We start from the raw sequence: 144,179 nt of genomic DNA on the forward strand, positions 1-144,179 counted from the left end.
CTCTTTTCGAACCAGTCTCCTACTAAAAATATTGCACCTTAATAATAGGAACTCAACAAGAGTCTCACCTGATGTGGGAATTCTTCCTCACAGGGTTGGCAGGCTGCCTGTTGGAAAGCTACTCTCAGAAATACAAGGCTATTACCCATGTCATTTTGTTCTTTATAGCTATGGGTTCACTGCCAAGCAGAGTGAAGCCACTGAAGCAAGGTCCTTGCCTGCAGAAATACCCAAGTCTGTTGGTGTTGATGGAGAATCATTGTTCACCTGCTCTCTGGGTCCCTCCACAGCAGGCCCTGATGCTGCTCATCACAAGGGCAGAGGTTTTATGAGATGACTGAATATGAACTACCTGCCAGGCATGATATTGATGAGCAGACGGTGCTACATCTCCATCCTGCATGGCTAGAGGGAAGGGCTTACAGGGTCCCATCTCCCCACCATGCAGAGACACCTACCACGTAGAAGCCTTCTGCTCAAGGCCACTTTCCCAGGAGGGAGAATGAGACCTTTGCCATGAGCATTGCGTTGAGGTGAAAGAGAGCTGAAGGGCTGGTTTCTCCCAGGACATGCCTGACGGACGTGGCCATTTCCCACTTCTCCACATCTCCATTCCAGGAACAACCACTGCAGTTAACTATGATGGCAAGGCCAGTAAATGTGCCAAGGATGAGGCAAATCAGAAGACTGGAAAATCACCCTGAGAGGATGCTATGCTCTCAGGCAGCAGTATGGTAGGATTATCTGCCATCATGATTGCTATGTGGGAAGCAAAAGATCTTCACTATTGGGAAATAAATATTTGCCCACTTCAAACAAAAAAAAATCAATGAAAACACTAAGTTGGAGTATATACAGAGATCAGAAATCTCAGCTGTTAGGCTGAGCTGAATTAGGCTTCAGAAGACCTGGGCTCAATTTCTGGCAGAGCCACTGGTCTCTGAGTGACCTGGAACAGGTTGTTTTCCTGCTCTGTGCCTCAGTTTCTCCTGCTGTGAAATGGGGCCAGTGATACTGGTTTGATGTAAGATCTACTGGTGAAAAATCTTATGTAAGAACTGGTACTATTATTATTTACCCCCACGCAAACACACGCTGTGATGCTTTTTTCAAATCTCCTTAGCAATAAAGAAAATATGATCTTGTTCACTGAGCGTAGGTCTGTATGAAAGCACTTCATGACAGCTTTTCTTCAGAGTGGTCCAAAGCACTGGGGTCTTTTTGAGGAATGTGGTTTTCCTCCTCATTGATTTCCTGCTTAAGGATTCTTCACGGCAGCAGTGTTATGTTTTCCCATACACAATAATGACCTACCAGCTACTTCAGCCAGAGTGACCTTTCATTTCCTAATAGAAAGAACAAAATAAAAGCCAGTGAGGAGTCTCTACCAGGCAGGACAGGGTGCGTCACACCTCTCAGCAGCTGAGCAAAACTGGCAGCTGCCTCCAACTCACCAGCTGCCTCCCAGGAAACGAAGGTGCAGCACCCAACACCCTTCATGCAAGGCAAGAAAAGTGGGGGGGAGGTCCCCAAAAAATTGTTTCACAGGGTCTCATTCAGATCATGAAAGATGCAAACAAGAAACCTCTTAAAGTTGTAACAATCTCTATGGAAGTGTATTTCAATAGCATTATCTGCACCTAGATCCATACCTGCCATTGTCAGGGATACTTAAATGCTGTGGTTAAGGTTGGTGTTAAGTTTTGCACATGGGAACATCTTCCAAACATTGCATAACTTGGTAACTAACAGCCTCAAACTTTGGGATGCTCAGGGGCCCAAACCTGTCTAAGTCCAAGTTATCTCTTTCTGCCATAGTAGGTTACAATGAAAACACCTAGATGCCTATTTTGTCTGATGCATGCAGAGCAGAAATCACTGCATGACTCCCAGGGCTTCAACTAGTTCACAACTCTTCATATAAACTAATCACAGTGCAATATTATCCCACTTGTCAACAGTTCAGGAGGAACTGACAGATCCCAGTTTAACTGTTTAACTCTGCCAGGGTAATAAGTTCTCTCATGCATTAAATTAAAAATGACACTTGAAAATAAGTACATTATGGACCAAATACAGCACACAAATGGGGGCCAAAGATTTAAACTGCTGCCTGGTGGAGAATTGCCAATGAAGCAATATGCATCTCATTATCCAGACTTACACTGAACACATCCACCAAGAAAGCCCTTCGCATACAGATGCATTTGCTACGGGCAAATGCCTGCTATCAGTGTGGACAAACACGTCTGTTTATTTTCCATTGTAACAATGTTTGAGTTAAAAACCTGCCGAGGGCTCCTTACGGTAGGCAAACTCCGGGTGAGGCAGTCCCTGCTCACCCTCAGCCCCCATCACTTTTGCCTTGTGGCCCATGGTCTGTTTGCAAAGCTCTCCTTCCCTTCTGCTACCATCTGACAACCAAGGAAAAACACTGAGTGGTTGAGCTGATAAGACACACTTACTTAAGCTGATAGGAGAAGCAATAACATTAATAAAGACAGATTTTACTTGTAAGTGGAGTGTATTCCTTTCAGAGGGAAGGAAATTTCTTTACAAGCTTTGGGTTTGATAGTCTCGAGTTATGCCGCATTCTTTCACTGTCACTGGGGTTTCTCTTTCTTTTGCAGCCGTGTCCCCCATGCAGCTGCAATTTCATACACAGACACATAGCTTTATTCACTCCTGGAGCATGTTTCCAGTCCCTTGATAGGCGTTTGGGGTGGGGTTTGTGCCTCTTAATTAAAAAATGTAGTCATTGCTCTGTGAATTGGTCTCCTTGATAGTCAACGGAGAGTTACAGGAATTTGAAAGGAACAATTCATCCAGTCTTTCTGAATGAAATGAATTACCCAGCCAGATAAGCTGAATCACTCCCCATTTTTCCAGGTGGCCAAACAGCGGTAGGACGGGGGGACTGTGATAGACAAGATTACCGACAGCCTAACCAGCTGGCTCAGGTTTAGTCATCTATTCTGCAGACATCTGAAGTTAGGCAACAGGAATCACTCCATGTAAGTTATGCTTTTGAGTGAGAAGACACCTCAAAAAGGAAATATGGGGTGAAGAACATGTGAAATACTCAGGGCCATTAGTGTGAGCTGAAAAGCAGGAGGTAAAAGGAGATGTGGTGAAGACTCAAGTTTGCCAAAAGCTGAGAGCCATAGGCTGGACTTGGGAGCATGCAAGGACCAGCTTTCACAGTCAGGCTGGCAGCTGTGACAACTGACACAGGTATTTATATACCTTCCATGGCAGGATATAGATGTACTGAATTGCTTAGGCACTGCGGGCAGAAAGCAAACCCCTGCAGACAGGTATGTGAGAGTGTATCCAAACAGCCCAAGTTAAATGTTGGCTCTGTGCTGTGCCCATCTGTTCCAGGAGGACAAAATAAACACCCACAAGTTATTCTTGCAATTGCTGCTACTTCAAATCTTGCATGTCCTCCCATAATAGCTTCATATCTTGAATGTTCTTTGAGAAATAGTCACAATTGCTAAAAGGTTGCAAACTGATTTTAAAAATTCTATTGAAAATCTATCCTCTGGTAGAGGATATTGAAAATTTTCTACTGAAAATGTGTTCTCTAGTAAGTGGTGATTTCTAGACTAAAATTCTTATTGATTGGATACCCTTTCAATTCTATGGGGAATATAAAAGGAATTTAATCTTAATGAAAGCAATCCTAATCAAAGCACCCATTACACTAAGGTTGCAAGGAGATATTGGGAAATTCCTTTGACAAAATGCCCACTGAAAGTAGGAGAGAGACACATATGAGCATTTTTGGGGTCAGACCCTGCACATTATGCCAGGTGTGTGAAGATATTGATCTCTAGAAGAAATAAAGACGTTTATTCCCACAGCTACTAAAAGATGAAATGAAAAAAAAAAATTGCGGGTTTAATCAGGGTCCACAGTCTGGGTTTGGAAGTCTCCCTCCCGAGAATATAAAAACAAAACATGATAGAACATGGGAAAGAGGAAAATCAACAAAAGGAAAGTGCCCATCCATACTCAAATGTCAAACAAAGCAAGCCCCACTTGAGGCTTGTTTTCATCCTCTCTCATTACCCAAGTCCCACTACCAGGGAAGTGGATGTTTAAGAGAAAGCAGTGAGTGGTGCAACTCATTTTGCCAAAGCACACTGAAAACTGAGTCCTCTCTCTCTAGAAACTAAGGGGAGACATCCAACCACCCCATCACAGCTGTATCATTACTTTACATTTGCTAAGCTGGTTCACACTCCTTCTGGCAGAGCATCCCTGGTGACCGGTTCCTCCGGGCTGTCAGGGCTTCATCCCATGGGATGAGCTGTGACATGACCCGGAGGGACCCATGGGTGGCATCGAGGGTCTGGTGGGACGTGGCCGTGCAAGAGCTCCCTGCGAGGGACCCTTGCCTTATGTGGCTGAAGGGGAGAAATCAAAATCAGTCTCTTCTCAGCAGTCCTGTGTGCCATATCTCAGCTCACTGCTGCCGTGCTGGGCTCCCTCAAACAATGCCTTAGGAGCAAACAAAATTCTCAGAAATCCTTTCCTGGATTACTCAGCGCCATTCATATTCATTAGCGGTTATCAGCACGCAAGCAAGGCCCACATTAATTAAATATTTTTGGCATTTGGGAATTGAGGAGTTTGGTCTTGTTTTGTTTAAGTTTGCTTATTTATTAGGTGTATTAACTTATTCTGACCTAACTTCCTCTGACATCTTTCCTGGCTACATAAGGCTTATAAGTAAGATACTTGAAAATGCATCCACAAAGATGCAGAGAGCGTAGCAGAAACACTGGAAATGAAAACTCCAACCTCCATTTTTTAAAGCTCATTTTAAGGCATCAAATGAGAAAAACACAGGGGAAGTTCTTCCCCTCTTGACTCTTTCTCAATAAATCTTTGTACCAAGAATGCTAATTAACTTTGAACCTGCATCTAAATGAATCGCTTCCATTACCAAAATAATTTATACAAATATAACTATTTCCATTTCTTTAGAAATCTATTCACAACGTTAACACATGCTGCTCAAAACCATCATTTTCACAAAGTTCATTGCCTGTTTTTATTTTTTTTAATAGCTTCGCTCTTCTCTGTTGCTTAACACAATACCATTACCTAGATGGCCTGCAGGGCCCCATTTCAGCAATAATCCTGCAGTGACTGCATCTTGGCATTGATTTATGCTTGCATTTTTATAAGATAGAAAACCTTTCTATCGTAACAGTTTCCTTGTTTACTGAAGGGCAGAAAAAACAGCTAAATTATTTCAAAAGCATGAAGTAATTTGTAACAGGTGCTATTTTACTGATATGAAACAACTGCTCTAATGTTCCCCATACTGCAAAAATATTAACAGTTATGCAACTTTGCATCACAAAGAAACCACTGGAGAAATCTTTTCTGCAGAAAGAAGCTCAAGCCTTCCTCATCCACAAAGTCACACCTCTGTCATTAAAATCCCTCGCCTCATGCAGCCTTAGCTCCTGGAAGGGCTGAGGATTTGAGACTAGGGTTGAGATTTACAATTAAAGGTAACAAAGTGATATAGAAAAAGCCTCCTAATGCTGCTGGACCAGACTTCCACAGCAGATGAAGGGAGATGAGTGGGAAAGAACAAAAAATGTCTCAGTCCCAAAAGGAAGAGTGGAAGATTTGGACCATGGAAAATCACTGCTTTTTCCTTACCCTTTTTTCACTCATACCTATCTCTGCTGCTCCTATACTAATAGCACATGACACTTTCCTCTAAGCCATGAGAGTTACAGATGTTTTATACATATATTCATAATGAGGTGGAATTTTTATTAAACTTGTCTGTGGAAGCTATTGTGGAGCCTGAATTTTATTTACTACAATATAATAAATTTCCAAAGCACTGGTGACACCATGGTAACAATATTGCTAATGTAATTATTCCTGCCTCTAAAACAGAGTCAAGTCTTTGTAACATGTAGCAATGCTATACAATAATTGAATACAATTAGGTTTCCTTTTTTCTAAGCAGGAGGTGAGGAACTGAAAATACACTTCTCCATGGTAATTTGAATCAGTAATTATTTGCAGAGATCAATGGGAGGAGTTACCCATTCACAACCCATAGCCTTCTGTTTGGTTGTTTTTCCTAAATCAACTGAAATTGAACAGAGAGATTTTGATCTGGGCATCCTAGCAATTCAGGAGTGAGGTGGCTTGCTCAAGGTATATGCACACACATAGAGAATCATAGCTTCTGAGAATACAAAGTTTTGCAGAGCTAATCAAACAAAACATTTTTCATGGTTTACATTTTAACATTGTGTTGCAAATTTCTGGAACATAACAAGACGGAAGGACAATCTTATTCAGATAAATCACACATACTTCAATGAAGTGTAATCACTTAGCTGTATTGCCAAACTTAACCTTCAAATGGAAATACCTAAAATAATTTTATAAGTACTTATACAATTTATAAATACTTATAAAACACTTCTTATCAGTACTGGGAGAAATATCTGAATGAGGGTACCTATGAAATATCACGAGAAAAAACATTTATCTGTAAAATGACTGATGTCAATAAAACATTTAGAAGTCAGTGGTAATTTTCTACTATTCTCGTTATGTCAGTATAACTGTGATCACACATCTCTGCTCCTATGACATAAAAAAGGCATGAACAAAGGGGCACATGAGCCCCTCAAGAAACATTAGCTCTATAAGCATGCACTTATGCCTATGGCTACTAAACGAAGGCTGGAGCTACTGTGCTGGGATATAACTTGATGTAGCTCGGCTGAAGCCAATTAAACTCCACTACAATCTGCATCTCCTTCCTGAGTTTTGCTAATGAGAATAGAGAAGTCTTTCTAAAATTATCCTTGCTAAAATTAAGTTTCCTCATTTAGTTTCTCCTGTACAGAGAGAAGGCATTTGATGGAGTGGAATGGAAAATCTCATGGAAAAGGGGGCCAGCCTGTGAATTTCAAACTGTTTTATGCACATTTGCTGAACTTAGACCTTGGACTCAGAAACAGTAGGAAAACAAGAATATTACAAGGACTGTGAGAAGAGGAAAGTGCTGGATCTCACATGGAAGCATCTCAGTCCCTTGAGCGTGGCAAAGGTATTGGCTGCATTTTAGAAGGTGTATTCAGCGGTCACCTTTGTTCGCACCCTTCGCAAAGACTGCTGAGCATTTGTCACGCCCCTGGAAATATGGTCAGGAAACACCTGAAGAGAGGCAATAAAGGGACTTCTATCAAAGGAAGCTGGTTTTGCCAAATGCCCGTTGCAGTCAATAGCATTACTTGCATGCTTAGTGTTAAACATGCGCTAAAGTGCTTTGCTGGACAGAGGCCAGATGGCTCAATGCTTTGCAAAACTGAGCTCTAAATGAAGCTTCTCCGGGGTCTGGCTGTCCTTCAGCATGGTCCTCTTTGGCCTCGTCACACCACGGTTCTCTAGAGACCGAATGCAGAGCTGTTTCTCATTTATGTCAGTTCAGAAATGACCTGGCCTCTTTGCCGTTGTGATCATGGATTCTCTAGAAATTCCTAAAATAAATAGATGCAAGTAATGGATTTGTTAAGAGAATATTAATTTGGGGCTATTTGGGCTTCTGATTCTGGAGTTAGACGCTGTAGAGGCTGCATTGCAGGTACAGTTGTTGGGCACTGCAGTTCCCTCTGCAATGTGTTAGGTGGGTCAGGCTCCTCAGAAGACCTCTTTCAAAAGGAGATGGCAATTGGAGCAAAAAGGTCCCTGTGGGTAGCCAATGCAAACAGTGAGCACGGGAGCGCTTCCAGGCCTGCAAACAGAAATCTCCATCTTTGGATTGAACCTAGGAGGTTTCTATTTCTCACAAGAACTGAGCACATCCCAGTTTTCTCTTTTTAAAACACAGCTTGTGATGTAGTCCATCCTCCTGCCTTTCACTCCCCAGCCAGCCTGGGCTGTAGGAGATTTCCAGTCAACTTATGTGCCAGGGCAAACCCATGTCTTTCATGAAATGACCCCAAAGATAGGGGCAGAGTAATGTGTGCTCCATCCTCCTGCAGAGTCAGTGCAAGAAAAGGACGCCAGTCTCATGGGCAGAGGAAAGCACTCAAGGCCAACAAGGAGCAAGCAAGACCCAGCAGCAGGCCATTGGCCTGGGACTGACAAGTCAGGGGTATTCCTGGGTTTTGTTTCTTGTAAAATATATAAAAGGTGCTGAGCACTGATTGTCATCCCAGAACTTTCCTTTTTCAGACAGATATTCTAACTGCCAAGCTCAATTTTTATGAACACACTTTGATACATTGCTTTTTCAGAGCCTAAGCAAATGGAGATGCTGAATTACTTTCATTTGGATCACAGCTGATGAACTTCAGCAAGGCTGTGGTCAAGGTGGTGCTGAGTATGAAATCCTGTACCCAGCTCCAAGATAAAATTTCAGGAGTTCAAGTGCAGGCGAAGGGAAATGAGTCCCTTGCACAACACTTTGTACTGAGAGAAAAGAAGGGTTAAATAAAAGCTTGTTTGCAAGTGAAATAAAAAAGAATGTTACTGTTTCTTACCTTAAAACCCTGTCCTTTAATTCCTAACCCTATTGCTAGGGTGATTCAGACAGGGGCTGTCTGACTACAAAGATAAGGAGAGATGCGATGACTGGTCTGTACACAGTGATATATACTTTATTGTCAAGCTGGGTGCTGTGTGAAGTCAATAAACCTCACAGCTATTGATCATGCTGGAAAAGGAAATTAATGCGGACATGGTTTGTTTTTGCAATATGATAGGTATGTCTGCACATCATCACCTGACAGCCTCGAGCTGTTTGTGCTTGTTTGAGTTGGATGGGATGCAGCTATCCAAAATCTGGATAAATAATAAAAAACAATGGTGACCTTTGAGAAACTTCAGAGTCATAATCAAAACGTTGAGAGATGCATCTGGGAAGTGACTTACAGGATCTTTTTTGATCAACATGGCTTATTAATCAGAGTTAGAATAAGCACAGTGAGAAGTGCTCCAGCCAACAACCTACCCTATCTGTCCATATGAGCTCTGCTTCAAAATATCTACAAAGAGACCCAGGTCCATGTGATTTGCGAGTCTCATCCCCTTCTTTTCAGGTCTTCACCCTTTCTTTGGCAGTCAGTAGGAGGAAACTGCTCCCTGTTATGGTCCTCTCCGTGGCACTCTTAAATAAGCCATCCCCAGGACTGTCACCCAGGAGGGCACCATCCTCATGCCCCGGCACTGCCAAGAAGCGGTGTATGGAAAAGCAGGTGGAGCATCACCAGCTCACTCGCTGAGGGCTTTTCATTCCCAAGCCCCAGCCTGACTCTTTCTGACCTGCTCGTGAATCAGCAGGTCCTCCCCTGCAGTCAAGACATTTAGATGGGTGGAAGGAAACTCTCCCTCTATTACCACTTGCCTCAGTCATACAGCAAGAGACGTATGGTTTTCATGAGTCTGAAAGATCAGCCTGTGTGTTTTCATTTCTGTAGGCTTAATATGTGAGGCTTTGCAGTGTGGCTCTTGAGTGCTGTCTGGAAGAAAGTGCTGTTGCAACTGGGCTGTTTCCAGCACACAAGCTAGGCATCTCAAAGTAGTTTAAGGCTATCTGAAACTATGCTGCACTGGGGGCTTAAGTAGATGCAGAATGCCCTAAGTTCATTAATTCATATTTGCACTGCTCATAATTGTAAGTCATGGCAGTATTCCACTCCTACCAAGTCTCATATAGATGAGTATTTTTATTCATAAGCAGATCTATAGATACCAAAGTCAGCTGGGGGCATAAGGTTTGTAAGGCACTTCCCTTACTTTGCTCAGTGTGCTTTTATTAAAAATGTTACAGATATTATAATGAAGTTCCTTGCTGGTTTTACACTTTGGTACATTCCTCCAGCAATCCATCACTAGTTATGTCAGGGAAAAACCCACAAAACTTAATCAGGTGGAAGTGGTTTGTTTTTCAAAGGAAGAAATTTCTCCTGAACTACAGTGCATTATGAATTTTCCAGCCCTAGTAGATTGACAGAATGATATTTGAGTCACAGTGAGAAATGGAGTTGCATGGTTGGACAAAAGCAGTAAAAACAATCAAGTGCCTTGCTGAGCATGTGGTGTTGCTACTCTGCTTTGCTCTCTCTCTCCAGGAATTACTATCAGGTTTGCTGCATCAAATGAAGGAAGACACTTTGGAAAACCACTGAGCAGAAAAGTCCTGGCTCTGCATAGATTTCTGGACCTCTTTGGTAAGTAATTTAGATGCAAAAAATTCTTCTTCCAATCTTTCAGTCTACTAGCTTGTAATTTCTGGCTGGTGTCACACAATCTGTAGAGAATCAGCATATATACACCCCAAATGAACCCACAAAACCAAGTGGCTGTACAAGTGCTTGGTGTTTCGCTTGCTGATGCTTACAGCAGTGGAGATGGCATTAGCAAAGCCAGCAGTAATAAAGGACACAGTTACTGCTCCTTGCAGTCTCCCTGTTGCCAAAAGACAGGAACCGTGAGCCCTTTTATCTGCTTTCACAGCCCTGACAAATCTCAAGCCTGTAATGGCTCTCCGCAGACATGCGCTTGTCCCATAGCCTGTCCTGCCCTTGGGTGATCACACACTTGTCAGAGATAGGAAATATGAGCTGTCAGGATCTGGCTTTTTCGGAGCAGGCAACGTGCTTCACAGTGCAGCCTGTGGCTCCATGAAGTGCTGCAAACAGGGGGGTCGGACTGGAGTCATCATGGGCAGATAATTCTCATTTACAGCCTTTGTAGCAAGCTTTAATCTTTTCAAAACAGCTCTTTATGGCTCCAAAGGGACACATCTGAATGGCCCTAATAGGTTGTCATCATTTCGCTAATGGGGGTTTAGCACCTGACTTATGGACAGAGACCTAATTCCACTTCTCATTGCTGCCCTGCAGAAGGAGTAGTCCTGCTTCACCTTTCCCCCTTCCCGTGTCCCTCTGCCAATGGGTATGATTATCCTGACATTAGGAAGAACTTCAGATGAAGAACCCAATCCCTTTCCACAGTTTAACTAAGCAGAGGACTTTGACCATCAAAGCTTTTAGTGGAGATGGGTGGGAGGAGAATGAAAATCTTTCCATGAGCAGATCCATGCAAGATTTCTATTATTTGCTTCAGTACTACTCCAGATGCATACGAAAGCCATATACAATGTGATGTCCAGCATCTCATTAGGAGCAGACATGCAATGCCAGGAGGCACAATGGGAGGAAAAAGCTCTATTTTTAAAGCATACTGACTGGCTGCTATATGCAGAGGCTCAAGAGAGAGAGAGTGGACTGCGCTCTTGAGTAGGTCTCCCTTGAAAATTTGCTCCCTATTCCCTGCAGGTCACAAATAGCTGGAATTCTTTCACTGACATCATATCTAGCTGCTGTTGTGCCTGTGGCTATTTTCTGTATTCTTTAGGAGCCTTTCATTGGAAGAGACACCAACATTTTCTGGCATTAGGAAACAAATATTTTCAGGCTCCAGCTGGCAAAACTAAGGCTTCAAGAGAGCACATCAGCTGCAGGATCCCTCAGGGCTGTGTGGCTAACACTGGGCCAGTGAAGACAATCCTTTGTCTCAGACCTCTTTGTTGCTAGCTCTCAAACTACCTGCCCAAGGGGTTCTATCCCATTTGTCCATAGATGCTTTGAGGAAGGTGTTGGGAGGTTGGGGCTCAGCGTTCTTCTTTCTAATGGTGAGGATATAGATGACACAGAGACAGTCTGTTCTCAGGGTTGCACAGTGAAAGGTGGACAAAAGTTACTGAATAAAAGCTGGAACAAAGAAAGGTCCATCTGGTCACAAGAAAAAAATTCTTCACCATAAGAGTGGTTAAGCACTGGAGGAGGATGCCCAAAGAGGCTGTGTAATCTCCATCCCTGGAGATTTTCAGAATTCAGCTGGACAAAAACCCCCAAGCAACCTGACCTAATTCAGAAGTTAGACCTGCTTTGTGCAAGAGATTGGACTATGGACTTCCTGAGGTCCCTTCAACCTATATTTTCAATAAGCCTGTGACTCCATGGGTGGTTCAGAAACTGGGCTACCAGTATTAACACATTCAGAATTACAGAATATCTTGATGTTAGCCTAGTGTCTTAAAATGACCCTAAACTTCACATAGATGAAGCTTAATCATAAATCTAAAACTCAAAATAAACAAAGAAAACCAAACTATCTACTCATTCAAAGATTAAATTCATTCATTCCTTCTCCATGTCAGTCTGGGAAGATGAAGATCTAAGATAGAGTATGGCACCCCAGCCTCCATGCATACAGGGTGCAATTACACGTGAGGAATAATTTGTTGGCCATAGATCTTCATATTCAGTCATTTTCTTGTAGTTTCCTAGTTTTCCTTTCTTGTAGTTTCAGTTCAGACTTTTCTTTCTTGGTCCTTAACCTCCTCAGCAGGCAGGTTCAGCACTCCCCACTCCAAGCTTCTGGTTGTCCTCACCTAGGAAATGCCTGTGCTCCTTTGGGCAGATTAGATCCTACAGACTTCACAAATTCCTGGTAAGGATTCACCCCCATCCTCTTAGGAAGTGATGTAAATGTCTCAGTACAAACCTTTTCTATGCATGATAGTTCATGTCAAGATGTGAATACAAACCAGCACTTAATCCAGATGTAAACAAGGAATTACATTGTGCTGCTCATTGCTGACTCTCATTTAAAGCAAGCCATAATGATAATAAAATAATTGGAGGTCATACTGGGTTAGGCACAACTAAACCCAGGTTAGTCCCCAAACCTATCTTTTGATTACTCCTTAATTTAGAGGATGTGACTCATCCCTCAAGCAAAAGCTGGAACTACATTGCATTTCTAGTCAATAAAAGAGAGAAAAGGTGGGAATGCTACAAACATTAGTAAATGAAAAGGCTGAGGTTGTTAGTCACTGTTTAAATGGCAGCACGCTGCTCAGCATGGACTAATTGACCTAGTTTTTCAGCATCATGTGGCAGACTAAATTACCCTAGAAAGAGTGGCCTGACCTCACACCTTCTGCTGGAAGAGAAGTCCTACATCAAGCCCACATCCTGGCCTGGATTCACCAGGGGCTTTTACAAGAGTGCAAAACATATTAACGTTAAACAATGCTAATGCACATATGTTAACCCAACAGTGGGGATCAGCTGTTGAAAAGTGAATCCAGAGCATGAGGCGTAATTGTCAAATCCTGCCTATGCCTCTGATTATCCCAGCTCAAATCATTCCCTAGGCTTCCACCTGTAATTTTGTCTCAGGTTTCCCAGCTATGTCTTTTGCAGCAAAAATGTAAGTGGTTTCTACCTTGTGGAACAGGCAGGGGAACTGGTTTGGGGAAGCTGTAGTTACCCGGCATCCACCATATGAGCTGAAATTGTTTTTCTCCCAGTTCCATGACCCCGTAGTTTTAATTCACTGATGTCATGTTTTTCAAGTCTACATGCTGTGGAGTGTTGCACTTGATTGCTGGGAAAGCACATCCATTTTCTTTAATACCCCATACACATAACACATGTATCAGTAAAGAATGCAATTTCACCGTAAAATCTATGTGTTTCATTATGTGTACCATATGATCTATATATTCTATCACAAAATGTTGCCCTCTGTTTGCTACTTCATGTTACATTTCTCATGAGGTTACCTTGACTTTCATGTGGCTTCTATACTAGATTTTTTTAATGTCCACATAACCTTTTAAGATATACATGGTTTTTGTTACAGGTACAAAAAGAGTTAGGTTCACATATTGCAGCTTTTATTAGTGTTCACAGAGAGGTCTCATTACCCTGAAAGAAACAATAATACCTGCTTTAAGGCAAGACTTTATCTTTTCAATGGCCATATACGTTCCTATTGTCTGCAGAGTAATTTTTTTCCTTTTGGTACTAAAACAGGAAATGTGCAGAGAAAAAATGGTCTGTTCTTTATTGACTTCACACAGCCTTTTTCAAATCATTTCAAGGGATGTAAACCATTGCAGAGGCAGACTTCACATCGATAGTGGGAGCAGCACTTCAGACAGACAGCAGTCCTGAGACTTTGGTGCTGAAAAATCAATTCTGGTCCATTGGAGTCAAGAGCCTACAATGGTATAAATGAGAGAAGCAACTGACCTATTTTCTTAGCACAACTCTTCTAAGAAGACTGATTAATTGGCTTGTGGGCACCCTTTGAAATTGCAGCCCTTTGTTTTCCATCACCTTGTCCCAGTTTTAGACTGTTACACCACCACCAAAGTCACACCAGTTAAAATAGGAGCAATGAAGAGCTGCTGAACCGCTGTCACCAGGTCTACAACACAGGCTTGGATGTGATGGCCAAGAAGAGGCACAATTTCCTTGGCATTGTGTAAAGGTGTGACCAAACTCTATTCCTGCAGCAGGCTGCTCTCTTCATTGAGTAACATCATGCACTGGGTAAGGAAAGGTGACTCACACACAAAATGTGTGTGATAGTGGACAGCCCCTTCTTGCGAGGACCTCCTAAGCGATCTTTCTGTCTGACATGATTTTGTGGAGCAAAACCGTTCTGGCCAGAGTGGGATTGCAATGCAGGAAGATGGCAAAGTGTTTGAACCCATGTTGCATAGACATTGTGTATGTTATTTCTATCCTGGTAGTTTTTAGAGTTTCTCTTCTTAGCTGAGGTGAGAGCCCCATCATGGTCCTAAATCAGCAACTTTGCTCACTTTGTAGTCACTGGACAGAGAGACACTTCCAGAGGGCAATCCAGATCTAAGGGAAAATTAATTTCCTCCTGGAACTGTCTCAAAAAGGGAGCAGTCCTCAAGGGTGATAAGTAAATGTCATTAATCAAGCAAGATGATTCTGAGCCACTTTCCCCAAAGTGAAACATGGAGCATGGGGTAGAAATAATGACTCAGAAGAGGAGTTTTCAGTCTATGGCTTGACAGCAAAGGGTGGAATCCATGTTATCTAATGCAGGCATCTATGTTGCATCTGGATTTTAGGTGCCAGTGAAGCTGTTCTTCTAAATGAAGTGTCCATATACAGTTGATGAAGGGAAACCAAGACCTCTAGAGGCATGCAAAAGAAAATCCTGTTTGGCTTTTTGATCTCTGCTTCCCCCCTTTTTTAGGATTCCTAGCCCATGCAGGTTTTTTCTTAGGCCAACAGGGTCAAGCTGTGTGATGAATGGTCTGAGCTCTCTTGTACAATGTCTAATGACTGAAGCTAGATTAATGAGGAAGGCAAAGCATGTTTAATTCTTAACTGTCCAACACATTTATCATGTGGCTTCCAGCAAGTCCTTTCTATTCCTTCTGTGCCTCAATTCCCTGCTAGTATAGTAGGAATGATATTTCTCAAATTCAGAGGATTGTTTTAGGATAGAAGAAGTAATATTTGTGAGATGTTCAAGTATCACACTGAGAAGTTCCACAAAGGTTATATGGAAAGATCCCTATTTTCAGTGCAGGGGAACTGTTGATTTTATTTTTAGTTGAGGCATAAATACACTCAATTTCATACACTGAATGAAAAAGATGTGAAGAAATGCAAAACTGCTGCACTGCACACTGAGAGCACATTTTTTAAAAGATAGTGAGAGTGCATATGTGAAAAGGGGCAGAGTTAGGATTAACAAAGTTACCCTCATTTTGTCATGTATTAACTCCTGAGCTCAGTGTTAAGCTTGTCTGCCCTGGTAAGGGGAAGAGGAGTTTCTCCAGGAATATTAATAAGAAACACAGCTTATTTTCTCTTTATTTATGTGCAAGTCCTATCAATATTAATGGCACTCAGTTAAACAAATACAGGAAAGAAATGAGGAATGGGAAGGGGAAGAGGAAGGGAAAGGGACAAGGACAAAGGAAAAGGAAAGAGCAGGGGAAGGGGAAGGAGTTTTGGTATTCAGATATTAACTTTCAATCATGGAATTTAAACACTGAACTGTATTTAAACACTGCCCTTGGCACAAACAGAGCCTGGCACCCCTGATTTTCCCTTGCCTTTTAGCTGGTACACTCCCTGCACAACCATGGAAACATTGCCATTCTCGTAAGATGTTTTATGTTCATTTCATTGAAGTCATCTACTAGAGAAGATGGAGAAACAGAAGCAAAACTCTTAGGATTAAGAATAGGAGTCACATCTCCAGGATGATGCTTCTGCCCAAGAAGAGTTCAGCCCTGAAAAACATTCATAAGCAAAATACTACAAGCAGTTTAAAGTTCATATTGCTGAAAATGCCTTTTGTATGAAATTCCTATCATGTATTTACAAAACCTCTGCCCCAGCTAGATAAAAACAGCTTACAAATTACAAATGAATGTGGCTGTATTTCATTATTAATTGTAACATGTTCCCAAGCTGTTAAGTCTCATGGTCTGCTGATCATGCCTGACCCACAAATGGAAGTATGCAGTGCAATAAAATTTCACACACTCTCGGTGTCCTTTCTAATTAGCGAACGAGTCATGTCCTATATCTGCAGAGCAGAACTGCACTTCCTAGTTTCTAAAAGCATCTATAGATCAGCATGCAGATGTCAATTCAGACCGTGTTGCACACCACAATTTTGGAAGGATCAGCAGATTGGGAGGTAAGTTTTACACCAAAGCTGCAGGGACCTCCAGGAGTCTGCCTTTGGAGCTGACTCCTTCAAAATCTGGTTTGGGATTTGATTTTATTTTTTTCTATTAGGTACACTTGGGAGGTTTGGGTGAGCCTGAGCATAGACTAACTCTGTGATTGTCCTTTTGCTTGTGTGTGTGACAGTAAAGTGTCCTTCAGCTGGAAGTGGATGCAGGGAGGCTGTTTCTGAGGGTATTGTCCAAACATCACCACATGGTGTACAGGATTAGTTGTGATGTACAAATTGCTGCTCCAGCTAAAGGGCTCTCTGCTGACAGCGAGTCTTGCTCTGCAACTGAAAGGACTCGCTGCCAAACAGTTCCACTGTTCAGGAAAAAGAATGGGCTAGTTTAAATGAGGTCATTAAGTCACTTGGCCAAATTCCTACCCCAGGCATTTATCCCATACGTCTCCTCCAATTCTGTAGCACAACTGTTAATGAAAGTATTTTGACTGAGAATAATGAAAATCTCACCCCTCCAAGGTCTCTGAACCACCAGGGAACTTGTAACTCTCAAATGCTGATGGAGGCCAAAGTGACCCTTTTCCCATACCTTCAGCTATTGCCTGAATGCTCACGGCATAGACTTATCTCCCCAGACAACCCAATGCACAGGCAGCACAAATATCTCTTGCTTATGCATATTTTTATCCTGATTAGAAGCAGGATCTTTAGCTGGGTTCAGTTAGAAATATCCCATTAAATTACTCCAGCAAAAGCCAAACTGCCTTCTCTAACAAAGTCTTCCAGATGGGTTTCACCTGATATCTGATCAGAAGGGCTGATGTATGTCTGACCAGCTGGCTGTCCTTGCTTCCTCTACAGCTGGCTGAATTGCCCTCTCAGCCCACCACGTGGATTAGAGGAGAGTGGCAAGAGCACAGCAGAAAGGGAAAATAGCCCCAGGTGATGGATTTACTCCAACCTCATCTGATTTGTTGGACCACAGAAGCTGAATTTTCCAAGTCCGCACAAGAAAGGGACAATTCTTCAGAGTAACATCAGCTGGATACAAACACCACCACTCCACTGGACAACTGGATTTTGCTGTTGGCCATTCCCCTGACACCCAAGCTCTGTGGGAGCACATGAACTTCCTTTGAGCAGAGGTGTAGGACAGCATCTTCGTATTTGGCCAAACGGATGGCTTGCCCATTGCGAAACCTTCGTGCAAGTTCAAAGAGCTCAGCTGTTTTTCTCTGAAGGTACTTGACTCTATCATCCCCATGTCAGCCCATAGACATAATTACCACAGTAATACACCTACTGGCATACTGGGAGCATGTAAAGAGAAATGGAAGTTAGGCTGTTTATGATTTTAATTGCACTAGCATAAATTAAGACATTCTTTTTCCATCAGTCCTTTTCTTCCTGCATTTTTTTGCTCTAACAGATCTCTTATAAAATTCAGTCTTAATCTAGTTGCATTTCTATTAGTTCGGTATATTTCCCTGGTGGAATTATTGTCCTCATCATTATCAGCAAGTGCAGGCCTAAAGAATGAGAATGAAAGAAATGCACACACAATGAGTGTGTGAGGCTGAAGTGAGCTCTCACATGAGGTTACCAAGTACTGCCCTCACAATGATGGGTCATAAATAGAGCACAAACCACAGAGCATCGTGTAGCCTGTACAATTTCTATGGATGTTGGCTGGACAGATGGGACAGCAAAGTATGGAGATCTTTCTGTGGAAGGAGGAAATTTGAGGTCTTCACTCGCCTGAGTCACTGTCTGTTGTTCTTCTTTTGTTTTCGTCTCATAACTTCCTGAGAATGGTCTGATTCATATAAATACATATAAAATGCCTTCAAAAGTCATCTATACATGACTTGCTTAGAGCCACATATAAGGACTGACTCACATCAGTGCCTTCCCTACACTGTCCACATCTCTTTGTAAGTGAGAATTTTCCCCAGGGAAGTTTCTTAATGTCATTCAAAATAAAGGAAAATCCACAAATATTTTTCATAGTTTTACATGACATGGGCTAAAGTGCTTTACCAACACACACAAGTAGGATGTCTAACCATGTTCTCATTCTCACACAATTGCAATTTCCCTGACAGTAGCACAGGGGAAACAGCTGGTTCCCAGAATGAAGAGGGATAGATGCAGCAAAGCTAGAGTTAATTACACTATGGTAGACTTAGGGCTGAAGCGATTTAAGTCTGCCAAATTTAAAGAGCCCATTCTCAAAAGATGTGCCTGGAAGTAATCATCTCCTGATGCTTCTGCCAGGCTGAAAAAACAATGAAAAACCCCTCCACTAACACCCCACTTATAAACTGGGGATACTACATCCAGCACATAGGAGCTCTGGAGGATGGTACCCCACTAACAACTACCAATACCAATATTTTAATACCACAAGAATTTTACGAAGAGTGGGAAAATGTGCAGCATTTGGCATAACCTTGGAAGATGCTTTCACAAATACATCAGTAATATAAGGTGGAATTCCCTCCCCAATGCCACAGGGCAGAAGCAGTAGCCCCAGCCATAACTGCTACTGATAATTGGTAGCAGTTAATGGGACAAGTCCATTAATAAGTCCATTATTCCCCACTCAGAAATTTTTGTCCAGCATCAAAGGGATGCAAAGATAACTCAGGTACGTCTCCCAGCCCTAAAGTACCTTCTACTCTCAGTTCTGGATGAAGGGGTGATTTTCTTAGAGAAGGCTTGCGTGGAGTCACTGCTGAAGCTGCAATTCAATCAGACTTCTAAGTAAAGGCTAAAGGTGGTTGAAATGCATTCCCCTTTTGAAAAGAGTTTGACATGAGTTCCTCATTTTCCTAATGAAATAATAACACTGCCACATCCCATCAGGAGCTGTGAGGCATAATAAGCATTTTAAGGTACTTAGTTATTCTGGCAGCCAGAACCATCTGTGTGCGTGAAATAAGCATCATGCGTACTCCTTCAGAAATAGAAAGAGGAGCTTCAAATCACAAAAGCACAGACCTACAGGACAATTTAGGCTGAAAGGACCTTAGGAAGTCTCTAGGTCCCCTGTACAAAGGTGGGGTAACTTCCTAACTGGATCATGTTGCTCAGGGCTGTGGCCACTTGAGTTTTGAAAGTCTTTCAGAACTTTCTTCCATCCAGCGTGTGACCATTGCATCTCTGAGAAGAGTCTGGCTTCGTCTTCCGTACAAGCCACTCCAAGTATCAGAAATCTGCTGTTACACCCTTGCTTATCTCTTCCAAGTGAACCAAGCCCAGTTCCCTTTGCCTCTCTATACCATGTGGTCCAGCCCCCTAACCATCTTAGTGGCCCTCTATTGGGCTCTCTCCAGTTTACTAATAAATGCTTACCTTGGTATAGAAATACAAGGTTTCTAGACCCATCCAAGACATCACACTTTGGAACTGCCATACAGTTTTGTGCTTGAGAGTTAGTTTAAGTGAGTTCATCAGCTTCCAAATGTATTAGCTATATATGTCTCTATTTTAATCTTCTTAACTCATGTAATTTGGACACCTGGCTTTACAGATGGTCAGACAGTAAAAATATAAAAATATTCCTGGTACATCTGTTTAAACATTTGCAAAATAGTGTCTCCTTAAAACATATAGCATATGCAGCCTATTGCTAATATTCCTAATTTATAATAGCTTCCAAGGCCACCGCACAGTCAGAGGTGATGCTTTCTGGGTGCTGCACTTCCCTGCAGGAGGAAACCAAGCTGTCTCAAAGAGCTTAGCCCAAGGAATTTGCAAACTAGGCTACACAAATTGCAGGAGGGGAAGAAGAGACACAGAAAAGGGAAACGGAATATCTTATTCACAGAAATTTTCAACTGAGGAGCCAGAAATAAGACTTGAGTCTTCAGACTCGCAGATCACTCTTCTATATGCCTCTTCTTTACTTTTTGCCCACCTTCTAGGGTTTAGTAGGACATCTGTACTTACAAAAGTCTTCTGAAGTCCTCAGATTTTGCAAGAATTATGAAACACGAAGTGGCCATTTCTGGCTTAAACCATTAAAACCCTTACTTTCCATCTCTACCATCATATATGTTTCTGCTGTGCATTCCTTCCTGGCATTGTGTTTGTGCAAGGACTGGTGCTGAACACCATAATGCTACCCTAAATTCATGTATTTGGAAGTGGATAGGGAAAGGACGTTCTTGTATTAATTTTATACACATAAATAAAGGCAATATTGCTGACCTTCAAAATGAAACTTTCTTCTTGGCAAAGCAGACTGTGAGGCTAAAAGGGATTTGAGAATTCAGCAGGAAAGTATTAGCACCAAAAGCCATCAAATGGATGTTTGGCACTACTTGTAGGAACAGAGGACAGCAGGGACCCCTTGACTCATCAGCTGAAGACAGACTTTGTTCTGATGGGCAATGGTGTCATATAATCTCATTGAAAAGTTTGAAATTTTTCTCCCTCTTCCTTTTTCAGCTCTATATTTGGCAACCAAATTAGGTGGAGGAAAGACTGCCTAAGCCAGAGCCTCGTGCAGGATCACTGGGTATGAATAATAGGACTCTCTGTGAAGCTTTCTCCTGTGCCTGTCTACATGGTAAATCAGTTAGTTATCCCTTGACATATTCAAGGAGTCTGCTATTTATAGCAGGGTAGTCCCCCCATCCCATCTTCACGTAATCTCTTCATCCCCTGAGAAAGTCTGACATACTTAATCTAAATACATGCTTTTCCATACAGAGGAGGGCTTCAAATGCAGATGGGTGCTCGGATGTATATCGTCTGCTGGTGTTTCAGGCATGTGAATTAATGATTTCCCCACATCTCCTGACGTTCATTCTCCTTACACAGGTTCCATCCATTGCAATCGCTGGACATCCTCTGAGCGCCTCGGTGGCTAACTGTCCTATCCCCTTGTACGAGGAGCCCAGCAGTAATTAGAAAAGCTGTTTTAAACAGTGGCAGCTTGTACAAGCAAGTGGCAGGCTGGGAGAGATCATTTCAGAGTCTGGTGTATTTTATTAACTCTCTCTCCTACCCATGGCGCCTGCAATTGAAACACAACTAGTTTAATGGGAAGGCAAACCACAGGCAGAGTGAATAGGGACCAAAAAAACAAATCTATTTAATATATAAAATAAAGCTTTTGATATTGTGATGCCAAATGGATTATCCAGGAGAATGTGCTGAAAGGGAACAAGCATCTCCCCATTCAATATTTATATATCCCTAGATAACAGCCTTCATTGAGATGGATTTGTCAGAGTTACAGTGCTGAGCATCCTTTTATGGTTAGTTTCTCAATTTTATGCCTAACAATAAATGGCAGCGATGCTTTCTATTAGAAATGCATAACAGCTGGATTTGGCATGAAGTTCAAAATCTGATTCCAAAAATGGTAGCAATTTATGAGGCTTTGACAAAAATACATAAACTCAATAAGAAAATATTGATTCTTCTGACTTCCGCTTCACAGATTTGACACCTGCACTTATGGCCCAATATAAATGAATAATAACAACAGTAATAATGATTAATTTCCTTCTCAGCTTTCACACCTCACCTTTGAAACTCTGCACAGCTTTTTCTTACCTCCATTACTGTTCAAATTCTCGCACGTTAATCTTTCTTTTAATATTATTGGTTATATTGCAACATCTCCAGAGGTTGCAGCAGTTTAAGGCTTCATTGTAAAAATATGGGACTTATTTGTTCTGTTGCCAACACATACAGTCTCCATACTGAAGAGTTTATGACCTAATTACACATAAGACAGAAGCAGTCAAACATATACAACATGAGAACATTTCCTGTTGTCTGTTGTAACCTGCCTTAATCCCTCGTTTCTCTCTTTTATTCATCTTGTTATACCTTGTATGGATAGGATGTCTTCGCATTGTTGGTGTGCAAGATCTATATTGGCTGAATTCAGACCTTAAAGCACAGTTCCTTGTGAAGCTCCTCATTGCCAACTCACCAAAGGAAGACTTCATGCTGACAGAAGCACCATGGCTAGGACCTTAAATTTGGGTCAACACTGAGAATCAACCCAGGAACAGTTCGTGATGGTTGGTATCAGTCTTGGCATCACAACTTTACCTGGGCAAGATTTGCTTGCTCCACAAATAAGATGTGAGATAATATTGACCAGAAGTGCCAATAAGAACCATTGCTTCTTGTTCCAACAGTTTGCTTTGAATGAAGAATTTGGAGTCCTGGGAATCTGCATTATTTTTTCAGTGAGGTTTAAGACAGTTTGCCCTGAGTGAGAACTTCAGCTGACGTAAAGAAAGAAGGAAAAATTTCCATAGTTCTCCAGATCAAAGAGGAAAGCTCAGAGAAGTGAGTTAATGCACAGAAGTAAAAACCAGGAGATATAGTAAAAACACCTTGCCTTCTTATTTATGAATTATTTTTTAAAATCTTCTTAGTTCTTGGGCCTCTCTGATGTTTTTGTGAGGGCATAGATCTGATAGCATGGAAGTTCAGATTCTTGGTCTGGGAATCAAAAAGGACTTTAAAAAAAATGGGATTTGTCATGACTTGTGTTGAGTTGGAGACTGAACAGAAACAATGGCGCATTGGATGTTCTTGTTCAGTGCTGAATGTAGGGAAGTCCATAGACCTTCCCGGGAGAATTAATTAAAAAGAGGCCAAGGACCCCTTTTCCAACCACAATTGAGGAGTTTAGAACAAAGTCTTGTCTTTTTAGCTAGAAATTACAGACTCTTAAAACTTGCATTTTATTAAAAAGTCTTTAAAAGACTGGAAAATTGACATCAAAGAACAAGCAAATGAAATGCCTAAGAGAAGAGATGATATTTAGCTTTTTAAAACACTACTGAAATCCAATATACTGATCACAAATAGTGCCACAGGCTCAGGATTTCTGCCTTATTTTTCTGCGTGATTCCATTAATTGTCTTTCATACATGTGGGAAAAAAATTGCTCAAAAAAAGCCTTTGATAGAATGTCATTATGTCCCTACCTTTTTAATAAAGGTTGAAAAAAGTTTATAATATGCATCAGAGATCGCTGAGTCACTCTCCAAAATCAAAGAACAGAAGTCCTTTCTTAATGTATTAAGATGCCAAAAAAAAGGGCATCTTTTTGAGGACAAGCAAGACAAAAGAACTTCCAGATTTCTTTTTATGCATGGATAGAAGCAAACCATGGGGAAAAATCCCGGTTACTTTCTTCCTTTGTGAATTACCTTTAACTACTGCAGAATGTCACCACTGAGCCGTAGGTGACAACTGCATCATGTCTTGTCCGCTTTACTGATGTTAATGTTTTCTTACTACTCCCCTGTTAACAGGGAAGGTAGGAGACGACAAGAGCCCAGCAGTCAACAGCTTTGTGGTGAAATTGTTGGGTGTCTTTGGACTTCAATCCTAAGTCGTTCTCAACCACTTCAGAGTAGGTCTATTGATTTCATCCAATGCCTGGGGATTATTTGTAAGGTGATTTGAGCTCCTCTGACTGAAACTACTTCTGGAGTGTATAATATTATTGGATTTCCTTTTGGGTGCAGATGACTGCTAAAATCTATATTTTAAACTATGATTTTAGAAAGGGAGAGAGATAAAGACAAGAATCTGACAGCTATGTTAATCATATGACTTGCAGCAACACGGGTTTTTTTAATACATCAGGTCTTTGTGGATATTTCTGATGGATCAGTCTACTCATTGGTATTCTGGAGGGGCTCTACAGGAGTTCAACTCATATTTCTTCTGTCAACACATTTTTCAGCAACTTCTTAGCATGTCTGACATATTATGAATACATGGTTGTGGAATCAAAAATATATCAGGCCTGAGACATACACTTCTGACACTTGCTATATAGACTGAAGGTATTTTACTCTCATAGGAATCCCAACATCCTTTTTAGAAATGTCAGTCATAAGAAAAGAGAACCCCATACATTTCCTAGCAAGCCTTTTAAATATTAAAAATAGCACTTAAACACATATTTAATTTCCTCTCAATTCCAGTAGCTCATATAATGCTCCTTTTGATTAGAAAAGTGTATTATTTTACTATAGTAATGAGGTTTGCAGTGCTGCAAATATGAAAACAATAAAACCTTCTGTTTCCATTCAGTTCCATTTCCATACCACTGCTTTCTACAGAGCTGACCTCTGGGCAGACCATGGACTTTCCCCCTATCCATTCTCCTAGGGAAATAAAGATTTTAAAGCAAATTTGCTATCTGCTTTTCATGGAAACAAACGGACTTTTTCTTACAACTCAGTGGATCGAAGATTTTCTACTGAAAAACCTATACCTTATCAACACCCCCTCACAGCTGGGGATGCAGTGATGGAAGCTGGAGTTAAAGGTGATTGCCTGGGGAAAAATGTCTTTAGAGAAATCCTGAATATTCTGGCTTCATAATGCAGTAGTATCTTCATAATGCGAAGGCATTTTTAAAATAGGCTTCCTTTGCAACAAGATCTGGTTTTAATCTTGCTGTCTAGCGATTACAGATTTTTCTGCATCCTGTAGAAATGCCTATGGTTTGCTAAGGGAAAAATCATTCTCAGTGTTTCAGGCTCAGTGTGAGCAAAATTTCCTTTGTGGTGTGGTCCTTCCTTCCTAGAGAAGGCTGTGCACTACATGAGTGCTTTGGAGGCAAGCTGGCTGGAGGAGGCTGGCTCTGTATCAGCTAGAGAGATGATAGCTTAGTAGTTCAGCTTAAACTGAAGGCTCAGGCTTCTGCTTGCACCGGGCTTACCGTGTTCAGGGAGTCAATAATCACTAGCATAGCTGCACCTGTGTCAACATGCCATTCCCCCACCTGCATGTTTGGGCTGGAGTCATTCCCCTGCATGATAAAAGGTTGGAGTAGGTTTTCATGCGATGGCCATCACAGCAACTATCTTCACGGGCTCCTGCAGCAATGCAGGCTAAGATAACGTTCTCTAATGTGATCTGCTGAAATGGACATGAGACATTTGAATAGCCCTAATAGTTTGGAACAAAGTTCAGCTGACATAGTTTTTTACAACAGCTAATACTGGATATTAAGAGAGGAGATAAGAAACTGTGTGATCCTTACCCTTGGCACCTCCACAGAGCTTCTAACCACCAGTCGCACAGGCATTTCCAAGTCTCATGCTGCTTCTGGGCCATCACGTTTAGTAGTACAGGATGGATGTATTTGCCACAAATTTGTCCAGCTTCTTTTCAAACCCATTTTAACTTTGGATTCCCTGATAACTTGTTACAATGACTGCCACAGTTTTGCTGGTGTTTTGAGAATACATTTTTCCAGTGTTTATTTAAAATGTACTGCTCAGTCATTTTGACAATGACCCCTGAGCACTGTGCAATAAAAGGATAAGGATGGATACATGGGTAAAGACCAAAGGAGAGTCCAGCCCGGTGCTCTCTGACAGTGATGAAGAGTTTTCCATGGAAGAGGACAAGGGTCGGACACTGACAGGGTTGTGAACCATCCTTGAATACTTTCCCCAGACCCAGAAACCTGCAGCTTAAGGGCTTCCTGACTCAGATTCAGTGTCTTTGTATTTGACAGTCTTTAATGGATTTTTCTTCCATCAACTTGCCTAATTTCTCTTTGAACCCTTGTAAATTTTCAAGATAATCCTGGAGCGAGGAGTCCCATAATTTAAGTCTATGTTGTGTGAAAAAAATGCTTAGTCCTTACAGTACACCGTGCTGCTGTGCACTCGTACTGCATGGCTGTTCATATGTCCTTTATGTCCGTTATTTTCAAAAGCCTGGCACCTACCGGTCTCTTTTGGTGCAATTCTTGACACTGAAAGAGAAAGCGGCTGGGCCTCAGGCACCTTCTGTTTTCCACCGAGATGCTACAGCTTTGCTCAGCCCCCCGGCCCCCCAGACACCTCTTTTCCAGCTAAGACTGCTTAGTTATTCTGTACCCTAAACACAACCTCTCTGACACCCCTGAAGAGCTCTGGCACATCTGTGATGCATTATTTCTCTCTACAAAAGTCATGCCTATTCCCCTAAAATATTTATTAATGTGTCCACTGATTATTTTATATTACAGTTTCAGCTGATTTTCCTGGTCTGGAAGTCAAATAAATACACTCATCAGATAGATACACTAGTAAACAGACATACTTGCACAGGTATAGTAAATAACTATTTCAGTCCAAGTAATAGTTCCCTGGACTCCCCAGAGTCCTTTTTAATGCAGAACTGTTTTTTAACAGAATTTCTCTGCTAGTGCAATTGATTCCAGTGATAGGTTACACACTGCTGCAGGTAGTTTAGCAATTTCCTATCGGAGTTCCTTTAAACGGAAAACCTCATTTGGCTCACTTCCATCCACATACCCTTCAGAAGGACTGTAAACCAAGAATTTGGGACTCACTGAATAGTATGGGCTCTTTTCCCTCGTGCTGAGCGCGGGGTCCTCTCTGGTCCTAGGCAGCTGCTGATCAGTACAGAAGGGTGTAATCAGAAAACATCTATATTCCCTTATCAGAAGCAATTCAGGCATTTAGGTTCTAATTACTACTCTTTTTCACTTCAGGCTTCTCTTCACTGTCAAGTAATTTGATGTGGTGGGATACCAAGAGATGGAAGCTGCCGGTGATGAAACCCCTGCAACTCTACTATGGGCATTTCAGAGGGATTCAGTTCAGTCCATGCCTTGCACTGAATGTCCCCACTACACAGGTGTTTTCAGGATATCTGGAGGGAAGTCATTGGTCTCATTGGACCCGTATGTCCCCATGAGGAGATGGAGAGCATTAGCGGTGGTAGCAGAGCTTGTGTGTCCTCCAGAAAGAATCCAATCCACGCACACCAAACCCAATCTGAAAACCAAGCCAAATCCTGCATGGGGACTACTGTTGGGGGATTCACTTCAAAATCTCACCAAGGCTCTGAAGCATATCGTTAATGTGGATGCAGCTTTAGACTACACAGTTTTTGAAGAAGAGTCTGCATCTTACCAAAGCAAGGCTTTGATCCTTGCTGGGGTCTCTGCATGCTACTTTGGTACACCTTACCATCTTGAAAATGCCACTCTGTCCTTTGGGAGCAATGTACAGATCTAGTTTTGCTTCTATTTATGTAAACTGAAATAGGAATAGCTCCATATCCAGGGCCCAAAAAGGGCTATTGGATCCCCATCTGTGTGGCTGGAAGTTTAGGGGATTTCTAAGCTGCTTGTAGAAACATTCCCAAAACTCCCGCCCTTATTCAACATGCCATTGCACAACAGCTTCTTTATCTTGCCCAGAGCAGTATGGGTCCACAGGGTTCCTGTATTTACCCATGTCCTCCCTGTCGGAAAGTTGGTCCTGGTGTGTGGCCGCTCCTTTGTTGGTTGGGAAAGGCACTGGTTGCTGCCTTGCTAAATGGCTTTGGAAAGGAAGCTGGAGAGAAAACAGGGCAGGGTCCTGCCTCCCTGAGCAGCAGCACAGCCTGGTCAACAGCACTAGGAGGAGTCAAAGGCCCCAGCTCCCTTCTCAGCTTTGTTCTTCATCACCATCTGTGCTTCTGCAGCCAGCTGTAGGCATCTTGGGTGGCCCTGGTCTTCCTGCGCTGTGGAGGGAGAGGTGGGCTCGCCCCACGGGGCAGGCTGAGTCCTTCTGGGTGGTAGATGTCAAGAGTTTCCTATTCCTCTCTGTTGACCAGGCAGGAGGCCTGGGGCAACAGATCAGCTTTCAGACTCTGGAAACCCAAAACTGAATGGAGATGGGCTTTTTTTGGATCTTTTTCATCCCTTCAGATGGGGATGTTTATAGACAGTGCTGAGTTCCCCTTCTTGGTTAGGCTCTCTAGGTCGACCCAAGCAGTGAGGACACGGAGTGATGCAGGGATAAACTCCCCCAGAGCCCTGTCATAGGGCAGATTAGCTGAGCAACTGAGCTAGCAAGTGATGCTGATTCTCCGACTGCTCCTCCAAACTGGTACAGCGGTTCCCTTTGAGGTATTCCTGATCTGCATCAGTGGAAGGGCAGTTTGGGAGTACTGAATCTGGCCAAAACTCTGCAGAAGGAGGAGGACAAGGAGTTTCTGCACTGATTTCAATGAGTTTAGGGTCAGGTCTACCGCAACTCTCTCTAAAACACACTAAGCTCAGTTAAAATACGTTTGCAGCTTATTCCTTGTTACTGTGTGAGGAGAAACGACTTTTGTTTCATAGCCTAAGATCCTTCACAAGGTATTTTTCAGGTAAGACTATGAAGAAGAAATAATGTTCCTCTTCAAAAGGAGTAAGTGTAAGGATGGGGCTGACACACAGAGGTGCTTCCCTGACCCTCTCCCAGCCTGCCATGATTTGCATCCCAGGGACTTGCTGAGCTGGGGCGATACCACTGCACATATATGTTGTGTCAGAATGGCACGGCCATAAGGGTAGCAGACAGCAATGCATCTGCCTGCAGGAGTGACACCACCAAAGTCTAGAGATTTGCACAGCAGGGACAAGAGGTTGTCACAGTGATCATACAGCATCACGGGGGACGTTCAGAAAGCAACAAGAGATCATCAGGCCATTCAAATTCAGGCTTGGTTCAGAAGTGCAGACCATTTGTTGCTATACTGACGGAGAAGACAGCTTTAGACATATCTCTTGGGAGCAGCTTGCTTTCGCCAAATAAAGGATTGCACTGTGTGGCACTTATTCCCAGGAATGAAAAGGCTGTTTTCCAAAAAACATACTAGTGTATAGCTAAAAGATGAGCCTGTTGCTGTGAGGAAATATTTGGTGACCTGTGTGAATCCTGTCTAGTCCTCTGCTTTCCTCCCAGGGAGGAGAGCCCATGGTTGCCCCTCTGGCAGAGGTGGTCTTGTCCAGAGGGATGGGGTTCCCACACGGGGGTCCCACTGCTGCCTCTGCATGCCCCTGCCTGGTGCTGATATTTGGGGATGTGCCAAAGCAAAGGACAGCACTGAAAGGCCAGGCTCTAACAAGATTAACCTTTCTTTCATGTAAGCTCTGTCAGTTCCTATGACTAATAAAACACAGATGTATCAAAAAAGATAGACTAAACAGAGCTGCAGGGAGCAATTTCCTAAGAGGGCATCCTGGGAACAAGGGACATGTGTGCCACCATCCATCATGAAACCCTTCATGTGGGGAGCTGTCCTAGGGAGACATGGGATACAGCTCTGAAGGGCTGTATTTGGCCCCTTTAGCCACAGCATTAAACCCCATTTGCTGTCTTTGCAACCACCCATGGCTGCAGAAAGCAAGGCAGGGTACCATGAGCTGCCAACCCCGCCTCACTCATTGCTCTGCATGAAAATTATAGTCAATCACACAAGAAAGCATTGTATCAGTGCACATGACAGGGATCAGATTGGGTTATAATGCTGACCCTGCCCTCTCCTAATTTAAAATGCCTGATTTCTCCCAATTAATTTTTCAAAGCTGTATTTATATGCTGTGTGCAGGAGCTAGGTATTTACATATCCATCCCTGTGTCTCTCCATCTAAAGAAAATACAGTCTCCGTGCGTATCAGACACTTGGACCACTGTCTGGGACCACAAAGCTGCAGCCCACGGAGCCTTCCTCTCCATTCGGAGAAATCTAATCAAGGGATGAGTCCTGAACAGCGCCCAAGGACAAAGCAGCTCTGCTGCCTCCTTCAGACCTGACACCACGCCAGCGTCCTCTTAAGAGTAAGATGTTTGCAGATGACAAATAGGAGAGGGAAAAAGGGAGCGTAATGGGGGAGGAGGTGTTGGGAAAAAAAGAAAGCAGCAGTGCTCATTAGAGACAGAGGGAAATGATGCCTTTCATACCTGCTTCGCTCCCTTTTGCTCCTTCCATTCTTCAGACAAATGAGATACCCATGGCGCACACAGCGTGCTGGCTTGCTTCCTCAATTATTAATGGAAGAGGCTTTGTTTTATTTAATGCCATGGTTTTGATTAGTTTATTCTCCCAGGACATGCTTTTTTCCCCCCCTCGTCTACTTGTTTCCTCCTCCTTTCTCTGGTCTACCTTTAATCTAGTTTTTTCTTGCAGTAACGATGCACCTGCGTTGCTGCTTCTGCCACCAGGTGCTTTGCTAACGTGGGCTCAGGTGAGTCAGACAGGCACAACGTTTCTCCAGAAGGCCATATACTGCCAGAGCCCCTTCTTGGGAGAGAGTGAGGCTTGCTGGAAAATAATGAGAACTGGCAGGTCTGATGATCCAAAGCCGAGAAACATATGCCTGGCTTGCCTCTTTCATCTCTGTAATTGGGTTTTTCCACTCCTGTCAATTAGGGCTTTTTTTCTCTTCCTTCTGCCCCGGCGTGTCTCCTTTTGCAGAGCACAGTGTGAGTGTCTGAATGGCTGATCACAAGGGTGGCCCTGAGGTAACCGGCACCGGGGCAATGTGCAGAGGTAGGTTTGTACAGGATCACAGGAGCCCACTGGAAAATCCTGCCGTTATCTTGACAGGAGAGGGAGGATTATTTCTGCCAGAGAGAGATGACACCTCTGGGCACATGGAAGTGGAGGTCTTATTTTCTCTTCTTGTCTCCAGAACAGCCTGGGTGCTACGTGATGACATATTTAAGGAAAAGGCAAGGTTTTTTCCTACTTCCACTTCCAGCCATGAAGTTTATTGCCAGCGCTGCACTGATGGGGGATTACTCTTAGCTACAGCAAAGCTCCCTGCTCCTGCATCAGTGCTCAAAGAGGGGCTTAAAATAGGTAGCGTCTCTTTTGGGAGAGCAGTGTCTGCAGAGGATGACTTCTTACCCTCCCTAGATTTGGCCTTGCACCTTTTCTCTAGGCCTGGCCCCAGCTCTCAACACCTGGGGCCGTGAGGCTGCAGGCAGCAGGCAAGCCTGCCTGCCAGAGCCGGGGGAAGCCTGCCGTCATTCAGCCTGGATGTAGGAACCATTCACCCAGTGGCTCATAAAGACAAGCCAGGTAGAAAACATATTTATTGCTATTATTTATATTTCTCAAGCCTTTTAAAAATCACTGACTTCTTTCCATGAACCTGTCTCTTACTAGGAAAATGCCAAACTCAACAGCTCAAGAGTTGGAGAGAAAGGTGAGGGCTATGTTTTAAATTCTGCCAATTAATTTGAATAGCTCATCCCATTGCTGAGCAGGACAAAAGCTCACTGCTTTCATCTCCGATCACAAACAGCAGCTCATTTCAAAGGGGAATTCAGGGCTGGGAACCTCAGCTGCCAGGCTGGAGGTGGCGGCTCTGCGTTGGCTGCAGCAGTCACCATTGCGGTCACCAGCTCATTCACTGGTCTGCACGCGCTGTTACAACTGGAAAACGTTGAGAATTTTTTCCATGAAGTGGATTTGAAGATATTTTTGTCCCATAAAAGAGGTAAAAGCTATTAACTTTGAAAAGTACTTCAAATTTCACATTGCTTAACACGATCCTTTTTTTTTCCAATTTTTTATTGGAAAGGTGAAAAAAAATTTTTTCTTATTTCTCATTTTTCTTGGCAACTGCAAAACAAGTTTCAAAAAGGGCTACTTAAACATCAGTGTATCCAAAAATTCCAGTTATAAATACAGCTGCAGAAAGCTGACAAATGCTTCCTTCCTCTTACTCTCTGCTTGTACTTTTTGATCTGGTGTTCAGAAATCTGCTGAAAGTATCTGATATTTTGTAATGGGATGGATGTGAGCAGCCAGAGAGTGGCTGCTCAAGGACCCTTCCAGACTATGCATCTAATACCTGGGTGTCTGCAGCTATGGATCCAGCAGGGCCCAAACCCTCCACAACTGTCCAGATGAAAGGATACCGATTGTCCAGAGAATTGGGCTATATTACAGACATTGTAGCTAAAGCTCTCCTCTCTTAACCAAATACAGTGAAGTCGCAAATTAGACTCGAAAGATTGCTTTGTATGTTATATAAAAAAACTCTGCATGAATTTTACTTCCAGGCTGTGCCCAGAAGGGGCACGCAAGGGTGGGTGGCTGTGCACTACTGTGTAGGCAGGAAAGGAGACAGCACACATGCTCTTTATACTTGACCAATTTTTCACCTGAAAAAATGATGAAATGACCAAGTACTATTGTATTTCATATAATATTCATCTTTGCACAACTAAATAGGTTTATCCGAGTAGCTGTCTGCATCAGACGTCTGGAGGTAGTTATACATCAGCCTGGCTGATAAAAAAATGTAGTCAGATTCAGGGAAGACAAATTATTTCACAAGCCTCAACACCAATTAAATGTGTGTTTCATTTTCAAATAATATATTGCGGCACAAAGAGTGAAGGGCATACTGCCTTCTCATCTGTATACATGGTTTCCCCCCCCCGATCTGCTCCTCACCAGAAGCAGTAAGGGCAATGCACCAGCAGAAGAACACGGGTCCCTCCCCAGACCTTTGCTCTGAGCACACTTGCAGACATGTTCTGGTTTCCCAGCTGCTCATGGGCACCACGAAGAGGAAGAGCAATTTGGAGAACATGAAAAAGGGGCTTCCCAGAATCGAGGAGCAGAGTAATTAACATTTCTGAAGAATGAACTCCAAAGAGTCTGTGACTGAGAATAGAGACACGCTGACGTGTCTGTTTAATCAGGGCAGAGAAATGAACAGATCCACGGAGTCTGTATAGATCAAATTCCACTTGGATGCTGTGATTGAAATTATGTCGAGACTCTGTTGAATCTTGAGGAATTATTCTAATATTTTAAGAAAAAGTGCCCTACCTGCAGGGGACTGACACCTCTCCAAATCTCATGGGAGCAGGTGAAAATGAGAGAAGAAAACTGAATACCATAGCTGAGATCTGCTGATACACAACAGTACAGCTAAGCTAAAATCTTTAAAGCTGTGTCAAGGCAAACCAGCTGTTGTTCTTGCCAGCCACTCTACCCAACCACCAGGAACCCAAAAAAAGAGCCACAAAATCAGATTTTAACCTGAACCTCTACATCTGTCAGAAGACAGCGGCCTGAATAATAAGCTTAGCCTTAAAGCTCTAGCTGGTGTCATGCTGCCAACCCATTCTTCACGAAGTGATGATCTACATAATTAATTTTAAAAAATTTGGCAACAAAATAGACTATGTCAGTTGAAAATCTAGCCTAGGATTTTCTTTAAGAATAAACGAGGGCATATGATTAGCTGCAATTTTAAGTATTGGGTCTTTAGATCATTTACACCTTTTAAAATACATATAATAATTTTATAATGCCTTACATTTGCTGCCCCTCCCAAGTTTTCTCATTTATTTTCTCTTCTTCTATCATCTCAGTTATCACAGAAAGTGGATAAATGCCAGCAAAGACAGACACAGCTTACAACATGTCTAAATACCCAAGAGGTAGGTAAGTCCCTGGGGAGGCAGGAGCCTCGAGTTCAATGCAAATTTCAAGCGAAGCAGAGGAGGGACCAGCACCTGGCTCTTTCACACTCGAGAGAATGATCTAATTGCTGGCTGTTAGTCCTCTATATGACTCAAAAATCTGGCTGTGCCCAGTGCCTTTTGCTCTTACCAAATCTAAACCCAGGACCTAATCACTGAAAATTGGAATTAGAGGCTTAAACAGATCTAGCGATAAGCAATAAGTCAGGGGAGGAAATCTGACCCTGTCCTTTATCTTGTAGATCGGTTGCGTGCCTGTAGCACAACGCTCCAGCTTACATTTGTTTGGGCACAACAGCCTTAGGATTTTCTGTCCCAGTTTTCAGGCACATCGAATTCTGCTTTGGCGAGTAGATCCTTTATCCAGAAGAGGTGTTACTGCTACTCCAGAAACTGCAAACGTCAGTTTCGGAGTTAGATTACTGCTTTCCAAGGCCATGATGCCTTTCTAAGAAGTGCCCCCAGGTGCCCAGGTCACATCGCCTTCAGTTCTTGCCAGTCTCAAGGAACTCCCTTGATCTCACTTGTCCAGGTGCTGACCCTAACCAAATTCTGACCCCTAGGAACCAATTTCAGTGAGATGAGGGATATTAAAAACACAGAACATGCAGCTTTTGTAGAAACCAAGGGCTCTGCCATCTCCTTCACCCTTTACCAACTCTTGCTGAGTAAGATTCAATGTGCAATAGCCATAAAAACAGTAGAGAAGTTGATTTCCTACTATACTTTTGGTTTTATCTTCTTTCCAGCTTGCCTGAAATCCTCTGATCAGCTTCACTACGTCTTGACAGCTCCAGCATCTCAGTGGCAAGAGAAGGGGCCCACTGAGAAATGACTGATACCTTCCTCATTGCAAACCCTGCCACTTGGTGTGGACCTCCCAAGTCTCTGCTGCCTCCTGGTGAGTCCCGTCTGTGCTGGATGGCGAACCTGTGTGCTTGGAAGGGGCAAGCAGGGTGTCTGAGAAAAGCCAAGTGCTCGGCATTGCCTGAGACAGGAGCGTGCACCACTAACCCATGGCCAAGCTTTGACTCCTCAGCCTCCTCTCCTAGCAACTCCCTTGAGATGCAGTTTCTTCTTTCCATCCAGAATAAACACGGGAAGCTCATGCTGTGCTAGTGGCAGCAAGTTAAATGAAACACCAGCGTTTCATAACTGAGAAATGTGTAGACACAAGAGGCAGCGGGGAAGGAATGGCTTTGAAGGTTAGCTAGTCAATGCATTCCTCTGTTTTTTTTTTTTCCTTACTCTCATTTTTCGCTTTTTAAATATGTATTTTAAATGGTTGTGTAAATAAACAAGGACCTGGGAGAGGATCTGCCACAGTATAGAAAGAAAAGAAATTTCTATGCACCAGACAAAGAAATAAACCATGAGAGTACGTGGTACAGCCCCCTCTCTCGGTAGCAGGCATTAATAATACCAAGCTGGAGCGGCGGTGTTTGGCTGTTCACACCTTTCCGTGGTACACTTCACTGCACCCTGGTGTACTTACTATTTGCAGCTCCTAACTGAAATATGTCTTGTGCTCATAAGCCCCAGGGAGGAAATATCAAGAAAGGAAAGCTCTCCTACTTGCTACCAAGCCGAAGTTCAGGGGGAAGCCACCCAAACCCCTTCCAGTCTTTCCAACAAGCTGTAGGGTGAAACATAAAGTGCTCCTCCAGGATCTGGAGTCCCAGTAGTTAATAGATATTCTGCAATAATTTGGGATAAAAGAAAAAGAAGCAAGAAAAAAAGCAGTAGGAGGAAAGAGATTCTTGCTCTATTCGATAAGATTATATTTGTTTCCTAAGTGAACTAAAAACCAAAGCAAAATATATTCTCTTCAAATTAGAACAATTTTTAAAATTGTCTTTCCAGATTTTTTGGTGTTTAAAAAAATCTAAAAAAGGAAAAGGGAAGTGTTCAATTACTTAAAACGAACTGAGCAATGTGCAGCTGAGATCATTCAGTGCTGTGGTAGACATGGTACTTATTCTTTTATATCTTCTCCTTTCAGACTGGAGACCAGAGAAGAAAAAAAATGCTCATTAGGTGATGAAGAGTAGATCAGAACTGTTCCAGCACTGGAGCTTGACGCGTTCTGTGAGATTTTAAGGTCATCTTGCTACATAGAAAAGGAAATGATTACAGGAAATATTACACTTCATGCTTCTGCAGCTGGATTAAGTGTTTTATTACTTACCACTGAGGACATTTCTGTTTGACACAAATATATTTGTTAGAGTATTTTATTAAATTACGGCAAACATCTGAATTCAGAGTGGGGCTATTGAAAAGCTAAATGTAAGAAGAATTGACATTACAGTGTCTCAGCAGCAGTAAAGCTGTAATCAGTTTTGACAGATCTTACTCATGTGCTTTAGGCTCAATGAGAAGTTGTTCAGATACCACCATGGTGAAGCAGAAGGGAATGAAATATCAGGAGCTCCCTAGAAATGAAACACTATGGCGAAAGGCTCTCCAGAGATGATTCTCCCTGTTCTTCACCAACAGCACTAGAAAACTGAGGCCTGTAGGTAAATAACCAATAAATACTTTGGTATTTAGAAAGATTTGGCATATTTGTTAATAGTCCTCCCTCCTGACCTTACATGACTGCATGGACAGCTTATGTATCACCTTGCATAGAATCATAAAACAGTTTGGGTTGGAAGGGACCTTTACAGGCCATCTAGTCCAACCCCCCTGCAAAGAACAGGGACATCTTCAACTAGATCAGGTTGCTCAGAGCCCTGTCCAACCTGACCTTGAATGTTTCCAGAGATGGGGCATCTACCACCTCTCTGGGCAACCTGTGCCAGTGTTTCACCACCCTCATCATAAAAAATTTATTCCAGAGATCTAGTCTGAATCTACCCTCTTTTAGTTTAAAACCATTACCCCTTGTCCTATGACAACAGGCCCTGCTAAAAAGTTTGTCCTCATCTTTCTTATAAGCCCCCTTTAAGTACTGAAAGGCTGCAGTAAGGTCTCCCCAGAGCCTTCTCTTCTCCAGGCTGAACAACCCCAACTGTCTCAGCCTTTCTTCATAGCAGAGGTGTTCCATCCCTCTGATCATTTTTGTGGCCGTCCTCTGGGCCCGCTCCAACAGGTCCATGTCTTTCCTGTGCTGAGGGCTCCAGAGCTGGACGCAGTACTCAAACATAAAACATAAAACTTTAAAACATAAGCTTCTGTCCCCCAAAGCTGTAGACGAATTGTAGGTAGAAAATAAAACTATCCCATTGAGTGTTTTTCAAGCTATTTTTGTAAGGCTTGTTTCATGAGTTTTGTAATTCTCATTTGATTTTTTGAATGTTTGGGACCAACAACTTTAGGTTCTTGATTATGCTGTTTCTGGCAGGAGAATTAAGAAGAGCTGGTTGCTGGTGCCTGCTGTACCCCAAGACAGCCTGCAACAGCCTGGCAGGTTACCAAATCCCAGGTAAGGGCAGCTGAAGGGAAGTGGCCGGTTCTTTCCTTCTCCCTTGGACATGAGATGCAGGAAGAGTGGTATAAAAAAATCACTGGCATCTCCTACCAATGATGGAGGATCCCCAGTGGGATCATCTGCTCAGATTTAAGCAATTTTTAATCCCAGGCTGGAAGGAAATTATATTCAGCAACAATTAGACCAGTCTTCTGTAACGATGGGGGGTGCAGCATGACCCCATTTATTGTTAGCTCTCCCATGAGAACTACCATGCAGGGAACATTTTTCACATCTGCAGTCTGTAGGAGGCATTTTCCAAGGGTTAAAGGCTTCTTGCTCATCACAGGACAATGAATTTCACAGAGGAACCTTCTCAGGTTCATCCTTTATTCCTTTCACTCTGCTTTATAGCCCTGGGAGTCATTAGAGCACAGGTACATCTCCAGCCATTTTTGAAATACCATAGGAATTGTACAGCTGAGATTACTTCCTCCCTCTAGCATGCAAATCATCCCTAAAAGGGTTTTCCTGGAAAACAATTCCTTACATTTTTTCCCAAGGGTATGTGGTTTTTTATTTGTTGGGGATCAAAATGCTTACGTGATGATGCATAAGGAGCTATTTAAACCTAGAGTACTTTGAGGTGGCAGCAGCTTTTTCTCCTCTTCCTTTCATTTTTTCTCATTCTTTTTACCCATTGATAAGACCTCCACTGAGCCAGAAACACAGAAAAAATCTTTAAATGGTTGTTCAATGTCTTAGTGTGCTGAAACAAGCCAGTTTCTCTGCAAAATTCACTTAGGCACCAGCTGATTACCTGTAATTTCTTGTTGCAGACAAGTTTTTCCTTTATAGACTCCTTGGACTTTTATTTTCCCTACTCAAAGTTTGCATGTAGTCAAGAGCATCCCTTGCAGTGAGCTCCATCCCACGAAGGTTCAGTGGTGCAGGATTATGTAGCATGTCTGCTACATTTCTGTTGAAGTCTCTTGACCATAAGCATGTCCTTTAAGTCTCCATCCAGAAATGAGCAGCAGGTGCCAGATGTATGAAACTAGGCACTACATATTTGGTCCTAATGAAAAATCCTCTTAAAGTATCCCAAACCCCTTGTGTAGTCAACAGAAAGGGAAAGGTGTCTTGGAAGATTTCCAGGGTCCAAACCCAACTGAGGACCCTTACTTGACTGCATCTCTCTGAAGACAGACACAGGTGGTCTCTCCCAAGGTTAAATGTCCTTCTAGATGGTGATGTTAGATGCATCCTCATGTTCCAGTGATTTCAATAGGAATTAAAGGCCCAGACCTAGGTCACTAACAAATTGCAATTTGTCCAGTCACATCAGGACTGAGATAACTAAGCAAAAGCTTTGGTGTCCAATGTACAGAGCGTTTCAAATTCTCTAATTGTTTCTGAATTCAGACAGACTGCCAGCTCTTTGGGTTGGGTCTTCTGCCCAGTGCCAAATGCACAGGCTGTACTAGGGTGGAAGGAGCTGCTCCATTGACTAACTCCACAGGGAGTCCTTCCTCCAGACTTTGTTTTGTTGCTTCACAAAAATGAAACTGTTACAGTTCAGGCGGGATTTCTAGTTCCTGGAAGCCTCCCTCAAAATAAAGCTGACTGATAAAGCTGTGCATTGCTTTTCCTGGCGTTAGCCCTCCACAAGTCAAAGCCACTGGAAATGATGGCACCGTGTAGATGAGTTCAAGGGTCTAATGTAACAAAGAACCTGTGTGTTCAGCTCTTTTTCTCCCTTACAGGAGCAAAGTCTTATTCTTTTTTTAGTTTCCTCTCTGGAGAGAGCTTTATTTAAAATTCTGTTTGTGCATCTTTTTTTTGCTTTAGTGCCTTTGGGCCTTGAGAAATCTGGAAGCTCAAGAATTCAAACTTCAAGGAGGTTGTTTAGAAAATTTACAGTGTGCTACAGCATTTTGTAAAACCCAGATGCAGGCTGGTGCCTTTGATTATTGATACTTGCTGTTCAGACTCTGCCTCTGTCAAATTTTTTTTATTTCCACACTATTGGGTGAAAAATTCCCCATCCAGCAGTTGCCCTGTGAAGCAGAAAATGCTAATGTTTGTGTCTGTTGCAATGCACCTCCAGCAGAAAAAACAGCAGCTCTGTGCAGGGAAATCTTAGTGTTGTCAACCCCTCCTTTTCAGGTAGAGTATGCACCTATATCACATTTTTATATAATCACTGTAGGTTGGTCTCAGCAGAGAATAAAGAGCTTAAATTTATGGCTTGCCTGACTGTGGTTGTCCCCTGCAGCTCATCTGACTATTCATCATGCTCCACACCATCAGCCCTCCATACAGCTGAGGATGTCACCTATCAGAAGATAAACCCTTGGTCATGTTATAAATTTAACATTAAACATTAAATATCTGTGTTATTGTAATACTGACATACGATATTTTATATATATTAAATCTCTAGAACTCCTTGCAAAGAGATTTTGACTGTCACGTCCTGCTCAGGTTGTAGCTCCAGTAATTACATGATATTCCTGTCACAATGGACCAGAAAGATCCATTTTTTGGTTGAAAAGCCAAAATCAATGTAACGCCACTACTGCAGCTCTGTGATTCACAGCATGATGGACGGGCAACATCTTCCTCCCCTTCATCCCATACAAGCGGCACTGCAAGCTCTTACACCAGCTCTCCAGGGACTGAACCCAAGCTCAGCGTTACCCACGTGCCTCAGGCAGCACAGCTCATCAGCCCGGGGAAGGAGGTTTGATCCTTGCTGGGCACGGAGAGGCTGGGAAGCTGCAAGGCCACAGGTACTGTAGCCTGGCTGCAGACGCAGAAGATGCCGCATCACTGACTCCACAGCTGTCCACCGGAGTGGGTGTCCATGCTCCCCTGTCGCATGCGTTACGCGCCTGTGCGATGCCAAGACACCGGTATCCACTATCCGCAGACACTTTTGAGTTGCCTTCTCCTTTGAAGATTGTGCCACCTCCTTCTGCTGTTGCTCCTCAGGCCATGCCCCAGAGAAAGCCCCATGGTATCCCAAGCTGTACCTCCGCCGGTGAACCCGGGGTGCCTTGCCGTGGCAGCAGCGTTGCAGAAGGACGGCACTACAAGAAGGACGGCAGCAGTGCTGAGCACTGCTGGTGCTTTCCACAGGTGCAGCCCAACAGCATGAAGGTCTCCACCAGGAATATTTTCTAGGCCTGGGCTGCCATATAGCCTCCAGCTATCCCCACCCCTAGCTCCCACGCAACCCTGTGAGTGGGTATTACCTGAGGTGACAGTCCCCAGCGGCACTTAAAATGGAACTAGATACCAATGCTTAGGCAACACAAATCTGCCACTGTTTAGGCAACTCGAATCTGCCAATGCCCTTACCTAAACAAGCCCAAAAGGGGAATCCAGAAAAGCAAGAGAGGTACCAAACTGAAGGGCAAAGAACGTGATGAGGCTCTGGAGCAGGCTGTTCCTGAGGTTGTGAAATCTCTGCCCTTGGAGATATTAAAAACTCAGTTGGATGAGGCTGTGAGTGACCTCCCCTAAGCTGTCCCTGCTTTTAGGGTGCATCAGAGACACCCAGAGGTCTCTTCTAACCTGAATTGTGCTACAAACCCATGATGACAGATGGGATGAGTCAAGATGAGGCCCACAGGAAGGACCATGAGATTGGGGTTCCTGATGATAGGTCTTGCTCTGGCCCCTCCAAAAGATAGGGAGGGAATGATATGCATCTCACCTAGTGTCATGTTATGGTTTGGTTTTCCAGAGAGAAACCAAAGCTTATGAACAAGTGCATTTATTTGATTTTCATTAGCTAGGCACAGAAATAACCCATATCACTTGAACTCTCCTCTTGGTTTTCAGTTTTACAGTTTTTTCTCAGAGAACTTCTGAAATTTAGAAATATTCCCAGGCAACCTTCCAAAACTCAGAAAGTAGAGAATATTGAACATTTTCCTTCCTCTAGACTACCTCATCAATTTCAATCATCAGGGACTATATTTTCAAAGTGGCACTTAGAGGCAGACAAATTGCGTTAAAAAGTAAGGGGATTTCCATCCCTAAATCACCATGACCAGCTTTAAATCATACCTGAAGGCGGCTCATTTTTCTGTCCAGGCAAAGAGCAAGGCAGAGGGAAAAGCTCCAGGTGCAGGAACAAGTCTGAAGCTTTCTTGCTTGAGGAACCCACTTTCTTTGCACATGTCTAGGAAGGGTCCCAGGAGCAGCTGGGACCTGTGTCCTGCAGGACCTCTGTGTAACCTGGTTTTTGTTACCCGCTCCCTGAAGCACCCACTCCACACAACGTCAGAGTCTCCTTGGTTTTTTAACACAGGGTGAAAGAACAGATGTTAACTCTGCAGGTCTGCGCCTATATAAACAATACATCAGCCAAAATGGCATCTATCTTCTCTTTGCTGCAGACAGGACGTCAGTTTAATTGGTGTTCTGGACTTGCGTTCTCACGCTGCATTTTTGTTTTAATTACACCTCATTAATTTTTGCCTTCTAAACTATTACAAATGGCAACGAGAAGCCCAGATGCAAGTATGTTCACCTCCATTTTTCATGCATATTCATATTTTTTTCATTCTGGGTACGTGATATACACAACATGACACCAGAACACTTGATACCACAAGATTAAGACCCAAACACAAAAGCATTTAGTCTGTTGGCTTCCCACTGAACTCAGTGAGCTGTTCAGAGTCTCAACAGGAGCAAAGAGCTGCAATGGTTGGCTGGATCAGAGCCTCGAGGAGGAGGCCAGGACCACACAGTGAGCTAGAAAGAGCGCCAAGAATAAAATCCAGGAACTTCTTGGCTCTTTGTTCCCCATTCAGGACATGGGATCAGGCTTCCTCCCTCCACTGATTTCATGTAAGAGCAATAAGGGATGACACCAGGAGGCTATATGCATGATTTGGAGATGGCCTGTGCATCTTTGCATTCACAGTGACGGGTGTTCCAGGTAACCAACAGAGAAAATATTTGAGGAGAGGGATGTAACCAAATCTGAACACAGCTAATTGAGAGAAAATAAAACAGAGCTGCACGAAAAACTAGGTTGAAAGCTAAGACGTAAAGCTAATAAAATAGGTCACAATATTATTTGGTAAGCAATATGTGATTAAAACAATGGACTTCTGGGAATGTGACATTTGTAGATTTGCAGGAGTATTAACAACTTTGTATGAGGCTTAACGCCGTGTTTCCTCAACCCTCCCTACAAAACAGAAATGTTAGAATACATGAAAAGGATACAAGAAAAGGATACAAAAGGATGCTAAATGTTAAAATACATACAAAAGGATATAAAAATACATGAAAAGAATACAAGAAAGCACTGAATTTTTAACAGAAGAAACCATTAAAGTGGCCATTCATGACACAAAACCATTCATTTAAGCATTTTTTTAGCACAAAGGAAAAGAACAAACTACATATATGAGATGATCCAAACAGCGGCCTCTACTTTGTTTTTCTTAATGAATTATCTTGAGGCAGTTTTCCCCTGGCGCACACCCAAAACCTCACGCTGCACAAGCCGTGCTTGTACTACTGTGGACTCAAGCCACATTTAAACACAATGGAGAGTGCTGGAGCTACATGTGCATGGAGCACCATCTGCAAACATCTCCAGCACCGCTCCTAGCAACTTCTGAAAAACACTGGTGTTCACAGTGCCTGCAGTGCAAATATTTCTGAACTTAAGCATCAGCTGAGATATTTCTGAACTGGTTTTGGTGCTCTTTCCAAGAGCTAACCCCTGCCTCACAAGAGGTGAAACACAATAGTCAGTCAGTCATGGCTGGAAGAAGAAATATGCATGTCTTCTAGTCGTGTTCTTGCTACATTTGGGATAACCATGACGTTTTCAAGACAATGAGTGATTTTTGAAAGTTCCTTGGCTGAATACCGGCCTTTATAAAGACAGCTGCTTTGAAGGAGTTGTACGTACAAAATGCATTCACTGAATAGCATCGTTTAACTATGCAGGCATTTTCTTAGATGCTTTCCTCTTATTTGGAAGCTTAGACATGCCAAATATCTTCAATTTTAAATTAGCCTAAGTATAGGGATGCCATCGTTGCTGCCTATGAACTCAGTTGTAACAAAATCCAACTGCAAACTCAGCCTGGAATTCAGAACAAAATGCAGATGATTTTGTTATAATCTTTGGGAATTAGAATAACTGCTGATAAAAAAACTTTCTCTTTTCCTGAATGCTTGATTGCACAAATCCAACTCAAGGTGAGAACAAGCAGATTTGGGATAACTTCTTTGACACGTTAGTTGACAAGGGCCTATAAAGCAGCTCTTCTGAAACATTGCTCAGGTCTGAAAGCTTGCAGCGAGAGGACAAAAAAGGCATATGAGCTATTGAGGCTTAACCCCCTCTCACATTCCTAATAGCAATCCTACATATTATGACGCGTTAAAAACTGGGAATGGAAAAAATACACGGCCTTAGAAAGCCACAACTTAACATAGCCTGGCATTATGGGAAGGGTCCTTGTTTTGTGATTTGTGGTATTAAGCAGTATAAACTCATTTGGGTAGTCACTGGATGGAGACAGATTCTGTCTGATTCTTTCTGAAAAAACACCCCAAATTTGGAAGTCTCTACCAATGTCCAAATGGTAAAATGCTATACCGGTAGTATTTTCAGTTCAATCTGACCAGAGTTGGAATGAAAGCTTTAAAAGAAATCATGGATTGATAGAGGAATAAATCATCAATTGACAGAGGAATAAATCATGGATTGGTAGAAGAGGAAGCCCAAGATTGCCCTAATCAAGAACAGTAGCGTGGGTCTATGGGGGATTGTATGGGAAACAGTGCATGGGACCAAACAGGTCCAAACAATTCATCTACATGAACAGCTGATTCTCAAATGCTTTGTTGTGAGATCAGATGAGCACTCCTTAGACCAGTGAGGAACAAAGAGACTCAGGCTATTGGAAAACAAGGATGCTCTCATGAAATTTAGACATCTTCCTCCAAAAGCTGTTGAAATGGCAGGTGGAAAGCCAGGATCCATTGTGCATACCTATTTGGATGGGCTCAAAGAAAGAACGATGCTTTCTCCACAGAAAATAGGTGATGCAGGATTGCTGGTGTCAAGGTGATCTGCTGCTGGGTTTTCTTCCATTTCACTAGGTAAGTCAACTTGGGTCAAGGGATATCTTCTGTGTAGCAGATCATGTCACTCCTTGGTCGGCTGCTCTTGCCCCTGTCTCTGGGGCATCCCGACGCTGGGGAAGGCAGGCCAGCACAACTGGAGCTGGAGATTCAACTGGGAAGCAGCAGGTTGGGTGATCAGCCAAAGTAAGGACAAGAACATCTAGGCCAGATTGCTGCTGTCAGGGTGGCACAGCCTGGACCTGCCATGGATTTCAGCTGAGCCTGCTTAGAGGCACAGAGCATACCTCTGAGCCTGCAGCAAAAAAGACCAGCTGAGGTTCTCCATTTATGGGAGCAAACCTCTGTCTGGCAAGAGAACCCATAGCACTTACCAGCTTCATTAAAGATATCCTCACTTCAGCCTTGGAGGATGGAAATTCAGCACAAAGGGGCACCAACTCTGTGGTCACAGGAAGAACATATGCTTCCTCCTGATGGAAGAGCAGCAGTAGCATCTCAAATTTGTCTCGAGCCTTTTCCCAATTATCAAAACCAGGCTGTGTGAAAAGCCCATCTGCACACTGAGCCAAAAGCATTTTGCACCTAAAAGTTGTTTTAAAAAAGAAAAGATCAGTAGCTTTGGAATAACGGAGTTCTTGAAATCAGCAATCCAAGATGAACTAAAAAGAACAGTTCTTTAACCCAAAACTACGTGTATAAAGAATTAAATTTATATTGTGGTTGAGGCCACAAAAACACCGAAAATATCAGTAGCTGATATGCAGTTCCAGCTGCAGGGAGGACTGCAAAAATAGTTCATTGCTACAAGGAGCAGAAACTGTCATAAGTATTCTAGCTTGCTTTTTAATTTGCTGAGTTTGAAGTGATTTCACTTCAGTTAGTGAGGATGAGATACAAATGTCAAGGGGCTGGAGAATTTAAAAATGCACACAAGAGTACTTTTTGGGAACAAACTCTCAGCAGGTCTCTTTGGCTGCATCTATGCACCTTTTTCGTCATACAAACACAGACAGCGCTGGAGGAGAGCAGCTCCTGAGGCTCGCTAGCCCACTAGAGGAAAATGTATGATTTAACGTTTGTTTTGTGCAACCCCCAAATTTCCCCTGACCTGGAGCCTGGCATGGAAAATGCAACAGGTAAAATGACAGCTGAAGCACTTTGATATCCTGAGGTGACGAGATGGCAGAGGACATGGTGTTGTTCCTGATGTCCTGCCAGTCTGGAATTAGCCCAGAAGGCTGTCCTAGGCTAATCACGGAGATCAGCACGGAGATCAGAAGTCCTTGTGATGAGCCCCGCGGGCAGCAGCCTGCCCAAGGAAAGGGCAGCAGAGCTGGAGCTCAGCAGGGAAGAGGAGCGTGGTGCCACGCTTTCCCTGCTGGAGGGGAACTCACCGTTTCCCACCTGCATCTTCCTGTCCGCTGCTGTCAGCCCCCAGAAAGGCTTGGAGAAAGGACTTTTAAGTGGAGCTCATGATCCAGGGTGGAAAAGCCACCACGAATACCTGCTTGCTGCTGGGTTTAGCAGGGCTCAAGGGTGGCGGGGCTGGTTTTCATGCCCTCTACAGGAACAGCAAGCTCTGCCTGCAGCACCCTACATCTGGCTTGCAGTAACAGAGAGGCTTTACCCAGCACAGCAGATACTCCATGGGCTGGACTTGAGGCTCAGACCACAGGGCAGGGACACCCACTGACTTTGCTTTACAATTTAATTTTTTTTCCCTGCACTTTTGTGCTAGACATGCCTTCCAGCTTTCAGATCAGGCCAAGATACAGCCCTGGACACATCTTTTTCAGCATATTTCAAGCAATCCTCCCATTTTCATTTATTCATAATTTAATATGCGTGGGGTTTACGGGCCAAAACAGTGGTGTTTTGGCTCGGAGGGTGTGTGGGACAGTAAATGTGGTCCACATCATGCGTATGGGCCTGCCTGGGGGACTGCAGAGCGTGCACAGAGGGGGAAGGAGGCACATGGCGGGGTGCAGAGGGCCGGCAGCCCCCCGAATGGAGCAATCTCCCCCTTGTAGGCAGATGGCGAAGACTTGAGGAGGAAGCAAGTGTGTTCGCACGTAGGGAGGTGATTTGGATGCAGGCAGGGAAGTGTGGCAGGGTCTGGCCAATTTGGCCGGGCTGCTGCTTGTTGTTATAGCAACAGGAGGATTCTGCTGTCAGCCGAGAGGATGGAGCGGGAGGATGGGGACGGGGAACATTTTTAGAAAGCAAAGGAGGGAGTTTGAACTGGCGAAGAGAGGGAGAAGTTGAAGGTCTGGAGACCAGGATGGAAACTGCAGAGGGATGGGTGGGATATGTGGGAATGGAGGATTCTCCACACCTGCATTCAGATAGTGTCCCATCACACCCCTTCCCCAGGGTCTGGCCAGGGTCCCTGTCCTGCTGGGAAGGGGAAGGTCTGCCAGGCCATGGAGGGCACAGCAATGCTCTCCACAGTGCAGCGGGACAAACGCCAGTGCTGGTGGGGTGGCCAGTGGGAAGGGGGCAGAGGGGAGGGAGCACAGAGACGTTGTGCTTGCTGCTGGAATTGCAGCGGGACGTAAATCCTCTGCAACGACCCCAAAGTACAACAGTGGTTGCAGTTGTTGCTTAGGGTGAAGGACCAGCAGCTAGAGAAGGCTGTCCCAGCCACAACCCCGGCACATTTGGACTTATCACACCTCCAAAAGATCCTGATAACGCCTTGGATCTCTGCAGTGATCTCCCAGTGCAAAATGGCCCTGAAGACTCCGCAACAGCCATCACAGACCTCTCCATGGCAAACCAGACTGAGCGTTTTAACAGAAACTGAGACACCAAAAAACCCTTTGTGAATCCAGCTCCTGAATTACTGAGATCTTGAAACACACTCAAGGCTTTTTAGCATGATGTCTGAGCGCAATAGAACTGTTAATGACATTTGCATCACAAAAATCACTAAATAATCGTGCATTTCCCCAAGAAAGCACCAGTTTGCAACACAGCAAATCTCAAGAGCTCGGCACCGCTCTGTGTTCGGAGGAAAGCTTTGGACGGGGAAAGGAGGAAAAGCTTTTGCAGGGGTATCCCGCAGGGTAAAATCCTCCAGCCCGGCACAACGTCCCGCTCCCCACCGCTTTGCCCAGGAGATGGCAGCAGCGTGTGCGAGTTCAGCGCGGCCCCGCGGGATCCGGCCCCGCGGGGACCCGCCGCGTCCCAAGAGCCCCTGGAAGCCCCGCGCTGCAGCCCAGCGAAGGGAGGTGAAAAACCTTTCAGAGAAGCTTTCTATCGCTTTAAGCGAGACAATTTGGCTTTGCCCTGGGATTGCTTCTATGTATTCTAGGCTTCTTGCTAATCATGGAACGTACTTCTCTTCCATCCTCCTCCTCACCCCCATCGGGCTTTTATCATTGCGGCCCTTCTTTTTAAGCGGGGCTCCGAGATAAAAACTTCGATACAACTAAACCAGTTGCTCATTGATGCTCTGTCAGGCACGCACGCTGAATTTTTATTCCTATCTGCTTTTTCCCCCTGCATACAGAGTATTTCTCATCTCCGCTCCCCACATGTCGAGGGTTCGGGCTGGGTTTCCCTTCACTCTGCGCGGCAGTGCAGTCGTCAGCCTCAAACACCCATTTTGGGATCCATCCCAAGGATTCCTCGCTAATTAAATGCTGTTCATTACAAACCAGCCCTGGGAAATAATCCAAGGGCAGGAAGGCCTGAATAGGCAGCAAGAGCTTGGGGTGAAAGGAAACAATAGGAATTAAAAGCACAATGAGGCTTCACGGGGAAAAAAAAAAAGGACATAGGGTACATTAGATGTGAACACACAGGAACACGCTATGCCTTGCGCAGGCTGTGCATCATCTTCAGACTTGCTGTTTAACCTTGGGTACGGGGTGGAAATCTTCCATCAGTCAGGGACTCACTTTCCCACTGTTTATTCCTCCTTTTTAGCACCTCCTGTTTCCTCCCAGACAGCGATCCCTGCTCTTCAGCATCAGGATTGAGCGGCTCTGCCCGCAGAGGGGCCTTTTAAAGCTGTAGGTAGTTTGCAGTTCACCTCTGGTCTGGTTATCAGCACGATTTCCTAATACACAGGGAATAGAGTTCTTGGTGCAAAACAGAAGCAACTCCCTTGCAATAAGAAAATGACAAAAAATGCAAGATCCGTGTTTTGAAGATAATTGACTCCTTGGTATTTAATGAGTTAATTCGATTTGTGTTAGAAATTAGAGGAAAATTTCCCTAACAAACCAGCAGTTGTGAAATATAGGGCCCACCGTGCTTAGCAAATACCCAAAAGCCACTTTTTACAGTAGCACCTGAGCTCAGCTCTTGAAGGTGGTACCCTGAAATTGTACAGAAGATAATTCACCTAAACAATTAGCACAGAAATAAAGCTGGCTGAAGACAAATGCCAAAATTGTACATCAGGGAAAATTACTCATTATGTCCACAACGGCGGTGATGAAGGGACTTCCAGGTTTGACAGCGTAAGTTTAAAGGGTCTCTCTCTTTTCCTGCCGCTACTGATGAAAGCAAACACCTGATCAGCTTTTCAGCAGAGAAATCTCTTGGGCTTCATTTCCCAAAGGAGAGTTCAAAGACAGATATCCTGTTGGACATAACCCCTTTTTCAGGGAGACCATTTCAGATGGGCTGGGCTGCCACACTTTGACTCCAGAGCGGGTGGGATTCAGCGCTCCACAGGCAGCTTCCTTTGCCTTTCTATACCGAGCAATATGCGCATCGAATGAGCCCCGCTAAGGGGCTTAGGCTTGCTGGGTGCTCTTTAATTTTCAAGCACAATGAAGCAGACTTGGCATTTCAAATTGCATTATGAAAAATTTGTTTCTGAACAGCTGAAGAGGGGGAAAGAAGTATGTTTCTTCTTCCCACCTAATCAGGCTGAAGTTTCCCAGTGCCAGCCTCAATCTGTGTTAAATTGCTCATGCCATCCACCGGAGAGATTAGACTTGGGTACATAATAGAAGTTAATTCTGAAAATGATTACTCAGATAATTAAGTACTACAGCTGTAGTGGGTGATTCTGGCTCTTGGAGCCCCCCTCAGGTGCTTTACGTCCTCCTCCTTCCCTTGACACCACTGTGGAGATGCCACCTCCCCTGCCACTGGCCAGCGTTTGGCCTGGGGCAGGTCCCTTCTCCCCAGCCCCCTGCAGAGGCCACATGGCCCCCCAGCACCTCGGGGGCCCAGCTGAAGACTCCATGGCACCAAGCACCAGAGCCGGCGAGCACAGTGGAGAGATGGGCTCTTTATCAGCTTATGAACCACACAGAGATTAAGTGCCAAATTTACTACAGGTATCCAGGTGCTTCATCTCTTCTGGGGATCAAAACTCCATGAAAAAGACGGGTGGTTTAGAGGTGGCATTTGAATCGCCCAGCTTCAGAGTCCTTGCAACGTAGATGACGTTCCCTCCGAGTCAGGCGTTGCAGGTTCCTTTACAGCCAAAGGAAATGAAGGGAACTGCCCTCCACAGGGCTGATTTCTCTGCACTGATATAAATGAAAAGCAGATGATTAGCTCAAATGCACCTATCTCAGATGGACAGCAAATGGACCCCTGGGTACCCAAAGAAGAATAGAAGTAGTCCCCGTCTAAGCCCGGAGAGGCAGCACAGGCAGTGTGATGGACCCAATACAGCCTTTAACTAGGTCTAAAGCAATGCCAAAAGACAGGCTGCGGAAGACAAGCACTGGAGTGGGAGTCCAGTTGTCTGTGCTCTATTAACACCACTAATTTTTTCCTCTGGCTGTGGTTTCCACCACCTCCATCGAGAAGAGTCACCCTTAATATTGACAAGGGCACCGCAAACCTTTACTCTGACAGATGAAGGATTGCAAATGGAACACTAAGAGTTTAAAGTGGCGGGGTGGGGGGAAAGATACCTTGTATTTGCACTCCTCCCCATCTCACTGAGTGTTTGTGCTCTTCCTATTGTGATGTCTTGAGAACCCAACTTGCCTCCCATTCTTCACCCTAAAGACATCAGTTCTGATCCTATGGAAATGGCACTGCTGAAGCTGTTCTGTCTCCAGCTGTCTGGCTTAGTTATTTTGTTAAGTGCAACTGGCCACCACAAGTGCCATCAGACAGTTTAGGTTATGAATGCCATCCGTGGACCCTGTAACAGCAGCCAAGGGACCTCAAGGTACTTCTTTCCACACAGCTACGGCGTGACACAACCCATCTGCATATGGCCACAGGAGCACAAGCAAAGCCCCCAGCACACCAGTGCTTCCAAAGCCACATGACAAAACATATTAGCTCAATGCAATCCAAAAAAGCATACAAAAGGCAGATCATCTTTTCCGCTGAACATGCTACAAAAGCAGATCACATGCCCTCACTGTTTTCTTACTGGAGCTGGAGTGAAATATCAAAGGATAATTCAAAACACATTTGGATATGCTTGAGGTAGGAGAGCACAGGGCAGTGTCTCCAACAGGCCATAGAAACCCACCCCTTATTAACTCTCTGTTCTTTCTTGCCTCCCCCACATTTGACAGCTCCTGGAGCGGGTCCAGCATCATTGCATCAGCAGTACTGCCAGGACCCATTCCACATGCTGAGCAGTTTCTGAAGGAAAAAGCATTTCCTGACATCTGTTCTGAATTCACTGCTTTTCTCCTCCTCCCCCACTTCGTTTCGCCCTGCGCTCCTCTCCAGCTCCCCCTCCATCACCACCTGTCCCCAGCTGACCAGGGCTCACCAGTAAGAGCTGAGGAACTTCATGGAGATCTGATGACCCACACCTGTTCCAGCCCTGTTCCTCCCCCTGCTAATTTTCTCCATTTGCTGTTGACACAGGATTTTGCTCTCAGCAATGGCACCGAGCAATCTGACCCAAACCCAGCAAGTCATCTGTGCATGCACTTTCTTTCACGTGTCCAAGTTTTTCCCACTAGAACCACAGGCATGAGCTTTGGCTAAATTAGAAGGACCTTTGTAGGACTGAACCCAGGACCAGGCTCATTACTCTTTCCTCACTCCCTTTCAGGATGGAGCTGTTGCAATGCTAACGATTCCAGGGTTGAATTTTGCCTGGTGCACTTGATGAAGTTAGCAGGATAGGGAATATGTTCCACAATTATTTGATTCCCATCGTAAGTTTTCCCTCATGCTCCGCCTCACCTTGCGCTAGCTGAACAACTACACAGTCCAAAACATTTTCTGCATCAAATATATTCAAAAGATAATAAGACTAAGAGACACAACAAGCTTTTTCTGCCAACTAATTTGCCAATAATTTTGCATACACAAACACGGATGCAGTTTAAAGGAACCAAAAGTCATCACGATCTTGATACTTCCCCCTGCATTGCAGAACATTAAATAACCTGGATCTCAGCGCAGTCCCTGAGGTTTTGTTTTCAGCAGGACATGACAGACACCACCGCATACGCCAAGCATGTAGTAGATTTTATTAAGCATAACTTTGGTTCTAAGTATTCCACCCTCATTCTCATAATACCTTTACTTAAAAACAATTATACAAGAGCAAATACAAAAAATATTAAATTATGAAAACAAATCCATTAAGGCTCCCTTTTTATATTTATAGATATTTATATATGTACACTCAAACAAGTGCAGATATTAACAGAAGGTTAAAGCCACAAAAATGCTAAAAAATTTACTACTATACTATCAAAAGCAAGAGTTTTAAAAAAAGTACAAAGTGGTAAGTGAGCCATTTTCAAATCACTGAAGTAATTGCCAGATTGCTTCAAAACCCATGTAGCTAAAGGGCAGATTAGGAATTGCTTGCGCTCACTGGCAAGCAGTTTCTCACTTGAGTAGCCACACAGGACACTTGTGGTGTGACTAGCTGACTACCCATGTAAAGGTTGCCCATTCTAGCCCAATCCTGACTTTAAAGACAAGCTTTTGCCAGTCAAATCGACATGAAGGTGGCTGGGATTCCTAGACTAAAGGGTCAGCAGAATTCAAAGATGTTCTAACACACACATTGATGTTCTGTTCACACAGAGAACTAATTCCAACTGAAAACAAAAACCTACTTCATGCTGTATGTACAAGGGATTTTTCTGGCCTCCTGTGTTTCAGAAAGAGAAACTCTACTCTGAATCACAAGGTAACATGGAGAGAAAGCAGAATGCCTTCAGCCTTGAAGGGCCCAATCCAACACGCTCACTGAAGCCAAAGAGAGGTCCTCGTCCCCCACCGACTCCGGTGCCATTTGGATTACACCAACTTCATTTCACTGTGCACGCATGGTAGGATTGCCATGCTCACCGAGGGAAAATGGCCCGCTCAAGCCAGAGAAAGGTTTTCTCACCAACTTCTAGACATTTCCATACTGAGCAGAAGGTTAACTGTGGAGGGGAAACCAAGAGGCATGAAGTTTGGTAGGCTGGGAGCGGCTAAGATAAAACATGAGTGTGGCGTGGAAGGCTCGTATATAGTGCTGTCTCAAAAACATGAAACAAACTCAATCAGTGCAAGTGTTTGAATAATGTGCTGCCAGAAAGGAAGATCCTCTCCTTCCAGAAGAAGGGAAGGAGACACGGAAGAACCTGCAGCACTCAGGGTGTTCCTTTGTTGAGAAAATACATGGAAGAGTCTTACGTTTGGTGTTTGTCTTTTGTATGTCCATAATCTGAACAGTCTGGTAGACCATCTTCACATTTAATCTTCTAGACATGAGTCACACTGCAAATCTAAATCAATGGCAATACACTTATCACAATTCAATTTACTCTTAATCTGATTATGTCCTCATAAAAAATGCCTGGATCTTGACAAATTGAAGTCTGTATCTAGGAAACATTTCTAATTGTGAGCATTTTGTCCCAAGTGCTGTGCTGAAATTGTATTTAAAACGTCCAATTTGCCTTACAGGAAAGGCAAAAGGAACTAAAAACCAAACCAACAAACCCTCCCCCACCACCTTTACAATACAAACACGCCATTGTTGATATTAATAAAAAGTGTTCTCAAATAGTTATGTTCAATGTAATTACAAAGTAGAAATTATTTTGTTTAGCATCCTAAGGCAAAGACTAGATTAGATCCTCAGCTGATATGGATGAACACAGCTTCAGTGAGAGCTAGCACTGTGCCGACCAAGGAAGATGAGGATTTCTCCTCAGATGCTGAAGATATCTGCACCCATTCACACCAGGTAAGAATCCAATTCTATAACCCTACATGAGTAACCTGTTCCCCCCTCCTCATCCCAGGCTTTCCTGCATAACTAGTAGTCATAAGCATGAAGGATCAGATTCTGCCATCCCTATGCAAGCTGAGCAATATTTTATTTAATGGCAAGTCACAGGGGCAACTTGTGGAAAGGCAGAAGGTAACAGAATTGGACCCTAAGACTCAGTGGTAACACACTTCCCTTCTTTCTTGAGGTTAAGGAAGGATGGGATAAAATGAATTTCATTTTATGCCTCACTTTAGGGAAAAAAATTTTCATTTCAGTAGATTCCAATGATCAGTTCGGTCTGGCTTAAACACTGCTCTGCTGCAGGAACTGCAACAAGTTCCTGCAAGCAAAGAGCAGGAACTGATGGCAGATCAGATTCCCAATTTCAGTTCCAGCAAATAAGTTTAAACACTACCAAGTAACGTGTTAACACTGTACTCAGATCAGCATGTCCTTGGAGGAGAAAGGCCACAACAGCAAAGTAAGTAGGATTTCAAAACACAGAAAGTAGAAGACAGGTCATTTTGCATTGAGAGGTAAATTCACAGGTAGTACTGCACAGGCCTGTACACAACGGTGTAAGTTTAGAGAAAGAGATAAATCAGCTTCTGGATTCTCCCTGGTGAGAGGATCATCAGATTTCTGCTCTTTCATAGCCCAAATTCTACATGCCAAACAGGGAGAATTGGGCTTTAAAGGCTGCTTAACTTTTCACTGCTGGTGAATTTTAAGCATTCTCATCTTGCCCACACCTGCCTATCCTAGTGGGGATGGGCAGCAGTGACCAACATACCTCGTATTCTCCCAGATTTGATAAAAATTCCAACTAAACACAAATTATTGTGGGATATACACAGGCTGTAGGTCTAGATGGAGGAAATCTACCTGCACAGCAAAGCTTCATAAGATATTACAGGAGGATTTTTTTTCTGTTTTAAAGCAAAATATAATCTGTGTACCTCCGCTAAACTAGGATCACAAGAGATAAAGCAGTGCAACACTGAAGAAGTTTCTCTAGTATCCCTGGTTAAAATCTCCGAGTAAGCATGTCAGACTGGTCCGTGACACTGAACTGACAAACAGACTCCTTATCCATTGATCTCAGGACTGCATTTGGCAAGTCGATCTGGTTATGGTACTGTTTTTTTAATCCACACATCCCAGGAATTAAAAATCTCATCTTCAGTAAGTGTCAGCTGGATGCTGTCTCCCTCTTGAGAGGCAAATCTGAGACAACTTGCAAAAGCCTCTCTCTGCAGGAAAGCTGGAAGTCTTAGCAGGCGCTGGCTCTAGGAGTCTGGTGCTTCTGTTGCTTCCTGGATCGTCCTCCTCAAGTTGCCCTTGACTTTGACAAATTCAGGCGCATTTTCCTGCTCTTCCTGTACCTTCTGTTGCTCCAGTTCCAGCTTAAAAGGGAACCACACATTAAAAAAGTATATAAAACAGATCATCGAAATACAAGACAAAAAACTAAAGATTTCAATAACTGGCCATGCAAAACTCTTTAAACTGCTTCCTTTCTTTCGATAAAGTTGCATTTCTTTGAGAGTATTCTGTTCTCATAAATGATAAGTCTTTTCAAATCCTTGGCTCTAGCTCATTCCAGATGTCCATCTTTGCCAGATGGACAAAAACTCTGCAAGCCCAGTACGAGAACAAGATAAAGCATTTTTGAGGAAATTCTTGGACATCTTCATTAAAGAAACAACAATAATTCCCTTCTCTGGCTTTTACAACAGGACAAGGACAAATGTGCCTTGTGGGAGAACACATGTGAACAGCTACTACTGAGCACACTTGCAGAATTTATTTCTGAGTGTCTAGGTATGGATTTCTGTATCTAACTTGAACCTCTTTTGGTGTATCTGTTTTGCCTATCACAAAAAGCAATTAAAAAAAAATAATCCTCCTTGCCCCTTAGCTGTTCAGTTTTGAGAGCCCATTCACTGACATTTTTAACCCAGTTGGAGCTCCTGCCCATGCAGACACTCAAAATCACCATGTGAGGTTAGACACTCTGCTCTACAGGGCAAGGCTATACAGTGCCCATACAGAACATGGCTTACACAATGCACAGAATACAGATTGCTTAGCAATCCTCAGTGAAGGCAGATAAGTCGGCAGAAAGGAAGAAACAACCCTTTAGAAAACTAACAAAAGCTCCTGAAATGAGCTTTTTTTTTTTTTTTTAACAGACCAAGGTCTCCCTGATTAATGGGGACCACATAGGGCTCACCTAAATAATCTCTCCTTTGTCTCTGGTTCACTGGCAAGGGACATGCCGTGTTACAATAAATCATGACAGTGTTCCTCCATAAGTCGTGTTGTCAATTAATGCCATTCCTATGATGTTTACAAAGTCACAACATTGTTTGCAATGGACAGGCTTTTCCTCTTCTAACAGAATTTTCTATTCTACATATGTCCTTGGATGGCTTAGTTTCAAATCACATCTTCCCACAAGCTGAACCATTTGAAACTGGGCCCTTAAGAGCAGAAAGGAAAAGTGACAGGATGATACACTTAAAAATACTATAGCTTTCTCCCTCCAAAAATATTTCTAAGCCTAATTAAAAAAAAACTATAATAAACCCTCCAAAACCTAAATAATGATTGGATTACACCTCATTTTCAATAGAGTAATTATTTGGCTTAATTGATTTCCATTGAGAAAAACATGAGATACTGTTTTAAAGCATTCATTTATTTAAAAATAAACGCAATGCTTGATGCACAGTGACTTCTTTGATGAGGTGCTTCACTGTAGAAATATTTCCTCACTGGTACACGAAGTGCCTTAAGAGGCACAGAGGCATTTGGCTGGCCCTGTGCCTAGCAGTAAGCTTCACCACAATGAACTCCAACTCCGCATCATCTCCATACTCAGGGTCTGAGGATCTTTTCCTTTATTTGAAAACACCAATGGGCTCATACGTTTTAAGGCTACAAAAGATCTTTTTTAAGTCATATTGTTTCTTACGTAACCCAGGAGAAATAATCAACTGATATTTTTTTATTCATTAAGCATCCAGTTTTGATGCACTACAGCCTAATAGTTGCAAGTGTTAAATAAGGTCAGTGCTCCACACACCTTCCTGTTGCTGGTGCAGGATTCATTTGTCCAAAGGCAGACACCATATGCAGTTTCTATATGGTAAGTGACAACAAATAGGTAATTGTAGAGTGTAAAAAAAGGTATCTGCATTTGATCAGAGGAAATGTGCCAAAAATCAGCTGCTGCTTCTTTCCTGTCTACAAAGGAAGCCTCAGGTGCGTAGCTCAGATGTAGATGTGTAAAGGTAGTGTTATTCCCCATCTTACCTGCTCCAGTTTCTGCTGCCGTTTCAGTAGCTCTATTTCCAGGTCTGATTTCTTCTTTTGTGCTTCCTCTTCTTTTTGTTGTTTAATAACTTGGTCTCGTTTCCTTTTCTCCATCACCTTCTGTAGCTCTGGTTTGTTCTGAGGTGCAAGACCCCTTCAAATTAAATGGGAGGAGTGGTGGTGGTAGGGGAAACAGGGAAGAAAGATCAGTTTTAATTAGCAGAAATTCACACAGAATTGTAGGCAGGTTTTCTAAAGTCAAGTAGTTGCCTATTTAGATACATTGGAACATAAATCATTAATTAAAAGGAAAAAACATGCAGACATTTGCCTGGTTTCTAACCAAAACCCTAAACTAGAATTTAAGCCATATTATTACTGAGGATATTTCCCTTTAACGTGCATGCTAGTATTTCTCCTGGATAATTCACTATTTTTACTTCCATCTTTAGTCTTCCCTCTATTCTCTCAATTCCAGAAGAATGGATTAAAAAAATGATCACAAATCAAAACTCTAGCAAAGCTAGAAACAAATTTTGGACAAAGAGACTTCCCTTGCTGGCTGATAACTCGGAGAGATTGTGTTCAGACAGTTCTACGCAGGGTATTATGCCCACAGAAGTTTTCACGGACAAAACTAAAAACTGGTCTCCCTCTGGATTTTGTCACATTGCTCCTGGAAATCATGGATTCTGCCCTTCCTTGAAAATGTGAGCGCTTTACCCATGCCTGGCTGCGAAGCTATTTCCAGTGAGAGCTCCCAGGCTACACTCAAAATCACAAAGAGGCTAAGAAAACAAAAATCCAGAATAAAAAAAGTTGCAGTCACCTTGGAGACCAGACAAAGGCTGGAGGATTCTCCCTCTCGCAAGATTTTAGCTGCTACATCAACTGAATGTTTCAGGTCTGTTCAGCGCAAATTGCTTTCCAAGCCAACTACTCTGAAATGAGGAAGCTTACTCTTTGGGAAGATGCATGACTTTGTTTATACAGGCACACACACAGATACACACTCCTACTTATTTTTGTGACTTCAGCTATTTCTTTTATCTCTGTTATGCTATGATGTTTTCAAAATTTGTTATGATAAGATTTGAAGCTATCCCCGTTATTCAGCTATTTGTGTCACTTAAGTCAGAGCAGAAAGATCCAAAATTTGCCTTTGTTATTGTTGTCTTCCATGTGAAGACTATTATGTGAAAACATCCAGCATTAAGTTTAACATCAACCATTTTTTATTTCAACTTTAAGAAATTCAATAATCTGAATAAGCTTTCAGAAAGCATATTTTTACCCTTCTCTACTTACTATATATCTGCAGTTGCCTAATTCTTCCATAATATGCATATCTGACAGCATGTCCAATAATACATTAAAATGCCATTTTATGGTGACATCTATGAATGACTCCATATATTATGCAACACTCTATCCCTGTACATACCCGGACAGCAAAATCAAATATTTAGCAACACCAAATGCTGTTCCCTATTTCTCATAATAGATCTTATGGCCTGAATGCAACAGAAGCTACAAGATTGTGTTAATATTTTATGTTTCATGCTATTTTAATTACATTTTAACACATAAAACGTAAGTCAGGCAGAGAAAAGCTGGAGTAATTTTTTATTACTACTACCACTACTGGGTCAGTGAGAGCTGAATCAATGGAAACTTCCACATTGGCAATTAGTAATCAAGACAGCCACGAACCAGAGGCAAGCTGCGAAATAACATTACTTGTATCTGCCTTTTTTCAGTAAGGTTGCACCCTAAGAAAGCAGAGGCACAAGAGTGATTTAGATGTGCTGTAGCTATAATAAAGGGGACCCGCAGAAGATACAAGTAAATACAATCTCTCAGTCTAATCAAATGGGGATGGTAGTCAGATCTGCAAAAGAACAACTGTAACATCAATCCTATTTTCACTCTCCTATGTAAGAAGGAAAAGCAACAAACAGGCAGCTACTGGATTAACTGGGAGTCTTGTATCATCTCCTGGTGATTGTTCTGGTTAAATAAAAAATCCTAAAGCTTTGATACAGAGTAAGCAAAGTGCACTGTAACACAAGTTAGAGGTGAGAGGGTTAAAACCACTGGAAGGGACAGGACCAATACTCTGCAGAGCTGAGGCTGAGTCCTAATAAGTAAAAATAGTTTAAGATAAGTGACCAGTGCCTTGAGGTACCACTACCTGATCTTTGTTTGCCCAAAACAACTACCATTTCTGCAAGTAAATAACTACATCAGTTCAAGACCCAACAGACACTGCTCACAGTAGGCATGGAGAATGATCAGACCAGCACTGCCTAGTATCTTCTGAGATCCAGAAATGGCTGTTCAGAACTGACTTGTCAAAAAGTGAAGCTGCTGCTGCCTACACTGAGTCTTCACAATAAAATAAGATGCATGTTAAGCAGACTTCTATAAGAGCACTAGAAGTCCTCGATACATATGGCAGTCTGCAGTAACAAAGCAGAACACAAGCGCAATATCTACATTACTGAAAAGCCTCGTATCAGAGCTAGTACAGTGGCACAAAGCACAGAAGACTAACCTTCTTCTCAAAAATACCAGTTTTTCTGCTGGTGAAAACCCTCAAAGTATTTAATTTCTGCACCAATAAATAAGAATCTAAAATTAACACCTGCAGCTAATCAAAATCACAATAAGAGAAGAGTGGGTATTGAGGGCTGCAGAACTCCTCTGTGTAATCGGATATTCTCCTAAAAGAAAAGAACTCCATACTATTTAAAAGTGCTTTATGCTTTCATAAACTTAAAAGAAAAAGAAATAGCCTTAATTTATTGCAGCCTCCACATCCTTTAGAATAAGATCATAAGTCGGGAAACTTCAACTATCTTTCTTTCAATGCCTATAAACTTCTTGGTGCTAGGAACTGACTTTGATGTTTAATCCCATTAACGAAAAATAGGACAAACACCTATTTAGGCCAGTTTCTTCCAATTCAGTTGGCATTCTGTAAAACATTTCTACTTCTTCACCACTAAAGAAATGCTGTATTGTGTATGCAATTCATTTAGAATTAAGTACCTAAGCCTAGCATTTGTGAGGATTTTGCTATTTCACATATAAAAGACCCCTTCTCCCCTCAAAATACTACCCCAGGGCGGGGGGGAGAAACTTTCATAATGTGACTCTTCCTGCCAAACAGACAAATCCAGTTGTGCTGGAAAAGCCAAAGCAATAGCTTCCTCCTCTCCTTTATCAAGGTCCTGTGTTTCAAAAAGCCTGAATGGCTGCTACCAGCAACTTTTTATTCTCAAATGCACTCTGAAATACTGTTCTTCCACTTCTGTTTTGTGCATCCCCACACCCTTGCCTTTGGAAAGTCCATTTTGGGTGGCTTCAACGCACCAAATCACTAATTTACATCATAGTTAGTTTCTGTTTGTTTAAATGGAGGAACCTCAACAGGCTTGGTGGCTTTTCGTCTACCATGTGGTCTGGTGGCTATTTTCTTAACGTGTTTTCTAAATGAGTCCTCTGTTGCTCAAGAGATTTAATAAATGGAACTTCAGCTATCTCTGGGCCAAGTGCCTGTGTGTCTCAAGTTGACGAAATCAAGTTCCAGTTATTTACATCTTTAAAAGCAATATATACAGCAACAGCTGTGCATCCCATCCCAGAATGAAGGAAGCAGTATTTGCATAACATACAAAGAAACACTTGTGCAGCAGCAAAGCAGGCACCAGACTATCACACTGCATTGCAAGGAAGATCAAGTAAGTAGAGAACAGTTTCATGTGAAATAAAATATATGATTTCTTTGATTTAAAAGTGGCCCCATAAACTCAGTGCGCTGGGAATGGTGAAAACCCACAGATTTTATCATCCTGCTGGTAATAGCAAAATTTTGTCAAATACTTGATAAAGTTAAGAATTCAAGACAAATTACAGTGCCCAGGTAACCAATATGAAATGTGACAGGGGCAGACCGAACTGCTTCCTCTTGAAACTGACCCTTTGTGAGTATTCACAAAACCAAAATGAGACATCTTTTACAGCAAGCTTTTGCCGAGCAACTGAAATTCAAACAGAAATAAATGCCACAGTTAAGAATCAGAGTCTTTTCATCTACAAGATCTGAATCAACAAAAAGTGTCTGCTGGGTTTCAGGTAAAACATCATTTTGATGAAACTAAAACTCAAGCTGTGTGTTTGGGGTGGGAGGGTGGCACAAGTGATTTTTAGACTCTTACCTTTTCTGATTCATAAGCAGCTCTCTATGGAGATCTTGATGATTCCGGGATGACTTCACAGGATTAATTAATTTCTGAGGTCTAATTAATTCAGGATTGTCATCATCTATGTAGTCTGGTTCAGCCATAATCTTTCTTGGAATGGGATATGGATCTTTGGGTTCAGTGTCCTTATTCACAGTATCTGTAAAATGGGAAAAACTGCAGTAAATCTACATTGAAAGGCCTTTTAAAGATGTATTAAAACATAAAGGCAGCATATTACACTGGTAACAGTTATACTTTTCCCAGATTAATTTTGTCTGTAGTAAGTAAAGGCTCTCAGAGCAAACATCAGTAGCATCTTGCTAAATAGTTGGCAATTTCACAACATCATTTCCAAGAGCCTTCATCCATTGACTTGGAGACACAGATTCCCCCCATTTTAAGAAGAACTAAACAAATAATTTAGCTTAAGCATGTGAAAAGCCCTATTGATTTTAATAAGCCTATTCAGATGAAGCATTTTTAGATCAGCAATACAGAGAACCTAAACACATTTTAAACACTGACTACATTAAATACTACGAATGTGTACCAAAACCATACAGACTGTCATTTTCTGCCATCAGTATCATGTCAGCTATGGGGAAAACACCTTCTGTGGATAAGTCCTGAACTGTACTGCACCGAGCAAAAGCATCCATGTGGAAATTGCCAGATCTGCAATTGTTGGGATGGGGGACAGATTTTTGAGTGGAAACGTAGAGGGGAAAAAGTTGGATGAGGGTATTTCTTAAAGGCCATATTTCATCCAGTGAAAATCCACAGAAATCCACTGATCTGAAGGCAATGAAGTCTTAATGATTTATGTCATCTGCAAATGTGGCATTTTCCTATCCTGCTATAGAAAACATATATATATACCAAATCACAACACTTCTAATCAACAGCTGACAAGTAAACTATGGTTTTCAATGAATTTATACGTGACCATTCATACCCCCTTCCATTAAAAAGCCTCAGTCACAAAAAGTTCAGCATCCAAAACAAAGCACATTCAGAGCAATTCTGCCTCTGTTTGCTGTCGTGGAAACCTGCACGCAGAATCTGGCACACTGCAATTATCAGTTTGATGAAACATTGGCCCCTCAAACAGATCCCCAAAAAATAATCTCACAGCATGTGGGTTTACAGAGATGAATCAACGGGACATGAAAGAAAAGGCGAGAGACCTCGATTAGCCTGATTGGCAGAACAGCTGAATGCTGCACACTGTACGGCACGGGGCTATGACACAAATCAGAGAATCACTGGGATTTGCAGCGTATTTTCCCCAGTAAAAGCTGAATATGCACTTTAATTTAGATCCCACTGTTACCAGCCCTTCCCTCCCTCTCTCACTCCACGGGCTGTAAAACCTATCTAAGTTCAGTCTCAGTTCAATCCCTAAACTATTTTGTTTCATTAGCAATCTCATATCGCTGCTCAGAGGGTCTGATTCAAAATACACTTGATATAGTGGAAAGGTTTCCACTAATACTTCAGTCCATTAACACTACACAGTACCACCATCACTCTGCTTGGGCTGCATGTGCACTTACAGAGGAAGAAGCAAAACAACAGGACTAAGTTTTCAGCAGATGCAAGGAAGCCACTCTGGATTTGAATGTGTCCAATAGATCCGGCACAGCCTTTTCAGCTTCTTTGTTTGAATGGATGACATGAATTGTGTTTTATTGGTGCTACATCTCACACACCAAGTTTCCACGGAGCAAATCCGATGAGAAACATCTTACGAGTGTGAGCCGCTCTCAGGGTGGCCCCTGCATTAGTTTTTCAAGGCAAATTTATATGTAGCATTTTTGAACTCTGTGGGGGTGCTACTTCTCACAGGGACCTCTGAAACTAATATAAAAATTGCCCACAGTTCACAAGTATGTAAGTCTATTGCTGTACATGACATAAAACTCTTATTGACATTGATCATGCAATAAAAATACTTCTCCCATCACCCCTTCTTGCTTCAATCAAGCAACCAGCTATCACCACACGTGCAAAACATACAGGATCATTGGAAAATTGAGGTCAGAAGAAACTTGGAAGAATTCTAATCCAATCTCCTGCTGAGAGCAGGAACAGCTATGATTTAAGACCAGATTGCTCAGGACTTCACCCAGTAAGGTCCTGAAGTTCTCCAAGTCTGCACAGCCTCTGTGGGCAACCCTGCTCACCTATCTTCATGGTGAAGCTCCTCCTTACACCCATATAAACCTCTTGTATCAACTCATGCCCATTGCCTCTCACCCTCCAGCCATGCACCACGGTGAAGAGCCTGGCTCTGTCTTCTCAGTAAGTTCCTCCCAGGCACAGGGGGCTGCCATTAGGTCCGCCCAACCCTGCCTCTGCTCCGGGCGGAGCCAGCCCAGGTCCTGCAGCCTCTGCCACAGCACCTGCACCCTGGCCCCCAGCCCATCTTGGTGGCCCTCCACTGAACTCATATCTCAAATCCCTTGCTGTTTAATTGCATGCCATATAAAAAAACCCCAAACCCCCCAAAAACCCAAACCACAGCATATTTCTCAATGTATGCCATGTAGCACCATGCCATTAATAAAAAGTGCGTGGAAGGCTATTCTCTTTACCACAGACATTGAATAAACTGGCTACAGTTTTTTTCTGTTTTTTTAAATAAGGACACGATTCATACTTCCTCAGTGTTGACATCAGGCTTATCGCCACTAAAAACTCAAATGTTACATATTCAGCCTCCACCCAAAATAAACCTGCTCTGTAAATATTTGTTTTTCTGTACTCGTCTATCAGTTTTGTTGCATTGATGGGGCTGCGAGTCTTCTAGAAGGCATTTACCATTGACAGCTCTCTGTTAAAGTAAATCTGAAAATAACCTGCTGCTTCTTCAAGACAAGTCTTCTGTTTGCTTAGGCGAAGATGAAAAACGCAGAATTATCCTACAACTGTCTGTCATAAACAATGTACTATTCTTCTAACACGAGACCCTGAAAAACAATTTGATTCAATCATTTCTCAGAAAGTTTGATGTAATATTTTGCAGCATGTAGACTTGCTTTTGGCAAGCCCTTAAAATGAAGTCTATTTATTCTTCTTTCTTCTGTCCCATCTCTATTTTTAAAAACATGTATTCAACTCAGAGGTCAGGAATCGTGGTTTCCTAATGTAACATGAACTCTGCTAGCAGCAAACTTGAATGAATAAAACTCCCTTGGGAACTGAAGACGCTTTCCGTGTGTGATTAAGCTGTAAATGATTTCAGCTAGGATTTCCAAACAGAGCCAGCAAAACAGAGCACCCAGTTCCCACTCAGTGAATCCTCTCACACTCTTTGCAAACCTCAGTCTGGCAGGAGGCCACCAACCCAGTCCTGCGGAGTCGCTGTGTAATATTATACACTAACAATACAATTAAGATAGTGCGATTTCTACCCACACCCTTTCAAAGCAAACATTTACAAAAGCACAGGCAAGTTTCACATAAAAAGGAAACTAAGGCACAAAGGCACGTCAGACAGGAACAGAGCTGGCAGTGTAGCCCCAGAGTTTCATTCTGAGATTCAGGCTCACACCAATAAACCAGTCAAGCTCAATAACAGAATCCCTTAGAAGTCCTTAAACAAAGTTTAATCAATGTTCAAGCAATAACAATTAAAAATATATTAATTCCATGAGTCTCTAGTGCTCATCACCACAAAAGTCACAACCCATAAAGCTGCTTTCAGATCATCACTAGGTGCAACAGTGGGACATGAATAATCCAAATAATCACTTAGCAGGAATATGCTGCCTTCAGAGCATCCAAGGCTCCTTTTAACCATCTACTGTTACATGATCAATTGAGAATGCACAATCCATTTCTGTGTTTCCCTGTTACCTTCCTCCAAGACAAAGGAAAGAGATTTGGATTCAGGGGATGTTTTAGCTGAGCTTGGCTCAAGTTTAATATGCCCACTAATTTGGCAGGTGCTTCCCCAGTGCATTTGCTGAATTAGCTGTTGCTACACAAGCAGCACAAAAGCATTTATCTACCCTATCTTGTCCTGCCTGAGTAACTCTCATAGACTTTGTCCAAGACTACTTATGTACACGTGGATTTTCATCCAGAAAGAATAAACTGGGGATGCTGCATGGAAGAGGAATTTTAACTCCTCAAACAGAACTGCAAAGCAATTTCAATATCCTACTAGACAAAGAAAATGTTTCTGTATAAAAATAACTTCAAGTATCTTCCCAGATAGAAGTTTAATGTTTTCAGATACAAAGATGCTCTTAGAGCAATCAAGAAATACCATACTGGTACCTCAGTCTTGGAGAGCCAAGACCAAGGGGTCACATACTTGCAATTCTCTCATTTATTTTCCTTGGAGCGCAAGTAAATTCAGGGAGAAGAGAAGAGACTCTTCAGGTTGATCATATGGAATAGATGCAACTGAACCAGGGTGTGCCAGAAGCATGCAAGTTACATTTGGGGAAATATGTCCAACAGACATGCTTGCTTCCAATGTTATTTATTTTTTATTTTATCTATAGAGGGTTTTTTTCAGCAGAAGTCCCTTAATGGTAGTAACACTGGAAACATGATCTTAACACTGGATCTTAACAACATCAGGTTAAGGATTCAGTAGCTACCAGAGCTTTTGCTACAACAGGGCTCCCATGGCTTCTGCAAGAGAGGGAAGTTCATGCCAAAAAACCCCTCGCGTTTATATGTCATTCAGGGAATTGCATTTATTTTCTATCTGGTATTCCTCATACCAGAAATCACCCTCTACATATGGAATCTGAATACAAAAAATTCCTGTGAGACACCATATATTTATATTATTATACATATATATGGCATTTTCACCCTTCAAATGATTCCCACAATTATTTCCAGCTGTGAAAGCAGAGGTAGACTTGAGGCGCCTTAAAAAGCAAATAAATAAATGCCTAAAAATACTGATGAACATCAAAATAATAGACTAGTCCAGGATCCAAAAGTTACATTAAGGCTAAATTCATGTGATTTCCTTTTTACCTTAATAAATTCTTGAATTAATATCTTCCACAGAAGCATTAGCTCAAACACTGAATACCTCCTGAAGTAAGATTTTGTTCTCGAAAAAGCTTCAACATCTGTTCTGAGCTGTACTGTAAACCATCAAATGCTATTTTTTAAGACTTACATTTTTAGCTCTTTAAACTACCGCGTAGACTTGCGGTTTGTTACAAGTAACCCAAAGGCATTTGTTGAGAAGAAATACAGTTGTACTCTCCCCCCTCCTGATTTTGAGAGGAATTCGAATAAAAATTCTTCAGCGTGTCTCTGCTCAGACATTAAATGACCAGCACCACCTTGCATCGGCCAGCTCGGGTGGAAAGCAAAAGAGCTACTTAAATGCAGAGTGTGCTTTCCGGGCACACCATCTCAGCACTGTTTGCACATGAAAGCTCACCACCGCTATCATTTTTATCTATCTGCTCTCAGTGCAGTAAGAGGCACTTGACTAGAGAGATTTACTTGATTAATCCTTGATTATAGATATCATTAATAACTTCCCACAGTTCACCCTTTAATTCAAAGTAAGAGTTCCTGGAAACAGAATACAAAATACTCTTCCCAGCCAAGATGCTCAAGCCAGCCACCATCCAAGGAGATTGGCTCTTACTCACATTGTCTTTCATGGCTGAAAGGGATGATGGGGTTTGGATCATAGCAAAACACAGCCAGACTGCCTATGGAGGGAGAGGGAAGGACCAGAGAGGTCCTGGCAGCTGCAATTCCTCCCAGCCCCTCATGTTTTGTTCAAAAAGGTTGCCACTTGCCAGCTACAAGAGTTTTGCTTCTAGATCAGGAGAGGAGAGTGTCTTCACCTGCCTCAAAATCAAACACGTTTAGGGCAGCATGTACCTACTGTGCCATAGGGATCGCACATCGAATATTACCCCATTACCAGATTACTTACTACGATACTATTCTTCAAACAAAACGAAGACCATCGGACTTTTAAACCCTTTGGCAGGCATCTGGCTTTTGTTTACAGATCCGGCCTTGCCCTACTGATCTTAGGCAGGTTATTTCATCCCTGTGTGCCTCAGCTTACACACATAAAAGAGAAGAGCATCTTAGAAACCACCACAAGCTTCTGCAAGGACAATCTCGCTGCTTCTTGTCATGCACTTCAAAATCTTGAGATCCCAGCAGACAAAGTGAAGTAGCAAGACTGAAAAACTTCTGTCCATACTATGCCAGAACAGTTTAACTAACAGCACCTTCCTTACACTGGGTATCATCAGTTAATGGCTTCATTAGTTGCATGGCTGACAAAGACTGATAGACAGTGTAAACTTCTCTCAGGAACAAGGGTGCCGCTTACTTGACCAGGGCAGCCCAAAGCAATCTCAGTGATGTCAAGGATGTGGAAAGAAGCAGGGCTCGCTGGCTACTGAGGCTGTTCCTGTTGTCACTTTAGAGGATATTAAAATTAACTAGAGCACTCAAAATCTCAAGGAAATCCAGTTAACGCTCATTTTCTTCCCTTAAGTACTGCTGAGAGTGTAATGTCAACAAAGCACAGATAAAACACCCACTCGGTGAGAAACCAGAAGAAAGAGGGTCATTTTAAAGATGTTTGCATTGGCACTGACACCTAAAGGGAGACAAGACTGCAAGATTTGGGGCAGTGCTCCACACCGTTACAATTCTCCCAAATGCAAAGAGCTGCTTATGGCTCTCATTCAATTTAAACACCACCAGGCAGTCTCTGTTCCTGTGCTTTAAAGTTCAGTCAAGTCTTGGGTGCTAAGGGAAGAGCCGAGATCCCTGTCCCAGAGGCTGCGGGCTGAAGAGCAATGCTGGTGACAACAGAAGAGCTGGTCCCTCTTGGTCTCTATTCTACTTGGAAAAGAGATGCAGAAAGATACAAACAGCTTTAAGAATAGTCTCACCTTCCACTAAAATCATCACAGGAATTTGTATTAATCTAAGAGAATTTTCCCTTGACTGCAAGATCTGTGATGAAGCTCTCTGCCACCGACTTTGAAACTAGCTGAAAGTACCAGCTCTACATAGTTGCATTTCTTCTCTTGCTCAGTTAAAATACTGAAGAGGTATCAATGCAGCTGTGTAATTAGAGGTGGAAGAAGAGAGAAAGAAAGTGCCTCTCCCCTCCTACTGCCACCAGAGGTGTTCAGGAAAGGGGACCTGTTAAGAGCATTAGGAGGGAAGAAGGAGATGGAGACCTTCGTTCACCACCACGGGCAGAGACTAGGTCCCCTTTTTGGCAGACACAGGCAAAACTTGGATATACTTTCCCTACAACAAACTACTTAGCATCTAATTTTTAATACAAGCAGTGGAAAAGACAGAAAGACACACGATGAAGACTAGCACACTGTGAACAGTGCCCATCTTCCCTAAATCCTGGTCTATGCTCAACCCACTGTAACACTGTGGTTCCAACTGGAGACTAATGGCAAATAAAGCAGACTATGCATCTCACATCACTTATCTTCCCCAGAAGTCCTGTGTGTTTATTAAGGACTTTATATTGTCCATACTCATTTTGCTTGGGTCCTTGTGATTACTGAAATCCCTAGACAGGTCTGGGGATGCGGAAAGCCATTCTGATGGCAAGGAGAAGATCCAGTGTTTTGGACATCTCTCATCAAAAAGGCCCTTAGCAATTATATTGCTTTCTTCCTGCAGAACAACAGCATGTCGTGCACACACCCCCTCCCCTCCACCTCATCTAATGTCATTCATTTGAAAGGAGTAAATCATGACTAGCAAAGGCATGCAACGGAATATATATCTGGCTTTCACCAATACACTAAACAGGTAATTATTACACCACAGTAAACATGACTTTCAGGAGAAGATGACTGAAATTATGCCTCCTAGGGAATGCACTCCACAGCACAGTTTGCAACTAGATTAATCCCAAAAGGTAACTAGCAACTTACTTATACATGGGTCAACAGTGATCCATATGCAATTCTGAAATGATGCATTTTTTAAAGAGATTTTAAGATTAGAAAAGCAAATAACATCAGTTTAAACTGATCAGTTATACTACCCTGCAGCCACAGCGCACCATCAGTGTTCTAGACCAGCCAGTTTGGACCACTAAATTAAACATCAGGGCAGGTTCCATTGAATCAAATTTAACTACATTAAAATATAGGATTTCATATGAAAACCAAGCCTTGATTCAAAATCAGAAGTCCAAAGAGTGAGAGGACAGTTTCTTCAGGGCTTCACTGTTGCAAATGTTAAGAACTATCAAACAGTGTCACCCAGTGGTAAAGGACTTCCTGCAGACATGAACAGAGTAGAAGAAGGGGAGGGGAGAAGGGGGAATACTGAGCCAAATCTATATTTATATATAAAACGGCTAAACTTAAGAGCAAACAAACTAAATCCCACACCATTTTAGGAGAAAGTCTTACTTCTAAGTCATTCTATTTCTGAAAACATTAGCATTAGAGGGCAAATATAAAAGGTTTAACACTAAAGAGGTGTATTTCTGAGGGATGGGGAAATCCAGAGCAGCCAGCAGCCTCTTATTAATTGGGAGAGTGGAAACATGCCAAGCTCCTGACTTGAGATGCTTAAAAGCAGACTGCTGAATCTTGAACGCTCTTAAACTCTAGTTCAGAAGACTTAATCAAGATTCTTCCAGGGAAGAGAGAAACACATCAATGGTGGTTGTTTCTGCACTTGTTCTGTATTTTGGTCACTAAGATCATTTTGGCCACTAAGATCTGGCGAGCAAGGTGAGAGAGTAATGTGTGTCCCAGTGAGGCCAAGCAAGATCCAGGAACAAAAGAGTGTAGGTCATGCTCCCTGAACAGAAATACTCTTCTGGATGCTATGATGCTGACGATGATGATGGAGGATCCTGGTAAATATTCAACCAGACAGAAGTCTATGCCAGATAAAAGCCAGAAACGGTAAAATGACCTTTGATATATGGTGACAAAATTTTGGAGCAAGGGAAGAGGCAGGTTACTTGGCACCCCTGTAAACATAACTGGCACAGCAAACACAGTTTTCTTACTTACAAAGAAAACAGGATATTAAAAAGCAAATGGAAGAGCAACATCTATGAACTGGAGAACATGCCCTATATTGAGGCAGTTCTAAGAGCTCTCCTCATTTGATTTTTAAAAAGTGGAGATTAAGACCAGCCTTATTGTCTTATAAGCAGCAAGCCCGGCAATGGTTTGAGAAATGTCAATGACTGGAGATCGGGGCTAGAAAACAAATTCCTAAAATAAAGCACACACTTTTAAAGCGAGGGGAATAAAATGCTAGATTTACTCAAAATTTTGTGGTAGGAAATCAGAAACGGTTCAATTGCATGGAGAGACCAAATTACAGAATCATAATTATCCCCTCTAATTTTACAAATTTATAAATCTATAAATGCAATTAATAAGTGTTTGCAATGGGGTCTGAAGATGAAAATCTCCGCATTAATCAGGTAATTATGCATTCAGTAGCTACAGCAGCAAAAATGAGACCAAGCTGAGCTAAGTATTTCAGACGCTGCCTAAATTACACTAGTGCTGCAAATCCCAGAGTCTTGCTGATCGGAGCATAGCGGGGCTGGTGAACCTCCAGATTTTGCTTCGTGCCACGTGCTGTTCCTTAGGGCACACCACCATCCTGCCTGGAGTTATGGCACAGCACGATCTGCTGTACTGTCATGCCTCCCCTCCCCTCTGGGTGTTTCTGAATGACAACTTAAAATGAACTCTACCACCCATAAAAGAAGCTCGTTTTCAACAAATTTAAAAACACTGAAATAATGAAAAACACACAGCCCACTGCAGCTTGCCAGCTTCCTAAATATATTCATAGGTAGTTATGTAAAAGTTAAGCACTTCTTCAGACTGGGCAGATATGTATCAATTACCTGCCAACTCAACAACTCCAGTTCCCTTCCTTTTCTAGGAAGAAGCCCCTTTCTGAAGAAGGAAAAAAAAAAAAGACAAAAAAATCTGCACTAGTAAAGATTGCTTTTTTCTTCTCTCCTTTGTGGCAAACGGCTCAGAGCAAGCATCCAGCCTCTGTTTTAATTTCTTAACACAAGGAGTATCTTTTCTTAGAAACAGAGAAAAGGAAACAAAAAGAAATCATTTTCTTAAACCTGTTGCTACTCCAAGCTAACACACTCCCAGCTTACTCACAGGAAAGAAATAAAACCTTCACCTCAAGGAGTTAGTCTTGGCTCAGGCAATTACATCCACATTCCAGCCTGCACTGTGTCCACAAAGAGACACCCTTCCTTGCCCAGACCTGTTTTATCCACTCTCAGCTGGCAGAGATGTATTTCAGGTATGTGGCTCCTCACTGCAACTCAGTTGAAAAGGGCACCACTACAAAGGCAAGGAAGAAAGACCTGAAGGAAAGGGCAAAAGTAAGGAGACCAGTAAAACTGATGACCTGATCTTCCAAAAGTGAGGCGGAGCAAGAAATTAAAGAGAAGGCTGTTCCACACCCTACTTGTGACCTTACCAAAGGCGCAGTGGGTTTAAAAGGAACAAGTGGGTGTAAGAATGTATGTCAGCCTGAACAAGCCTCCTGGAAATGTATGCTACAGAAGGCAGGGCATACACCATATGGGTTTAGGACAGCCAAGCCTGATATACATGAAGCTATTGAACTGCAACAGTGATCAACAGGAGCCCTGCAAAGAACGTGACATGCCACAGGGCGTTTAGTGGAACATCATCTTCTCACAGTTTGATGGAAGAAATGCAAGTTCTGAAAAACAAGAATTTATAGAAAACAAAAATTGAAAAAAATGTTAACACTGGGTCACATCTGTCAAAGCTGGTGACTTTTTACATGCTCGTTATGAGCAGCTACAATCAGCAGCTTCTACTACGACCTCATAAATCAGGAAGCTCTGACACCAGGGCAGGGCTGAGTATCAGTCAGTACACTGCACATAAAAGCATAACACAGCCTGCCTCACTTCTCAGATGGAAGGATGTTGTTTTCTAAAGAAACATGCCTCCATCTGAACAGTATATTGATGTGTTGCTCACACAACTGAGTTGCCTTCGGCCTTTTAGCCTCCCTGGAATGAAGAGCCCAGAATGTCAACACCTAAAACAAAAGCAGTAACACAAACTTAGCATGTACACTTTAGCTTATACTCTGGCAGAACAAATTAAGTCGTGTATGGTAACACGGGATTGTTTATAGGATGTTTTCTACGTCATCTTCTTTTTTGGTTTTCTCAGAAAGGGTTGAAGAGCTTCAGGAAGGGAGAAACAGACCACCACTCCCTAATCCCTCCAGAAAGGAACTGCTCAACAAATTCCAAGTAGTTAACGAAGAAAAATAAGAAACTAGGGAGATGACCCCAGTCTCTCCACAAAGGGATTGTTTGTTGAGCTTGTGAGCTGGTGGCAGGAAAGGAATTTCCTACAATTGTTACCTTTCTGTTTGACAGACCACCTGGAGGAAAGTCTCAGACTGTCCTTCCTCAGCAGCACTCATGACGGGGGCCAGCCGAACCACCAGTTAGTAAGACCGCTCAGCTCTGCTCCTCACATCCTTCTGTAGGACTTTTGAGAGGACAGCTCATTTGCTTTATGTGCTACAGAAGTGGAATTGAGCTAGACTTAAACTTGAACTGGAAGAACTCTTAAGTACGTAAGTTGAACAAGCAAAAAAACACCTCAGTAGTCCTAAGAGGCACTACAGGGATCTCCATCAAACTGTTAAAGCAAACCACCTGCATCCCAAAAAGTCACACACTAGTTCACAATGGTCTCATAAAGGAAAATAAAATGTGCATATTCTTGTCTTTTCATGCTCAAAAAAAAAAGAAAAACCTTAAAGCCAAAAACTAAAGGGCTGCAAAACAAGACTCACGTAGAGCCAAGAAAGGGGCTGAAAGTCTTTGTTGTTAGATGCCTGCAGCTGAGGAACAAAAGCAGTATTAGGTCACAGCTTGGCTCTTGCTAGTCAAGGTTCAAGAAAGCAGCGCACAGAGCTTCCAGAGAAGAGAATGCCATTTGTCATTTGCATATAGACAACCAGACGGCTGAAAGACGGTGCTGTCAGCCTGAAAAGGGTTTGAAGAAAGCCTTCTTGCAAGCCTTGGACCCCTCTTACTAACACCATTTCACAGGTGACTCAGCTTACTTTACAACAGGCAGGCTGAAAAGCTGTACCCTAGCTCCGGTTTTAACAACAGCAGCTTAATTAATACGATGAATACCTATTGATAGGCAATCATAACCACCAATTGCCAGCTGCACCTCTTCCCGCCTGAAGCCAGCCCTGTTCTTTGTTCCTCCGGTAAACAGACAACTCAGGGGGCTTTTAGCACCTGCTGGGCCTGCAGCCGAAGAGGGAAACTTTCAAGCCAACAAACTTTATACGCTGGCAATAAACTGCATGTTAAGGACTCCTTAAAAATGTCACCATGCGGTGTCCCCAGCACGATGTCATCTTACTGTCTCAGATGTTTGTAGAAGGAAGGAAGAAATGGCAAGAGGTGTTTCTGTGGTCCTCTTCCTGCTCTCCTTCAATAGCTAAATGGGCTATTTTAAAAAAAACAAACACCAAAAAATTGTAATTAAAATTCCCATGAGCCTATATGACCCCCATGTTTTTTTAAAAGGCACATCTCTGTTTTGCAATCAGAAGACACTCCAACAAACAGTCACAGGTGAATATTTGGCACTCCGGTGAACACATGGTGTCATGTCACATCCCAGCAAGCACTGCCTTTCCTGTTTCCTACCACTAAATTAATTACTAGTTTTCTCCATGACTGTGTAATCTACAAAGACATTATGGATTTATTGGGAGAGGAACTGTCTTTGTGATCAAGGGCGAAAGGGGAATTGGTGTTTCTGTAGGTATCTCAAGCATTCTTGATTCCTTGGGTTATGCCTCACTACAGGAAAGGTGGTCTGCAAATGTAAGCACTATTTCTAAAAAATAAAAGGAGGTGGAAGCCCCTTTCCTTTACTGTAAATTCTTGGCCTGCTACTAGTCCCATAAATCTACGTAAAACAAACCAACCTTCCCAACACTTTCAAACATTTTAACACAAGTTGCTCAAGTTCCTACATCCATCACAGCTTGTCCATCGGCTTATGACACAATCACTTCCTCAACCTTCTTGCTTAACAAGTAGTGGAGAACTCCAAATTGCCAAAGCAGAAAATTAATATCTGCTTCTGTTTTTTAATTAGACAATCATGTTTTGCCACAATTCACTGAGGAATTATGTTTTAAAACTGCAAAAAAAATTACTGAGCAAGGGGAATTCATCAAAATATGAAGTGGGACCTGTTCATTATAATGGGCTTGGTCACAACACAGGCTCTCTCACTCACTCAGCAGGAAAGCTGCCCCATAATTACAGTGAGGAACCAAGTTGCGACAGAAGAGAGAGGCTCTATTCTCAGCTCTACCAAAAATTGGATTTGTGATGCTGAGCAAGTCGCTGAGGCCTAAATTAATCTGGAACAGGCTGTGGTTGTCAGCACAAGACAACATGTCAGATACCAAATGCTGAGAGAGCAAAACATGCTTTTTTGGATGAGCGGATCAGTAAGAAACATCATAAATTACGACAACACTATGCTTTGTTCTATTATAGGCAGCGTTTTGTCGAAAGTTTTGGAGCCATTTCATGTTAAGCACTCTTTTTTACGATTGAACAAATGCTTGGTTTAGAATCAAGAGGCAAAATCCAAGTAAGTAATTTGCTGAACGAAGATTAGAAAATGAAATTGATGATGTTTAAAATAAGCTAAAAAGTTACAGGATAACAGATACACAGAAGAAAATTTAGGAAGTATGTTACAGTTAATAACACACAGGCTGTGAACTTCTTGGTGCTGTGAAAGAAAGGCCAGGGATTTATTATTCTTATGCCTGAAGGACCTACACCATTTTCACCCCAAGCCTATTTTTATGAATTTCTTCCTTCCTAAGTTATTAGCAAAGTCCCTAGTGTTTTGGGTTTTGTTATTTGTCTATGGATTTATCACCTCAACAACAGAAGACGACACATTAAATACATGCTTTTGTAAGCTGCGCTAGTAAATACGTTCTCAGAAACGACTCCAAGACGAAGATCCACATTGAAAAGCTGGAATGAGAGCTGGGAGCCTGAGGGCTTTCCTATCCCACTGGTGAATACGGCACGTTCTTCTCAAGCATGTTAGTAATAAGACAGAGACGCATTTATCAAAATCTGTCCTCTTTAAAACAGCATGTACTCCTCAACAGTCTCGGTACTCAGCAGGGTGTAAATACTGCATCTTCAGCCACTACATCAATGTGAGTCTACCATATACATTAGTGTTTAAGATTACAGCAAATGTTTGCTACAGTTAAGTCCCGTTTCATCAATAGAATGTTAATAGTCATCCTTTAATGCGAATGTTAACAAGTCGGCCTTAGCTTTTTTCATATCATCAAGATATATGATGTTACAAACACAGGATTCCTACCCACTACACTGAATCCAGCAGCCTGCCTGCACAGAGGATGTTGTCCCACCTGGTTTAATATTGATCCCAATAAAACGATCAGAAAAGCTGCACAGAAACACAAAGGCAGTTATTTTTTACTGCCAGACAGCAACAGGATCCATTTACAGTTTCGAAATGCATTCAGCTGTGAAAGGGAACAGGCTATCAAAAGTCATCCAGGAGCCTTCCCCCGCACAGATTTGTTGTTAATACTTCTTGTTCTCCCACCTACACCTTTCCAGCGCTCCTGAGAGCAGCAACATCACAGGTACCAATGGCACCAAACTACAACTGGTAAATGTTTGAACGTGGCAAACATGGTTTGAACACGGTGTTAGCTTAACCAGATGTGCATCTTAAGGATCTTTCCAGCAAATGACAGCTTGCTCCAGCCAGTCCCAAATCAGCTGTATTTGAGAAACTCTATAGCAGTGATCAGCTTGTGCTGCACCCACATGAACAAACAGGCCTTGCAAGGAAGCAGAACCCCCAGAAGAGCCAGACACTGTCATCTGGGATCATGCAACTTCTGCCAGTGCAATGTTCTGGTGAAAATCAGCTCGTGGGCCTATCTGTATCAGTATCAAGCAAAGTTATTCCAGACTGGGAACAGCTGTACCAGCATAAACACAACTAGTGCGGAGTATTATACCACTTCAACCCTACAGACAAAGCACTACAAATTGTAGGAAAAGGTTAGAATCCCAGTAACAATTAAGATCAGACTAAAAAGCACAAGTGGAGATGCAAAATATCTCTATTAAGGATACTGTCACAAAAAAAAATCCCAGCTCCTTCATCTTTCATGATATATGCAGGCAATGAGGATGGAGTTACAAAAGGGTGAAATGACAAGATTTCAATCATTATTATTTGAGTTTCATTAGAGCTTATGATATACATTTATTTTACAAACAGCAATTAGAACCATGAAGTCAGGTAAAGTCCCTGGTGACTGGAAAAAGGGAAACATTGCACCCATTTTTAAAAAGGGTAGAAAGGAGGACCCCGGGAACTACCAACCTGTCAGCCGCACCTCTGTGCCTGGGAAGATCATGGAACAGATCCTCCTAGAAGCTATGCTAAGGCACATAGCAGACAGGGAGGTGATTCGACACAGCCAGCACAGCTTCACCTAGGGCAAGTCCTGCCTGACCAACCTAGAGGCCTTCTGTGATGGAGTGAGTATATCAGTAGACAAGGGAGGAGCTATGGATGTCGTCTATCTGGACTTCTGTAAGGCCTTTGACATCATCTCCCACAACATCCTTCTCTCTAAATTGGAGAGACATGGATTTGATGGGTGGACTGTTTGGTGGATGAGGAATTGGTTGGATGGTCGCATCCAGAGGGTAGTGGTCAACGGATCAATGTCCAGATGGAGATTGGTGACAAGTGGTGTCCCTCAGGGGTCCATACTGGGACCAGTACTGTTTAATACCTTCATCAATGACATTGACAGTGGGATTGAGTGCACCCTCAGCAAGCTGAATGGTGCAGTTGACATGCCTCACGGATGGGATGCCATCCAGAGGGACCTCGACAAGCTTGAGAAGTGGGCCCGTGTGAACCTCATGAGGTTCAACAAGGCCAAATGCAAGGTCCTGCACCTGGGTCAGGGCAACCCCCAGTATCAATACAGGCTGGGGGATGAAAGGAGTGAGAGCAGCCCTGCTGAGAAGGACTTGGGGGTACTGGTGGATGAAAAGCTGGACATGAGCTGACAATGTGCACTTGCAGCCCAGAAGGCCAACTGCATCCTGGGCTGCATCACAAGAAGCGTGGCCAGCAGGTCAGGGAGGTGATTCTGCCCCTCTGCTCTGCTCTGGTGAGACCCCACCTGCAGTGCTGTGTCCAGCTCTGGAGCCCTCAGCACAGCAAAGACATGGACCTGTTGGAGCAGGTCCAGAGAGAGCCACAAAGATGATCAGAGGACTGGAACACCTCTTCTATGAAGAAAGGCTGAGAGAGTTGGGGTTGTTCAGCCTGGAGAAGAGAAGGCTCCAGGGAGACCTTACTGCAGCCTTTCAGCGCTTAAAGGGGGCTTATAAGAAAGATGGGGACAGACTTTTTAGCAGGGCCTGTAGTGACAGGACAAGGGGCAATGGTTTTAAACTGAAAGAGGGTAGATTCAGACTAGATCTAAGGAAGAAATTTTTTATGATGAGGGTGGTGAAACACTGGCACAGGTTGCCCAGAGGGGTGGTAGATGCCCCATCTCTGGAAACATTCAAGGTCAGGTTGGACAGGGCTCTGAGCAACCTGATCTAGTTGAAGATGTCCCTGCTCATTGCAGGGGGGTTGGACTAGATGGCCTGTAAAGGTACCTTCCAACTCAAACTATTCTATGATTCTATGAGAACCAAAACTAGAGCAACTTCACTGTCCACACACACTTGAGAGAGTCATTATGCTCCACAAGCTTACAGTCTACACAGAGATCATTATCCCCATTTTATATCCTAAATATTCCTGGAAGCCAATGGGCTTCGGTGCTTACAAAATAGGATAACTTTTGGAAATTTTACCTTTGACTGCCCTCAGTTGATGTTGTGTCCCTCCAGACACCCTCAGGTCATCCTTCACACAAAGGTAACATCCTGCTCACGTTTTAGTTAACTCTCTGGTTTAGATTTTCCAGCGAAAAAAGATGTCAGTTGCCACATTCATCCCCAAACCTCACCTTGCTAGCACTGCTAACCTGTTTGCTGCAAAGTCGGGCTGCACGAGATGCAATATTATGTGTCTTTGAACAGAGTGACAGTCACCTCCATTACAGTCCACCAACACGGCATCATCTTGTACATAAGCTAAGCTAACAACTCCTCAGTTTTGGGTTAAACACCCTCTTTCAAGAGCCATTTCCCTCTCACAAACACACCTAATTAAACATACACCTTGAGGCCTGGTGGAACAAACAATAAGTCTTTGTGGTTGTACAGGAGTGCAGATTTTGATTCAGGAAGTATATGTCTGCAAATTAATTTTGATCTGCATCCTACTGTGCGCAGTGTTTTCCTATGGCTTCTATTCAACATAAACATTTACTACCATTGAAAACCTGCGCTTCCAGGAAAACAATGTTTAGTTAAATTCACACAGTGATTAAAAAATAACAATAAGACCATTAAAAGTTTGAAGTCAATGGTTGAATTCTGCAAGACAGCCGTAGTGAGTTTACTAAAGTGCATGCCAGCAAATGTGCCTGTCCACCATAAGAAGTACCAGACTCGCTAGGAGGGAGATTAACAAATCTTTTAGTTGTTTCCAGTAGAGTCAAAACAGAAGAGTTTGTAGAGGCTAGAGCACAGGCTTTTATCAGGGAAAAGAGGTTTATGCACAATTTCAGAGTTCTTTAATCTCCCCCAGGGGGTATTTCCATTGCTAGAGGGTGCTGACATCCCTTTCAGAGAAAATCTCTGAAGGTGTCTTTTAAATATCCCTTCTCAAAAAACTCCCATGGGACAGCTGCATTACTTCAACAAATGAGTTGAGAGGCAGGAGGAGACAGTATATTAAATGAGTAAGGCAGACACACAGAAGGCCAAGACAAGTATTTCATTCAAATTCTCATGTCTCATTCTCCCCTTCTTACATCAGATAAATCAACGTAGGTCAGCCATAGACACCTTCTATTAATCTTACTCAAGACCTCAGCTAAAAATTGAAGACATCAGCCACCTGTCTCCATCTCGCTTAAGACCTTTTATATATCCCACTCTGACCCTTGTTTAGACCATTATGATTATTATCTAATTATAAACAATGGCTTGATTAAAACATACATATTTATAGAAGCATTCATGTCACCTACCTTTAGGCTTTTAACTGCTGTAGCTAAAATAGGAAAGCAAGCTCCTTATAGCATTAGCATGGTTATCCGGAGGGCAAACCAAAGCAGCTATGCTGAACACAATGTCAAATATCATCACTCTCAAGCAGCTCCCAGAGACACTTGCCTTCCTCCACTGGGGTTATGTGAAGTCCAGGGAGCCTAAACTCCCAAACTGCTTTTTAATAGCAGTGGGAAAGGTCCCTTCAAAAATCAAAATAGTTTGAAATTCCAGCCCAAATTTCATAAACTACTGTTAATACTGAACAAATCAAACCTGCTACTGCTTTCTACAATATCTCCAGTATGGCAGTTACTTCCAGCTTCACATATTGTATAATGTAAAAACATGGAAAATCCTCAGTTTAATAATTTCCTGTATTATTCACCGCATTGTGTGCAATACCTTGTGGATTAATTATCTAGATAACAAAATTACTGCAAGTGCCATTAATGTTGTCGGTCTGAAGTAGTCATCTAAAGAGCCAGAGCAACGTGCTCCTGTGATCTATGGCGTGAGGGAAGCCAAACTGAAGAAGAACCCCTCCTACCTGCTACATACAGGTGAAAAAAAAAACCCTTTCTCCCCATGCAGGAAGATGACTAAACCATTAGGCAACTGTGGAAAGTCCCAATGATTGGGAAAATTTAGGAGAGGAAAAGACTTTCATACCTGGAAGCCAAACTGTTCAAAAGAATGGAGAGAAGGGTCACCAAGTCTAACACATCTGAGTTGTCTTCATCTGAAATCCAATGAGGAGCCAGAACTTCTTATCAATCACTACTTGAACTTACTATGTAGTAAATGCTATACAGTGAAAACTACTTTTTAGTCCTGTATGTAGAATCCCAAAGAGTAGTGCAACACCATCAATGGCTGAACTCACTGCAGAGCCCAGTGGATCCCCAGTACTGACTGCTCAGAGGATACACACACCCCTCCCCTTCTTCCCAAGCACCCAAAACTGTCCAGAAACACTCAGCTCCTGGCATGGGAGTAGCTAGCTAAACACCGGGAGCAGGGCATGGGTGGAACAACAACACAGTCACTAAGTGGGATGATCCACTTCATCTAACAGTGACATCTAAAAGACATAGTACCCAGGCTAAGCTGGTCCTTTCAGCTGGTCTAAGCCAATCTAGACTTTTTCTGTAGAGAAAAAAAAGAGAACAGCACCTCTAGGAAATGACCTGTTAGAGCAGGTCCAGAGGGCCATGAAAATGGTCAGAGGGCTAGAACACTCCTATGAGGAAAGGCTGAGAGAGTTGGGGTTGTTCAGCCTGCAGAAGAGAAGGCTCCGGGGAGACCTTATAGCAGCCTTTCAGTACTTAAAGGGAACTTACAGGAAAGATGGGGACAGACTTTTTACCAGGGTCTGTAGTGACAGTACAAGGGGCAACAGTTTTAAATGCAAAGAGGATAGGCTTAGATTGGACATAGGAAAGAAATTTTTTACAATGAGGGTGGTGAAACACTAGTTGCATAGAGAAGTTGTGGTTACCCCATCACTGGAAGTGTTCAAGGTCAGGTTGGACGAGGCTTTGAGCAACCTAGTGAAAGGTGACCTTGCCCATGGCAGGGGGGGTGGACTAGATGAACTTTAAAGGTCCCTTCCAACCCAAACCCTTCTGTGATTCTATGACTGATCACAGTTATATTAGGATGGGATAAACATATTTTTGAGGGTGCTTGTACTGATAGACAAAAGCAGTCCAACAATGAGAGAGATACCGCACCCAAGGTGATAGAGCCCTCCTGGACCCACGACACCCACACAAGTGAAGGAAGCCCTCAAGCAGAATTACTGCTCTCCCTAACCAGAGATGTGGCCATAGACCACCACCAGCCTCAGCTTGCACAGCTGGAAATGTCTCATTTCTGTGCATCCTGGTTAAGCAAAAGGCACAGATTTCTGTTTGAAGGCAATATAAATTGCACCACTGGAAATACCAATGGAAATATTTCTGTTATTTCCAGGCCACCAAACACAAGTAGCACTTACTAGTTTACTACTCTGGTTTCCAATTTGAGAAATGCCTTTAATGGAAGCACTTTCTTGAACACATACCAAATGCCACTGAACATAAATGTGCCTAAACTGCATCTCCAAGAGAGCTGTTTTTAAATTAAGTTTGAGCATGTTAAAGTTAACCTAAAAAGGGAGGGGGGGAAGGGAAGGGGGGGGGGGGGGAAGAGGAAAATAGGAAGAAGGTCTCTTTTGTGGCATTTCTCTTTCTGCGAACACAGGAGGAAATAGGTGTTGGTACAAGCAGAAAGGAAGACAGATTTACATCTCCCAGTTTCAAAACAAAGTGCTATCAGCAAAAATATTAGATTATTGATGCAGAGAGAGAGGAAGTTGCAAAGCTGCTTAACATTTCAAGAAGCTGTGAGGCTTTTCACTCAGTGCTGTAGCTGGGGAAAATAAAAATATTCTTTGAGTAGGATTTAGTAACTTAATAAAAAAAGTCAAATAGATTAAATGCTGCATCTGTTGTTATAATTAAATTAACAAAGTACTGATAGAATCATGCATGTTTTCCCCTTGTGTACCATACCCTGGGCAAAGATGTGCTGTAGCTGTACATATTTCCTGTGTTATAAATTAAAACACAAGCCAAATTCACCCTCCCTGCAATGCTATTGAAAATCAAGGAAAATTACTCCAGGGATAAATCTGGCCCAGAGATGTTTTTCAACAAAGATGAGTTTCAGAATAAATTCTACAAAAATAAGTCTGTGAGGAAATACTTGAAACATTTTCACTGGCGTTCCCAGAGCACTTGTTTAAAAATATATTGGAACAGATAGTTCCCAGTATTAAATAGACGGAAAATTTGAAGACAGTGTTTTAGAATACTGTTTCCAGGTGATCAACCTGATATTCTTACAGTCTGGATTTGGGGGGGTGGGGGGGGAATGTGTGTTGTTGCTGTTTCATTTTTTTATTTTCAGGGGGTTTTGGGGAGTGGGGAGGGATTGTGGGGTTTTTTTGGTGTTTTTATTTGGGGGGGGGGTGGTTGTTGTTGGTTTTTTTTTTAAATACCTAAGTATCTGCAGTCTTAAATTAAGGCCACTTTATATGCAGCTCAACTTGGGTACCAAGAGTTGAGGAACTCAGAAATTACCGGTGTACTGGGAGAATCAGACCCATGCATTCAAGAGATTACAAATTTTTACATCGAGCTTACACAATCAGATGAAATACTACTATAAATAGCATCAGGTTAGACTCTCAGCTGGCACGAGCTGGAGCCAGTCTACTAAAATCAATTAATCTTCCTCAGCTTATCTGACTCACTCAGGGAATGCGTACAATGATTAATATTACAGTTCTCCATGGAGTCACGTATGCAGAAGTGCTGGCAAGGGCAATGGCCTCGGTTAACCTTCATATGCAGTAGCATGATGCTGGAGACCTGCATGAATGCACCTGTAACACTTCTCCTGCAAGAGTGCATCAACTAAAATGATGAAAACAGCCATAAAACACACAATAAGTTGCTGAAAGCCATTTATCTCCAGCAATTTGCACAGCTAACAACCACTGTAATCACATTTTTGCAGAATCATAGAAAACTGGGCTGGAAGGAACTTCAAGAGGCCATTCACCCGTTCCCTGCCCCACGGCGAACTGTAGCACACCTACATGCTCCTGATACCTCCGTCTTCCTTGGAGGGTTTTGAGCCAAAATGTTTCATTCTTGATCTCAGTCCAAAACAAGATGTGATTTCAACCCAGTTATTCATCTCATTTTAAGCTCTAGGTGTTGGCCTTCAATACTAATAAATATACAGAATATCAAACTAGCTGGCTAGTTCCTATGTGAATAGAGAGCTGAGCATTTGCTAACGCAGGGACAGCAGAAGCTATAAACAGGTAGGATTAATGATTTTTTTTTTTTAGAGCAACAGTCAAACATAGCAGAAATAAAAAAATCTGTTGAACAGATCTCCATTGCAGGAGATATTTTTAGCACATCTGGAGAAGACCACAAAGGTCATGAGAAAATCTGCAGTGCTCTCATTGAGGCCATCCTCTCCATGACAGGCACTGAGAGGCAGTGGGTCTACCCTCCCGCTGCCATACAGAAGAGGCCACTCTGTTCCCAGAGTGCGCTATTCTCTCCAGCGTTGCTGTGACCAAGCCTGTTTTCCATCCCCCAGCTTTTACAAGCTTGTGACAAAGTCCCCTTGCAATGGCACAAGAGCACATATTTCTCCTCCCCTCTGTTTTCCCACCAGAAAGTCACAGACTCAGATGAGAGAAGAGAGTCCCACAGAGAAGACAGCTCCCAGCTCCCTTGCCTCCAAAACCTCCTGGGGCACAAATCCAGAGATGGAGTCTGTGGAGGGAGGAAAGGGGAGGCTGGCAGGGAAAGCCATTAAATGTGCCATTTTGCAAAAATAGTACTTGGATCGTTCTCACCAGCACAGAAGGATTCAGGACTAACAGTGCTACTGATGGTGCTTCTGCAACAAGGTAAAGGGAGATGGGTCTGAACATCAGATCCTAGCCTTAGAAAAGTTTTAAATTATTAAAGCAAGGCATCAATTCTTGTAACAAGGCGCTGCAGCTTATTTAAAGAAAATAACGCACTAAAACCATTTTTTTCCTTCCACGTCTTCCAGTCATGGCATCACTAGGATCTGTTTGGAAATGTTTCCATTGATTCTGCCACAGTCCTGAAAACAATCTTGTGCTTGTAAAGAGATGCAGCCCAGTCTCCTCGTGATTCTAAACCAGAAAACATATTTCTTCTATTTTTTCCCCATATATTTCTTTGCATGCAATTATTCAGACAAATCATACTCCTTAATCTCCTGGGACTCAGTTTATTCCAGTAATCGGGAGGGCTTTTTTCTTCTCTGATGTTCTGTTTTTCAGGGCAAGGTTATTTTTTGTGTGTATGATCCTTTTTCAATTATGCAAAACCCAAGGCAAAAGTGTAATAAAAAATGCAACAACTCTATTGCTTATTTTTGTGGTCTGACATTTTCATTTCATGTCATAATGAGTCTAATCAATCTATCCTGCGTTACACACATATCACATTCCTAACCAGTGGCAATTAGAAACAGATATCCGATTTCTTTCTTCCAGAATTGTATGAAAATTAATGTCACTTGTCACAAAAAGAGTTCAGACTACAAAGAGCAACACACAAAACACCGAGTATTTTAATTTGACACCATTCTTCATGCAGTTCTCAAATCAAAAGCAACAATGTTAAATTCTATTATTAATCCTCCTGCTTGGATCATCACTCTGAATAAAGGCATTAATGAGATGGAGACCTGCAAAGCGTTGTCTTAGAAGCCATAAAACATAAAACTAAAATTGAACAATTTGGTCCTCGGGATTAAAAATCCTCAGTAGATCACATAATCACCAAGAACAGGCTAAAGTACTGAACAAGGAGTGTCTGTAATGGCTCTGTTCCTTTCTGTACAAGTGACAGGCAGGGTATCTATTGAGTGACAAATGCACGAGTCTCCCCATGACCCGTATGAGAGATGTTGTACCCGTCATGGTCAGGGAGCCGCACTGGCAGCTTTCCATCCTGGGGCTTGAATTCTCACAGCTGCCCGCACGCGGGACTTTCCTGCTCTCCTCCAACACACTTGCCCTTATTTTCTGAGAGGCCACAAGTACAGTTGTCCCAGTTAAGCAGGAGGTGTCCTGCACCAGTTTGTGCCCTCCCAAAGACCCAACCGGTCTCATATTAGCAGCTGCAATAAAAACAACTGCTCCACTTCAGCAAGGAGCGGCCAGTTGCTGCAACAGCCAGCTCTGCCCCAGCTGATGGAAGCGGGAAGTGGTGACATTTCTTCATATTGGTTACAGGAGTCTTGCCTTTAATTTCACTTGGAAGCTCATCCCTGCCTATCGGGTTTGTTCACTTGGTGCATCAGCCACTTGTTTGTTGCTTAAAAAGTTCACACAGGGGGGAAAAAAGGATGTAGAAGCTGGAGTAACACTGAGCTCTTCTGTAACTATGGCTTCTGGATCTGTATCTCTAGAAGTGGCTGTATCACATCTAGAGTATGTTGACTTACCGCCTCACAAGTTAGAGGGCAGCCCTAGTTTCAATTCCCAGTGCTGCCCATCACTCAGTTGTGTTCTGTGAAATACAGACTGCAACTACAGCAAAGATGGACACAGAGTACCAAAAATTCAGTGATTCAGCCTCAACTCTCAACCATCTACTCGCGTGCAACATCCATTTCATAAAAACATCTGCCTGTTCTGCATCTGTGTTAATGGGCAGAAAAAAAAGCCGAGTCTTGCAGATGCGCAAAGCTCGGACACAATAAAACAGGTCATTGATCAGATAAACTCTCACAGTGTATTCACTGTGAAAGACGGTATGAATTTCGTTTCCTTGCAACGTCACAAGACAGACGGACAGTAATGCCTATTGCAAAAATTGTCTCATGAAAAGCGAGTGACACAATGAGGAATCCAAGACATTTTTATACAAACCCGTTTAAGCTGAATCCCATATAATGTATGCAGCAGTGTGGGTGCAAGAACTGCACAACTGTGTGCTTGCACATTACCTGAATCTTGGACAAAACACCTGTGGCCAGCCATCCTGGGGATTTCCAGGGCAGACTTAGGAAAGTGTAACAGCTCAACAGCTGCTACTGAAACCTATGTTCAACAAGAGGCTAAAAAATAGATCAGGTGATCTCTTCTTAGGTCCCAACTTGCCATGGAACAAAGTAACAAGATAGGCAGGATCCAAGGAGTCTCCTTTATTCGCTCCATCCCTTGAGGAACAGTCCCTCCAAGAGGGACAAGCTATTATAAAGCTCTCAGGAGCGAACCATTAACCTCACAGTTGCCAAAAACCTCACAGTTGCCAAAAACCTAGTTTCATTTAGCACATGAAATTTTTTCATACCCTTCTAAATCTTTTATACAAACTGCATATCAGCAACTGCAGATTACCGTTTTTATTTTCATATAGCAAATTAAATATAACCCTGATAGTTAAGAGTGAAATAAAGAAACAATTGCCGATTTTGAATACTGATGTTTATTCCACCCCAATATTTGTATGTATCTTCCAAATGCTGAGTAAATCAAAACCCAGAGAGAAATACACACTGTAGGCCAGATCCTTCAGCAAGTATAAGTCAGCATGGTCTGAATGACTCTTCATACATAATTACACTGCCAAATACTTGATGAAAAGAATTGAGTGGATGTCAGCATATGCTTCGTGTAAAACAGACAAGAGGACCTTTGTCAGACAAGAATTAAATTAAGACTCCCTATAGGAACTGTATCATACGCTTTAAAAGAAAACCACACTACAAACACATGTGCAGGCCTGAAAACAGGGATAAAAAGCATGAGAAATGTCAGCTGAGGTCTGCTCCTTACAAGGAAGGAGATTCAACAGCAAGGCATACTATTATGCATTGCATGCAGAGAAATGGTTTTATAGGAAGCCACAGGCTTGCTGCTCCAAAGCAGCTGCTTGAACATTTAGCTTGAAAGACAGACTATTCCTCGCATTTTCTTTGGTGTGTCTTTTAGCTGTACTGCTAAACCACTCTGCTGACACAGCAGTGCCAAACAGCAATGTGTTTCATACAGGACTGGAGTGCCTTTAGGCTGAATGAGTGCATGGCAAAAACTGCGCGTGGTTTATATGGCACACTGAAGCAGAGATCACAGCACTGTATCGATGCCAGAAGTGCCTGGAAGCGGTCGTGTAATTTTTGAGGACATGGCTCAGTACATTCACATCAGCAGGGTGGTTGTACATGAGCCATTTTCAGTGCTGGCGATTTTGTCATAAAGAAAGCCAAAGAAGGAAGCAGTCAGTAAGAGACAGAAGCCTGTGCATTCAGGAGAACAGCAACTGACTGCTATACTATAGAGGTGCACGCCAAGACTAGTCCATGCTAGTCGGGGCTAGGTATTATGGATAATAACTCCAACAGCCTGCATTATATAGATACCAGGTTTGCAGCCCACACATCTGCCAGTTTTCTTGCTAGATACTGAAAAACAGCATACATCAAATCACTCACCAGCATAATTCCCTCTCCTGCTTCAATCTTCTGTTACACAGTTCCATCTGGTCCAAGAGACTTAAATATATAAATTAACAATATCTGATTTTTTTCTGGAACAGTGGAACAAAATAACTGATAAATTGAAACTTAAAGAAAAAAAAGAGAATGCAAAAAATTGAAGTTCATCAACTGAAAATATTTTCCAAAGCAGTGATTCAGCTTAGTGTGTGATTTTACACACACACACAGAGACACAGGTTTTCATGTTTTAAACTAATGCTACCTAGAACAAAAGATATGTTCAGCTTTCCTTTGAAAAGCCGATCACATGAGTAGGTATCTAATAAATAGAGAGACAACTGGAGTCCAATACAATATGGCAATTTTAATCTAACACAAAATCTTGCTGGCACTGAGGCTGAAGCCACACATTTTAAAGGAAAGCTATCAGACCTTTCCTAGTGTGAATATTTAATATTTTGAGAGAAGCGAAAGGATTTTGTGTTTAGAAGTTACTCCATCAGAAGCTCACACTGTTCTCTTAAACACTTCGTTTTCAATTAGGGTTCACCAATTTGTAAGATTGCTCACAAAATCTCCAACCCCTCAAGCAAAGCAAGAAGAACTCAGTCAGTAAAGCTGTGGACAAACAGGATTACCGGTCTGGCTTGCAAGTGAGAATAGCCTGTTAAAAAAGGCAGAATCACATTTCCATGTGGAAAATGTTAAAGTTATTATTACTAAATATAACATCTCAGATTTTTTTTCCTCTATTTCATTTACAATAATACACATACACTCATCTCTGCTTGTTCCATTAGATAACAACAGGTAGCAGAGCCAAAGCCACCTTCTTGTTCAAAATCGCTTGGGATTTGAGTGCTCCCTCCCAGATTCCCTCAGAGGGGAGCAGCAGTGCTGAGACCACGGGGAAACAGGCAGGCATGTGCAGGCGGGAGAGGAATAGGAAATACCTGCATGTGGCTGCCAGACCCATCTTCTTCATAGGCCTTGTCAAAATATCTGCAAGGTAGACAAAATTCCCATACAAATCTGAATTGGGGAGGGAGGAGGGAAAGACTCAAGTATTGGGATGTTCCAATTCAAAAGTATCATTAAGAATTATAATTATGAGCTAATTACATTGGGGGGAATTTAAAAAAAAAATCAAGCAAAGAGGATCTGTTTGATATGGCACCTAGATGGCATGGGAGCGAAGCGTTTATTTCACCATGCTGAAATATTTTATATTCACAGTCATCGCTGCAGTGTTGAATAAAGTGAAGGAAAGTGTTGCTGCTTCTTCCTTGTATCATTCTCTGCTACGGCACCCTCTGCCATCCAAATTCCCACTCCCTCTCACACCTTTATAAAATGTCAGTGCAGTGACTTTCTAGGAATTTGGGCCAAGTTCAAGAATCCCCATCTGCTCCTGTTGGAGAGGAATGAGATCAGACTGTAAATGTGTGGCAGACTCCTAGCAAGGAGACATGCGAGCACAATTTGGACACGTATTAAAGTCAATACCAGCTTTCTTCATTCAAATTAAAAACTTTAGACTCGCCTCTGTCTCTCTGTAATGAAGCATTCATATATTCAGTTCATCATCCATTTAGGTTAAGTGCATGTATAGGCAAGCACCCTCAAGACACTTCATTAATCTACATTTATCTTAAAGATGTTTAGAATTGTAGACGTGCATGCACAAGATGAGTTTTTCAAGGCTTAAAAGCAATTAGGTCTTGAGAAAAGTGGCTTTGGTAGCACATGTTCTCACAGTTATTTAAATTAATTCAAATCAAATATATGTTTAAATCAGCACAAGACTTCTCATTAGACCTTGGCTTTTTTTCCAGTTTTTAAGAGCTTTTTTGAATCGCTTTGCACTGTGTGCTTAGGAGCATGCACTTACGCAGGTAGTCAGCTTGCAGGATGGTGCCCCATGACAAACCTACACACCCCCCCCAGGTTCAAAAATGGAATTTGTAATACTTCGTTGCGATAGTTGGTAGCACTATGGGAATATATATTAAAAATATGCACTTTGTATCAAAACATCAGTCTTTCAGGTGACCTGCAGGAACAAACAGCAGAAATAGAGCCAACAACTGAAAAGCAGAGCAGCGTGCCCACTCAGATCAAGTGCTGGAGCAAACCTGAGTCAGTGACTCCCTGACTGCTTAGAAGGAAGCACCCAGAATAGAGAAAGGCCGTAACAGTAGAAAAGAGAGAGAATACACCACAGCTCCTGAGCAACTCATATTCACTTGCTCATTCATGCTCTGAAGTGCATAAATCTGAAGTCACTTTCTGGAGATGTTTCTCCCTACTTGACTGGTTATCACGGTAGCCCAGGGCTAAAGTTAGGAGCAGAAGCCTGCGTTCATCCACTGAACACTTCCCAATCTTCATGGCACTCTGTAGAGCCGAGATCAAACTTCCCTATTTCGTAAGATGGGGAACATCTTACGAAAAAAAACCCCACCAAAAAAAGCCAAAACCAAAACCCAACAAAACACAAAAAACAAACAGAAATCAAGCTACTTGCCCAAAGCTATATGAGAAATTAGATAGAACTGGAAACGGAAAGCAGATCATGCAAGTCCCAGTTGAGCCCTGTAAGATTAGCCCTTCTGCATTTGACCATCTACTACACTTCTAGATGTGCAGTAATTTCAAATCCTGCTTACTTAAACTCTAACAGTAGACTCTTGAATTTTCCATCATTGGAAAAAGACAACCCTAACTCTGGTGGAGAATATTAGATGTCCTATAATCTCAAGAGTCTCTCTTGCTGCCATCTATTTATTTTCCTTTTAAGTCCATTTGTGGACTTAAAAGGAGAATAAATAGTCCATTTCTTGGCGAAGAAAAACCAATGTGATTACATTCTGCATGTGGTTAAAGGCTGAAGCCTGATGTTTTGAAATATACACATAAACATACAGATACGTATGTACATACATTTATACTCGCACATATATATAGCCTTTGTTAATAATAAGAACAGATTTTGATGAATCACCTCTATTTGATTTTTATACAGTACAGTGATTCTTATAAAAAGCAATCCCCAAACGTGCAAACTATTAAGAAAATATGTGAAAAAACAAAGTCTGATTGGCAGACAAGTTGTAGGCTGAATAAGACATAAGCCTGTTTAGCATTAATGTCAGAAGATCCCCTCTCACTCTAAAAGTCTGACATAGTGTTTGCTTTATTAGCTCTAAATCAACTATTCATTTAATTTACATTAAAAATAGGAAATTAGAAATTAATACAGACTATTTAGAACTGAAGTCATGCAAAGACAGCACTTCTTTTTTAATAGTCTTTTCGTTTGGAAGTGAATGTTACTGCATGCTGCTGAATTGCTACAGCAGTCCCAAGGCCAGCACTAGAAGTCTGTCAATATAGCCATTAAGATTTCATTTACAAAGAGTTGATTAACTCAAGGCTTCCTTTTCCACTAATTGAATACCATGAACTGCCTCCAACTATTAAGAGTTTAGATCTGAGAGCATGAGCAAGGAAAGACTATCTTATACCATCTAGAATTACAGTTTCACAGACCAAGGAAATGAAACTTTTTAAAATTGGGAAAAGAAAAAGAAAGACAAGATAGTGCTTCACCCTAGTCAAAAAGTCAGCGCAGCTCAGATTAACTTAGAATTCATGAAACTTTAGTCAAGGAAGTAAAAATGAAAGTTTGGCCCTTAAAAAGTAAGTTCAGATGTTCCATTAATTTCCTCTTGTGTTTTTGTGAAGCACATGGTCCGAGGTCACAGAAAAGTCTATTACAAGTCACAAATATGCCACCAGTAGAGATCCAAGAGTTCCCCTTCCAAGCTAGACACAATTACCAACAAAACAGAAGATACCACTCCCTCACCAAGCCACATAAAGTGAGCTCTTCATCTGCAATCACATTTAATAGAACTGACAATACAGAGAAACAGCTCTGCAGCCAGAGCCTGCGGTTGGCACAGCTACTGGTACGCTGGGGCAGTTAACTCTAGCAGAATGGCATTACAGTTGCGCATACCCCCTGCTCACTGCAGAAGCCTTGCTAACATTTGTGTTTACTGCTCTAGGTCAATGACAGTTACTTCACAGTCCTTACCTACTGAAGAGTGCTACCCCACTCTACCTTTAACCTTCCCCATGTTCCCACAGTGAGAAGGACATGCCTCTTACTCCAAGCACCTTAAACTCCATCTAAACCCATTTTAATCACGCACACAGAGGCTTTCTTCCCTTCCAGTATTTTTAGTGAGCATAACATTAGAAGAGGCTGAAAATTTTTCCTTTCTTAATCTCGACAAAACCTTTTTCCACTATGTACTTTGTAACAGGGCTGCTGCACAGCACCATTACTGGAAACAAGGGTTTTATAACGGAAATGGTGATGTAACCTTAAACCCAGCACCAAGCTGCATGAAAACCCTGTTACGCTTCTGGAAAGAAAATGCATTTAAAACCTAACAGGCTTTGTCATCATCATAAAATGCACACACTACTGCTGCATGCTCTCAAAAAGCTTCATTAAATGGGGCTGGGCACAGCAACAATGAACTGCAGTCTCCCCTGACTTTGTACAGTACGTGGGCTCATTACTACCACCAGCTGTGACCATCTCCATGCTAACAAGGAAGGGGAAAATAAAAATCTGCACTAAATTAGGATCTAGTTCTGTGATCACGAAACGAATAAGGTAGCAAAATCAATGTGAATAGAAGTCAGTGCTAGAGGGTTACTCACTACCTGGCCATTATACGCTTAGTTATTCTTTGCCTAGCATTAACACCTACTCATTTCTCCAAACCAGTGACTCCCGTTATCATCTTCGTTCCTTTGTTGTTATCAAACTAGCCTTCCTTTGGGGAAGGTTTATCAGCTTCAATGAATGCTGGCCACTGTACTTCACATAAAATTTGGAAATTTTGAAATTAAGACAGTAAATCACCACTACCCTCTGCACACAAGAGACAAGTCCAGGCCAGGTGTAACAAAGATATAATGATGCTATTTTATTAAATCAGTAAAAGAATACTGAGGAGAAGTGAACAAGACTTGGCCTTAGTGAACATCTGAAAGTTAATAACCCTAGGTTAATAATCCTGATGAGGACTGCTGTTATAAAGACAAAGATCTCCAGGAATTTAACACAGGGTAAGTTTTAGTATAAAAACTATACTTACAGCTAAAGTGCTCTGGATTATTTAAGATTTATATAAGTGAGAGCCAGGAGATCTCATCTAATCAGGAAAATGCTGTAATAGCCTCTGATTCAGAGGCTGTCAATTTACTTTGTGTTCACAGAGTATGTACAACATACCATAAAACGAAACAATAAGAAGAGGTAACAGGGAAGAGCTGACATGGAAAAAGACTCAAGCAGAAGTAAGGGGAAAAAAGAAAAAAAAAAGAAAAAAGAAAAAAAGGAGGATGTTTTAAAGACAAACAATCTGCATGCACAGTTCTGAAATTATAACTCCCAACTTCCCTATCACATTACTGTGTGCACTGCAAATGAAATAAAGCAATGGAGAATAACAGGGCCATGTTGCCTCTTTTGAAAGGAAAACTCCACCATCATGGAAAGCTAATAAAGAGAATAAAAGCAACAGGCAAGTCTAAGAAAGAAGAGAATGAAAAGTAATAGTATTGATTCAGTAGTTCATTTTTTATTCATGGATATTCATTCCAATGGATATCATAGAAGCATTTTATGCTTAATAGGGGCCATCACTGTGCAAATGTTTTTTAAAATACAGACTGATTTACTCTTAAGTAGAGAAAAAACCCTTTACTAAGGCATTAAATGGTTTCATTCCCCCATCCAAAGCCTGCACAGAAGGATGCATGTGAGAAACAACAGGAATATGCACAAGTCCTTTGCAAAAATGCCATCATAGGGAGCAGCCATATGCAGAATTCAAGAACCAAAATGAAGTGTGGACCATGTAAAACAAAAGAAAACTTACCCTCAGTGAAAGCTCTTCAATGTGAAACAATTTAACAGAAGGTGGGTGCTATAGATGCTGAAGTATTCTGTTGTTTTAAATTGAAAAGCAAATTAAAATATGTTTTCCTTCAATAACCCTGGTAATTTGTCTGTCAGTGATCCTTAACTTCTCAGAGGAGAAGGCCTGTGTATTATTAACTACCTTTCAAAGGGCTTAAAAGGAGAAAAAAAGGATGCATTCTATGTCCTCAAAGGGCAATTGAGAGCTCTATCCAAAGCCATTCTGGGAACTTCACCGAACAGCAGATGGAATATATGTGAATTCTTCCCACCTGGTCTAGACCAGTCACCCCAGTTCACTGCAGTTGCTGAAGAGCTACCACCCTCTGGAGGTTCAGCTTCACTCTGAATCACCCTCTAAAAGCATTTTTCTTGCCGACTATAAAGGAAGACAGAAACACTTCAGCTAGATGGGTAGTGCTAGACGGGATTAACATAGGTCTGTATAAACTCTTGAAGAAACCATCAGGTGGTTATAGCACTGACCTGACACAACACTGAAAATAACACATTAAAACTCTGAGAGTTAAAAGATGATGCTTTTTGCATAAATGTGTGATTCTCCCTCTCCCCTCTCCACTTGCTCTTTTATCCAGTCACTATGAAGTTTATACATGGACTACAACATTCAACAGCAGGACAGCCAACAGACCTATGCTGGTATCCTGACGGCAGCCCTGTGTGTCCTTGAAGCTCTGGTACACAGTAAGGCCTCTTCTCCCATGCCTTAAAGTAATATTTATTTATTTTCAGTCTAAGTTTTCTAATATAGTTTTCTATTTTGGGTATAGCTGCAATGTAGTAAACACATCTCTGTTGTTTATTTAATCACCTAAAATGCCAGACAAATTGCAGGGATTCACTGCCCTTCGCGTATGACACATGGCTTTGAAACACTTTATACTGTTATATTTAATTTTCAGCTTGACTCCTGTGATCAACTGTATTAAATATACATCAGATTTTGATTAGAAGTTTCTGCTTCTTAAACAAACTTCTGTTTGCATTTACAATGGCACTTTTCCATACATGTGAGACATGGGAAGCAGCATGATAACCTAAACTATGTACAGAAAAAATATGTTGCTGTTTTCTGTTATTCCCAGAAAAACACTCATACCTTGCATTGGTTTTTTTCTTTAAGAGAAAAATCAATATTCAATAATCAACATGACTGGAAAAAACAAACAAACCCTCAGCTGGATACACAAGTCCTAGCCTCAGAGAGAGCCCAATTGTTTCCTACTTCTCTCCCTTCCTCTTCCTGCTTCTGGTTTAAATACTTTTTGAATATTTATCCCCAATTCAGTCTATTCCACATACTTTAACTATAAAACCCTAATTCAGCTAACAGATTAAATCCCATTGTTTAAGCTATAAATTTTAATCCATAATGAATATGCAAACCAAGGTCTCTTCTTATTCCTTTGCATAAATTGCTCTCCTCCTTCCCCAGTCTCCACAATAGAGAATGTCATTCATCAATATTTTACTTCATAATCTCATTAGCAGTCTCTTCTTCCCTCTCCCATCGGTTATGTTTTGTATTTAGATAGAAATGTCTTCAGATACTGCCTGGCAACAATTACAACAATCACATCGAGTTGGAATTGAAAATGCTATTTAATCTACTGTGATTTTGTCAATATCAAATATTCGAATTAATAGTAAAGGTGGTGGTGAGGAAATTGTTACAGACTTGGAAGAATGTAACGTACTTGATACCTATTGTCTTTATTTACTGAGCAATCACGCAAAGAAGCATGTGTTTTCCTCCAGCGAGCCAAAAAGGCACGAGAGGGTCATAGTGACTGAAACAGAAGACTGTGCAGAAGTAGGTCCCTTTCCTGCCCATGCGTCTTGCACGCACTGCAGGATGCTGGCTGGAGATGAGGCGAGGAAGCACAGACTCAAGGAAACATCCCTTCTGCTTCCCTTAGAGGTGCCAGCCTTTATGCTTAAACTTTTGCGTGGCTGCCCTTAGGCAAATGAATATCAGATGACTAATAGTCTTCTGTGCAGAAGGGAGCCAGGAAGCAGACTGTTAATGAAGCCTTCCAAATGGCACTCCGAAAGCCCAAAGGGTACCAGAAAGAGGCACTGGGATAGGATCGGCAATCTTCTTTCAGAAATCAGAGCCTCACTGGTGCAGCTGACCTACGTTCTCCAACTCAGCATTGAAGGACTAGCCAAAACATGCATAAATAATGGCTCCATATCAGCTGAATCTACAAACATCCCGTGCCGGTGAGAACAAGTCATCTCCTCTCATGTACTACTCCATCACCAGCCACAGATGCTAAATATGATCCCAAACGGAATCTGTTTTAACTTGCATAAGGCCCTTTACAGACCAGACTGTATCTTCCCAGAACCTTATGTTAGATTGCCATTTATTGACTGCGGTGGTGGTGAGAAATCCAAAGTTTTAAATGACCAACATAACCCTCACCTTTGAAATCTAATTCAAACCAATTTTAAGACTTCTTTCTTATGACCAATTCCCTTTATCCAGGCATCCATTAGATTTAGAAAGAAATCGTAGCAAGCTTCAATTTTTAAACTTGTTTTTAACCAAGGTAGTCCTTTCTTGAAAGACCACAAAGGTTCTTCATGATCTGCACATCTAAATATCTTCTTGCACAGCCAGGGGCAACTTCTGCATATCCAAAGCTTGCAGTCTGTGGGTTTCAACGTTTTACATCAAGAGCAAAGTATACGCAGGCTCAAAAAAGTCCCATGCCTCCATTTTTCACTTCAGCTAAAAAGGATTCAACAACACAGAGGAGAAAACACTGGTGTTGATTTGTATTGTAGAAATGAACAGATGCTAAAAATGAAAATTATTTAAGAAGTAATCTTGATTGTTAAATATTTGTAGCATTTTCTACATTTCAGATATTCTCTGCATAAGGTTTGCTGTAACATGAGCCTTTTGTTTGCTGAAGAGGCAGATAAATTACACCACTAATTGATCGCATATAACACACACTTACTCAAATTCTATTACACGTGGAAAATGACTCAGTTCTAATGTTCTAAGTGAACACATTTTCAGCTGTTATTCCTATCAAGGTTGCATTAAAAGATATAAGTGAAGGCAGAGTAAGTTCACAAAACCAAAGTGAAACTGATTTTTACTTAGATAAAATCACCTGAACCAAGCTGAGCACAAAGTGGAACAGAGAATTTGTTTATAGATCAAGTTTATAAAACTAATTATTATCTAAAGTTAGCAATTTGATCATTTTTGGTCCTGATTCCAGGACCATTTAGAACTAGTAGAGTTATCCTTTTCTTTCTCAATCATATTCCTGATCCTTCATCACTTTCTCAGCTTTGGAATAACTACTTATTGAATTGAAATAACTAGTTACTGAATTCATTGAATGAAATAAAAAAAAAATCAAGAAAATATCTCCAAATTTGACAGAAAAACTACTGTCAAATTTTGCTTGTTTTTCAAAAAAAACCTGGTTCCAACCTCTCAACCAGTAAGTTTCAACAGGTCACAAATTTTCGAGGCAGGGGGGGAAGCCTTAAGGTGATTAGATCAGGGAGGTACAGGAGGTTGAGTTAGACTGAATATTTCATTATGGCTAAACGACACATTTATTTTAAACTTACTTGTAAATAAGATTTTTTTCCCCATTACTTTTATATATTTCTAATCCAGTTTAAATTAATGTTTCGATCTACACAATCCTAAAGACCTACCCCCATATATACATTCAACAAAGTACTCGAAGATCTCAAAGCAGACAAACCAAAATCATGGGACATTCCGTCCTGAAACCATCTTTGCCAATCTTGAATTTACAGTTAGTGTTTCAGTCTTATATCCCCAATAGAGAATCTAAAGTACACTCCTCTGACCTGATCTTGGACAAGACTCACTCCTGTATCACAACACTGGTAGGATGCTTGTACAGTAACACAAAGGCACAAAGGTAGTGGATGCTTCCATACCTCATTGAGTTCCCAGTTAAATAGCAGAGCAGTGAAGACTGCAGCAGTGCTGCTTTACCACACACCACGCACCCAGAGCAGGATCAGGTTCATGTCAGACTTACGTCCAGCAGAAAGTCTTCAGGCTCTGCTCCTCACCTGCATTATTCTTCCCTGGAGAAGTGGAAAATGATTCTTCGAGAGGCACACTGCCCCAAGAGCTAAAATCTTCCTTTTCTTCCTGCTACAGCCTGGCTACCTGCATTTGGTTTTGCAGCATTGGCTGCTGCAGATATAGGATGGCCCCTCTTTCCTGCCTACCTTGTATCCTCACCTTTACTGGCAACAACAGAAACCACCTGGCTGCTAGATCAGATAGCAAAAGCTGTCCTAATGGCCCTACAGCAGCTGCCACCCGCTTTCCCCCTCCCCTTTTCCCACCTCCCTACATCAGCCCTGCTCTGGAGGGCTGGCACAGGAGTCAGCGATTGCACAGGGGATGCGAGGGGCACACAGCTCCACCTTGGGAGGTTTCAGTGTCTAGTGCAGTCCTGCACAGAGAGGTGGAACCGCTTTGTAATCTCGGCCTCTGTTGGCTAAAAAATGCAAAGCAAACGTAGGATTGTGTGCTTTTGCGTACACATCAGAATAAAAGGAGGCAGAGATGGTCAAAAAGGTACGGCTGCATAAGTGACTGTAGGAGCTTTTGGCACAAATGCAGAAGTGGCAGGGGGACACGCCAGAGGCCTGCGAAGCATGGCAGATGGACAGCCGCGACAGGCATGTTACGATGAGAGCAAGGATAACAGCACTAACAGAGAAACCTGAACTGGTTTAATTGGGTCCTTCTCCTTATAAAATAGTTATAAAAAGAAATGTGAGATTAGAGGACCAGCTGAAACTGGCATGCTAATAAAACACAGGAAGCCATTGATCTCAGTAAGAGTCATTTACTGAATGTGCACAGAGAACTGGGTCTGTAGGGCTAAAATATCTTATTATTTCTTATTAATTTTTTTAAAAATATGTACAGTTCCTTGTAAAAGTCAAACACAGCAACTGGAGAGAACCATACCCAAATGATTATGCAGTGATCGTGGCTTCACTTAAATTCTGAAGGTAGAAGATACCAAAGCTTTTCTTGCATAAATGCAAGGCTGACCATTTTAAAAAGCTTTTCACAACCTGCCAAAATAACTTAAGATAATAGCACGCCACCTCAAAAACCAGAGGAAACATACAGAGTTCAGGGAAAAACTCAGAAGTATATACATTTTTACTTTTTTTTTCCCCCACATGAATGACTGTGCAACTGAGGTCCCTTTAAACTTAAGCATCACTAACAGATTAGCCAGTAGCACAGAAAGCCAAAAAGCAAAACAAGAATACAAAAGGAGACATAGAATTTACTTAACAAGGTCTACAATAGATCCTGGTATATCTCTGCCTCACAAAAAAATAAAAAATAAAAAATTGAAAAGACACTTACTGCAGGATTTTGTAAATACGGGTTGATGCTCGCATACCTCTCAGTGTTACATGTGGTTGCAAAAATTCACTCTGTCTCATGAGATCACGTGCATACACCCTAAGTTATAAATTTATGCGAGCTTTTGCCAGAACCAGTCAGACATTTTCCTTTATTTCCACAGCTGCTGAAAAGTATTATCGCATCCATACTCTATCATGTCCAAATTTTCCTGGCTTTTTATATGATCCATGCTTCCTATTTAAAGCTTGAGCTGGAATGGATGTTTAACTCCTTTCACAAAGAGTTTGGTTATATATCTCCCTTTATGAAAAATTTAAATTGTTTGGCTAAGAAGCAGTGTCTTTTTACCCCAAGACACTACTCCAGCAGCAGTTAAGTAAATAATACGAAACAAAAACAGGGAAAGGAACCAAAATGTTTTGTAACTAACACAGAAGAGGGTTTTGGTTTGTTTTCATAAAGTTCAAACAGAAGAAGTTTTATGACTTAAGTAAAATGAGTGCAAAAGGGTTTGGAGAAGGAAGGTTTCCATTAAACAGATCCGAACTGGTTCAACAGTAATTTGAGCTCTGTATGAGCTCACTTTTTGCTGTGCCACAGTCAGCAGCGAAGCAAAAACTTCACAAAACACAGGAGGGAGCTGATGACAGATGAGAGGGCAAGAGGCAACGCAGAGGCCATCTCTGAAATAATTACTAGCACTATATTACAGCCTGCCATGAGAGCGCCTTTCCCACATTTTTAAAGCTGCAAATGTAAACAGCACTTAAAAGGAAATTTAACTTGAGTGGTGAACCAGGAAATGAAGAAAATGGGCTGGAAGAAAATGATGTATTTTCCTGTGTCCCAAGGAGCAGCCCTGGGAAGTCCCAGCTCTGAACAGAGAATCCCACTTCATGGTTGCCAGGGCTCTCAATCTGTAGGGAATGGGATTTCAGGATGATGTTTCCTTTCCCCCACCCTTTGCTGGCTGTCATAAGAGGCTGCTATCAGCTGTGGCAAACCCCCCTCTGGGACATGGAGAAGTTGTAAGGCAGCTCAGGACAGCTAACATGCAGTAAGCCTCAACTGCTTTAGGCGTCTGGGAGAGACACGCTGGCTTAGGGAGTCATCCTCCACATGCACTTCTTATAAGTCAGTTCTGATTCACAGCAAAATGACTTCTTCAATAGTGAAAAGCAGCTACTAAAAATGCAATCTTGCAACAACGGCACCAAAGAAAAGCCGAGCCAGGAGACTCTCTGACAGTGTCTGCAATTTATGGGAAATGGCCAACCAAGGAGCAAGCTCAGGCCAGGCTCAGCAGTGGGTAATGCTGCCTGGAGTTCATCCCTGGCTGCCAGCACCCACACTGTGCAAGGGCCACCTGAGCACAGTCCCAGCGGTTCCTGCAGCAGGTGATGCGTGTGACCCTGTGGAGAGAGGGCCCCACAATCCCCCAGCACTGGCCCACAGGAGGAAGACTGGGGAAGAGGCATGCCAAACCTGCAGCCGACAGGAATGCGGTGTCACAGCCGCACTCAAAGCACAGTGCAGATGCTGCCCCTGCGCTCTCCCCTTGTGCGGTACGGGATGGTGCCCGGGGACCACTGCGACTTTGGCTCCGACAGCTGGGCTCTGGAAGGACACAGTAGCATGCGATCTGCCTGATGGGGATCTAACAAGACACAGCTTCATCTCAGGCAGCACGGCAAGTCTCCCTTCTGACAGCTTAACATTTCACCCGCAGATCTGCACGTAATCAGCTCGGCATTAGGATCTGCAGTTAAACCTCATTGGCTGAGCCTGAAGATTAGAGATAAAAAACAGGAGATTCAGGAACAAAAAGGAAGGCAGTCTGATTTGTTGTTTCCCTCCTCATTACTCATCACTGTAACTGCACCTAACGGACAACCACTTGCAAGCAGCATTGATACCGGATCATGCCCTTCTGGAGAGCTGGGCAGGCCATTACTGGTCTCCACCAAAAAAAGGTGAGAACTACCAAAAACCCCCCACAGGTTTGGAGCAGGGGGGTTCATTCCTCCTGGGGAAGGCGAGCCGATCCGCCATCTGCGTTGGAAGCCCAGCTGCCCTGGAAGCCCAGCTGCCCAATACCTGCTCAGACGGTTTAAATCCTGACTTACTGGGTTGAGCAGCACTTGCAGAAAGACCTCGCATCAACAGGAACCAGGTTAATGGTATAGGAGGAGGCAAGGCACAGGCTTCACTGAACAGGAATTTTCCTCTCTAAGGAATTCTGCAGGTGGCATCCCACATATTGTGGTAAATCAAGACAACCCTGGGCAGACCTTACAAGCTGCGGGATCCATACTTTTTATATATACAAAGGTGATTTTAAATACAGATTGGCTTGATAAAAGTGACTCTTTAGGACACCAGTGCAAGCATGCAAATGTAGGGAACTGTGTAACCTGGATAACAAAGACTTCTTTGCATATAGAGAGTTGCCAGCCAATTTTTCTTCAGCTTTACTGTGGGATGGAAATGTAAATTGGAAACATTAAGTATTTTTGATAACAGGTAATAATGACTTAGGAGAGCCTCTCCGATTTTTATTTATTACATGGGCAAGAGGCCAGACAGAGCATTTAGTTAATTAAAGTTTTATTGATAGCAGTAAGTGGTACACTTCTGACATCCTTCATTTTTCCCCCCCAAGCAGAATGTGGTCCTTAGCCTTCCTTTTATGAACAACAACAAAAAAAAATTAAGAAAAAATAACTATGTAACTTCCTGCAAGATCCAAATAAAAAAGCTACTGCTAAAATAAATTAAATAAAAACCTAATTCATCATTCAACATAGCCATCCCCATAGAAAGACTAACATGCAGATGAAATGGGAAAGAACCTTGCCTAGGCTGTGAAGGGGAAGTGCTGCATTAAAAAGGTAAGTTTCAAATAAAAAACCAAAGGCAGGAAGTAGGAAAAAATAATAAGATCCTTATACTCTGCAAGCTGGCCAAATGTATCAACCCTTGTTATATTTGTTTTTCATGTGTTACTCACTAGGCATGTTCATGCACTGGGAAGAATACCAGATAAAACATGTGGTTATTGGCCAGCAGAGATAATACAGCTAGAACGTAAGCTCAGGTCTGTGGCAGCTTTCCTTAATAAGTATTTCCTATTTAAACAATGACTGATCCTACATGATGTGACAGGCCACTGATATGAAGAAATTGCTTTACGATATGATCCTTGACTGTCAAAAAAAAAAAAGCCAATCTATATTCACTGTGGGCTTACTGAGTTTCATACTACTGTGACTAAGTTTCCACTTCATGTAAAACCACGTTTTATCTTTCTGTGATACAACCCAGCAGTATGTTGAATTTGATGCTTAGTCTTTCAAATCAAAGGCCTGAAGCCAGTTTACAAATACATAACAATTTGAAATAACAAGAGTTTCCTATCCGTTCTAATTTTCAAGACTTTCCAATGCACATATTGAATTACAGGAATAGCTCATTCAGTTACAAAAAGCTTCTAGAAGGAAGTGATAAATGAACATTACACCTTTATAGTTGTAACCAAATGAAGGGACTGAAATACATAGGGTTTTTTCCCCCCCGTGTTCAGCTCTGCAAAATTTTCATGTGGTTCATTGGTCAGAAAGTTAGCAAGAATGAAAGCATATCTACTATTCCTCTTCTCGGCTACCCACCAAATGACAGTTAAATAAAGCTGAAGGAAATCGTTGTGGTTTGCTTGCACAAGGGGATTTCTAAAAAGGTAGCAACCACGTTGTAAAGCATTTAGACACGAAGTAGGAAGAATCTAGGACGCTATTCTGATGGCCACATCTTAGTTAAATTAGCATGGCTCTAGGAAAACCAGACTGCAAGAGCTGGGCTACAAGAGCCATCACAGGGAGTTCCCCTGGTGCAAAGCTAAGCTGCAAAAACACATCCAGAAAGAGTATTTCATAACCAAGAAGCAAATATAGGACCAGGTCAGGCATTTAAGTTAAATGACCTTCTTAGATTTCTTATATGATAATTTAAGTGTGCACTCACACCCCTCTTCATAAATTTTGGCTGATTTCAGCCAAATTTTTAAAGGGTTTGAAGCCTCCAAGAGACAAAGCTCCCCTAAATTTCATATAAACTGGTGCCTGAATAATGAAGGACTCCAGCCAGGCTCTGACAGGGCTCATACTAGTGCTGCTAGACAACAGTTGCAAGTAACAGCCCTTGGAAGCATGTTAAAAAAAAAAACAAACCACACAAAACCAAAACCAAATAACTTGAAGAATTTGGATCAACAGGAAATGAACTGTCAGGAAAACAAAACCAAGGTTTATTGAAGGCAAAACTGGAGGATCCCCACACTGACTACATGTGAACTGGATGACAACAGGGATTTAGTTTTGCAGCACAGAGGAGTTGGAGCTTGTGATGCTGGTGTGAAACATTCATGCAAGCTTATCTCGTGCAGATCAGCTAGAAAGTTTACAGCTTCAGTTTGTAGCAGAAATACATATGGTACAAACAGATATTCCACAATTTTTCTTTTTTTTTTTTTAAATCTCACATTTCATTTTCTTTCCAGTCTAATACCACAATCTGACCCATTTTGTTCCCCAATTCAGAGATCAGGTCAAAATTTATCCAACATGATGATGATGAAAAGGTTCACTCTAATGTACCTACGTGCCTGCATTCCTTCTGAAAGTGGGTGTCTTGTAGGATGCCTCTGGCTTCTGTGGCACGTTTAAGAAAAAGTAAAAAACCAAAAACAAACAAAAAAGCCCCCAAACCCCAAACAACTCCAGCTTTAAGTACAAGGACCTCTTCTATTAGGAAAAACACACCATCATTGTGATTAATATGATTGAAATTTCAGATTGTTGCAAGAACCACTTCCGGTCATTTTACAAATTTCCTGTCATTTGCCAATTACATAATTGACACCTATAGTCTAAAGCATCTTTCACTTTAGAACAAAAAAGAAACAATTAACAAATTGCCATATACGTGATAATGCAACAAGGTCTAACCCTGCTGAAATGAGAATAAACACAGTTTAATCCCAGGCCAGTTATTCAGTTGAGGACAAGTCATATCACTAAAAGTCTTTCCACTTAACTGTCTACTTTGCCTTTACTTCTCTTGCTTATTTTGTCCATGCCTAGAGCAGAATCAGGCAGAGAACCAACTGCAGTCCAATATCATCATTTGGCTCTGGAAGATACATACATGTCTGTACCGAGCCACGCAGCTTTGCTCGGTGCATTACACCCTGCCTATGAAAGGCAACACATGGAGTCCAGAATGGGGCTGGGAGGAGAGAAAGCCTGGTGCCACCACGAGTAACAGCTGCGAAGCAGCTTGCTTTGATTTAGTGCCCACATATGTGTACACCTTAGCCGGATTTCAGCTGAGGGCCTTTAACTTCTGAAGTTATGTTTTCAGCTTCAAAACAGCTGGCTCTGGATGAAAAGTTTTATATTCTTAACAAACCCTACTCAGGTGAAGGGGAGAGGAACTGCACTGTAAATTCAAGCCTCCCATAAAAGAGACATAGAAGATTTGCACACCAGAAAAAGAAAAAAACAATTCACAGTAGAGACTAAATTGTTAAGAGAGTTGAGAGGAAGACAACAGAAAAATCTGACCATTTAAGCTGACCACCCTATATTTGAATAGTACGTCAATACTGCTGCTCCAATGCCAAACTGACCCCGTAAACTTCAAGTCCTAGATTCAATTATAAACCCTAGGCAAAGATAAAGAAAGCCCTTTTAAAAATGCTCTTCTTCTCCCCTTCCATTAAGGACTTCAAAGTATTAACATTTAAATCTAGTCTAGGCTTTCAATGTCCCAAACTTTAATGATTCAAGCTTTTAAACTTCCATTCATCCACTCTTCATTCAACAATTGGTTTACAGAAAGATATTGGTTTACAGAAAGATATTTAAATTGTTTTAAAGAGCACCACAGCTCACTAGGACCTTTTGATTCTCTAGCATGCACTATCACTTATTTACTTCAGGTTTTCCATTAGTCAAGTGCTAGATAGTTCACATTCATATGAATCACGAGTACCAGCACAAGACAGTTAAGGCAAAGGAATCCAATTCAAACAGCATCCATTACAGAAGACATTTAAAGAGTCCAGAAAACTAAGTTTGCTTTGCCTTTTAACTGAGCATGTTTAGAAACAAGAAATGATCATTAAGAAAGTCTGAAATTCCTTAAGTTTATACAGAATGCAACTAGAAACTCCCTATCTCTTCATTTTCATCAGTGAAGCAAATGCATTGACTGAAATGACTAGGTACCACAATGAATTAAATGCTTTCCACCTCCAGAAAAGGGGGGGGGGGGTGTGGGACACGACACGACACCCAAACTCTGTTACAGGACCACACTGTTCTTGCAAAATGCACAAATACTAAAGTGGTGCAGTGACCGTGTGAGTGCTACCACCCCTCCAGCATGCAATTTAGAGAAGCAAGTGAGTTTTGTGCTTTAAGATGCATCGTCCTTTACATTAAAAAAAATAAAGGTCATGGCCCTTGTGATCCAGAGAACTTACCAAAAGCAAAAAAGAAATGTTTATTCTATGTTCAGCCCAAACTGTAATGAAAATTAACATTTGACCAGGACAGAAGGAAAACTGCAATTTAATGAAACCACAGTTAGTGACATCCCATAAAACAATGCCAATCACTTGTCTTTGAGTCAGCTACTTTTCCACATTTAGTACAACTGCTTCGGGTGACTCACACCAATAATCTATCTATCTGGGAGATAAGCAAAGGAAATATCTAGCATGATTTTGTTGGACCTCTTCAAGATGAAGTGTAATTTGCCTGATGCTCCTCATTTAAACTTCAATGATTTGAAAATTTTATTTCAATTCCAATTTGTCTTTAGGAATTTTCTCAGAAGCAACAAGCTTAATGGGGATAATGCAAGATGCACAAAATTGGCAAGTAAGGTAATGATCATGGTCTAACCAGATCCTGTTTTCAGTAAGAAGCAGCTTTTTAGGCTGCCCACTTGCCTTCATGGGAAGATGATTTCTCTATTGAGGTACTGAGTTTATGCTTGAAACACACAGTTTGTATTATCTTTTCATTATGTTTCTGTTTGCAATGTTTCATCTTGTTTGTTTTTCTCTTGGTTCAAAGTCCCAAGTTCAAATTCTATCCTTGCACTAATTAGTTATAGCTGTAGGCAAGTCAATTTAGCCTTTGTTGCTCAATCTGTAAAAGAAGGACAATAATAAATATTTATCTACCTTAAATAGATATTGGCAGGATTTGTTTACACTGACACAGTTTGTTTTTCAAATACACCATGACTCTATAAAATTCTAAGCAGAAATTACCTAGTTTAACCACATTAACTGGAATGATTGTCATTTTTTTAAGTGGCTTGTTGAGTTTTCATATCCTTTCCTTCCTGGGGGATACTGTTCCCTACAGTATGCATCTAAGCCTCCCATTTAGCAAACCATGATACTCTAATGTGAGTTCATGGCATCTTAACTATGGCGGTTTAAAAAAAAAAAAAAGAAACAGTACATTGATTACAAAGACATTTAATCTTAAGAATCTCAATGGTTGTATTTTAGAGTACAGAATTTTTTTCCAGTCCCCTTCCTGGGGGAAAATACCCAGTAGGAATGGGAGCTCCTTCTTTCATTGCTTTTACAGTAATGAGTTATCTGTGATATTCAATGTTTTGTTGACTAGTATGTGTAATCTGGTGCTTTCTAAATCCAATCTTTGCCTGACTCCATAGCACTCTAAACATCTGCACTTAGAAAGTAAATTAACTACATCTGTGGCTGTTTTAGCAGTCAATTAATCAGCTTCCTATTAGAAAGAAAAAATACCCTAAACCAAAGTGTGATTCTGGAGATAAAATAAAGATGAATCTCAAGTCTTGTGAAGCATCAAACCTGAACAGAAAATCAGCTGAGGCTTCTTAATCATTAAAGATAAAAAAAAGAAGTAAGTGAACTCACCACTGGCTCAAACTTCAATACTTTATTCTACTAGTCCTGATGTTACTTGTAATAAAGAGATTAAGATCCAATACTAAAATGGGAGGAAGGGGTCAAAATGATTCCTTAGAGCAGTCATTTAATGAAGCACCATTTTATCAATGCGTGCTATGCCCAGTTTGATGGGACTCTTCAATAATTCAATTTCAGTCAATGTTGGAAGGAATAAGTTCTTTGAAAGCACACAGTCCTCTACCTTAAAGTTCATTACTAAACTCTTGCCTTTTAGTGCACAGAACAGGCATTACAAATGCAGCCCTCCCCCTGTAAGCTACCAGATGATGGCAGTCAAAAGAATTAGGCATTAAAACAAAGCTTTCCATCAATACAGAAAGAAACACAGGAAAGTAAAACTGGTGACAGCATTGTACTTCAGCAGCTAGAGAGTCTTTTTTCTTGCATAGTTCTGAGGGAGAAAAAAAAAAAAGGCTCCAAAAAACCAGTTTTACTGAAAGGCGATATGGGGATACTTCAGCAATTACGAATTTTGTATGGCAGACACCAAGACCTTAATTAGCATAGCATTATAAAACCTGGGCATCCTTCTGGGTGCAAAGCTAAGTACATCACAGACTGAGCAGACCACAACCTCAGCACAACAGAAATGAGAGCCTTTCCCCGGCAGATGCTGTCTATAGTCATCCCGCAACAGCTTTGAAGAAAGGAAGAACTACTTAGCCATAGGAAATCATGGTAGTGGATTAGGAAGAGACCAAACAGATACCTGAATTACAAATTGAGTAGAAAATTTAGCTACTTAGGTTTCCATATGGCCCATGGCTACAGCATCCAAGAAGTCCCCCAGGATTTAAATACTTTCCCCTCTTTTGAAGTTCTTCACCCAGTTCCTTTAAAAAGCTATACCAGCATCACTGACCAGACCGATCTCTGACTCTGCATTTCCAACTGGTCCCCATTTTTAGAGTTGTCTGCTATAAAATTTCACAACACGAATGTCACTTTCATTAAGTGACATCAATTGCAGAAATTTTCTAGTGAAAAGTACTGGTCTAACTTTTTTTAAGTCCTGTTTTCTTTGAAAATGAGATTCACTATATAGACTTGTGCTTCTCCTCCCTGAAATAATTTTTGGCTGAAGCTGGCAAATGGATTACATTTAGTTAAAGGAACATGTTGTCTTGGATCTGTTAATCCTATTAGTTACCTGGAAACAGGTAACAAGGTTGAGGAGATGCCTTTTCAGTGCTTCTACAGAGAAAAAGTAGACCTTAACTAGCTGGAAAGTTATAGATCCCTATAGGGCAGCTTATAGTGTTAAAATTTTTCCCTGTAATGCAATAAACATGAGTGATGAAGCACCTTTATATAGATACATAAAGCTACATCTACACTGGAAGTTTCAGTAAAAATGGGTCTCCAGCAAAGCAGCTGCATTCAGTGCAAAACTGACTTCTGATGCAATAAAAATTTTTACTTCAGGTTTGCAAAAACACTGAGCTGGTGTCATAAAAAAAAAATGCTTCACCTTTTTGTCTCTAATGTCCATTCACTCACTCCCTCTTCCCTATTTAAACTGTAAATTCCTCAGGGCAGAGACCGTCTCTTTAGGACAGTGCTACTCAGGAAGGGCCCTCAGGCCACTGGAAAACAAAACAATAGTTGTCACAGATTTTCTAACTTGATGTGCTAACTTGTCCTCACATCCTCAAGCAAGGAAATTTATTTTATTCTGCTTACATACTACATTGCAAAAAAGTCAAAGTCATTGCACATTCAGTAAACTCTTGGGTTTATAAAGGAAACTTTGAAGGTACGGCACTTTTGCACTATTAGGAAAAGGTGTAGCATATAACACAGCCAGTTGATGCCTCCAAGCTCTCCCTCTTTTTGCTCAGTTTCATCAGTCACTAACTACAGAGAAAGCAAGACAGGCCCAAGAACTCAGATTTGAGCTTCCCCAGAAGACTGAGTGTTTTGATACAATGGCATCTGTAACATGTGCTTCAGCCTTTTAAACTAAATCCTCTACCTCAGACTGACTGGCATGAACATTCACAAACTACAGTCTTCGTAACAAGCTTCAAGGCTGGCTTTCTAGTTGCTGGAACTTCAGAAAAATATTTTTGTAAATCTTTTCAATGGGATATGGCTTCACCCCAAGAGATGCATACTTTCTGCTTTTCACGGACATTGAATTTCTTGAATTATAAAGCTAGCTTTTAAGGTATTTTCTGAAAAAGGAAGAGTATGTTCACTCATATTTTGCGTAAGAAGTTTACGATTTGTTCAGCCTTCTTGTACTTGAAAGAAGAAATGGGTAAATGAAGAGTAATGGGCATGCTTAGACTGTCTTTGGAGAGCCACCCTGCTCCCCACAGTAGTAACAAATAGCACGTACAGGACCTCCTCATGCACAGCCAGGGCTTCCTTCCAGACTACACAAGACTCCCTGCGCCTGAGCATTTCTGATCAGTTAGTGTGTTGTTGCGCAGCTCACTATGGCAAAGGACGCAGGAGAAGGGTGGGAGAGCAGCAAGGCAAGCCAGGCTTACAGCTCGCCCTTACCCTAGCAGCCACCTATGAAAGGTCATCTCTTCACCTTGCGAAACCTACTGCCAGCATAACTGTGAAGTCGGTTACAATCCACAGCGCTCCGGTTTGCTTCTGCACTTCATATAGAAGGATGGCCTCAAAGGTACTTTCTAAGGCTTGGAAGAAAAAGTTGGTTTACTTTTAGAAATACCAGAAAACCACCTCCCACCCAAAGAAAATCCCCAAACCATCATGACTCTTTCCCCATCCTTTCCTCCATGCTCTTAAGACACCCAAACCTGGCTATAAATTTCTGCCAGACTGTTTTCAGGGGGCAGTGGTGATGTGCCAGGTATTATGAGAGTTAAACACGTGTATTACAGCTTGCATTATATGCCATAGCTTATCTTCAAGAACAAGTTACCTTGAAAAGCTCTAGGATGAAAAAAAAAATCATAATATAATGCAAGACTATCACAACCCAATCAAAATCCTCCCTATTCTCTCCAAAAATAAACCTCCCAAATCCCAGTGGCTTCAGATGAAAATTGCCTTTCTTCCTCTACCATCAGCCAAGCCCCAAACTGCATCTCAGGGCAATCCCAGGCATCCCCTCTTCCTTGAAGGGCACTGAGGAGTTCAACTACCACAGCAAGTCTGAAGGACACAGCAGCAACGCAGTGGAATACTCAGAAAGTCATCTTTTTCCCCAATGACACTAAAGAGGAAACTGAGGTAGCAGAGGCGTATTTCAGTTGAAAGAGCAGAGTAGTGCACGTATTTGAAGGGCTGCTCAGCAACTCATCCTGCCAGGAAGAAGAAAATTTCCTTTGGTTCAAACTAAACTCCTTGCTTTTCAGATGTACTAAACAGTAAAGCTTTTCCTCTATGGTCCTATTAACATGCAAAGCGACTCAAGACCATCCATTTTGATCCCCATCCTTAAGCGCTCTGCTCAGCCAGAGGTGCACTTCACCCATCTGACAGCATAAACTCCAGCTCCCCTGAAATCTTTTCAACTTGTTTAGAAGCATCCAGCACAGGCACTGGCCTAGATTAGGAGTGCAGTTATGCACACACGAATGGTCTTGACACACTTCTCGTCACATCGTCTTGACTACTCAGAGCTGTGAACTTTGTTTTATTATTAGCAGCAGAACAAAAGCCTGTGTATATACATGAGGTCTCATGAATGCCTATTCACTGTACAGGCAAGGAATGAAAAGAATCATTCTATTATTTCCCATCATCATCCTCCTCTCACCAACCCACCGAAAGACCCACTGAATGCCATCGCTATTGAAATACCTCTGACTGGCAGTGTTTGGCTCCCATTCAGAGCAGATGCCACCAGACCTGGTGAGTTAGCTAGCACCAGCTGGCACAAGCATGGTGAACTAAACGCCCTTCCAAGACGGGCAGGAGAATTCTTAATATTCATGTAAGCAAAAGCAGCTTAATGTGGGTTTCCCCTCTACACAATAACAAACAGTTGCAAGACTCAGTTTCCCCTCCCTAAAATATACTATACTGCAAAGCAGAGGGACTGCTTCAACCAAAGTCAAACATGAGGGCAGTTTCTCCTTCAGAAGCATCTGTGGGTCTTAGCTCTCCAGCTTACAGGAAAGGTGAAAAATTCCTGGGTACAAGGCAAAAAATAAGACCCATCCCACCACAACAAGCAGCAAGGTTGCTGTCCAGGACAGTAAAGCACCCCTTACAGCAAGAGCACGTTTCATGCTTCATCATCGTAAAGATAGTTCTCTACAGGACTCTAATGCAGCTCATACAGAGGGGCAGCAAATGTAAGAGGCTGAGATTTGCTAAAGGACAGAACAGGTTTTACAGTTCATCCTGCAGGCACATACACTGCCTGAAATTGCAGTATAAATGTAAAAAATAAAGAAACTGATCTCATCTAAAAGAAATAAATTTGCCCCACTGTTCCTAAATGACTGCACTATTCCCCTCTTTGAAGAAGAGCACGTATTTGCACAAGAGGCAACCTTCTGGCTTCATGTTGCCAAAGAAATTTTAAAAATGTAAGCAAATCCAGGAGTTTTGCTTCTAGGATAAATAAAGCTAAATAAGGCAAAGGTTATTCCATTTGTGCTCCCTGCTCTCACCATGAAACTAGGATCCTTGTCCCATCTAAGCAAGCTGATGACCTGCTGAAGACTCAATTCAAGCCAGACTAGATCTATACTAGAAAGCAAACTGCTCCAAGCCACCACAAACCCTGCCCTTTCAGCTATAGACCCAGGCTAAAAAAATAGAGTACTGATTTCAAATGTTATTATGAAGTGTGATACAGACCAGTGGACAGAGCACTGCACACAACTGCTCCAAAATCTTTGTGGCTTATTCTTTTATAGACATAATTTGGAAACACTGCTCTCCCACCTGTGAGTTTCCTACCCTTCATTGCACAAAACTTAGAGCGTTTGCCTAAACACAAGAAGTAGGCTGCCAGCTTGAAACATGTTTTGAAACTAAAGTTAAACCTATGACAGACTTTGCAATCATAACAGTCAACTACCAAACACAGTGCTGTAAGGAAAAGTGTTACTTCAAACTTCAGTTTTCCCAGTGTGATGAAACACGGAGGTGGCAGGTACCCTCCGGTGTTTTCGAGCTACGTAGAAAGGGGAAGAAAAGGTTCTGTTTGACCACATCCTTCCTTTTCTTGCAGACACCAGTGCTCCCTGCTCACATAATCCCTCTAAGATTTCTGCCACAAGAGAATTGCCACACGCAGCTCCCCGCTGTCATGCGACACACACAGCCCTTCACACCAAAGCCCTGAAGCGGAAGAGCATCCAGGCGAGAACAGCAGCTACGTGTCTGTACATAGCAGAAGTAACAGCAGCCACCCCTTTAGAAACCACCTTTAAAAAGAATCACGAGCCTGGTCTCTCAGGGTGGGGACCTGCACTTGCATCACCTCACCCAGCTGCTGGGGTCACAGAGGTAGTCCTGGTCTCACTATGAACCCTCCTGGCTCCGCACAACCTTCTCTTCCCTTCTGCTGGCACCTGCCGACATGGAACTGTAAAACGGGCCAGACAAAGGACCTCCCCAAAGGTCCATCCAGAGACCCATCTCTAAAAACAGGACCCACTATTTAAAGGCAGGTGTAGAAAGAAGAAGACAAATGTCCCTTACTGTTTTTTCTCTCTCCTATGTGTGCTGAATGTCTTTGTTTAAGCACTTATCATTACAAACCCCTCCTGTTTTTCATAGTCCAACAATGACCAACAGGCATGTTGTTGGTGGAAGAGTAGTCGACCAGTCATTGCATCGCAGCCAGGTAACCCAACTGATTTTCATACCGTGCCTCTTCTCTTCGCTCTTCTCTTCTCCTGCTCCTTCGTGCGGGGGAAGTTCTTTCAACACTAACCAATAGTTCAGGAGACGTGAGTTCAAGTTCTTGCACCACTACACAGTTCCTGTGTAGTCACGGACGACCCATTTACTTTGTTGTACATGTATTCCCCATCAGCAAAGGGTAGGTCTCTTCCCCACAGCAGGAAGACACAGCACCTTTCCACTTCAGCACAGTTTTGAGAGGATTAATATAAACGAAGCACACACAGAGATAAGCCTGACAAGAACATGCAAGATGTAGAAAGAGGAAGTATCACTGAGAAACTTAGTTCTAGCCAGACAATGTATCCTTCTCCTAAAAAATGTTTTTCCTATCAAATTTGCACCTCTATGTTCATGTTAGCATGTGACCAATTCCCTTTACACTGCTGAATCCTTCCATTGGATTATGTTAAACATCAAAACCCCAATTTACATGCTCTTTAAGTAAATACAGAAGAGTTGCAAGCTCTTTGTAACATCTATGTTAAGCTGCAAACCGTACTTCCATTGATACTCAAGGACACGCTAGGTTTGGCCAAACCAGAATAAACTTCAGACTGGTCACTGAAGTGAAGAAGCATCATTAAGCACATTTTTTCCCCTCTGAAGTTAGACAGTGCATGGATCTTGCTCTTTGACGCTTGCTTTTTCCAAGTGTCAGAACAATATTAGCTGTGAGTTATGTCTGATATGCTCTTTTTGTGTACTCATGAGATGCAAATAGATCCTAAGTTGTAGAGCACAAAGATGTCAGATATAAAAACAGCTCAGCAGAGACTCTGCAAAGCTAAGCATTGAAATTTGCTCTGTTTAAAACTACCACAGTGCCAGAACAGCCTTAGAGTTGGCCACGTGTATTTAATACTGTTAACTGCGTACAAAGACAACATAGTTTTATTCAATAAAATCTTTTTTTTGAAACTTTGATGGAGCCAGAGTTCTGTTAAAGCTGGTTAAGCAGTTCCACTCTTCTTTCCACAGTTAGTAAACAAGAGTATTTGCTTCTATCTTTCCCAATATTTCTTCTGCTCCAATTTTTAGATGATTTTCCTGTCCTTACTGGTGTTATGAAGGGGTGTACTCAAAACCAGTTGTTTCTCAATGTCACAAGTATGGCACTGTGTCAAAACTCAGTGACTCCCCCACCCCGGTCTACTCACTCAGTCCCTCTCAGGCGCGACTGTTTCACTGCGTGACTGTCAAACAATCTGCCACTTCAGCAAATGCAGTGGCCATAGCCACCGCACAAATCAGCTTGTAAAGAAGACACGTGTGCATGTGCGAGAAAGATCTCCAAACTGCAGCTGCTCTTCACTTACCTAGTGGTGCAGTGGTATAGTAGGGGCGGTTCAATACAGTTAGTCTCAAAACCTTTAAATGCTCAAGGGTGAGCTGGAGTTCAGAGAAACTTCTTAATTTTGAAGGGAGAAAAAAAGATGCCAAGACTGAAAAAGAAGGAAGAGAATAAATTAAGGGATATAAGATCTGAAGCAGAAAGGAGAAAGCAAGCGGGGAAGTATTTAGAGGACCTGATGAGATGACTCTCCCACCTCTACACCTTACTTGCGGGAAGCATCAGCATAGCATTATAATTAACAATACTTAAGTGCTAGAGGCAAAATAGCAACATTTTTCAGAGTCCAAAATGCTCAAGAATAACAGAAGTGACACTTCACCTGCCAAAATTGTCCCTGGCAAAACTCCACTGACATCAGTGGAACTACACCAAGCATGAAATTGGCCCATAGTTGCTTTAAGACAATAAAGGCTTTGTTTTAGGAGGTATGGGGCATTTGTGGTTCTTTTTAATAAAGCCCAGTAAACAATTGTTTATTGTCCCTGAGCAAATATCGCTGACAATAAGCAAGCAGCTATCACATTCATAGTACACGCTCTCTGTCCATATATTGCTAGGAAAACAACCATCAATAAAGCAAGAGATTCTCAGCGTCCTGTTCGTACCACAGCGAGATTAAAGAAAGTTTAAATGCCTCTCAAATTGCCTACAAGATCCACAAGCAATTATTCCCACTTTTAACAATGTTATTGCATGCTCCTACTTCTCTGCCAAGTCAATGAAAGTTAAATATCCTCATTGGTGCTACAGGATTTAGCGCACACATATACGTACCACAACGCAGAACAGCACCGCTGCCAGAGAGTTATTCAACAATACTCCCACCACGAACTATACACAGCGACCACATTATGCTCACACAGAAGCATCTTTTCCTCATTTTGTCGCATTTTTGTTTGACTATGCGAATTCTCAACGAAACCCAAGAACTTCACACGTTCCTGCCTCTCTCTCCAGTTTGCTACAAGCATGCCCTGAACTTACAGGACCAGACTCCGCTCCAACACCAGCCACAGCCACACACCGCATTTGCACAGTACTGACATATGCCAGAACTCATTACACTATGAAAAAAAAAAAAAAATCAAACGGAAGAAGCAAACAAGTAGTTAAATTACACAGAGCTCCGGCATTGCACCCCTGCCCCTTGTGAACCCCCAAAAGACATTTATCCATGCAGTTACCCTGGCCAGCTTCACTGCCTTTCGACCCAACGAGTAGGAAAATCTGGACGTTTGGACTCTCGGGGCCCTTGAGGGAAACTTTAACAGAACCGCACTGGGAGGAATGGAAGCACAGGGAGACAGCACAAGTCCTCGGGACTTGCCGTGCTCCCAGCTTTTACTTTTTTTAAAGATTTGTAAGGAAAGAGCCGCCCTCCACACTTTGCACATGTGAAGTTCAGCTACTCTGAATTCCCATTTAACAGGGCAGGACATATAGGAAATAAAATATTGATTTTTTTTTTAATTGCTTTTCCTTTTCCACCTCTTCTTCCTATCCAACACCACACGCCCCCGGCCCCACCAGGCTGCAGCCCACAGACCCCGCGGGGCCGTGGGGGTGCCCCGACCGCAGCAAAAAAGTCACCAGAGAATAAAAGTTGCCTCACCGGCAAGCCGAAACTCCCCGCGGCTACACAGCCTCGGCGAACCAGGGGGGAACCCGCGAAGCCGCTAACGGCTCGGCCGCGGGGGTCGGCGGGCGCCCGGCCGGCGGGACCGGCAGCTCCCTCGCTGCTCCCCACAGCCCCCCCCGGGCACCCTTCTACTTCGACCCCCGCTTTTTTTTTTTGCAGAGCCACGATTAACTCGACGGGTTTCCCTTCACGAATGAAGGAGCAGAGATGGGGCTCTCCCGCATGCGGGAACCCCACGGCCCGGGGGTGCCACCGCCTCCCGCCCCGCACAGCCCTCCCGCCAGCGGCACCCCGACAGCCTGGGGAGGGAGTGCGGTGATAGGACCCCCCCCTCCCTCACGCCGCGGACCCTCACAGGGAGCCGCCATCCCTCAGCCGGCTGTCCCGTCCCGTCCCACCCCGCCACCGCCGCGCCTTTGTGTGAGGAGACACAAAACCTACCTCGCCGGGGCGGCTCTCCCCGCCCGGCAGCGCGGGGGACGAGGGCAGGGAGACCCCGAGGCGCCCGGCGGGAGGAGGCAGAGGAGGAGGGAGGGAGGCCGGCAGCCGCCCGCTCACTGACTGACTGACTGACTGACTGACTGCCCGCCGGCACGGCCCCGCCACACGCGCGGAGCCGGCCCGGCCTCGCCTGAGGGGAGCGGCGGGGCGGGCCGGGGGCGGGCCCGCCGCTGAGTCACCGCCGAGGCCGCCCGGCCGCCTCCTTTGTTGTCAGGCGTGGAAAAATCCGGGGTGGGGGGGCCTGGCTGGGTGGAAATCCCGAGGGAAAGGGGGGAGGCGGAGGTGAGGGCCGTGGAGCCCTGCCTCCTCGGGGCGCGGGGAGGGCGGCGGGGGGCTGCAGCCGGGCCCAGGCCGCCCTCCCCCGGGAAGGACAACACGCGTGGGGTGCCCACGGGCGGTTTTCAAACGCCTGCCGAGGCCGTTGGTCCTATTGAGCGGCCCCACTCACCTGCAAGAGCCACCCCTCCCTTCGTGGAAGAGGGATCTCCCCGCTGTGCCTTCCTTTAACTTTCCCCGCGTGGTTTCTTCTCCCTTTCCGTGGCCTGGAGCCCTGTCCCCTGGGGATATTTCCACCGGTCACTCCGTAGGAGTTACGGTCCCCTCTCTGCGAGCGGTCCCATCCAAGTAAGAGCCCAAGAAATCATGGCCAGCCAGCCAAAACGTGCCTCAGCATGCCCCAAAGTCTGTTTCGTAGTGAGTAATGAGCAATGGAGACATGACAGAGAGCCTGGGACACAACATAGCGTGCACAGACTTTGGGAATGAACCCAAAAAAAGAAAGACCTTTGGGGATGAAATGTGTATTTATACATTGGTGTACATACTTGGATTGAATCGATTTCTTTTGTATATCACTAGGATTATGTGGCGTTTCTTCAGAGCAGATGACTTGAATCACAGCAAAGTGACAGAAGCAACTTGAGTCATCCCAGGGATGGAAAGCTTCAGACTGATTTGAGGAGCTCAGTAACTTGAGCTGAGCAAGCAGTCGCTTGGGCTGTGGAGACAGACCCTTCCCCTCCAAAAAACCCCCCAACCCCAAGAAGTCCCTGCCAGAAGGGTATTGGGTGCTCAGTAGATGGTGCTGTTTCCACCGAATCTGTCCTAAATAACCCACTGCCCCAGCATGGTAAGGGGAGTGAGTGGGTAAGGAGAAATATATTTTCTGTGGGGCACGGCTGAAATCCGGGGTACTGGTACATACTAAAAGACTGCTCAGGTCCTTGTGTGCGGCTGTTCTTTCACTAGGATAAAAAGGCAGCCTGGGTGAAACGTATCGAATGGATGAAATCCAGAGCATGGGTGGCCACTGTCAGTTCTGGTTCAATATGAGTCTGTTGCCGAGCACCAACATATGCAATCAGAGCTACGCTGTGAACAAATGAAACGTTATAAAATACTACATGGTCCTCGAGAAGTCACTTGCGGCCTGACAAGTTGGACACCCATTTGTGTTGTCCATGTTCACTGTTGTCAGCCCTGGTTATGGCCAGCCTCATTCCCCAGATGCCCTTTCCTTCACAGGAGTGTTCTGAGATATAGTTGTTCTGTATGTGGAGCCCACAGCTACTGTATGGAGAAAAACCTCATAAAAATTGATTTTTTTTTTTATTAAATGTAGTACAATGATGTGCCTAGATGAATGAGGGAGTATAAATATCGAATAGTTCCCTGTTCTGTGAGCAACCCTCCATCTGAAGCATGGGAGGGGGAAATGATCTATGACCAGGGAATTGCAAACAGCAAGGAAAGAAAATGAACTGCAAGGCCAGCTGGAATGCTGGATTTCCCTATCTTGCATTCTTGACCTTACAGACCTCTCCATATCATTTTTGTATGTAAGCATTAACCATTCATATTCGAAAGACACTTTGTAGTCCTGATCAAGTTTTTATCTCCATTGCCTTAGACACTGCACAGGCAGTTGTCCCTGCTCTGAAATCTGACACTTTACATCAGTGTTTCCCAACCCTTTCTCAGCTCAGACAGCTATTTTGCTGCGATATGTACCGTCTCCCTAGCAGATCCTGTACATCCACACCTTTGAATGGAATGTAACACTTTGCTGAAGCTACCAAAAATTTCTGGGTATCTTGCCACAGCTTGTCAAAGGAGCACAAGCGTTTTTTATGGTGATTGCTACTTTGTTCCAGTGTTACATTCAGTTTAAGTGTGTGGTTATGTGGTATCGTTGGCTATACCAGGTGCAGATTTAGCAAAGTCCCTCCCCACACATACTATCAGCTTGTGCTCCATGAAATGACTGTAATGCTGCGCAACCCCTAAGCTACCACGGTTGTTTCCAGACTTGAAAATTATTGCTGGACATCAGCGAGAAAGAGGAAGATTTGGGAGAGAGGCAGAAAGTTGAAAGGACTCACCAAGAACACATCTGAGGACCAGTGATGGCTGAGATCAACCTGTTATCCTAGAGTTTTACTTCCTTACTCAGTGCTTCATACAAGACAGTGGTCAAATGGTAGCTCTGAGTCAAACATCTCACAAGTAATTTAAGGGATAGCCTGTGTCATCGGGTTGCCTGGTTTTGGTGCAAGAGCCATTATGTACCCCAAACCCCTGGCTGGGGAGAGAGTGAGTCAGTCCAGCTCAGCTCCAGCCTGTAAGTAAGGAATAGGAACACATGAGGAGTCAGTATTGTCTCCCATCTGTGAGCCACTCGGGTTCCTGGTGTTCCCCTTCCTTCTTTAAGGCACATCATTTGTGCCTCATGCCTCTTGACCACATGAAAATTACAGTCCGTGGTTCATGCGATACAGAAATTTGGCCACAACTCCATTTCACTCATGACAAGCCTTCTTCCTCCAGCACTGTGGGTACTGAAACTCCAGAAAGCACTCGAGAAGGCCTCAGGGATCTCTCTAGATGAAAGATATAAATGTAAGACATTACTATTTTATTTTAAATAAAAAGCAGTCTATTGGAATCCAAACCATGAATAAACTGGCTGCACTTTAGAACAACCCTCAGACAGAATGATGCACTGTAAATACTTAAGATAAATCCATTTTTTATTAACACTATAGCCAAAACTATATAGTCATTCTATTGTATAAGTGTCATGGGACGTATGTAGTATGTAGTTTGGCATTTTGGTATCTTATGAATCAAGTAATATGTATTTTAATTGCCTGCTGGTGTTTGTATTTCTTTTCAGTCAAACTGCAGAATTAAAAGCAAAAGCATCCTTTAATTACTTGAGTTGTCCTCTTTGTGGGGTAGAGAATTGCATTTTACTCCATCTCTGCACCATACCTGGCCTTTGAATGTTACCATAATATAACCTTAAATAATAATAATAACAATTTCACTGTGGCAGAAACAAAGTGGAGTACAGAGTCAGCTGCTGTGGGATTCCCCTTGCTTAATTTTAGCTGTCTGAAAGCAGACGTCTCATCTAAGCAGGTCATGTAGGCTTGGGGAGAGGTAGGTACCTCCAGAGGGAGATTCATGCCTCCTACCTTAGGTGTCTGTATTAGAATTGGATTAATTGCTTCTGGAAGTGCTTCTGCTGGTTATACAAGGCAGCAGCCTGACAAGCTTCAGCTAGATACCTTCCTCAGAAATTCTTTAGCTGTGTGTAATTCCTTTACCCAAAGTGGCAAAATGCCTCCCCATTACCTGCTCCCATTTGTAAACAAGAGATGAGCGCTGCCTATATACCAGTATTTTTATTCCATATAACATGGAGAAGCACTGACTTACATCATAGGGAATGTGGTCTTCTGTATCGCAATGTAGCCACTTTAAATGTTTTTTTCTAGATTTTTAATCAGTGTAAATTAACTGGAATGCAGGTTGCTCTGAAGGTTTTTCCATACCATAAATCTGGAGAAACATCAGTTAAGTATCTGAAGAAACATCTGCTATGCACATAGATGTATAAATATATATAGGAACTGAAAAATATGACTTTTGAGTTTGCAGGGTTTTCTTTACACAAAGCCAGGGGCATAAAAGGGATTTCCTCCAAGTTTTCCTGTGTATTAATAATGAAGATCAGGATGCCACCTTTGTTTCCTCCCCTTCTGAGCATACAGTGGAAGGAAATGGTTCTGGATCCAATCACAAAGAGCAGTGGAAAAAAACAGACTACACTCCACGCTGGCACTCAGAAGTTTAATTATCCGGCATGCTGCATCTTTATGGAAGAAGGAGACAGATAAATCCCATATGTTAATAATTGCCCCCCTGTGGCTGACCTTTGGCTCAAATATTCCATACTGTGATTAATGTTGCACAGTTGGATCCAAAACATGCTCATTCCCCCAGCTGCAGAAAAAAGGGGGATTTAATTTACCTTCCAACAGCAGAATTTCATTTGATCACCCTTTTGGAGACTGATTTTATCCCTGCCTGTAGGTTGGCCTCTGAAGAGCTGTTCTGCTCAGCTAGGACTCTTAAGACCCAGCTTCTCGTATTGCCTCCACTACTGGCTCACTGGGCAACCTGAAATAAGTCATTTTGCCTCAGTTTCTGGTCCAGTAGAACAGCAAAAATAACTGTGACTTCCTTGCTGACACAGTTTGAAATTTGCAGATAGAAGACACTAAACAAGGTTCATCTTCAGACAAAGTTAGATATTGACCTCTAGAATCTAGAGGTCTCACAAGATTAGGTCAGAAAATCATAGCTGCACTTGGATCATGGTTTTCTGGCCACCTTCTCCCCTAATCTTGCATTTCTTATATGCCATAGATTGTATTTGCCTTCTCATGTCATTGTAGTAATCTTACATCATTCTAATAACATAAACCGTACCACTGGCCCTGGCATACATAGAGAAGCAGGCATGAAGATTTCTGAGCCTATGTGTCAGTTTGATCCTGAAGGACAAAGGATCTGTGGACATGATACACATCCCATGTATTACAAATATACAGTGCGTAGCACTCCATGGCACTTTTCTGGGGAAATCAGATCCTCAAACATATGGTAATAGACGGGCTCAGAGTTGTAATGCAGAACATTTTAACGGACTCAGACAACATGTCACTGGCATCTGCTATAGGGTTAAAGCCTTGAGGTGCTGCGATTAATAATACCAGAATTCCTCCCCATTTGACTTCTCTAGAGTCAGGTCTGACACGGAAAGCCTCATCCGTAGCTAATTAAAGCCATTGCTAAAATTGCCACAGCCCTCAAGTGAGTTTAGACTGAGCCCTCATTTCTGTCTTCCTCCTAGATGAGATGAAGCAGCAAAGCCTGATGAAGGCTTGGAAAGTGCTCCTGCTCCCATGGAGATCACAAGGAATTTTGCTTGGACTGGACCTATAAAGACATGCTTAGTTGTCTTCACAGAGATGACACAGAAAAATCTATAAAAATAAATCTGTAATAGCTGGAGACACAGAAAAACGTGAGACGAGGCCTCTGAGGAGGTCTGTCCCTACCTCCAGCCAGGACACATCTGGACTGTTGCGCAGGCTGGGCAAATTTTTCCATTTCCAAGCTGTTTTATTTACCAAAGATGACAGGCTGTTAGCAGACTGTACTTAGGGTGGCCTTATGGCAACTGGAGCAGACAATCTTGTATCATTTCCCACTAAAGCAAATAATCAAGTGCTCTTTCCCCCATGAAAGGAAAGACAGACAGATACTCTCTGTGCTCTGAACCGTAAAGTACATGCAAATTGCAAGTAGCAAGTAGCTTTTTTCTGTCTTTCATGTGGTAAGATTACACTCCAAAGACTTTCCACGGGCCACATACACGCTTGCAGAGGAACATGCACATGGATCGAGACTCTACAGCATCTTCCATCACAGGATCTCAAAGTACTGGTTAAACCTAACAATGGTAAGAAATCAATAACAATGCCATTTCCAGGATGTCTATCACCAGAATATATAAGCATGTCTAATTTAGAGATGAAAAACTACAGATTTTCATTTTCTGACAACTGCCAACCCTAGCTGAAGTTAATGGGAGCCTTAGAGATCACCACAACTGAAAATAAAGTGGAAAAATAAAAAAAAACCCCACATCATACCTGCTGACATTTGACATCTAAAAGCAGAAAGCTTAACCTCTAGGTGTTGAGTTCCCTATATTTCTATGTGGGATTTCCTTTGCAGAAATCCACAAACATGGGTCATGCAGCGACTCTTGTGCAAGCTCAAAATCTCAGACCACCTGTGTAAGCTCTGCAAAATCAGTGGGTACATGCACAGCATGCCCAAATAGTTTTGAGTGTGTCCAAGTCCTCTTGCATGGGCAGATTAGCCCTGCTTATTATAGGGCAGATTAGCCCTACAACAGTTGCTGAGCACTGAGAAATCCTTAATATTAGCCAAGCTGCTCTGGTTTTCCATAAATTCCTAGAAAAACAGAAGAAGCCACAGGATGGCAGATGACTTAGAGAAGTGGTAGAGTTGACAGAGACACCCAAGGCAACACACTGGGCTAGTAGCAATTCTGGGAACAGGAGTCAGAGCTCCTGGTTCTCACTATGCCAGTAACAGGTAGTGTTACTGGAGTGCATCACCAGTAACTGGAGTGCATCGCCACCCCAGAACTGGTTCAGGTCTGTGATCTGCATGTGACATCTCTGGCTGGCTCAGGCACGTCTTAGGCAGTCGCACTGTGAAATTCTGCGTGTATTATCTCTGGCCCTGCATGCTACTAGGACTTCTGGGGTCATTCTTCCTGGGGAAGTTGTGCTAAAATAAGTACAAAGGCTCTCTGATTCTTTCTCAGTGAGTCATTCATCATGGGAGTGCTTGTCTTGGTCTTCTAGACACATGGGGAAAACTGTGGGAAGAAACTGAAGAGACAACTGAAGAGAATCCCAGGGGAAAGCAGAGCCATAGCCTGCACTTCCAACCGTGGCTTCAAAGCCAGGTGACAGCATATTGTGTATGATCAAGAAGGAAAATATGGGGAACACTGTATTGGAGCCTTCAACAGTGCGTAGTGAAGGCACAGCGTGAGCACAATAGATCCATTTCGGCTTAATCAGCTTATGATCTCAGCTGAGTCTCTAGTCACCAATTCTAACGCACATAGCAACAAAGAGTAATGACAGCAACACGAGCAATTAACAGAAATAGGTTTTCAACTTTTTTCCTGGTTTGCCACTGGAAATAAATCATTATTCTGTCCATAACTCTTCATTTTTATTGTCTACCCCCTGTGGTTTAGTAACCAGCTGGCATTCCTTATAAAGAAATCAGCAGGTTGATTGAGACTGTGGCTACCCTGAAGTCCTCTGAGGCTTTCTTATTGACTGACCATATCTTAGATAAGGTTGCCAGTAAATTATAGCTCTGCTTAAGAGCATCTGCCTCAGGGCTGCTCTTCCCTCATTATAAAACCTGATCTAATCCTGCATGTCTCTTCAATTATTGGAGAGTACAATTCAAGAAGTGGCTTCCCCAGTGAACGTGAAATGAGATAAACTATTCCTAAGTAGGGTAAACATGAATACTCGAGAGTGAAGCTAAGCATTTCCAGGCCAGTCTCCTTCTGATTTCCATGTGGTTTTCAACAGAATAACATATCACCACTCCCGTGAATGTTGACTGTTATTTCACTACAAAAATGAGTTAAACATTGGATGTCCATACACCTGTCAGTAGAACTACTTGTAAGTATTTCTGTCTGCAAGAACCACGTGTGTGACAATTCAAGTGACAACCCTAGGAAAGGTACTGGGTAAGTCACTTGCTTTAGACTCCCCAGTCTGCCACAGAAAGCCTTGGGAGATGCTTCATCTCCATGCCAAGATATAGGAAAGACATTTCATTTACGAGATCAATGAATGTCAGAGAGCAAATGGAAAAGAAACAAGCTTATCTTAACATTTTTGTGCGTTAGGCAGATTAATTATGTCCTGGATTGCAGGATGCGTTCAACACATCAGTGCTGATGGAGATGAGTTAGTCTAGTTTATAGCTCCATGAACAAAAATATCTCATGCTGTGGAAGCATCCTACTGTACTGAATAAAGGGTGAATAAAGGAGCCCGTTAGTTCTCAGATTGGGTCAGTACCTGCTCCAAGTTCCAGCAATTGAGGCATCACTTTCTGTGGCCTTCCACACACATCATAACACCAATGTCCAGCTTTGCAGGTCCTGCCTGAGCTCTGGCCTTTCTTGAACCTCGCCTTTTGTGAGCACCCTTTCACTGGAGAAAGCGTTAAGTTGCATATTGTCTTTATACAAATCTAGAAAGTATGGCTGAGCACTGGTAGATAGATGACTTTTATTTACAGCTTTGTATTTTCATCTGGACAAATAGGAAGAAACAGAAGGATTTATTTCATTAGGGGGCAAATGTGCATCTAGCAACTAAATTAATGGAACCTGTGAGCGCAAGCCAAGGTTATATGGCAGTTTTGACTCAATGTAACGTTAATGACTTATTCTAATTGTGCATTAAAAACCCAGGTTATGTTTATTCCACAGCATTTCTTTCTGCCTAGGGGAAGTTTATTACTCATCCAGCTCCAAATACAGAGTGAATTTTGCTATCTCTGGTGGGAAATGAACAAGCTGTCTCATTACTGCTATCATCTATGTGTGCTGTTCATTAGATCGTTAATTTGTGCCAAGGAGGGCAAGATACATTGGGATGTCAGATGCTAGAAGGAGGAGCACTCATCTGAGGACATGGTGGGACTACACGCAGATCATCCTTCCTCAACCTCAACCTAGGTTGCCAGCCCAAGGAAGCACTGTCTGTCCTGTGGACAGGCCTCATAGGATCCTCTTGGAAACCTCTTTTCTTGCACTTCCTTCTGATTGTTTATACTATAAAGACGTAAAAAGACTGTAAGAGTGGCTGCAGTGTTCAGATTACAAATCTGTCTAGACCCATCTCCGGCAGTGAACAAAAGTAGATGCCCAGGGAATACTACAAGAAAAGGGCAAACGTACATGATACCCCAATCACGGTTTCCAGCCACCCACAGCTTCCTGGGCTGGATGTAGATTTCTACTAATTTCTACAAATAGATGTATATTTCTAGAAATAACTTCCAATAGATCTTTTTCCCTTGAACCTGTCCAGCCTCCCATTAAATTCATGTAAGATTTTGGCAATATCTTTTGGCAAGAAATTGCAAAGCTCAATAGCTTCTCATGGGAGAGGAGACTATGCTACCACTGGTTAGAAATATGTTTTGTAAATGTTAATCACTAGCACTTAGTACAATCTTTCTTATAGGAAACATGATCCTACAATCAATGGAGGCAAACTTCTACAGGCTTCTCTGGTGCTGGATCTCAGCAAAATGGTCTAACCCGAGCCCCCTCAAAATCAGCAAGATATTCTTAATTTTAGTTACGTCCACAATTCCTGACTGTGAGAAAAAATGATTCAAAGTCATGACTTAGTCAAAGTGAGGTTTAACCTCTCCTAAGTAGCCAGTATCCTTTAATGCAGTTCTGGCTTTGTAATACTGCTTTGGTTTCTAGCAGAATGCAAGAAAACGTTGATTTCATTTCAAAAAAGCTACAGAGTGTTTCTTAAGGAAAGATGAAAGGATGAATGCTAATGAATGGTGAGGCCCACTACAAACAATTATGGAAACAAACAGGTCCTATAAAAAGCTCTCTTCTCATTTACATGGCTACAGTGCTCATCTAGCTAAATTGGGGCCCCTTTTATTGAAGGATTTAAATCCGGATGATCTCCTTGTAATTCCCTCAAATTTATACCAGTTGTATTCTGGTTTTGATCACCTATTTTCTACTGTGCTATTAACTAAGGTAGAGGTACCCTGTAAATACAGTACAGTTCAGTGAAGAGGACTCCCTAATTTATGTACTTACAGCTAACTTCAATATTTCCCCGAACTAGACGTGCCACCAAGACCCATATAGTCAATATGTGTTGCATTTGCATTCTTTTATAATGCAAGTCAGTTGTAGAGTTACGTACAAATAGACCTCAGGGGGCCCTTGCCTCCCAGCTGTATTAAATAAATCCCCATAAGCACAAAAGAAGAAGAAAAGGAAACAAAAAGCTTCCTGCTAGCTTTTCCTGGAAGCATAGAAGTGAAATAATTCACTTTAGTGTCTTGTGGAAATAAATGGTAGTTAGAAAACATCAGAAATGAACCTTTACAAAAATACAGTCCTAGAAGTGAAATAGTAAACATCTTGCCTGTAGAGAAGAATGGAGTTTTCCCAGTGCATTCACTCACCATCACGGTTCCGCAGAAAGCACTGAATCTTTACTCAGACTAAATGTCCTTGTACCGTGAAAATCACAAGGGGAAAGTGCACCACTTGGATGGACATAGTTACAGGGTGGGTTTTTGGCAGTAATTTATATAAACTCCTCTTCCCTGTCTTACTGAGTTGCAAATACATGTCTTTATTGGTACATATACAATACTCAAGCTGACTGTGATCTGATAAAAGGAGCTGTTTAGACATAATTTCTGGTTTTCTTGCAAAATATTTAAATGAAAACTTGAAAACAATTTTGTTTCAGTTTAAAATCAAACACTTTTTCAGGGTTTGTTAATGTATTAACCAAAACCCACATGCCTTCCTAAAACTTTTGACAAATATTTCCATGTAGTCTAAAAACCTGTTTCTGGAAAAAACTTCTTTTGGAGATAGCAATTCTTCTAGGAAAACTAATGTTAGCCTTATGGCTATCCTGCACAGACCCTGTCATGTGGGTGAGTCTCAGTTTGTTCTTCCTTGTGGGCATCTCATGGAGCCCTCCTATGCATTAAGCCCTGGACAAGTGGCATGTCCATTGCCTTTAACACCAAGTCCTCCCCTGTGTGTATCATTATCTGTATTCCCTGGATTTAATGGCAGTGGAGGGATATATCATTCATGTCCTATGATGAGTGGTGTTTTTCTATATGTCCCTTCCAGAAAGAGACAGAATGGAAAATCAATGGGGTTTTTTTTGTTTGTGTATGTGTTACAGGATGGATTTTGGAGAGGGAAGCTCATCAGTGTTTAGTCGTGGCCCTTTGGTTTTGTCCACTGATTTCATTGTCCTGGTCTCACAGCATCCAGAGTCGAGACACACATTTTGTTAGTAATTAAGTGAACGGGAAAAGGCTGGCAAAAGTTTGGCCCATGGCACATTTTATTTCACAGACTGCTGAGATCAGGGGATCAGAGAGAGCAAGCTGAAGCTTACCATGTGTCACCAGCTCTCCTAGGACCTGGCATATCTTGCATACAAACATGATTTTACCAGTCCAAGCACTGAATCTAAAGCCCTGTTTGCATATGACAGCATATGCCAGATGAGTTTTGCTTTGCAAAATCCAAAGTGGGAATGACTGGGATGTAATCAAAAGTCCCTGACTGGGAAGCATTAGATAAATGGTTCTGGTTTCAATCCATCTCCTTTGTTAATCTTATTATTCAATGACTGCTTAGAGTCATCCCATGCTTATTTAAACTAAATACATAACCCAATTAAAACAATCCTGAGCTATTTAGATCTACAGAAGCAGACTAAATTTCAGTGCTTCTGACATTTTAGATCATTCAGACCTCCAGAGCATGAATATCTATATTGTCACTTTATCTTATTTCATCTCACCCATCATTAATAAATTGCACATATGGGTTAGGAGGTTGTCGTATTTCATATATGATGCAATAGCTCCAGTCAATTTCCTTAATAAATCAGCACCTAAAGAAATTACTGGATATTTAAATCCCCTGGTATGGCTCTATGTCCGACTACAGGATACAGGACTTAGGTCTGCAAATCCACTTGGGTCCCTGGGATCATGGGAATGTGCTGAAGTGATGGCAAGAAAGGACAGAGGAAAAGGGCTGAGCTGGAAGTATTAGGTCCATCAGCACAACGGCTTTCCTAGCAGAGCTGGAGCCTTACCAAAGGCCTGATGGCTCTCTTGCTGTAAGAAACAATCTGCTAACTAGAGACTTCACAGTGGAAGGAAGCAAGGAGAAGGGGGTAGCTAGACTGAAACAATGAAATGCTTTTCTCATCAACTGTACTTAAACCCAGCTGCAAGCTGATCTGTTTGCTAGGAACCGGCAAGCAAGGTCTTTCCCGGGGATTCTCACAAGGTTGCGATTAAAAACAAGGAATGCTGAAGAAATTAAAGCGAGAACTTAACTAAAACAAGGGCAGGAAACTCATGGCAAACATAGAGCTCAGGAAATAACTCCAAGCATATAATTTCTTCCATGGATTTTGTACCATTTAAGTTCACAAACTGTTTGTGAACAGATTGCAAAATTAAAACAAGCAAACAAATGAGAAAACATTTATTCATTATTGGAATAATTGATATACAATATGTTACGAGTTAGAGATAATTCTTGGTCTCCAAATTGTATCAGACAGGATTGTGTGACTGTCGTAATATGCACAGTGTAACTTTGTCACACGAATCAGATGGCTCTGCAGGACTTAAAACCAGCACAATTCATCTCAATGGTGAACTGAAAGCTTTGATGTATCAAAGTCAGCAGAGGACCTAGCGGAGCTGGAGAAGGTACAGAGAAAGGCAGCTGAAGTCAAGGGGATGGAGAATCTGCCTTACAAGGAGAGATGGGAAAGGCTGGGACTCTTCCATTTGGAGAAAAGGCAGTTGAGAAGGGATAAGACTGAGGTCTACCAGCTCACAAAGGTAGTGGGTAAGGTCAAAGAACAAAGTTATTGACCCATCCCTCAATATTATAACTAGTACAGCATCCCAAAAGCACCAGTTGCTTCTTGGAGGGATCCACTGAGCTGATGCACTGCTGCCAAGGGTGCTCTGCCCAAGGACACAACAGCACCGGGGAAGGCAAGCAGGCCTCCCAGGTAAAACAGCGGTGGTGGAGAAAGACTTGCAACTGGACCATTGATCTGAGCATTCAGGCATTTCTTATGTCCTTAACCCATTTGGCGTGGGGTGCCCTTCACACAGGATAACTAACCTGTAAACAAAATGAGTCCAAGTTGTATAAACTTGCAGAGGTGCAGAAGAATGTGTGAATGACACCATCATAGATTTGCCCACCTTGATTTTGGTTTGACCCGTTCGGGTCAGAACCCCATCCCTGCTCATGTGCTTGGAGTAGGACATGGATTCCTTGCTAGTCATGCAGGAGCTGGGCTTCCAATGTCAGAAATGCTATGAATTAAAAGTGGTAGCATGAGTAGAATTCTACTACTTTCATTAGTAGAATGAAAGAAACTAAAAAAGACAGTAAATCTGATTTAATTGCTGTATGCACAAAGGCTCAGCTATAGGACATCATTGTGCCCGTCTCTTTGGTCAGTAGCAGACATCAAGGGCAAGGAGTTCATTAATCAGCATGCAGCCCTCCACGCTGCATCTTATCTTCTCAGTTTGCTTTCCTCCTTTCCTGCTTTCCTGACATGGCTTTAAATTCCTCACGGTATTGGTGAAGCTACTTCTCTTTCTCACCCATGCCTTCTCTTTTCGCTCCCTGTGCCCTTTCACACTCTGAGTATGCATTTGAACCTGGCAGATGCGGGTCCCTACTCTGCGACACGGCCTTGACTTTTTTTCTTCCTTTTTTATTTTTTTGTCTTTTGCACCTGCAGATGATTGTGGGTGTGATTTTCTGTCATCAGTTATACAGGAGTGTAATTTGTGCCTCTCAGAGGGCTTCGCAAAACTGCAGGCACTGCTTCATTTGTGCCCAGTTCTGGAAAACAAAACGCACCTGCAATTACGTATCCATGGGTGCAAATTAAAAGGATAATGCTTAGACAAGATTGGGAATTTTGCAGTGAGGTGGCTTTTTGCTGGGAAACAAAGAAAACAAAACTGATCTACCTGAGCTGAGGTGTCTTTGTGGGAATGTTCACACCAGTTTCAACAATGATGGCATTTCTGGGAACAACCACACAAAGCGATAATCAGCTTTTCCCACCTCAGAACAGCAAGAACTCAGAATTTAGAGCGCTTACTTAAGATGTGGGTGCCAACGTCAAATCTCACTTTGCTTAATTCAGAACAAGTAATTGGTTCTGTGGTCTCACATCTCCAGTGCATGCCCTGCCTGCAAGGCCACCCATGATTCCTTCCCAATGCCTTTGACTGAAGTTGTCTCATCTAAAATATTGAGTCAACTCTAGGAAGTCTGTCTGACTCCACCTTGGGGCTCACAGGACTTATTAAGACTGAGGGTCACAGCTGGGTCTTCATTTAGACAGGGCGAAGTCCCAGATGGTGTGCACCCAAGTCTTTCTGACAAGCCATAAATGACTGAGTTGAGGTTCCAGCTGATTGCCTCCCTCCCAGCATTGGCTTAGGACTTTGGAGGTGTTCACACTGAGCAAAAAAGCTCCCAATGGTCTTTACATCTTGTGCAGTTACCAAAAAACATATTACCTTCAGGCAAAGCCCGGAGACCTGACTTCAGAAGAAACCCTTCAGACTGAAAATAGTATAAAACTTTTCAAACCCTAAACACATTATGCATCGCTCCATGCTTCCCACCTTCTTGAGGAGGAGCAAAAGAAAGCTTTGCTGGTGTTGGTGTCTCAAAATGCCTGTTAATAACTATAAATAACCTTGTAATTCAGGCAGGCTTAGTCCAGATGGGTCTAGGTACTCCATGTGTATGCTGTGGGCCATATCTGCCTAATTTTTTCCAGTAGGACACATGCATGCATTTTTCTCCATGTGAGACAGCAGTGCATGTCTTTTACAACCCATTTCCTCCTACCTAGAAGACTGTAATCACATGAGAAGAAACCATCTGGTCTAGCCTCCAACAAATAGCCCTGGCCAGATGTAGTCAAAGGAAACTTGGTAGCGAAGCCATATGAAGAGGTGTCTGCGCCTCTACTCTGGGCTCCTGCTTCCCTTTCCATGCTGCAGTACAGCTGAGGTGTGGAGATGAGGCCAAGGCAGGGAGTGAGACACATCTCTCACAAAGTTTTGCTGATGCAGGTCCTTCATCATGGATGTCCTCTCTTAGATTTAAGAGTGCTACTCCACAGCCAGGACCAGGTACCAGAGCACTTTCCCCCACTGAAGCTGCAGACCAGTCCTGACCTATTTGTAAATACGGTGGTGAAAAGCTTCAGTTAAAAGAATGAGGAGTTTGGAAGGACTTTTTTTGTGATAAGAACCTTTTACTTCTGAAGAACTAATCTGAACAGGATGAATCTTAACTCAGCCACTGCTGAGTCCTCTGAGCTTCATTGCTCAGTGACAGATGACATTTCTCCTCCAGCCTTGTCGAAAAAGAACAGCATTAAATAGAAGGTCTGTCTCATCCTGCTTCATTAGAACATAATGAGGCAAAATTACAGGGTTTGCTGGCACCGCTCAGCAATTCATCACCGTGATTGTCCTCAAAGCCAGCAAAGAGAGCTACCAGCCCCTCCTGCAGCACCTGGCACTGGCTCGGGGTCCGTGCAGAAGATCCACTAAGGCTTTTCTAAGGGATCTGCCATCATGATAGCATCTGGCATACCAACAAAATCAGAAATAGCCCCAAAGGGACCAGGGGCAAACAGGGCAGATGTAGCAGCTGAAAGACACTGGAGCGGAGCTGCTCCGGCATTGCCATTCCTAAGGGCTGCAAGGGGCGTTAATGGGCCCCATGTGCTATAGGAATGCAAAGCTCTGCATGCGCCAGGAGATTTATGCTTGACACTGGGGGGACTTCCTGACTAAGAGCTAATTGCTTTGGACTGTGAGTGTCTCTGCTCCAAATTACTATAACTTTATTGAACATTAAACCTAAGGGAGCAGCAAAGCCAAAGACGGACGGTCGTCCTGTGTAAGATGCCACTGGTTTAACCTCCCATTTCTGAGGATGTGGAGCATGCAGTATTTTTGTTTAATGAAGTTCATATTTAGTTGTCATTTAAGTGTTATAGAAAGATGAGACTGGTCTCATTTTGGTTGTTTTCTAGTTTATGTCTTCAACAAGGGCCAACAGTGAAGGTATGTGGAAGAATGTAGGAGCAGAGCAAAGCTGGACTGCTTTCCCAGTCCTCAACAAGCTATGGCACATGCCAGGCCACAGGTGGTGTCTTTGTATTTTAGTAACCTTCAGTCATTTCAGTGATTTTTATGAATTTGTCCATTAACGAACTCATGTAAACTGCTGGCAGCCCAAACATCCCCCAGCTCAACTGAATATTACATGAAGAACTGTCTCCTTTCATTTGTCTTGTACCTGCTGTTTGCCAATCACTACACTTTCTACATGGTATTTAGGTGATTCTCTTCTTTTAGATGCGGGTTGTAGCATAGTTTAATTGACAGAATGATATACTTGAGACTGACAGAATGATATACTTGAGACCAGACTCAGAGATCCAACTGTCCCATTTTTTGTTCATCTCTGACTGTTGACCATCAAGCCTGAAGTTGAGCTCCCCGTGGGGAAAGAATCAGTGTGTTTGAAGGATCTGCTTGAGATGAGATCACCTGAAGACACAGACATTTAGTCATAAGCTCAGTGGTCCAATAACTTTGCTTTTACCTATGTAGCCCATTGAGGCACTCAACAAAGGTTTGGATACTCAAACAGTGAGAGGAAACATGAAAGCACGTAGAGGGACATACTGCAAAAGGAGAGGAAAACAGCTCTGCGAGGGGGAAGATGAGTGGCTCTGAAAAGATCTGGAGAAGGCCCATGCACAGAGATGCATGTCAATGGATGGAGATGTCAATGGGATGGAGGGAGAAAAAAACCCATAACATTCAGTGATTTAGGTTGGTCTGCACCCAGTTTGCAATAGTTTGATTTGAATGTGTATGCAGAATTAAGAAAATCACAGACCGTAAGAATGCCAAAAACTGAGGAAAACAAGGTCCCTTTTGAAGGTATCCCTCCTCTCACCACCACATGATTAACAGAACCTTTATTCCCCAGCCCCGTATTAGCACAGAATTGTCAGGCTCCACTGCGAACCTTGAATACTTCTAATTCATTCCTGTGGTTCCCTGAGCATCCAAATGAGACAGAAATTTAGTCAGTTAACTTATTTAGGAAGGCCTCCTCCTCTTTCCTCTACTGCTCACATTGCAGTATATTGCTGGCATTGTTTAAAGTATTACTGGCAAATAATATTGCTCTGTGCATTATAAATAGAAATCAGGCAGCAAATGAAATTAAATGTGGACTGAAAGGCACAAATTCCTGAGCAGAACAGTCTGTGTGTCTGACAGGAAATAGAAAAACTTTGTTAAGTTTGCCCATGACCAGCCTAATTTGATCTTGGATTTTTCTTTTTTTGAAATGTGGTATTACGTGTCTACAAAATGTAACAGCTTCTTGAAACCAAAAACAAAACCACCAATATAAGATCTCTCCAGGGCATCCCAAATTATTTAAAACTGAATTCATTTGAATTCTGCTTTTCCAGTGTTCCTGTGCAACAGATAACAGTAAACAGCAGGTTAAAAATATACAACATTAGGGTTATACAGGCAAAAAATAACAGCAGACATCTGTGAGGGACAGGTTAGCAACAAATCCCCGCTTTGGTTATAAATGCCTTTCATCCATAAGAAAGATTGTGGTGATGTTCCAATTCCTTCAGCTATGTAAAACATCAACTATGCTGCAATCCGAGATGCCCTGCAGTGAGCTGGTGGGGAATCATACCCATCTTTCAGGATTTTCACTTGCCATCAGGTTCTGTACTACTCGGGCATCTTCCACATAAAATATGAAGCAGATGTAAAAGTCCTCACTGAATTTCACAGAGTCTTCAGCTTATTTTTGTATATGTTGATTAATTTTATGGATTTTTTTAGTTTTGCTTCCAGTTGTAACTTTCACAAGAACATTGTGGACGTTTTTGATGGCAGTTAGAGCGAAGAATGTCGAGTTTCCAACAGCGTCTATCATTTTCTGCTGGGGTAGCAAGGCCTTTTGGAAGATTAAGATTAATCTTCCCTGCTTCCTGGCTCCTAAAGATAGCATCCAGGCTCTCCCTTAACTGCACTGCAAGTTCATTTCACAGCTAAAAGCTCTCCATTAAGACTGATCTGTTTGTACCCCTCCCTCGCTTCTTCCTCAGCTTGCTTCCTCTGTTGTATGTTAGAGAAAGATTTAGCCATCCTGACAGTTTCCATATCAATACTCACCATGAGTTGCAAGGATCCAGTCTGGTAACTGCTAACTGGATGTTCCCTCTACAGGCATCCTTGGGGCTTTTTGTAAACCCAAAGTATCAAAAAATATTGGGTTAGAATCCAATAATTTTCAGTTTTCTATTGCAAACCTTGAAACATTTTCATTTTTTCAATGAGATTTACATCAGAGGTTTCTTGGAAAATATATTTTCACTGCAAACACATTTTGGTTCTGGAGAAGCCCAGCTCTTCTCTCCCAGCTCTTCTCTGGAAAAGCAGGAGGAACTGATGTCAGCTTTGCTTTGCTGGAAAAAGCTATTGCAAACTCTGCTAGGGGACGAAGGGCTGCATGTATCCCCAAAGCACAAGGAGAGGTACGTAGAGATCTGAGCTCTTCTTTAACTTGGCTGGACGTGAACCTGCCCTGATCTGAAAGCCAAGTGACTGAGCATTCCCAAACTCCTTGTCTTTGCAAGCCCAGTGCTCCTATTTTCCCACTTCGTGTAGCAAAGGAAGAGGCATTGGGTGCAGACACTCAGCATGGGTACAGCATTGAGGCACAGAAATTACAAAACAAGGACTGAATCATGCTTAGGGCTGCACTGAAGTCAAAAAGGATCCTGTGCAGACCCAGAGACCTGGAGCTTATTTCATTATCATGACCCGGATCAGTGCACGTGATCCTACACGTATGGCAAAGCTCCCATTGATCTTCATTATGTAGGATGACGGCAAAATGAGCTGGGACTGAGGAAATGCTTTATAAGTATTTCAATTACAACCCCTTGCTTTAAAACGTAACCACGATCTACAGTGGTAATTTATACTGCAAATTTGTAGTACAAGTATTGCACAGTCAGTGTGATATTGCAAATGGGAGTTTAATAATTGCTGATTACTTTAGAAATGTTGTCTTGTAAAAAAGACATAGAAATAAGTGGTAATCAAGGGTGAAGGGATTACTGCTGTTGATTTAAAAGCTTGCTGAGGCAGATTCGAAATCCCAAAGCTAGAGCATTTGTTTTAGCACATAAATATGCAAAGAAGAACAGACTGGTGGAGTCCTTGTTCGAACAACTGGCAGGCAAGTAGCAATAAATAATGAAAAAAACTTTCCCTAAACTTTCCCTTTTAATAAATTAGGTGTTGTTTGTGAAATAGCTTGGGAGAACATGTTAATACAGAACTGTTAGCTAGGTAACGAGCCAAATCCGTCTCTGCATTTCGGCCGACTTGCACCAGGGATGAATTTGGCTCTGTCTCTCTATAAACATGAATCAAGCTGTTTGCATTTTGTCATTACACTATCCCTGACCCAAGAGGATACATTTCCTTGGCAACAACAATGAAGAGCCTGACAAAAACACTGTACATTATCTGCATAATTTTTTTCTTCCTTAATAAAAGTTGTATTTTCCCACCCCTACCCCTCCCTAAGTAAGGAAGATTAAGGGGCCCATCCAGTTTCCTGTGAAATCAAAGATAAAATTTCCACTGGTTTTCATATCTACAGTAGAGCTTTCTTCATTTTGTAATTATTTATCGGATTGATAGGCTGAGCCAGGCAGCAGTCCCAGCTCCGTTGGCTCTGGTGCTTGCATTTTGGCTTATAAAACTTCTCCTGTCCATGGCGAATGCAAAGAGAAGAGGAAGGCGGCTGCACCAGTGATGCGCTGGGAGCCTTCTGGGTTTCCAGGTGTTTGGGGGAGATGACAGCAACTAACGGGGATTTCTTTGGGAAATTCACCAAAAGTAAGAGCTACACAGGTTACTTTGGGATCACGCACATATATTTAACCAAGAGACTCACGATATGCATCAAGGCGTTCCTGCAACCAAAGTTTTGGCCAAATGGATCCTGGCTCTGTAAAAGTGACTACTCCAGCTGTGCAAAACAGCTGGCCCAGGTTTTGGGTCCTGCTCCTTTAGGTACAAGATACTTGTCTATCTCATAGGCATTGCATGAAGGAATGTTACATTTTGTGGATGTCTCTGACTGAATTTGCCATCAGGAAAATGGGGTGATTTCTCTTTCCTTTTACCAGACAGCGGGCTCTTTAGGATCATCTCCCAGTTTGTATCTGTAGAGCAGAGTTTGGATCCTGGCTAGCCCTTTAGTAGCAGCTGTAATCTTCACCACCATCCTTCTAACATGACACAGAAAATCAGTATATATTCCCTCATGTTTTTATTCTCTATAAAACATTATGATGAATGTAAACCCTCTCCCAAACCCTTATCAGACTTCTCTTCCTGATCCAATATAAACCAAGACTAAATACAAGTCTATAGCTACGAATTGCAGGAATTTCCATCATTACTTTTGCCAACTCGATATTACACATTAGGATGAGAGGAACAGCATTGTGCATCAGTCATAACATATAGGATATAATTTATTGAGCATCAGCAAACCTCTGCTCAGAGCTGTGCAGAATGCAGTCCCTATCTCTACGGAATTTGTACGCAAAAAAGCTTAGTCCTGTCAAACTTCATTTTCAGAGGAAACCTCAATGAGTGTTTCAGGGTTTATGGCTTTAGGCAATCACTGCATCTGTAAGTGGTGTATTTATTCCCTTGTAGTGAGCTAAGCTGTTGACAACGCAGACTGACTGCAATGAATGCTCACCTCTGTTGGAGATAAAACCTGCTTCTGCTCACTTCAGATGGCTGGACCTAACTTATAGCCTTTTAGCTGTCATTGCGAGGAGCTGGGAGGCAAGGAGCAGTCATCACATCCAGCCATGGCCATCAATGGTACAAGAGAACAGTGTTTCCATTGACTGCATCTGAGAAACCCGCCGAGGCGCCCTGTGAAGGTTTTACCTGACTAATGGTGAGCCAGAAAAATAGCAAGAGAACAAAACAAAATCTGTTTTCCTCCTCTCTTGCTTGTTTGCATGGCAACATGATAACCCCACTATCAGGATCAGCAGCGCTTTTCCGTTAGCAAAACTAAGCAGTTGTTACCACCACACTGAAAAAGAACCCGAATCTGCTTTCTGCTGCTTTTGAGCGATAGGCTGGGGGGGGATTTTCCACATCCGTTTCCTCCATTCACCTCTCATTTGCTGCTGCGGGGCAGGAAATGCATGGCCCCGTGCACCAGCCACTGACCCCGCCGGGAGTCAGCCTGCAAGCAGGGCTGGAAGTCCTTCACACTTCATCTCGTGGAGCTTTGAAAACATGGATCGCTATTAAACCCAGCCCAACTTGCTGTGTCAGGGCAGGAGTTTGAACGGAGAGTGTGTTTACTTTGGGTGTAGTAAAGAAAAGAGGAGGAAAAAAAAAAAAGTCATTGAAGGGAAGGGGAAAAAAATGAACCCTGGCCTCACCAGGAATATTTCAATAGCTGTGCATGTCAGTGTGAGGAATTAGCCCTTTCGTGGGTATGCCATGGCTGTCCTATCACACTGCACTACAGATCAGTGCTACCAAGAGCTCCCTTATTGGCAGCCTCTGTCTGCTTCATAAACCGCCTCCAGAATGTCCCCTCTGCAGGAGGAGACGTGTTTGAGTCATTCCTGCTATGGTCCCTAAAGGTCCGTCACCTGGATGGAATGACTCCAACACCTTCCCTGTCACACCCAAAAGAGCCCAGCCCCTGAGGCAAGGTCGGCCCCTCTCAGCCCTCTCCCCCTGACTCCCATGATGTTCCCCTTCAACCTTTACGTGCCTTGGGGTGCCATCAGCCAGCATTACCCCCCAACATGATCTGCCAAGAAATTCTCCCACTTGCTCCAGTGCTTCCTCACTGCATATGGCTGTCATATCTTGAAAGTGTGTTTGCCGTAGCAAGGATGTCTCTCCTTTTCAAAGGCTTCAAAGCATAGAAAAACATGTAGTTCTTCCCCACCCATCCCCTCCTGACAAAGAATGCTTATGAGCAATGAAAGATAAACACTTGTCTTTCAAAACCTTTTTTCCCAGTAACCTATAGACATCTGGCCCCTGTCTCTTACTGCAAAGCCAGATAAGTTCCCTTCCTGATTTCATCCAGCTCATTTTCACACTTTCCAAAACTTGAAACTTGCACGCTGCTGAGCCCTTGAGACTGATTAAAAATAGCCTATGTTAAGCAAAAACACCAGCCAGGTCTTCACTGTGCGACAGCCTGTCCCAGAATCTCACACAGCACCTTGTCTGATAGTAATTCGGTGGAGGCTGGGGTGTCATTTCAGAGGTCAGCTCTTGGGTCTCCCAGCGCAACTTACGGCGGGCCCTGCTGAAGGCTGACTCCCCTCATCAGCAAGGGATAGGAGACAAAAGGGAAAAGAGGTTTTAATTTTAGAAGATTTCTAGGTCCTACAGCAGAAAATGAGAAGGCAGCGTTGAATTGCATCCACGAGGGACACAATGGCTTCCTCCGCAAGGCAGGCAGAGCGTGCAGAGAGACCTTTGAGGTCTTTTTGGCAGTGTTGCGCCCTTCTGCAGATGAGCGTGTGCAGATGCCTACTTCTGGGTAGCGGAGGAGAGCCTGCAAGGTAAGCAGGAGAGCAAGAGATGCAAAGAGTCGTAGCAGAGCAAGGACACAACAAGGTGCTCTGAGATAACATCATGACTCCCTTCAACATTTGTCGCTTGCTAAGCAAAAATCAGAACGAGGCAGTGTTGTTTATCACACACTGCGAAGGATGTCCTTTCATCTTCACCTCACCCTGATCTTTTAATCCCCAACATTCTCCTTAATGAGACGTGCTCTGAATGCTCAGCAAAGATGAACGCAAATGAATCCCCGGTGTGCACAGAACTGCAGGGCTTAGTGTGGGGTGTTCACTATAGCTCTAGGATTATATACAATTAGACCGTCTAGACCACATTCAGAGGGATGTGGATGGGGTGAGGATTACTGGCTGGGAAATCAGATATTCAGTGAGAGGGTGGGGAGCTGGGTTGGAACGGGAGAGGAAGCCAAGTGGAAATGTAAGAAAGCACCAGATAAATTGCCACTGGGACGGATTTGTTGTACGCCCTCAGCTTCCTTGCATTAGCTATGTCCTGTGCTCCTACTGCAACATCTAAGCCCTTTGCAGTCTTGCATGTCTTTCTCCTTTCACATCCCTGTTAGCACAGAAATGGCATTGCCTTCTACTAACACTGAGCCAGTGAGATACAAATTGGGTGGTGAAGTTCATGTACACTGAGCTTCACCTCCTGTCTGCCTTCTGTATGTATCCTGGTGCTTTGGAGACACCAAACCTGGATGTCTCTTGGACACAAAAGTATGTGGTCCTCTACATGTGCCCATTTTGCCCTCTTGGTTCATACAGAGGGTCTGTGGCAGACCTAAACCTGAACCCAGGTCCCCAGGCTGTTCTTCTAATCCTTGGACCATGCTCCCACCCGTGGTCCTTTCCTTCCAATGGCCTGGGCTGGTCACCTTGTTGCCTGGTGTAGGAGTATTCCTACAGAAATCAGTACACAGTCACGATCTGTTTGACATGCCACAGTGAGTACTTCTCACACTGAAAACAGAAAAATGCCCTATTTTGTTCCTCTTGATGTTACCTGCAGGCAACTGGGCCCAAATCTACCCCTGCACCAGTGCTGAGTATCGGAGAGACGCACAGGGGAGATGACTTGTCCCTCCTCAGGCTGAGGCTCATGGCATAGATATTGGTTTTCCTGGGGCAAATCACAACAGCACTAGTGTTATTCTTGTGTCCTGAGCTTTGATACCCTAAAGCTACCCTGGATGACATGACCTCTCCTCCTCTTCTGCCTCCCTGGAGTATTCTCCAGGGAAGTAGGTGTAGATGTGCTTTGTGGACACTTTGCATGGGCTCTGCTGGAACATTGTGGCCACAGACCACCCTAGGTGGATCGCTCCTGTGCGCGCCTTTGCGTTGGACCGTGCTTTGCCTGGCGCTGGTGTTTCGGAGCCAGATGGTCCTGCAACTTGTTGCATCTTGCAGTTGGGCTCTGCCAGCCTGAGCAGACGGATTGGAGGGGCCTTGGCGAGAGCAGGAAACCATTTTTGCTGAAGCGTAGGAGCTATTTTAAACACACCAGCAAAGTCTAGCATGGAGAAGACCCTGCTGCCTCAGAAGCATATTTAGCCAATCTGATACTGAAATCTGACCATATTTTACAGAGCATATCATTTACCCCGCTCCAGGCAGGGCCTGGGGTCAGGAGGCTTCATGCAGTCCCACCCATTAGCAAGGAGAGCCCTTTCTCCAGCAGGCAGTTGAGGAAAAACACATTTTTCACTGCATGAGCTGGAAAACCAAACACCTAAGTTCACTGCTTCTTTATTTACTCCTCCATCAGTGCTGTTGGATGACCTTCAGGTACCTCTTGGCATCACTCTTGTCCTCTCCCACTGTCCTCACTGAAAGAGGACAGAAGGTTGGGAGAAAAAATGAAAATTTTTTGCAGACCTGTTTAACCTGTGGTGCAAAATTTTTTGCAGACCTGTTTAACCTGTCCATGCTAGCCCCTGTGGGCAGCAGCCCTGCATGTTGTCCTGTCTGCTCTGACCACAGAACACCATGAGCCTTCATCCCTGCCTGGGGTAATTAACTGGGCAGGGCACGCCTTGGTGCCAGGGAGTGGGGGTGCTTTTATACTGTATATAGCAGAAAATATAGAAACTCATCTCTCTTGTCTCCTCAGTCCTTACACTGCCGATATTACACAGTCTCTGGCTCTTTGTAGTTTCCAGCATTACTCCTGGGCTCTGTGTAACATCTCAGTGGTTTTCAGTGTCTCCTCTTGGCTCTAAGAGGAGCTGTGCTGCCACTCTCCGACACCCCGCTTTCTGCAGGGTGGATACAGGAAATACTCTAATCTTTTTGGCACTAAGAAGGCACTTTCCAGTCTGAACAAACCCAGAGAGACTTGGGGTTTTATTCTCACTGCATGACAAGCAGCAGGCGCCATAGGTGTGGGGTGCTTGGGATGTATCCCACCGCACCACAGCTGGCAAAACAAATCTTTCCACAAAGTTTTCACCACCTGTCCAGCTTCCTCCCTGAAGGAAATCCAGCCTCCCCCGCTCCCGGAGATGATAGCTAGAGCTTTGTTTGCAGCTCCCCTTTCACAAATAAAACCAGCGCTGACTAGTAAACACAGTGCCACCAAACATGAAAAGCAATACTCGAAGCCTAGAAGATAATTATATTCTTTTCTACTGCCTTGGGTAAGAGCGGCTGCCAAATTCCTGAACTGCGTGCAAATAGCTGTTACCGTAATTTGCTTTCCAGCAGCACCCTAAAGCCCCAGGTCATGCTCCATACCCGCTCTGCAGACCATACGCATGCTCTGCTTCTTACGCACTCGCTTTGGAGGCTGGCATTGTAAGACTAGAGAAGCAGGGCCAGATCCAACGTAGGTACAAAACTGACTCATCAGGAGAGTTTAGCTGCAGAGAATGTGGCATGCAAAGGGAAAGAAGGAACGTGAGGATCATGACACTTGATCTGATCTGAAGTCCAGTTAGCTCAGTATCCAATCTCCAAATAAGGCTGAAACCAGTGGCTTCAAGAGTAGATAAGCATATCGCTTCAGCCATGAGGGTTATATTTCTCTTCTAGATGTGCTGATAACTTAAAAGTCCTTAAATTTGGTCTTTTTATATCTCTCCTGCCCTAACTGGCCCCATACAAGCCCTGTATCTCCCAATTAAAAGAAGAGGCTGAAGACTGAAGAATTTGAGAAATTTGAACGTTATATGAACCTCTATTTACCTCTTCGATATATAGTACTTCATTGTCTTGAGTTAAAAGAAAGGAAAGTATAAGAGGAAGAAATAAAATACTGATATTGGATATTGGTAGGGCTGTAAGAAGCAAGCAAAGAGTGTTTGCTGGGATGTAGCCATCACTGGGTGCAGCCTCTAGCAGACAGACACACAAGGAATATGCCCGAAGTCCCACTCTCCAGGAGGACAGGAGCAGGAATGTCCCTCCTTAGACAGGCAGACTCAGAGAAGGAAAGTTCATCCAGATCCTTGCACACGGACATTCCTGCAGTATGTCATGGCACGCAATATTTTTAATATAAAACCTCAATTTTTTTCTTTTTTAAAGTCTTTTTCTAAGAACTCTGTTAGCTTGGAGCTGCTGGAGAATCGCAAGTGAGAGATAGATACCTGGACCAAGTCTGTAGTGGCAAAGTGGCTGATGTCCCCCCTGAGCACAGGGGAAGACCTAGTTCTGGAGAAGAAAAATCTGTGGGGTACAAAAGGCTGGAGGAAAACTCCTTGGAGGAGCTTCCAGAAGAGGATTTCTATCTAGCAGGTCTGCCAAAGGCTCAATGCTACCTAAAGGCCATGCCGACAACAGATTGCTCCCCTGGAATTTACCTTGGGAAACAACTTTTATGATTAAAAGCAAAAGCTTTAAATGGTCAGAAGTTTTGCTGACTCTGTTTCATGGATACTGGTATTTTAACTGAGAGCATTAGATTCTCCAGTAAGACATTTTTGATGGCTAGGGATCTGTGGTGGTCCAAAAGGAATTTAAAAAGAAGTGATTTACATTTTCTATAAAAAAAGCACGAGGTGAGGAAAGCTTCACTGAGCACAATGAAAGAGCTCTGGATTTATATGGAATAAAATAATAACCAGGCTGAACTGCCAAACCCCTTAATGACCATGTTCCCTTTCCAGAGATGGAAAAAAGAAGGACCAGCACCTTTTTTTTTAACCTCACATTTCCAGGAATCTCTTTGTTTTGTTTTTCACATCAGGATTAGAAGAGGTAGGGTTAAGATATCGAGATAAAGGTCATCCTTGAGTATATTTAGCCTGACTGGAAGTAGGAAATACCAGAAATCCCTCCAGATTCCCAGCTCCACTTGGCCATTTCAAGAAACATAGATAAATCCCCCAACATCTGCTTGCTTATCAGCCACACCAAAGGGAAACTGCAAACCATCTGCTTTTTGAAAAGCAATACCCAATGCAGTTTGCTCCTGCATTGGCCGGTGCTTCATGCCCTGCAGCTTGTCCATGCCAGCCGCCGAGGGCAGGGGAAGGGACCCTGCAAAGGGACATCCCCATCTCCCTGGCAGTGCTCGCATCTGGTGGAGCTGCCAAGGAAACCCCTGCCTCTGTCTGTTCACCTGCAGATGAGCTACGATAAAGGCTCCTGCTCTCAGGATGGCCAGGTCACAGGATAGCTGGCCTGCAAATGAAAGGGCTTTCTGAGCCCTGACGTGTTACACGGCATTTGTATTTTGGATCAAGTCACATGTGTCATGGGTTGTTATTTTAAATGACATTCAAGGTACGTGATGTATATTTGCATCCTGCACTGCAGGAAGGGATTTTTTTTTAAGTTCTTATTTTTATCTCAACGTAAACAAATGGGCCATAATTTTGAAGGGTATCTGTGATGCTGCTGATGCTTTGAGCAAAAAAAATACTCAATTTTTGTTCCTGGAGGGTAAGCCACGTTGAGGGAGTTCCTTGTAATAAAACCCACACACACCCTGTGCCCTTTCTCCCTCTTTATTTCCAGCACCGCCCGTGATTTTCAGCTTTCCATTTGTACATGGCATTGCAGAGAGAAACACACATGGACCCTAAGATGTGGGTGCTGTGTAACAGGGATGAAAACAGAATCCAGATCATCCTGCCCGCAGCCTCACGCTTTTGTTTCAAGGTCACGACTAGCTGTACCATCAGTTACAGTGTCCCCTTGCATGCACAAAGAAAACTGCACATGTGCTTGGGGAAAGTGGAAAGGAGGTAAACCTGAAACGTGGGGTATTTTCTGGTTTGCAAGACCCAAATCCATCTCTGGTTGAACTCCGCTTGGCACCAGTGGATTACT

At 42.7% G+C, this 144,179-nt stretch overlaps 1 protein-coding gene across 4 annotated transcripts; it reads right to left on the reverse strand.

Annotated features, from left to right (window-relative positions):
• Nucleotides 1-51,803: 51,803 nt before the first annotated feature.
• Nucleotides 51,804-116,920, reverse strand: FAM107B (family with sequence similarity 107 member B). Of its 4 annotated transcripts, XM_072858236.1 has the most exons (5): nucleotides 116,299-116,493; nucleotides 114,181-114,306; nucleotides 61,123-61,306; nucleotides 56,900-57,053; nucleotides 51,804-54,984 (listed from the first exon to the last, which is right to left on the reverse strand). In XM_072858236.1, exons 3-5 carry the CDS (start codon nucleotides 61,248-61,250, stop codon nucleotides 54,868-54,870), a joined length of 399 nt encoding a protein of 132 aa, XP_072714337.1. In that variant the 5' UTR covers nucleotides 61,251-61,306; nucleotides 114,181-114,306; nucleotides 116,299-116,493; the 3' UTR covers nucleotides 51,804-54,867. The 4 variants fall into 4 exon arrangements, with proteins under 4 accessions (XP_072714337.1, XP_072714328.1, XP_072714311.1 ...); XM_072858227.1 differs by lacking the exons at nucleotides 114,181-114,306; nucleotides 116,299-116,493 and adding an exon at nucleotides 116,807-116,920; XM_072858210.1 differs by lacking the exon at nucleotides 114,181-114,306 and having other exon boundaries at nucleotides 116,299-116,431.
• Between the last annotated feature and the right edge of the window lie 27,259 nt (nucleotides 116,921-144,179).

The sequence above is a fragment of the Ciconia boyciana genome, chromosome 1 (genome assembly GCF_034638445.1).
Source record: "Ciconia boyciana chromosome 1, ASM3463844v1, whole genome shotgun sequence".
Lineage (NCBI taxonomy): Eukaryota > Metazoa > Chordata > Aves > Ciconiiformes > Ciconiidae > Ciconia > Ciconia boyciana.

Bases quoted from the DNA above. Each gene is read 5' to 3' on its own strand.
- FAM107B (XM_072858227.1), bottom strand. From the start codon at position 61,250: ATGGCTGAACCAGACTACATAGATGATGACAATCCTGAATTAATTAGA. The intron at 57,054-61,122 runs GTAAGAGTCTAA...TTTAATTTGAAG, and splicing joins CTGCTTATGAATCAGAAAAG to GGGTCTTGCACCTCAGAACA. The intron at 54,985-56,899 runs GTAAGATGGGGA...TTCCCTTTTAAG, and splicing joins GGCAGCAGAAACTGGAGCAG to CTGGAACTGGAGCAACAGAA.